Source organism: Acinonyx jubatus, chromosome A2, assembly GCF_027475565.1.
Source record: "Acinonyx jubatus isolate Ajub_Pintada_27869175 chromosome A2, VMU_Ajub_asm_v1.0, whole genome shotgun sequence".
NCBI lineage: Eukaryota > Metazoa > Chordata > Mammalia > Carnivora > Felidae > Acinonyx > Acinonyx jubatus.
In genome coordinates, this window is record NC_069383.1 from 49,538,481 (window position 1) to 49,674,302 (window position 135,822).

A 135,822-nucleotide genomic window follows, 5' to 3' on the forward strand; every position below is an offset into this window, starting at 1 on the left:
ACTAGAGTGTAAATACCCATAAAAACTAATATCAAAAGTTTTTATTGAGCTGCTTCGTTTCCCTGAGCGTTGGGCTGAGTGGGGCTGGAGCAGCGGGACAAAGGAGCGGCTGGGGCGCCACGAGCAGCGAGCAGCGTCGGTGCTTCTGTCGGGCTCCGCGCGGGTTCCCAGAGCCAGCCGGAGTGTCTGGGGAGAACGCCCCAACCAGGTAAACGCCAGGCAGGGGCTCGCCTCCCACTGGGGACAGGTGTTTTTACAAAGCCACGAGGGACGGAATGGAGAGTGGCCGGAAAAAATCAGACCGGGTAGGGAGACACCAGCCACCCCAAAGTATGTCACCAGGCTGGTCCGACTGGGTGGAATAGTTTTCCTCGGGGCTCGGTATGATGCCTGTATTTCACCCCCACGACGTTGGATGTCCTCCTTTACCGCGTGTGTGTGCGCATTTCGCGTGCGAGTCTGCGTGCCTATGGAGGCGCACGCATCGTTACGATGCTTGCGGCAGACAACGTGCCGTAAAAGTCTGCTCACACCTCGCATCCTCTGCTCTGTCCCCCCTGCTCGTGGCTGCGCTGGTGAGTTTCCTTCCCTCGCTTGCTCTGTGCGTTAAGAATGCGCAGCCCGGGTCGGGGACGCGGGAGTCTTCAGGGTTCTGAGCAGCGACGGACTCCCGCGGGCCCAGGCCGCGTGGCCGCCTGGCTGCCTGCACCGGTTTCTCCGCGAGAAAGCCGGGGCTGCGCGGGGCCTGGCTTACATCCCAAACCCCTGCTTCCTTCGACCGCTCGAACGTCTTCACTGTATTTGTTGACCTAATGAATCCGCAGCCCCGCGCTGGTTTCCTGCTTTGTTGCGGGGCCCTGAGCATCCAGCTACGGTGGGGGTGGAGGTTGGCGGGTGGGACTGCTTTCGGAGGCAGTAGCAGGGGCAGACCGCGGCGGGGCCAGAGACCTCTCGCCCTTTTCACGTCGCAGCCGCCCAGACGCCCTGGGGCCGCCCTGCGCTCCCCGAGTGACGGGGAGCTCACTCTCTGGGTGGCATGGGCCCCACAGTCCAGCGGGCCCGTACCCCCGCCGCCAGCTGAGGACTGCGAGAAGGCGTTTCCTCCTTCCGGCTGAGCGCTTCTCTGAGTTCCCCCTGCTTCTAACGCGTGCTACCTCTTTTAAGCGAATGCTGAGTTTCCAGGTCCGGTCAAGGGCAGAGCCTCGGCACCCGCACCGTAGGGCCAGGCTGCGTCCCCTCCACCACCACCACCACCGCTGGCGGAATCACCCCGACCTCCCACAGGGCCAGGGCGGCACCGCGCCCTTCACTCCAAGTTTGCGCCAACCTGGGGAGTCTGGGCTCCCGTGACAGGCACTGTGCGGAAGAAATTGCTCTTTCAGGGAGCCTGGGACCTGGGGCTGGTGGTTCTGAAGGGGGAGGGAGGCCGTCCCCGCTCAGGGACTTTCTGGGGAAAACACTACAGGGCAGCGCTGGAACTGGGATGCTCCCTGGGCGTCCGCTCTTCCCAGGCGCTGTGCACCGGTGACCTTGAAGGCCTGGTACTGGAAGGAACCCACCAGACAGCGGGAGAGCCGCTCCTCCAAAACCTCGCCTTCCTCGAAGTTCCGTGGAGTGAGATCTTAAAGGCAAGGTGGGGTCTACGTAGGTTTTTCTGGAACTTGCTCTTCCTCCCATTTTCACCGTGTTAGCATTTGGTCAGCACAGTGCCAAGTGGCTTCCCACAGTCCAGAACTATCCCTACAGCCTTTTGCTGTAGGGTCTTTTGCTGCCTCATTAACGCTTCAAAATGCACAAAAATCTAGAGTGAGAGCTGGACCAAAAGTGACTCAGGATGCGCTATTTCTTTGCCTATTGGCCAGCTTCGGCCCAAGTTTCTTCAGAAGCTTCTGCCCTGGTTGGGATGAGGGTAGGGAAGCCTCGAAGCCCGCGGTGAATAGACCAGTGCCCCACTTCTCTCTTCCTAAATGGTCTGGTTGAGTGCAGACTCTGAGATGTTATCTGGGTGTTTTTCCTTTTCTTTCTCCTTCTCTCTTAGCTAGCCTCAGCTCCTCAGCCATCCCCCCCCCCGACCCCCACCTCTGGATCTTTCTTCCTTTGCCATTATCTCTGTGCCCCCCTACCCCTCCTGCGGTGGGAGAGAGAGGGTTAAGATGTTCTGCAAACGCAGCTCGTAAAGCTGCTTGGATACATTAGAAACACATGAATATCCTGAAATACAAAGTGTCTTTAAACCAACTGAGGAATGTTTATCCTAATGCTGGATAGATGCAGAGAAACAGTGCCAAGGAGCAGTGCTGACAGCCTCCTCAAGTTAAAGTGAGAGCAGGTAAATTTCATTTGCTAGTGAAAATCAAACCCGATTAGAACCTGGTTTCCTTTTGTCCTTTTTTCTTCCAACCCTGAAATCCCAGGGCCCCGTGGCCCAGGCTGGCAACAAATACCCCGCCTGCCCCCCCCCCCCCAAAAAAAAACCCAGCCAAGGTCTCTTTCTTCAGCAGGAGGTTCCAGGGCAGCCAAAGCCCCGCAGGGCACCTTGGCCTGCACTAGGAGGTAAGAAGCCATGCCTGCCAAGAATCTGGCAAGAGAAAGGGTCTGGCAGCCTCTGGAACAAAGGCCAAGCCACTAAGCTGCCGCCTTCTAATCTTGCCCATGCTGCCCACTCAGGGCTCCTCCAGGGGGAAATCAAGGAGCACCAGACAGAGCCCACCTCGACCCCTGCTGCCCTCTTGCTAAAGGGCCACCGCTGCCTGCAGATCCCTTTGGGTCCTCTGACTTCCCCAACCTAGCCCACAAAGGGTCTGAGGGTAAAACTGTCATCTCCAGGATTCATGCTGATGGTGCCTCCCTGCAATCCCATAGGAATTCCTGAGCCTAGTAGACAAAAAGCAAAGCAATGGCTCAGGGTCAGATGCAACTAGCTGGGCAGGCAAGTGAATCTTGATCTTGCCTTTAGGGAAAGAGGAAGAGCACTGGGAGAGCCTTTGCTTGCTTCCTAAGGCATACTCCAGTTCTTCGCTGTTCTCAATCCTTTCTTTTCCCACAAAAAGTCAGTTTGATAGCTGCCTGGAGGGGTAAGAGGCTAAGAAATAGTATTAGGAACCATTAAAGAATCTCTTATGTCTTGGGGAAAAAAAAAAAAAAAAGGTGGAGAGACTTTCCTGCTTCAAAGTTGAGTCGAAATTCTAGAAACTGAGACCCAAAATTATTCACAGAGCTCATTCAAATTCTAGAAACTATCCTCACTGGTTGGAGGTTGCAATTCAATATCTAATAGGACCTGCAGACTTAAAAAAAAATAAATAAAAAACAGTGAAGGCACACCAGGACGCCACTGACTTGCCTGGTTAAAAAAAAAAATCATTTCATATATATCGAGATCCAAGACAAAAAAAAAAGGGGGGGGGGGACAAGCAGCCTGCCTCTTTCTAAGTAATGATGTCTTGAGAGTATTTAAAAGTTGATAGAAAGATATGGGGAACTCAGAAAATATCCAGATTACTTGATCACTAAAGATCCACCACAAAGCTCAATAAATAATTTAGGCTTGAAGCCCTTCCTTGGAGGAGCCGCCAAGTTTAGGAAGCAAAACCTAATCCGAGATGCAACCCAAGGTCTTCCCCCAGCGCCTTCCCTCCCAGACAAACCTGCTTGTGGCTTCTCTGCAGACAAGATGAAATCTTGTCTCACCATTTTTGGTGAGGAGGGACCCAGTCGACCTTGGCAGTCCGTGGAGCTGGGGCCCTTCCTCTGCATGCAGGGCTCGTTCTCCGGTGAAGTGGGGAGAGGGAGGGAGGAATGTGGAGCCGGCCTTGGCCGCTGTGTGCACCAGCAGCTGCGCCATGGCCAGAGGTGAGCTGGCACAGGCCCCGGCTGGTGGGGGCTCCCCGAGCTGTGTTTTCGTTTTTCTGGGTCTGGCTGGAAAACAGAAGAGGCTGGAAGCCCGGGCCAAGAGAGCAGGGTGGAGGCAGAGAAGAAGAGTCTGTAAACACCGCCCCAAAATCTCCACGAAGGCAGCAAAAAAAAAAAAAAAAGAAAGAAAGAAAAGAAAAAAGAAAAAAGAAAAAAAAATGCCGAGGAACCAAACAGAGCGAGAAAGAATCATTCCGAAGGAAAAAAAGAGTCAAGAGCGAGACAAGGGAGGTGAGCAGTGGGCTTATCGGCAGCTGCCTGGGTCTCCAGGCTTGCATGGCAGTTCTCACGCTGGCTAGACTGCAACTTTCAACTTGACCTTGGCCTCTAGCCGTGTCTGACCTGTATGTAAAACAGCCCTCAACTCCTTAGGAACTGGGGCCTCGAACCCTACCCTGTTTCTTTGTCACTGTGAGTTTTACAATGCCACTTGGAGGAAGAAAGGGGGGCGAACGGGCCGGAAAGTAACACAAAAATCGAGTCGCTCCAGAGGCTAGTTCCTCAGTCTGCAAACGGCCATTCAGGGAGGAGGTAAACTGGAGGCAAATCAATATTTACCCGGAGCTACTAAAAAGGCAGGAGGGAAAGGGCACACTGGGTATGTCTATGTTGGGAGGAGGGTGTCATAGAAGGTGTTATTGAACAACACTTACATTGGTCTGAGCAAACCTGGGGATCAAGGCAGATAAAAGTCAGAGCCCAGGGTCATTGGTCCGGACTCTGCAGGAAGACCAGGAGCTTTAAAGAGCAGATCAGAGCAGGGAACAGGGACTGGGGATATTTGCAGTGCCCTGAGCTGCTGGCTGAGTCTGCAAGCTAGGACCAGAGGACAGGTCCACGCTTGGATGCTCACCAATCCACCTGGTGTCAAAGGGAGTCCAACGCTCTCTCCAAACCTGATGTTCCCATAGAATACACCCGCTTTCATTTTGAACGCATATTCCCCTCCTGGGCATCTGACGTGCTCACAGCCTCCACAATTGGAAACGGAAGTATGTAACCCAAAAGCAACAGGACCTCCAGGATCCCTCACCAAAAAAAATGGGGGCTGCTTGGCTCTTCCAGCACCGACACCCCACCTTGCTCTCAGGAAAGGGTCTGCATTTCCGACACAGAGGGAAGGTTTCTCGGGCTGGTTCTTGGACAGAGGAGGACTGGACACCCTCTGCAGGCTGGCGACAACGCTCTCCCCAATTCTACTTGAAGTGGCCCTACAGAGTCCCTTTCTTTCTCCTGTCGAAAAATGGAGTGAAACGAGGAGTGCCCAGGTGCCTGAAGAATGAGCTCCTGTCCAAGAGCTACGAAGTCTGAAGCCCTCTTAGGCGCCAGAAAGGGAGCTCCCAGCCAGCACTTGGGGCTGTTCCTTTTAAATTCCCAAGACAGGCCAGCCTGGCTGGAGAGGTGGGAGCACCAGAGAATAGTGCACACAGATTGCTCCAAAGTCTCTGGAGGAGGGAGAGTTGTCACTGGGGCAGACTGAGGAGCGGTCTCTATACCTAAATGTGAGGATGTGGACAGGGTACACTTGAGTGTGTGTGCGTGTGTCAGTGTGGGTGTGACGGGGTCGTTCTGACCCTATGGGCCTAAGTGCGAGTGTATGAAATTGCCCACCAACACTGTGGACAGCCAAGGGGAGGGATCCCCTAAACACAGTCCGAACTTTCCACAGCGGAACGTCCTGGGGGCCCATGAGCCAGGCGCATCCGCAAATGCCCCCGCCACTGTTCCTCTGGAAAGAGCCAAATCGTGACGCTGTCGAAGCCGAAAACGCTAGTGTCCACGCTGGGGTCCCACGGCAGGAAGACTCGCGGATACCTGGAAAGAAAACAGAGTCGGAGGCCCCAGGAAACACCCAGCCTGGACTACGCCCCATTTTCGCTACTGTCCCATCCCCAACCTTCCGCAGATTTACCTGATCTATTCCCACCGCTTCAGGTCTCAACCCACCGGCGCGCCTCTGTCCCCTCCCCGCTTTACGCTACTCTGGGCCCCACTGGGTTAGGGGAAGAGAAGGGGAGCTGGAGGAGGCCGCCCTTCCTTCCCTATCCCACCAGCCCGGTCCTCCGCCCCCACCCGCCCGGGTCCCCCGCCTCTCTTCTGGGTGAATGGTGCGTGGCCGCGCGGCGGGCGCTGGCTCTGGCGCTGGGGACGGCGCGGGCGGCGGCGGGGACCGCGGCTGCACAGCGCAGAGCCCGGGTTGGAGCCGCCCGCTTTGCATACGCCGTGGGCGGAGCGGGGGGGGGCGGGCCAATGGGCGGCCGCCTGGCGCGACCCCGCGGGGCGCGATCCGCCCCCCTCGCTCGGGCCCCGGCCCCGCGCCGCGCGCTCTTCACTTCTTGGGGGCTTTTTAAAACAGCGCCACTGGGGTCTTCTCCATGCGGCTCGGGCTATGACAGCCTCCGTGCTCCTCCACCCCCGCTGGATCGAGCCCACCGTCATGTTTCTCTACGACAACGGCGGTGGCTTGGTGGCCGACGAACTCAACAAGAACATGGAAGGGGCGGCGGCGGCGGCGGCGGCGGCGGCAGCGGCGGCGGCGGCCGGGGCCGGGGGCGGGGGCTTCCCCCACCCGGCCGCCGCGGCCGCGGGGGGCAACTTCTCGGTGGCGGCGGCGGCCGCAGCGGCCGCCGCGGCCGCAGCCAACCAGTGCCGCAACCTGATGGCGCATCCGGCGCCCCTGGCGCCCGGCGCCGCCGCTGCCTACAACAGCGCGCCCGGGGAGGCGCCCCCGTCGGCCGCCGCTGCCGCCGCCGCCGCCGCCGCCGCCGCCGCCGCGGCCGCGGCTGCGTCGTCCTCTGGAGGGCCCGGCCCGGCGGGCCCGGCGGGCGCCGAGGCCGCCAAGCAGTGCAGTCCCTGCTCGGCGGCGGCGCAGAGCTCGTCGGGGCCCGCGGCGCTGCCCTACGGCTATTTCGGCAGCGGCTACTACCCGTGTGCCCGCATGGGCCCGCACCCCAACGCCATCAAGTCGTGCGCGCAGCCAGCCTCGGCCGCCGCGGCTGCCGCCGCCTTCGCGGACAAGTACATGGATACGGCCGGCCCGGCGGCCGAGGAGTTCAGCTCCCGCGCCAAGGAGTTCGCCTTCTACCACCAGGGCTACGCGCCCGGGCCTTACCACCACCATCAGCCCGTGCCTGGCTACCTGGATATGCCGGTGGTGCCCGGCCTCGGGGGCCCCGGCGAGTCGCGCCACGAGCCCCTGGGTCTCCCCATGGAAAGCTACCAGCCCTGGGCGCTGCCCAACGGCTGGAACGGCCAAATGTACTGCCCCAAAGAGCAGGCGCAGCCTCCCCACCTCTGGAAGTCCACTCTGCCCGGTAAATGGCGCCCCCTTCTCAACCCCGGTCCTCCGGCTCTGCTCCAGCTTCTCTGCCGCTCGCTCCCCGGTCACCCTCCTGCCCCTCTGCTCTCTCCCTGGCCTGCACCCCTGGGAGCCCGACCCCGGCTAGCTGGCGCGGCCCGCGCGGCCCTTGAGTTGGGCCCACTCCTGGCTCTCTCTGGGTGAGGAGGGATGGCTGGGAAGAAGCTTGTGCGGACCCTGGCTGGCTCCCTTCTCCCTCTGTGCCCCGCCCTCCTTAGCCCTTGACATCGACTTAAGGATGGAAAGTTGACCTGGAAACGGTTTACAAAATTGCCCCTATTCGTTCTCTCAAAAAAGGGCTTCAGTGTAGAAGCATCAAGTGTTGGGGATTGGGTTATACAGAGAGGAGCCAGGCATAGAAGTGTTATCCCCTGCGTCTGGGGCTAAGGTGTGGGCCGCTGGGCCAGGCGGTCAAGCGAACCCAGCGCCCTGTGTGGACTGGATGGCTCGGCTGGGTGGCCAATGGAGCCATAGGCTATTTCATTTCAGTGCAGGGCTAACCACCCCCCACCCCCCACCCCACCGACCCTTCAGGTCTTAGCGGAAGGCTGGATTGTACCCACGCATGGCAAAAGGCAGCTGGGCGATGCAAGGCGGGTGGCTCAGATCGAGCTGTCGCCTGTCCTGGTCTGGGTCTGCTCCCTGTGTAACTTGCCTTCTTCCCTATCTTCCAGACGTGGTTTCTCATCCCTCAGACGCCAGCTCCTACAGGCGAGGGAGAAAGAAGCGGGTCCCTTACACCAAGGTGCAATTAAAAGAACTCGAACGGGAATATGCTACAAACAAATTCATTACCAAGGACAAACGGAGGAGGATATCAGCCACGACAAATCTCTCCGAGCGGCAGGTTACAATCTGGTTCCAGAACAGGAGGGTCAAAGAGAAAAAAGTCATCAACAAACTGAAGACCACTAGTTAATGGATTAAAAGTGGAGCGAGAGAGCAACTTGAAGAAATGCTTCAGAACTCGTTGCTTTGCCCAGATAGAATGAACATAATGCTTAATAATAATAACTGAAGAATGGGAAAGAGAAAGAGAAAGACACTGGCATTTTGCTTTCCTAAGGGAGATCTCTTTCTCCTTGGTGGAATCTACAACTCTTTTAAAACTTTAAGAAAAGGTAAAGACTTCCAGTTCTCCCGCCAACCCCACAGACCGTTAAATGACAAACTCTAGAGTTGAACGTCAACCCCCAAATATGCAATTTCAGATAAGTTACGCATTTACTGAAATCTTGTAAGTATTTATGTGACCATACTATTTCAGGATACTGTGTTATATGGTAATAATCCAACACTTGGTTACAAAAGTAAGAGGCTGTTGTAAACATCTGCTTGTCTTTGGGTCGCCATTGACATCTCCTTTGCATGTTAAGTGACTGCTCAGGTAAATCTCAGTGAAATGCCTACCATTGTTGTATATTCTGCAAAACATGTATAGATTGAGAAGGGGAGAGAGGAGAAGGTACTGAAATAATGATCTTGGGCTATTTACAATGAAGGAAGAAAGGGAGAGAGAGCTTTTCTGAGGATCATTTGTCTTGGTAGTAAATACAACCAGCTGAGCCTTTGAGGCTACAAGGGAACCCCAGGTTGGGAACGTCTTTCTGACAATAATTTTAAATTGCTCATAACAAGCATATTTTGTGGCATTTGGATTATATGCTCTGCCTGATACCATTTACTTTCCAAAGGATTTGATAACTTTTCAAAAAAAATATTTCAAGCATCAGATGTTTCATAGAATTCACTTTATCAGCTATCCTGAGAGGTCCATCGGGACATGGTGGACTTTGGATTGAACAGAGTTCATGTTTCATTTAAACTGGTATTTCCCCCAGAATTTACTAAACATTTGCTGGAGAATAATTTTGCTTTTTTATTTTTTTAGAAAACTCAGAACGGAAATCCATTCCCCTGAAACATTTAGATGTTTACAATTCTATACTTTGATCTATTAAGGGATTCGTATTTTTTCCTTGTTTATTGTGTTATAAGACTGCATTAGGAAGTTTAAGGATTCATCTTTACAGCACATTTTTAATCAAGCAGTTATTTCGACCAGCACATTCATTTTGTTCACATTCACTATAAAATGCTATCTTGTAAATAAAGACATTCAGCACACTGTGAAAATGTATTTGTGCACCTGCTTTTCAAACATTTCTACTAAAAATAAGAATTAAAAAACCTTAGACCTGTAGATAATGATATAGTGGTATTAATTATGGTAATAAAATAGTCACTGCCATTAAAATCTAAAGGAAATACTCGTTATTTTCCTATACTAAATGTGCACTTCACAGAAAGAAAAAATGGAGCGGGTTTGTCCTATACAAACCAAGGACCATTCTTTTCTATTATTAATTCAGTCTTTTTTTTTTCCACTACAAATTTTTTAAGCAAAAGCAGAACTCCCTGATAACTAAAATCCTGAAAATTTAGATAAGTGCTTCAAGAAAGTTAAAGCATTAGACATTCTGAGAAGGAGAGAAAAGGAAGGAGGAAGAGATAGTATAAATTCCCAGGCTCACTGTGGAAAATGAAAACCAGTTGTTTAGTATCAGTGATGCCCAGGCTATATCGTATTTTCAAATATACTGTTGGGTCTGCATGTGTCTGAAAGGGCAGGTTTTGATATTTGTTGAAATGACAGGACTAGGAAAGGCCTTAAACCTTGACCTTGACGAAAAAAGACAATTTGTGACCTTGACTTTTGACAGCTCATGAATTGGCCTCGGCTGGATTAGTAGATCAAGGGCGCCACCTCGCGTTGACAAGCTTCCTTGTAATTCTTCAGCTTCAAGGGAATCAAAAGGTCTTACCTCCTTGACTCCTTGTTTTAGAGATTTAGTACTCATTTCTTTGGCTCCAGATGGAACAAATTTGAATATATGTAAGTTATACATGTGCCTGTATATATGTGAATATATATTATTTGTGTGTAGACATGTATACATTTGCATATCAGTGCTTGTGTGTGCTTATATATATATATATATATATATTTGTAGAGTCTGTACAGATCCAATATCACTAATTACTGATGACCCAAGATGTTGTAACTTAAGGTGATTTCTAGAGTTGAGGTACAAAATGTACTTTACATGATGAAGTTTTGCTCCTTTTCTTTAATGGCCAAGTTTGATTTGTCTTCCCAGTGCCCGCTCTGCCTCAGATTTCTGCAGATCTGCTTCAAAGCTGTACGTTTTTGTTACAGTCTAAAAGGTGTTCTTAAATAACCATTCTTTCCTGGCCCTCACCCTCCAAGGTGGTCTACCAACCTAATTAGAGCTATAGGGGAGTCTATATGGCAAATAAAAAGTTTCAGATGCCTCGCTAACTCTAGAGTTCTAGAGTTACATTTCAGAAACTCAAAGAAACCTCTTAGGAGGTCAGTATGGAGAGCTGAAAGATCTCATATCTACAAAATGACCATATTATGGATGCAGAAGGAGAGTTATCCTGGATCTCTCAGAGCCGATTACTGCTCGTGGGTGGTGTGCAATCTTATACTGCTGTTTGCAGAAACTGCCATTTGATTTGTGGAAGAAATAGACACAATTAATATTAACGATCACCATCAAAACAATAACAATAATACCAAGTATATCTACTACTTGTTGACCCCCCCAACAACACATCAGGTACTGTGTTTAGAGTCATAAATAACACGTATGTATGTTTTCTATTTAATATGCACACAAGATAATGTGTTTTTGTCAAATCTGTGCTATGCATATATATATATATTATATATATAATATATATATGTATATGTATATATTGAAATGTTGGTGGAACCAGGAGCCTTAGGATGCAGAATTTTGAGATGAGGTTAATTTTATCTTTATGTTAGAGGAAAGTCATTGTGAATTAAAAAACCATATTCATCGATTTATGGAAAACAACATTGGTTGCTGAGAAACCTGGCTGACGGAAACCTCTCCAACCTGGACTTAGAGCTTCTTTACAGACAGAGAATTCTAGAATCTTTAAAGCTGTCTCAGAAACAGCATGGTCTTGAAGCATACGTGTGGGCTGGTCTTGAGACGTGCAATCCAGTTCTGCTGCCCTGAACATGGATTTTAACTCCACTGGTGGAAACAAATGAAAATGATGGTCCAGTTCAAGCGCCCCACATCGTGTTCCACAGCTCTCCCTTTCTAAACAAGCTGCCCTCAAGCCAAAGGAACAACTTTCTTCCCAAAATGTTTAAAGTGGTGGAAAATCCCCTCGAAGCTGGATCATACTGTGTGTTTACGAACAGCTCCAAAGGGGACTCTTCTGTTGACGGGGGATATTTTTCTTTAGATGTAAGAAATATTCTGAGCCTCAGGCCTAGGAAGGAGGCCAACAGCCGCTCTGAAGCCCGAATACGCCCCTTTCACAACCCATCGCAGGAACTCTGGGTAAAGTAGTAGTTTTCTTTCCCCCCACCCCCTTCAATTTTTGAAACTAATGACGGAAGCTATTTCAGGGTTTTTTTCCCCCGTTCTAAATGGTTGGTGATAGTCGACCCTACCTATCTCCCCTCTTATTTAAAATTCTTATGGATCTACCAGATAACCTAAAGCAAGCATGGATTATGATCCCTAATACCCAAATAGCAATTAGTCTAAACCTTTAGAAAAAAGACATCCAGAAGGACTCCAGCCACCATATAGCAATAATAACACCAGACACCAGGATAGTACAGCTGGATGGATAGCTGATTCAAATGTGTTTTCTTTTTTCCTAAAAGGGAAGCCTCTTCTGAACAAGAAATTGTAAATATGAAAACAGCTAGACACTGTTTTCATCTATTAGCAAAGATTTTGAATCCTGTAATGGCCTGCCCTTTAAAAAACTGTAAATATGGGCCTTTAAAAAAAAAAAAAACAACCACTTTTTCCATATGCTCTTAATACTGTCAAATTTATTAAGGTATTTTAAGTGGATGATTGTAAAATGTCACTTTGCATTTAACTACTATTTATGCCTGATGCAGAACTGAAGCCATCCGTTTAAATTGTTAAGAGACACAGAGAGAGAGAGAAGCAATAATTTTTAAAGAAAGGGGAAAAGAAAACTATTCTTCTTTAAAACTCAACCTAATGAAAGTGCTTTCTGAAAAATTCACGAGTCCGTGAAATTCAGCGGAGGGTCATACGTATGCGTGCGGGTAATGACACAGGTTTCACCGCCTAATGTCCGTGCAGATCACACCCTGCTGCGTGTGTTTGGAGGGTCTGGTGAAGATGCGGCTTCTCGCTTCCTCTCCAAGGATTCCGGAGTTTTCGGAGGGGAGACGGGGGCTGTCCAGCACTGCTAAGCCCCCCGACCGGGTGGGTTCAGAGGCGCCCTTCCGGATTTGCGGACCTCTACGGAGGAGACGCTAGGGGCTTCCTGATTTATGCGCGTTCCTTTAAAGTTGATCGAATGCGTGTCAGCAGCCCAAGACCTGGTGAATCAGAGAAACGTGCAGCGAGTAGCTCACATCCCAGTTTTCATAAACAACGATGTGGCGTTATCCGAGCGGCCCGGGGAGATTTATGCCTAGGTTTTAGGAACCGCACACAACAATTAAGTTTTCATCGGCTAGGCCGCCGGGTAAATAGCAGCCGGCCTCATTCTTTATGAAAACACCCACTTTCTGATCGGCTGCTTCCATCCTCCAACCTCTACCTAGCACCGCCGAATGCCTGAGAGGTGTCTGCTATTTTTAATTTGATTTCAAAAGGAAGGGGGAAAAAAAAGAAAGGAAGGAAGGAAGGAAGAAAGGAAGACGCCGGCACGGAAAAATCCCTCCATGAAAGCAGCTACGGCCTTGTCACAGTTGATTTCATTTCTGCCCGGCTCCGTCGCGCAGCTGAAGAGCCGGGACCCCGGCAGAAAGCATGAGCACGGCCCCTTAGAGACGCTGGAACGTTGGCGGGCGGCGGCGCGGCGGCGCGGGGCTCGGCCCAGGTGCGGGCGTGTGGACGAGCCGCAGAAGCTCCAGCCACGGACTCAGAGAGCCGCCTGATGTCGCGCCCCCGGGGCAGAGGCGACGCTCCAAATCCTCCCTGCTTCCGAGCGAACCCTCTGCTCAAAATGGAGGCTCCGACCCTGCCAGAGCCGGCCTTGCCTGCAAGGCTTGTGTGTCGCAGGAGGCACGCAGCAGCACGCTTGGCCGAGGTCAGGGCGCTGGACCCCCGAGGCCCGCGCCTGGCGGGCTCCTCCGAGGGCCGGGCACCCGCGCCGGGGAGTCGCCCCGCAGCTGCAGGCTGACGTCACGGTCGCCCGAGAGCGGGGCCTTGGCGGGCCTCTCCAGGCGTGATTTGATGAGGACAAGCCGATTGAAACGAATGTTTTGTGCGGGTGTCCGCTTCTCCGCCCCGCCCCGCCCTCCCCAAGAGAATAATCGGGTATTTAATCTCTCCCGGTCTTAATTCTTGGCAGCGTGGAAGGTGGTTTGCACGGGAAATAAAACTTGACAGGAGCATTTTCTCTAAAAGGGGTTCTGAGGACGGACTGAAAAGAAACCGTGTTTTTTCTCTACCAAATACTTCCGCTTTCTGAGCCCCGGGCCGAGGGGTGGGGTGACATCCGAGGGAGCGGAGAGCGAGCTGGGCACGCGGGAGCACGCTGTGGACCCGAATCCGGGCCCTCCGGGCAGCCCCGGGTCTCCGCCTGGGCCTGGGCCGGGAAGGGGCCTCCGGCCTCGCTGGCCCAGGGCCTCTGTGGCTCTGCTCGGCGGTAGGCCCGGCGCCGCCCGCAGCCCGAGGCCAGGACCCCTCTCCCGGGAAGATGGCACCCGCAGGGGCCCGGTTGTCACCCTCAGTAGTACCCTGGCATTGGCTGCGGGCGGCTGGGGTCCAGCGAGAGAAGAGGACGCTGGGGAGGGCCTTGGACCGCTTGGCTTTAGCTCTGAACCTTTTAGCCAAGGGGAGTTGGGGGCAAGAGCTCGCAAAGGAGGTGGTGAGAGCACTGCTGGGGGCTTTGTTTCGGCCACGGGTCTGCGGACACTGCACAAAATGGAGGGGGGATGGAGGTGAGCGGCGCTGCATGCGTGGGTTGTCCAGGCTGCTATTGGGTGGGAGAAGCTGGAGAAAGCAGAATCCCCCTCCCGGCAGCTCAGAGAGCGCCAGCCCCTCGCGGAGCCGCAAAGGTCAAGTCCTCGGCAGGATGGCCGCCTCCACGGTCAGGGCCGCCGGCGGACTCAGGAAGGCCCGGGACCCACACTTGGCCGGCTGCAAGCGGGTTCTGATGGCCTGGACTCGCGGACTGGAGGCGAGGGTTCTTTCCTGGCTACTGAAAAGGAGTTCCCGCAGCCAGATGTGGCCCAGGCTATGTCCCCGTCGAGTCCTGGAAAAGCTGGTCCAGGACACTTCGGAGCCCGCGGAGGCCTAGCCCCGGCGAGAGGCAGCGCCTGCAAGCTCCGGAGAGCGAATGTGGCTGGATCAGAGTTCTGGGCTCCGGCAGAAACAGGGGACCCGCAGGGCCTGTGGGCCAGCAGAGCCAGGAATAGGATAGGGGAGCAAGGACCCTGCTGGGAACCTCTCTTAAGGTCCTCTAGTCCAGGTCTGCTCCTTGAAGTGCATGCTGATGCTTTGTGCACTTTGATGCTCTTCTTCTCCTGCCTAAAATCTGTGCCAAGAAGTGAGGTGCACTCTGCCAAAGGTAAAAATCCCTGACTCCCGGGGCCCCCAAACCCACTCACTGTGCTCTGGAGGGGTGGGAGCCTTGCCCTCTGCCCCGTAGCCTGCCTGCACAGGGTCACCCATCAGGCCCAGTGGTAAACAAATAGCTTAGGCAGAGTCAGCCCTGAGCTTAGGCTCCAGGTGAATCAAAGAGGCCCTGTAAAGGATTTCATCTCCCACCCCCCACACACCTCCACAGAGGACAGAATAGCTGGGCTTTATACCTAAAGCTGCACGGGTGAAGTAGGGCCTTTGAAGGGACACTAGCTGGAGGAATTGCCCATGAATAGGTATGGTCGCAGAACTGCCTGGAAGGGCATGTGGGAGAGACTCCTAGGGTAGCCATGGGCTGGGCATGGGCTCGCTCTTTTTAAGTCTGCAATGTGAACCACGGATTGCTGCCGCAGTAGACATGAAGGAGCCTGGGGAATTGACCTAGGAGGCAGCTGGAGCTTGGGGCCTTGAAGGCTTCCTGTGAACCACAGCTGTAGGGACAAGACCCTGAGGGCCAGGGCTAGCCTTCTGTTTGGGCCGCCCTCTTTTGTCCACTTTATTGCAGATACCCTCTGCTGGAGAAACCCGTTTGGGCCGAAGTTTCAGGGAGAATAGAAAGCAGATGCTGAGAACCAGGGCTTTGTCCTTGAAAGTTTCCCCTACTCCATTTGTTCCCACTTGATAAGATGAGGGGGGTGATTTTTTTAAATAATGAATCCACAACAATAAAAGTAAAAATAGTTATTCTCAAAGGAAGTAACTCTCTCCCATCAATTTGGGACCCACTAAACTAAATATAACCAGATTGCTTGAGTGTCTGGGACCCTCAGCTGAGCCCTATGCCCCACTCTTTAGCAACCAGAGGAAGGATGTGGACTTCTTCAGATGTTTAGGGACCTTGGAAGATTGAACCTGTGAGTCAGATGAGAACCAACTGTAAGGTCAAGTTCAAGGCATTACCTGTTCTTGTGCTATAGGCAACGGTAGAAGAGCTTGTGGACAGGCGGGTGCCTTGCCAAGGCAAGGAGAGAAGTTAACCGCTGCCTCCACCTACTAGTGATAGAGAGGGTCTCCAAATATTTCATGGCAGCCTCAGTGCCACCTCTGGACAACGCCTCGAAATGTGATATAGATTGGCCAAAATCTGCCGATAAACTGTTTCCTGAGAACAAATCCTGGGAGATCCCCTGGGCTTCCCCAGACAACCCATTATCCAGAATCACCATGGAGGACAACGCACCTCCAGACACCTCCCATTTAGAAGGAGACGGCCCTCAAATAAGAGCCTGGCCTCCAAACCCAGGAGGGGCTCAGTGCCTGTTTCTACACCGGGCCACCAGTTGGCTTTTGCACCTGTATGCAGTGTGGTCACTGGGGTTGAAATAGTCTTCTGTGTAGCTTTTCTAGAAATAAGTGTGACGTTTTAGGGACCGAGGTAGTAGGGGCTCAGTACAAGAAAAGGCAAAAAATTTTGGTGCCCTAAGTGATCCATAGGTAAATGACTGTAGATCTTTGCGAGTGAGGTTTGGTCTGTCAAGTGGGCCGGACCCCTCCCAGGCTAGCTGCCATCCTGGAGCTAGGTCCCAAGAAGAGAAGGAAATATTGATGAGAGAAGGAAAGAAAAATAGCACGGTAGAGCCTTGGAATGGAGTGTTCGGAAGAATGAGGTAAGAGATCTAGTTCAGATCCCTGGTGAAGTCCTAAACTTGGGTGGGGGGTGGTCAGGAACCTAACAGCCCCCTTTTCTGTGCTTGAGTGTTGGGTGCCCTCCCACGGCACCTCAGTTCTTGCTCAGCCTAGGAGGGGCATCAGAAAAGGCCGGAGGCTGGAGAAGGGGAGACTCTGCTGGAAAGAGGATGGGGAGACAGGCAAACAGGAGCTGCAGGGAGACAGGACCAGCTAGGGAGGGAATATGGTGAGCGAGCAGCCTGGTATTGGCATTCCCACTATTGGCTACTTGCCGAGGGGCTTGACTTGCCTGAAGGGGCTGCAAGTGCAGGCACTGGGGACTTCAGATTCTCAGATTTGGAGGTCAGTGAGCTGGCCTCAGTGCCCAAGCTAGCACTAAGGGGAAAAGAGGGCACCCTAGCAGCAGCGGCACTTGGGGTTGGGAACCCCAGAGTCTAGAGTTGCTCCCTGCCCACTGTTCTATTCTCCCTTTGAGTGAACAGGTGTTAAGCTGCCTATCAAGTGACAGTCCTTTCGGCTCAGGCCCCTCAAATGGCTGTGCTGCAGACATCCCCAGCATGACCCCCCCCCCCCCCCCCCGTGAAAGAGCCTCACGTTGCCCTGGTGCGCACCGACTGCACCAAAGCTACCTGGCCCGGGCGCCGCCAGCAGGCACCCTTCGGCTGCAAAAAGAAGTGGAGGGAGGCGGCAGTGCTGGGCAGAGGCACCTGGACACAATTTATTCCAGTATCCTGCCTGGGGAGGTGGGTGGAGTGTAGGACGCAGGAATCATCTGCACCAAGATGCATTCAGCCCCAGCAGGAGGATCCGGGAGGTGCTGCCGAACCCCTCAACCCCCACCCCCCACCCCCCCCACCCCCCCATTTAAGACCAAATCACACGGAGCCTTGCAAAGGCTCGGTCTGCTTTGCTGAGCAAATCGCCTCGTTAGCCGTTTCCGCCTGACCACGCTGACGCGGGGGCGCCAGCCTTCTCCTCTCCGGGTGGCCATCTCCAAACGCGGCTTGGGGAACGAAAGGGCCCGGCCCTGCGAGGGCTGCCTAGACCTTGAAGTTTGGAAAAACAACAAGAAGAGATTGAAACGGCTCCCTCCCTTCTCCGCAGACACACACGCACCGTCAGGCCGCCGCCACTTCCTGCCTTTGTTTTTCTTCCTCCAAAACATTTTTGGCCTTTTGCATTAGCTGCCGTGGGGCTCTGGGTTGAGGATAAAAGGAAATACATGCTGAAGATTGCTTTCTGGAGATGGCTCCGCTTTGTGGAGCTCCTGAGAAAGAACAGCTCGTGGGAAACCAGTCGGCAGGGGCCAATGTCACAGCCTCATCCACTCGATCTCTTTAAGAAATACAACTCGGACTTGGCATTCCAGGTGGCCTTAGCACCCGTCAGGTCTTCCCCTGAGCAGGGTGGGCTCAGTTCGGGTGTAGGGCCTCCTGCAAAGCGGAAGAGTCAGTTAGGCTCAAAGCAAAGTCAAAACCAAGTACCTGCAGCTGTGCCTCCCCTGCTTGCCCAGATTTGGTCTGATGCTCCAGTCTGCGCCCACCCCCAACTATTCCCTCCCACCCCCGCAAACATTCACACTGCCAGTATATTCTGGGCAAGAGGGGCAGGAGCGGGCGAAGCTGGGAAAAGTCCGAAGCCTTGGGGATCTGAGCACCCCCTCCTGTCGCTGCTGGGGAAGTAAAAACATTCGCCACTCCAGGCATTTTCTCTTCTCCTGGCATCAAAAGCCTTTCCCCTCATCCATTTTTGCTGCAGCACCCCACATACCCTCTTCCGGGCTGTGTGTCCCTCCCGGCACCCCGCATCGGTACAGCCTTCTTGAATTACCCCGCCAACTGCTTTGGGAGAGCCTTCCTCCATCCCAGCCTCTTCTCGGAAATTTGCCTTTGTCTCCTACAGATACCCATGGGATCCAGACCTGCTGGCACCCTCTCGGCTTGGCTCTCGGGGACACGGGAGGCATTGATTACGCAGAACAGTGTATATCCCCATACTGACCTTTCTGCCGGTACCCCGTCTCCCTGGCACTAAGGGGAAAGCCGATCTAATTAGGAGAGGGGCTGCGTGCAGCTGGGGGAGGTAGCCTGGCGTCCCCGGCTGGCGGGCCACCGCAGCCGGTCTGCTCAGGCACAAGCTGAAGTTGACTGCCAAAACTGCTATAAAACCCCAGGTCTGTCTAGAACTGTTTTCGGTTCTCCTAGACGCCCCCGGGTTCAATTATAGTCTTAAAAGCCCTAATACAAGTGCAAGAATTTGTTTGCCTTCACCCAGGGGCGGGGCAAGCCCTGAAATGGTGGCGCCTTTGTTATAGCAAAGTCACTGAAACCCCTCAAGCATTCCTTTTGTTCGAGGGTCGGGGTGGCGGGGGACTGGGTGGGCTACTGGGAGATAGTTTCAGAGGGCCAAAATCAAGTCCGGGAACGGCTCAAACACTACTGTTCGCAAACCTCTCCTTCTCCCTTTTATATTCTGTCTCCAAGAAAGAGATGCTGTGGAGAAATAAATATTTTGCCTTGTTGGTCACTGCTGGAAATCGAAGTTTTTTCGCTGCAGGGCAATCCCGTAACTGCGATTCCCAGCTTTAGGAGGTCTCAAGCTGCCTTTCCCCAATAACCTTCCTTCCCACCAGACCTCACTCACACCACTGCTGCCCTCTGCACAGTGGACAAGCCACAGTGGACAAATATGTCAAGCTGAAGATGCACAAATAATTTCAAGTTCAACTCTTAGGGATTCAAGGGGTATGAAAGTTCTTGCAGCAAATCCTGAATAAAGAGTTCATTAAACCAATGTGTCCGACTAGTTTGATTTGTGATAAGCAACCCTTGTAAAGGAAGGGGGTAGGAGCCACATAAACATTAATGCCAATAAATTAGTTTACTCCACTGCAGAGTAATTACTCGATATTATTGATATTTACAGCAGGTATTCAAATGCAACGGTGGGCCATCATTTGGAGAAAACACATAATGAGAATAGTTCTTTTCCAGTGCAATACATGATTAGATTTGTTATTGAGTCAGTTACAGTCAGCTCAGCAATAAATAAATAAATCGATGTTGACACTTAAATACCAAAGATCTTAGAGTTTATACTCTAAATCTCCCCGAGATATATAAATACCTTCAGCTATTTCCTGGATGGGGAAAGGGAAAAGGTTATCCTTTTTCATTTTTCAACTTTGCTTCAGCGACATCCAGCTCCTTCCAAGAAGATAGGTGTGGGGAGGCCCCAGGGCTGGGCCCCTCCCAGCTGCGGTCCTGCCTGGCAGCCCTATGCCCTCTTTCACTTCTCCCAAACGTTGATAATTCAATCCTGCAGGATGGCAAGCATTTTTCACCATCTTAATTTTTTTCTTTCTTTTTCCCAAGAAAGCTAAGACTCCTACTAGCAGCTATGGCCCCTGTCTCTACCTTGGGCTCAAATCTAGCCTTTCCGAGGCGTTCTTGTCACCCCCGGTCCCGCGAGTTTGGGAAGCAGCGCTCTTTCCTCTGGCATTGTGTTTCTTCTGTGGGATGAGTAGCAGAAAAGGCGCCGAGCCTTCTGAGTTTCTCCCTGCACATCACTGGCTCTCACGCTTCGCCAGGAAGGAGAGGAAGCATGTTACCCTTTTCTCAGCCACGGCTCCCTGTCCCTAGCCGTCTCCTCACGGCTCCCTGTCCCTAGCCGTCTCCTCACTGCCCCCACTCAGCTCTGAAGCTCCGCTGGCAGCCTGCTGAGCCCGCAGAAGGTGCAGCATACCCAGGAAAACGCTCCTCGGCTGTCAGCGCCCCTAAAGCAGCCCAAGGCTCGCCTCAACCGCACGGCTTCCCGGGTCCTCAGCTCCATGAGACCAAGCAGGCGGGCGGACCCGTGCACCGTGGCGCAGCCCCCACAGCCCCCGGCTCTGCCGGGCGACTCCGAACCCGGGCAGGCAGCGGGGAGGAGGGGGTGGGGGGTTCTTCAAGGGCAGGGGGTGGAGTGAGGAGGCCGGCGGGGAGAATGAAGTGGAGGTGGATCCCGGGTAAGACGAAGGCCCTTCCGGGACCTGCAGATGCCTGACAAACCGCGGGGGAAGCCGCCCTGGTTGTTGGCGGTTTAGGGACGGAAGGCACTAAAGCGCTTCGGAAGTGACCATGAATGCGAGCGTGTAATCAAGTCACCGTGCAAATCGGGCAAGCCACGAGGCAGGCACATCCACGGCTGCGAACCCTGGCCCCGAAGGGGGTCCGGCCAGAGTCGGAGGCAGAGGTGGTTTCCAGAGCAAGCCTGTGGGAGGGGGATAGCGAAGAAGGAGGTGCGAACGCAAGCCTCCAGGAGAGTAGATTCCAGGACCGCGCACGGGCCACGCAGCGACGAGCTCCCACCCGGCCACCCCCAGCCTGGGGCATCCCTCACCCGGGGAGTGATGGGTGGCAGGAGTTGAGCTCTCTCACCGCCCTCGGCACACTTGAGGGCCAGGACCGTGCAGCTGAGCACAAGCGAGTGGCATGGGACGCACCCCAGCCTCGCCGCGCGCCGGGAGGCCCCCCAGCCAACATGAGTTACACCGGCGATTACGTGCTTTCGGTGAGAACACCGAGTGACGATCTGTTGCTTCCCCTGAGGTGGCTACAAAGAAAGGAAGCCGGAGAGGGAGGGGAGGGGGGGAAAGGAAAGGGGGAAAAAAAAAAAAAAAAAAAGGCCCGGACCAGCTCGCAGCTTGTCAATTTCAACATCGGGTCACATGACCAGCGCCTCCCTGCTAAGGATGGGGATAGATTTCCACGTCAGCTTACGTCTCCAAATTTCTACTTCACGGATCCGCTTCAAAGAGGCAGCTGCAGTGGAGAATCATGTTAAGCTCGGCTACTGCGGAGAGCCCAAGGTAGCCCAATGATGGATTTTGATGAGCGTGGTCCCTGCTCCTCTAACATGTATTTGCCAAGTTGTACTTACTACGTCTCGGGTCCAGATTTCTCCAGCCTCCCTTCTTTTCTGCCCCAGACCCCGTCTTCGCGCCCAATGACATACTCCTACTCTTCCAACCTGCCCCAGGTCCAACCCGTACGCGAAGTGACCTTCAGAGAGTACGCCATTGAGCCCGCCACTAAATGGCACCCCCGCGGCAATCTGGCTCACTGCTACTCCGCGGAGGAGCTCGTGCACAGAGACTGCCTGCAGGCGCCCAGCGCGGCCGGCGTGCCTGGCGACGTGCTGGCCAAGAGCTCGGCCAACGTCTACCACCACCCCACCCCCGCCGTCTCGTCCAATTTCTATAGCACCGTGGGCAGGAACGGCGTTCTGCCACAGGCTTTCGACCAGTTTTTCGAGACGGCCTACGGCACCCCGGAAAACCTCGCCTCCTCCGACTACCCCGGGGACAAGAGCGCCGAGAAAGGGCCCCCGGCGGCCGCAGCGACCTCCGCGGCGGCGGCGGCGGCGGCGGCGGCGGCGGCAGCGGCAGCGGCCACGGGCACGGGCACGCCGGCAACTTCAAGTTCGGACGGCGGCGGCGGCGGCGGCGGCGGCTGCCGGGAGGCGGCGGCGGCAGCGGCGGAGGAGAAGGAGCGGCGACGGCGCCCTGACAGCAGCAGCAGCCCCGAGTCGTCTTCCGGCCACACTGAGGACAAGGCCAGCGGCTCCAGTACGTATAAAGGCAAGCGCCCTGCGCTTTATGAAAGGGGAGTTGGAAATCTAGCGCAGCACCGCTGTTAAATTTTTATATGCTGTTTTATAAGCATATAAGGTTTATGAAGGGCCTTTAGGTTTCCCCCAACAAAACTTTGTTATAAAAGGCGGGATCACGTGGCGAGTGCTGAAATTGGCCGTGAAATACCCACCGGCCAAGGCATGCCTGCAAAAAAAAAAAAAAAAAAAAAAAAAAAAAAAACAACACAACACACACACACACACACACACACACACACAACTCCCTTTTCCCCTTTTTTCCCTTCTCAGTCCCAAGCCCGGCAGCTCGACCCCGCTCAGGGCCAGATCGGGCTAGGGAGCCGGAGGTGGGCGCCTGTAAATTCCCCCTGCAAAGGCTCCGGGAGCCTTTGATAGCGAGGTAATCCGGAGATTTTTATAAAAGCCATGTGTTGCGCCGGGACTCCAGTCCCAGCCGGGATTCAAAGGCATCCCTGTTTAACGACGGCGCTAGGAGCGTGTTTTACAGATAAAATAGCCCGCTGTAGCTCGAGCAACACATTAAAAGGAACAAATTAAGCCAAAGTTGGCCTTTTTATCCAAAAGGAAGCCATTTTCCTCTGGCGCGGTGGCAATTACGTACCGCCTTCTGTCCAACTGCATGTTACCAACAATTGTTATTCAATCTGTCAAAAGCGGGTTTTTCCTTTCCGTCCTGTGAAGTTTTATTGAAAAGGGGAGCAAGTGAAGCCTGCCGGCAGCTTTTGGGAAGCCCCTGTTCCCTCCACCCTATCTAAATCAGCACCCCTGCCCTGCTGGGGACCTGGGTGGCTCTGTGGCCTTGGTGCTCAGGGAAGGCCCAGGGTAGGGGGCTTCCGCTGCCACCCCCTCACCTCGTGGAAGCCAGGAGGCTGGTCCAGAAGGCAGGAGTTGGTGGCCAGAACGCAGGCTGACAAAGACCGGGCAGCTGACTCAGATGCTAACAAGGGCCGAGTCAGGGCCGCAGCCGGGAAAGACTGGGGCTGGGGCCGACTTTACTGCCTCTGGAACCAGCAGCCCAGGTGCTTGAAGGTGAAATGTCCGCGGGCGGCTGTTTGTTTAGTCTGGCGGGGCTGGAGGCAGCCGGCAACCCCCACTCGGCAGCTTTGAAAGCCGCCTCTGCGGCACAAACTAGCCTGTTGCTGTAAGGAACCCTCCTTTCTGCTCTGGGGGCAGCGTGAGCAGCTTCCCTGGGGGCCTATCTAGGAAGCTGGCTTTTATCTGGGGCTGAGTCTCCGCCTGCAGCCTGTCCCCAGCTGGCAGTAGGAGTCTGAAGGCAGGGGACTGAGGAGACCTTGATGGGGTTTGCACAGGGCCAGTCCCTTGGGCCAGCCCTTTTCCTCCACTCGGGGCTCAAGGACGGACTGCAGCCCCCATACCTGACTCACTCCCTGCTTCTTTCTCCCTCCACAGGTGGCCAACGCACCAGAAAAAAGCGCTGCCCCTATACCAAGTACCAGATCCGGGAGCTGGAGCGGGAATTCTTCTTCAGTGTGTACATCAACAAAGAGAAGCGCCTGCAGCTGTCTCGCATGCTCAACCTCACTGACCGTCAAGTCAAAATCTGGTTTCAGAACAGGAGAATGAAGGAAAAAAAAATTAACAGAGACCGTTTACAGTACTACTCGGCCAACCCGCTCCTCTAAGGCTCCAGCCTGCTGGAATTGGGTGGGGGGGTTTCATACACGTGCGATTATATGCAGATTTTGCCCTTGACAAGGCCAAGGCACGTGGTGACTTTCGAAGAAAAGAGAGGAGGCTACACGGAGACAGCCTCTAAGGAGGCGGCCCGGGACTCTCTTGGGCATCTGTGGTTAAGATTCCTAACAAAAATTGGATTTGGAGAGTTGTGCAGCAACTAGAATAAATGGTTTGGGACCCCTGGTGGTTCATTCTTAGAGACTGTGGAGCTTTGGGCTGGGTGTGGTCTCCATCAGGACTGGGCCCCCTGCCAAGCGCCCTGGAGAACGACCTGGGCCCAGGACCCTCCACGGGGAGCCTGCCCACCCCCAGGACCCCTGCGTCAAGAAGCTATTCTGTCTTTAAACACAGTTCAGCGTGGGGACAGGAACAGGAGGAAGGGGGGAGGATTCCTAGATGTTCCGAGTGGGGCTGCTTTCCAAAGCCAATGTGAAAGACGGCGGCTGGACTAAAAGGTGACTGTGAGGTGGGAGAGGGCTGCTGATCCTGGAGGGGGAAGAAAAAGTCTATTCCAGGTGGCATTAGCAGCTCTCCACCCCTCCCAGCCACTCGATGCACTGCCTGAGGCCTGGGCTTCTAGCAGTTGTCTCCTGCAGCCCACCTAGTTTTTCCTACCGGTGAGGGTTTTCTTCCTGGCCTGCCACTCAGGCCTAAAGCCTGGTCACAGAGCAGACCTTTCCCGAGGTGGAAAACATCAAAAAGCTAAGAGGCCGCATCCAGGCCGCTGGCCCCAAGATCTCTGCAGGAAATGCCTGTGGAGTGCGGCAGCCTGGCAAAGTTTCCACCACACTTAATTGAGGCTTGGATTTGCTCAGCGACACAAGTGGGCCGGGCCAGCGGTCCCCAGCTATGAGGGGCTTGAGTCCCCAAAATACCCAGTTCTGGCACCGCACTCTGCCCTTCGCCGCCCCAGAACTGAGCTTGGAAGCTTCCGGCGACCTTCCAAGAGCTCAAGGGAGTTTGGAATTATTTTAAAAAATAAATATTATATTATATATATATATATATATATTTCCCTGCAGGAACCAAAGCGAATTTTAAAAGATGCAACGTAGAGGGGGGAAAAGATGATGAAGAGAATATTTAAAGGCTCTATCTGTTTACAGTGTTCCACGATTAAACTCACTCACTGCTAAAAATATTTGAATGTACGCTTCATACAGGGATGGTGTTCAAAAGACTTGTAAATAAAAGAACCATAACCTATTTTGTTTGAATACTTTTTAAATGTTGCCATTCGTTGACTTCCTTGGGGGATTGGAGGGGCGGGAAGGGTATTGGGAATGATCTTTTTGATTTCTTGGAATGTTCGGAAAGCATAGGGGTAAGCTCTAAGGTAGTCTGGCCCTACAGGCTCTGGGGACCTCAGCTGAGAAAGCCAGGTACCCTCCCATTGACTCTCCTCTGCCTCCCTGTTTTAAGAAGTGTTTGGTGGCTCTGTTTGTAATGGGAGTGTTGGCCTGTCCTCCGTTCTCACCCACCACGTATGTCGCAGCATGTACACAGGCGACAGGGCACAAGGAAAATAAAGACTGTGGAAACTTGAGTATTGGGTCCTGGTGTGACAGTCCTCTTCCTGTTTGCCTTTTACTGCCAAATGTTTGCCCCCCCCACCCCCCACCCCCAAAAAGGGGCAAGTTATCAGGCCCCTGCAGGGGTGGGGAGGTGACTTAGTCGGGATTTAACTCCACTGGAAGCCAGGCTTGGGAAGCCAAGGTGGCTGGCCAGGTCCTTTTGGGAAGGGTGGGGGGCGGGGTCCCAGGAATGGAGTATCTCAGGACCCGGAATTGGGGGTTTCATCCTTTCAGACTGGAGAGAGGCTTGGGAGAAAGCCCTGGGCTTTGAAGTGGCTGATTAGTTTGATCCCAAGCTGGGTTTGCTCACCTCAGGACTAGGAGGCCTGAAGTAGAAGCACTGTAGGGTGCCCTGGGGACCTCCGTAGGAAGACAGAGACTGGTCTGGGTACAAAGAGTAGACTCTCAGGAGCCTCTATGGGCACTTTGTCCCAAGCTCCCAGCTGAGGCTGCCTTTTCCCTTTGGGGAAAGAAAGATGCCGGTTTCCTCTTTGTTTCCTGCCTTTGAACTTCTGCCTTAAATTTGGACATCACCCATAACCTTGAGGGGCAGAGCGGAAAGGCCAGAGCCTTTTGTTGCCCACCCCCCACCTCTACCCCCACCTTCTCCCTAGCCACCCAGGCAGGGCCAGAACTACAGAGAAGGTGGAATTTGGAGAGAGGCCTCAGACCCCAGACCGCGCTTTGTTTATTTGTTTGTGTGTTTGTCTAACTGGCGCGACTGGGGAAATCGAGCTCAAAAGGGAATGGGACAGACCCCCTAGATGAATGTCTAGGTTGATGAACGGACACGGAGGTGAACAACGACTCTCTTGGGGGGCAGTGAGGAGTGGGCAGGGAAACCCAGGGTTTAAGGAAAGACTTCCTTTGGGACGGTTAAAGATTAACCAAAGTCTTGCAAGTTGCTAGAGAGTCTAGCCAGGAGGACTGTTCGCGGGCGGGCGGCGAGCGGGCGCGGGTTTGATTTCTGAGCCCTATAAAAGCCCATCCTCCGATGGCTGTGACAATGTGGTCGTAAACCCGTCCGGGGCCGGCCAATTTGCATATTTGGAATGCGCCGCTATAAACCCGGCTGGGGTTTTGCAGCAATTTCTTAGATGTAAAAATGAGATCTCTTTAGCAGCGGGCTGGGCACATTCTTTCCCTCAGTCTATGCCTAGAGCCTGCTTCCCTCTCCCGGGCTCCGGGCTGAAGTTCGGGCTAGGCCTAGTCGCTCAGCCGCCACGAGATGGCGCACGTCCGATCAATGTCAAAGCCGCCGGGGAGCCGGGAACCCCAGCGCGATTCTCGGCCTTTGTTCGCTTCTGATACTAAGAGCAGCACGTTACATTATTTCACTTGTCCCGCTCCCCTTAGTATCAAAAAAAGGGGGGGTCACCTTCGAGAAGTAATTGGTGTAATTTAAAGCAACGCGCCTTCTTTAGGCCTCGCAGGCGTCGCGGCACGGAGAAGCCTGCTGTCCCTTGGCAGTGATTTCGGAAATGTGTCAAGGTAAGAGGCCACAAGTTTAGCAATTTCAATCTGACTGAGGCGGGAGTGGGGAAGTGGCCGATGTCAGAGCAGGACTGGGAAAAGTGGCTGGGTTTGTGCGCTCTGGGTGACGCTATAGGCGCTCAGCCCACCCCCCCTTTCTCCCATCGCTCACTAAGGTTGGAAAGCAGGGGGAGGCCTAAGTGGAAAAGTTGACGATTTAAGCTCCCTGCTCCATCAATTCACCCAAGGCGATCTTTCAGTTTTCTAGAAATGTTCAGAATGGGACCAGGCAAGGATGGGGGGCATCCAAGCGAAAGAGTTCTGCTTCTACTGGGATCAGGATTGTGGTGGCAACAAAAAGAGGGGGGGGGGCAGAGAGAGGGGAAGAGAGAGAGGAAAAGAGAGAGAGAAAGGGAGAGAGAGAGAGAGAGAGAGACAGAGAGACAGAGAGAGTGATGGCGGGGCTGGGAAAAATAAAGTTTCTACTCCAAACAATGAGGTGGTCAGCAACCGTGGCCGCTGGGGCTGGCTTATTCCCTGGGGCAGACATCCGGGAGGCCGCTGGTTTCCTACTAGGTGCCCCAGCAGCCTGGGGAAAACCTTTGTTCTGAAGAAGGCCAATTCAAAAAAGTCACATATGATTTTTGAAGCTTCCAGAGAAGTCTGTATTTGCTTATTCGGAATGTACCATTATAAACCGGGCTGGGGTTTTGTGGTGATTTCTTAGATGTAAAAATGGTATCTTTCGCATATTTTGCAAAACATGCAAAAACGGTATTGGTAAATACCTATACGTTTTCATAAGCTCGCACTGAGAATCAACTCTGATCACAATGTGTCCATCAGCGTTGTCATAAAACACGTTTTAAAATAATCGTTTGACTTAAGATTTCAGAGGCTAGATTCAAATGTCCTCTTTTCTTATATTTAAGTTTTTATTCCGATGTTCTCATTAGTTTCTTGAAATGGTTTTTTTATTTTTACAAATATGCAGTGCATGGGTGAGTGGGGGCAGGAATCTCAGAAAATAGGCGCTGCCTGTGTGCCTGTGTGTGTGTTCGTAAATTTGCCTATCAAAAGTCACTAGTCTTTGTTGAGCTCGAGATTCCAAATTCTGTCAGAATAAGGCAGCCACAGGAACCACACCGAGTGGGCACCCGCACCATGCTGTCTGCAGCCTGAGCCTTCCCTAAAATCCCAAAACCACTTCTAGTTTCAAGGCCAGAAGCAGTTTATTACGGACAAAATTAAGGATACTGTAACTTAGGGAGCATGAGAAAAGGCCCCAACACTCCCCCATCACGAGAGAAGGGCCAGTTTAATGGCTGGATTTAGAGAAAAGTTTAAAGTGCGTTGTTGAGGGATAGATTGCACCTGATTAATTCAAAGCAGACACAGCAAATATCCCTGGAAATGCTGACATTCTTAAAGATGAACGAGAAAAGAATGTCGTCGCTTACAAGAAAAAATATTTTAACTATACAGTAAAGGAGAGAATCAGAGAAGTCCATAATTTTTGTTAAAACAGATATGTGAAAGTAGCGTTTGTTTTTCCTCTGTGATGCTACAGCCCAACTCCACAATGGGTCAGATAATTCTGACCCCGGAAAGCCCTGAGAACAATTTACAGATACAGATTGTTTACTGGCTATCTCAATCTCAGTACCCAGTATTTTTAAAAAGAGGTGTTTTTTGGTAATAACAGTTTGTTATTTCTGGTCATTTGCGAAGGCCTACTCAGGAGGAGTAGGAATCCGCTCTCTGGTGAAGTGCATCGTAATCCTCGCCAAAGGGCTTTTTCCACCGGCCTGGCAATTACTTCGGCTCCATGGCCACGGGGAGGGGAAGCGTTATTACCCAGGTAGAAACAGACAATATTTACTCCTAAATAAAACGTGGGCTTTAGGGGCTGCCATATATATAACCACTACACAGGCCTGGCTGAAGGAAGCAGGCACCGAGAGTTTTAGGTCAAAAGCATCCTGAGGGCGAGAGAGAGAGAGAGAGAGAGAGAGAGAGAGAGAGAGAGAAATTCAGCAGCTGGGAGGGAGGGAGAAGAGGAGAGAAGAAAAGAAGGCAAATGGGTTAGAGGGAAGAGAGTGTCCAGAAGCCTACACATGCTGCAACTAAATCGCTTTTCTTAATCTCTCTCGGGAATGGAGAACCTTGGGAAAGCCCAGGCAATCGATAAACGGAATATTCTATTGAGAAAGTTAACACCTCAGTGTTACAGTCTGGGGAGTGCAGAGGCTTGGGGGCAGTCGGGGATGCTGGGAGCTCCAAGACCAGCTGAAAGGGCAGTAGCCTCTAACTGGAGTTTCTGCTGCGTGGATATCTTCTCGTCCGAACCAGCGGCAGCAGGCCAGTCGGCGCCCCGGCGCGTCGGCAAGGCTGTCCATTCCGCTCGGCTTCAGGCTCGGCAAGCCCCGGTGGGGGTGGGGTGGCGGTCCTGGGCCAGAGAAGAACTCTCACATGGGCTTACACACTCTTCATCATCGTCATCCTTTTTTTTTTTTTTTTTTTTTTAAGCAAGAAACTCAGTATCCCGTTTGGTTTATTGCAAGGGGAGAAAAGACACTGGAGAAAAACATCCAGCTCTCCCAAAGGTCAGTGAAGACCCAAGTGCCAATGCCATGGTCTGAGAGGCTGCAGCAAGCCTTCCACCTCCTCTGAGTCGGCAGCCAACGGGACCTTCATATAGCAGATGCAGCACCAAGCTGACTTTTGTAACCTTGGTTGGCACCTGCATGCTCTTGGATCTTACCCAGCCTAGAAGCCCATTTAGTCACCCTACAGAGCCCTGACCAGACTAAGCCTGAACTGCCTAGGGCCGGGGCAACCGGCTTGTCTTACCAGTCAAACTGGCAGGGCTGCTGAATTCCGGAGGGTCCTGGAACATTCTGGAGGGCCCAAGGAGAAGACTGTGAGGAGTCTGTGAACTCCTTGAGAATGATGGGTCAAATTGTGGGAATGCCCAGATGTGCATTTTTCACAGGATAAGAATCAGAGCTTGGCCTTAGCTTTTCCAAAGGGGCCTTAACTTTCAAAGAGAAAGACGGGTTTAGATCATTGACTTTTCACTTTATTTTCTTAGCCTCTGCCATCTCAAGCATCCTCTCCCATGGCCACTGACCCTTTCCAATCTACAGCCTTGGGAAGTTGCTTTGTGCATTTAGTGGGGAGAGTAACCAAGTCCTGGCCCATTGGCCTGCTGGGACGCGTTCTTTTCAAGGAACCCTCTCCTGTTCTTGGGACCTACTTCACACTCTGCGGAGCTTTCTTGATTGGCATGAGCAGTGCTAAGAGGCAAAGCCCCTTCTCAAGCAGTCCTGAGTTTTGTGGCATTTCCCAGTAGCACTGCTGAGCGCCACAGTCCCAATGCGTTACACCCTCCTGGTGAGTGGGATAAGGACCAAGCCCGTCCAGAGAAGGGTCCTAGGTTTCCGAGCTCTGAAGCTTTCCATATGGAAGTTTGTCGATCTCGTGGGCCTAGCCGGATTAGAAATTGCCTTGGCCTTGTTCGTGGGAAGGAGGTGGGCAGTGAAGGACAGCTCCTGATCTCTCCACACATACTTGATTCGGCTGCGGCTGCTACTTCGGCCTCAGGAGCTTGTGGACTGGAAAGAATTAGTTCTCAGACACTCTCCCCTTCTCTCCCCCTCTCTTTTCTCTCCCTCTGGCCTTCTCTCCTTCTGTGTCTCTCTGTCTTTCCCTATCCCCCTCCTCTGTACCCCCGATGCCCAGTCTGCGGATCCGGTCACCGCCAGGCGCAGGCCAGTTGGGTGGAAGCGGCTAGAGCGCAGCGCAAACTGTGGCGCGGCCGCCCGCGCTGCGGGCGGGCGGAGAGCAGCCACAGCAGGCAGATTCCGCAACTGCTTGCATCTCAGAAGCCAGCGCCAGGGCTCTTCCGCCAGCTCTCCCGTGCACCCTCTCTGGGTCTTCTCAGACTCGGCTTCCTTCTCGGTCTGGGTTCACACCGGGAGGAACAAGGCCAAGTGCCTGGCAAATCACCCGGGATGCAAGGGTCTTTCCCCGCTGCAGGCAGAGGCCTGAGCGGTCTGCTTCCTGGGATCCCGGCGTTTAGCAGCCCCAGTCTAGGCCTCTGCAGGGGCTGGAGCTGGTGCGGCGGGCAGGCCTGGGGCATCCTGGAGAGCTGTAGCCCACCGGCAAGGGGCAAGGCAGAGACCTCCTGGACTGTACTGGATCCGGGCTGGGAAAGGTCGCATTTCCTGAGATATGTAAGAGGCCCACACAGGGGCTAGCGCCCTGGGACAGCAGTTTCCATTGACTGAGAGAGCGTTCCTACGGCCAGAGAAAAAGGAGGCCCCGGTGTCTGCTGAGCAAAGGGCCTGGCCTCCAAATGCTGCTATAACTGGGCCACGAGCCCAGCCCGGGCTTGCCGGGAACGGATTTCCTCACCGCGGGCCTCGTTAAAATGCGCACACCGCGGGAGTGAGGGCTGCCCCAGCCGCGGGTTTGGAGGGGAGGGGGGAAGAGGGGAGGGGACGAAGAGGCAGGAGTGTGGTGACACTGGTTCTAGTCATAACCTCCGAGAGCGTGCGAATGCCAAGGCTAAAGGGAGAGCTTGAGAATTGTACGGCAGAGGTGCTCATCCGCCGCCCCTTCTCCAAGTTTACCCCTCCAGGTCGTCGCCTCCAGTCAAACCCAAGACCCAGAAGAGCAATGTTTCTTTCACTTCCCTGAAACGGCGTTTGAGCTTGGAAGCTACCGGGGAAATGGGGCTATGGGGTGCCTGGACCTGGCTCTGACCTCGGAATAGGGGTAGGGGAGTCTTTCAGCCAAGGTTGCCAGTCGCTTCTACCATCCCCACCCCCCTTCTCGTTCCAGCTCACCAGGGTCCACCGACAGCAGCTTCAGAGAAAGCAAGCCAGGTGAGCATACCAGGGACAAAGATCCTAAGTGGATCAACGACTGGCTGGGGAGAGTGTGGGGGTTGAGAAGCCAGGGCAATACATTTGGGGGGAAATTACGTATGGGAATCAAGAAAGAAGTGGCACTAGCCGGCTTCCAGTGCGCTCTGGATCTCGGACACTCTGAGGTTCTTGGTGGCCTTACGGCCAGGTCGGCCACTTGTAGGAGACAGTTCCAGGTCCGGAGCCGAATGGGAAGAGTCTGAGGCCCCACAATAGGCCCGCTTAGTGTTTAGAGTATATGGAAGGCTAGTGGCTAATTCCGAAATAAGAGTGGGGAGCACCCAAGGCGGGCGGGGTACGCACCATAAACACCCCACTTGTTAACTGCGCGGGGGCCCAAGGGCCCTTCAAACAGACCCCGCAGGAGGGCTCACGTCCGAGCGTGGGCGGGGCTAGCCCAGGAACCAGGCCCCCCACTAGCCACGTTGGGGCAGCCCCCACAGCTCCTGGCCTTTGGGCTGAGGTATTGGGTGTGCGTCTCCTGGCCCATCAATACAGATTACATATTTATATCAATCGTGGGCTCAGAGGGCGCCCTCGGAGAGCGGCCCCGCGCCTACGAAACCAAACTGGGAGTGGTCGCGCGGAAACTCTGGCTCAGGATTGGCTGCGGGCGCCCGCCGCGGTGCGGGGGGATTGCTAATCGTATTCAGCATGTTTTGCACAAGAAATGTCAGCCAGAAAGGGCTATCTGCTCCCTTCGCCAAATTATCCCACAACAATGTCATGCTCGGAGAGCCCCGCCGCGAACTCTTTTTTGGTCGACTCGCTCATCAGCTCCGGCAGAGGCGAGGCTGGCGGCGGTGGCAGCGGCGCCGGGGGCGGCGGTGGCGGCGGCTACTACGCCCACGGCGGGGTCTACCTGCCACCGGCGGCCGACCTGCCCTACGGGCTGCAGAGCTGCGGGCTCTTCCCGGCTCTGGGAGGCAAGCGCAATGAGGCGGCGTCGCCGGGCGGCGGCGGCGGCAGCGGGGGCCTGGGTCCTGGGGCGCACAGCTACGCGCCCGCGCCTATAGACCTGTGGCTAGACGCGCCCCGGTCGTGCCGGATGGAGCAGCCCGAGGGGCCGCCGCCGCCGCCACCGCCCCAGCAACAGCCACCGCCCCCGCCGCAACCACCCCAACCCCCGCCGCAGGCCACCTCGTGCTCTTTCGCGCAGAACATCAAAGAGGAGAGCTCCTACTGCCTCTACGACTCGGCGGACAAATGCCCCAAAGGCTCCACCGCCGCAGCCGAGCTGGCTCCCTTCCCGCGAGGCCCGCCGCCCGACGGCTGCGCCCTGAGCACCTCCAGCGGGGTGCCAGTGCCCGGCTACTTCCGCCTCTCCCAGGCCTATGGCACGGCCAAGGGTTACGGCAGCAGCGGCGGCGCACAGCAGCTCGGCGCCGGCCCGTTCCCCGCTCAGCCCCCCGGGCGCGGCTTCGACCCGCCACCCGCACTCGCCTCCGGCTCAGCGGATGCAGCCCGGAAAGAGCGAGCCCTCGATTCACCGCCGCCCCCCACGCTGACTTGCGGTGGCGGCGGCGGGGGCTCGCAGGGCGACGAGGAGGCGCACGCGTCGTCCTCGGCCGCGGAGGAGCTCTCCCCAGCCCCTTCCGAAAGCAGCAAAGCCTCGCCCGAGAAGGACTCCCTGGGTAAGCAGGGCGCGCTGAAGGGGCGCAGTCAGGCGGGCAGACAGGCAAGCCGACCCAGAGAAGGGAAAGAGCAGAGAGCCAGGAGTCCGCGCAGCAGCCGGCCGGCCTTGGCCCAAGCTGCAGGCAGGCTGACCTTGTGAACTTGCTTTTTAATATTTGGGCGTGGGGACGCAGTAAAAATTCATGTCCGACTTAGAGCCCCACACCAAGACGTCCTCCGCTCTGGCCTCAGCTCACCCCAATTGGGGCCGAGGACAGGGACAAGCAGTCCCCCTCTCGTGCATGCCCTTCTCCGTGGCCCGGAGCACCCTAAGCCGTGGTCTGGGCCCAGTCTGCGAGGCGCGGCCCACGCGGGGGGAGGGGGAGGGAGGAAAGTGGCTCGCCCGCAGATAGCGCGGATGTTTGTAAGGCATCCAAAATAAGCAGCCGCCAGCACCAATAAATAAGCCCATTAACCGGCGAAGTTCGAGTTTACGATCCCCCATGCTTTTTTCAAAGTTGCTGGAGGGGCGGGAATCCTCCTTGCGGGGAGAAGAAAAGGCAAATCCCGCCCGGACGCCGGGGCCCTGAGCTGAGAGTCCGAAAGGGACCATTTCACTTCCCCTGAAACTCGGAATCGCCCAGACTGCATGTCCCCGGCTCCTGGAAGGACGTGAGGGACGGCCCTTGACCCCGAATCAGTTTTTTTGTGCCTTCTCCAGGTCCCAACTGTGTCCTTGTCCCTCTCCTTATTGGGCCTTAGGCAATCAGGGGACTGGAGTGAGACACAAACGGCCCCCCTCCCTTCCAAGTAGGCACCCATGCCCCCTGCCTGGGGGCTGCAGGAAGTGCTTGTCTGCCTTGGGGCGAGAAGCAGAGAAAGGCGTTAAGTTCAAGCAGTACAGCTTGCCGTACAGCAGCAGGCTTTCGTTCTTTCGTTCTGGGAGCGCCTGGCAGCTTTGTGTTAAAACAGGTGTTTGGGGGAAAGTGGAGGGACATGTGAGCTGGGAGGGTAGGTGTAGATTGAAGGCCCTGTCCATTTTGCACATGCCTGTTGGAGGAATGATCTTCTTGAGCAAGCTAAAGGGGAGGGGGGGGGGGAGACGGCCGCAAAACTCCGTGTGACTTAGGGCATCCCTCTTATGGCAGAGAAGTCCCAAATTCACCCCCGCGCACAGCCTAGCCTGGCCCCGATTTAACCTTCCCCTCTTTATTCTCTTGAATGCCAGGCAATTCCAAAGGCGAAAACGCAGCCAACTGGCTCACAGCAAAGAGCGGCAGGAAGAAGCGCTGTCCTTACACCAAGCACCAGACGCTGGAGCTGGAGAAGGAGTTTCTGTTCAACATGTACCTTACTCGAGAGCGGCGCCTAGAGATCAGCCGCAGCGTCCACCTCACGGACAGACAAGTTAAAATCTGGTTTCAGAACCGCAGGATGAAACTGAAGAAAATGAACCGAGAAAACCGGATCCGGGAGCTCACAGCCAATTTTAATTTTTCCTGATGAAGCTCCAGGCAACGCCGTTTTTTTTTTCCCCGCTGCCAGAGAGCCGTTCTCCTCTCTCTGTCTTCGGCCTCTGCCCAGGAACTCGCACCTGTGCCGGAGCCCCATTCCTCCCTCCCACACTCGCCATCTCGCTGGCCGTTACATCTGTGCAGGGCTGGTTTGTTCTGACTTTTTGTTTCTTTGTCTGTTTGCTTGGTGCTGGTTTACTTGTTTTCTGGGGGAAAAAGCCATATCGTGCTAAATTTCTAGAGAGAGAACTATTGTCCTGAAGTGTCGAGTGGTGACTGGGCTGGTTTGCTGTCTCGGGGTTCCTCTGCTGGAAATGGCTCCGGTCCTCCCGGTGGAGCTGGTTTCCTGCGGGGGCGGGCAAACCTAGCCGGAAGGCCGAGGTCCCATTGTAGGCGCTGAGGTGTCTGGCCTGAGGTCAATGGTGCAAGGAGCCGCCACCGGGCTCGCCTGCCTGGAGTGCTGGGCTGTGTTTAATCAGGGGACACAGGCCCCTGGGTTTCTTTTTTCTTTCTTTCTTTCTTCCTTGGCAAAGAGAAGGGCTTACAGGCATGGACATGCAGGCTGGCAAAAGGGCTTGACTTTGGCTGATTAAAAAATTGAGAGTAAGAAAGATTAATCTTTCCTTCCTCTGCAAGATATCCCAGCTTTAAAAGGAAAAAAAGAAAAAGAAAAAGAAAAAAAAAAAAAGAACGACCAGGAGAAGGAAACTTCTCTTCCAGTTTGTGTTAGTCTTGCATTGTGGGACTAAATTATTTCACTTACCTCTGAATTTCCATATTCTTCTGTCTGTAGATAAATAACCTAAGGTAGTTTTGTTTATGCGTGTGGATTTAGTGGGGTTTTTTTTGTCATTAAGTAATTGTTACCACTGGTAACACACGACAAGCACACCACAATTCTCCCTGTCTTGTGGAGAGTTTTCTTTCTCATTTTCTTTTTTCTTCTTCCTCTTTCTTTTTCCTTTCTAAAATTCATAGAACCCAAGGAGGGCTGGGGCAAGCGGAATAGACTAGAGAAGGGAGACTTTGTTTGGGTTTCCTTTATACTGTGAAGTTACATGCATAAAAGGGTCAAACCTGTAGGTGCAGAAAAAGAAGAATTATAAATACAAATCTGTATAAATGTCTATTATTATGAAAAATTGCCAATCTTGTTTTATGCAAATGCATTCTATCGTTATTATAAATGTTAGTTCTAGCTCTATTTACTTCTAATCTTAAATCAGAATAAATTAATATTGTAATGCTGCTGTGCGTGGAAAAAAGACGATGTTTATGTTCTTATAGAAGAATAAAAGCTGTGGAATGAAGCTTTTTAATTTTACCTCTTTTTTTGATTTCTTATCTTCACCTTCCACTTTATCCCGGCCACCACTTTTACAACAGGAGGACTAGCCCGCGCCCCCTGCAATTACTTTAGGCATCTATTTAAATATTACCTAGACGGTCGTAATTTGTCTGGGCCCTATAGCCCTGGTGCCGTAAGGTTTGTCGGCTTTTGTTCAGTTTTATGACTTGCTAGTATATCTGGATTGTGGCTGTCTTGGACCAGTGGTTTCAGTTGAGAGGGGAGCTGCATAGACAGAGGAAGCCAAACAGGATTTCTTTCGGGAGCCCCAGGGAGGCTCGCAGACGCCGGTTGTTTTGTGGGTCCCCTGGTCCCAGATGACCCCCAGCCTAAGAATCCGGGGAGCAGGCTGGGCCAAGAGCGCGTCACTAGCGTCCGCGGCAGCAGTTAGGTAGACTGCTGCTGGCTGCATGGCCCCCTCCCCCAGCATGGCCTCCCCCACCTGGTCGCCCTCCTCGGGGCCACGCGTTTCCTGCTCGCGGGAGGTGGGGGGGGGGCGCGACGGCAGGGGGAGGGGGCGCGGGAGCGCGCGCCCCGGCTGGCTGGCTGGCTGGGAGGGAGAGAGGGGGAGAGCGAGTGGCGGGGAGCGAGCCGCCGGAGGCCGAGACCAGACTGGGAGCCGGGCTGTGTGCCGACCCTGGCGCTTTCGAGTTGCTCGGGGCTGCCGCAGCTCGGCGCGTGCTCGCTGAGAAGCAAGATTTGGGAAACGAGCACGCACACTGCTCGCTCTCCTCTCTTCTCGCTTTCTCCTCTCCTTCCATTTTCCTCTCTCTCCTTTACCTTCCTTCCTTCCCTCTTCCAGGTTTACCTTACCGGGGCCGGTGGCTTCTCCCTCCGTGATGCCTTAGCGGTAGTGCCGCTCACACAGTGGCAGCGCAGGCGCAGGTTGGCAAGGGGGGGGGGGTCCGCCGGGTGCGATCGCAGGGTTCTCCCTTTGGCGGCGGCAGTGGCGGCGGCAGTGGCGGCGGCAGCGGCGGGCGAGGCAGCCCCGCGCGGGCAGCACCAGAACTGGTCGGTGATTTAGGTAGTTTCCTGTTGTTGGGATCCACCTTTCTCTCGACAGCACGACACTGCCTTCATTACTTCAGTTGAAATCGTCTCCAGGTACCTGTGCGCGCGGGGGCCGGGCCGGGCGGGGCATCCAGGCCCTGGTCGTGCCAGGCCTGCGGTGGCAACCTCGGCTTTTCCCCGTGCAGGAGCCGCGTCCCTGCCTCCTTCTCAGCGCTTTGTCAGGCTGCTGGCTTCACCCCCCACCCCGTGCCCACCTGGCCCCGAGCAGGTATGGTCAGGTTAGCTGCTTCTTGGCGGACGCCGGGGGCGTGGTAGGAATTCTGGGCCCTGAGCCATTCAAGGTCAGGGGCGCACGCTTCCATCCTGGGCCTCCCCCCACTCCAGGCCTGTGCCTGGCCAGGGATCCTGCCATTCTCCTGCAAGGCTGGGATACTACCAGTCCCAATCCAGGGTAGAGATCAGGAAAGATCCCTTTGAGAGAGACTCAGGCCAAACTAGGAGGGACACGGTGGAAAGGGGCTGGGATCCTGGCCTTGTCACTTACCCTTCTTTCTGTAAGCTGCCCTCGGCTCCCAGGAGTCGCCTTTGACTCTTCCTTTTCTTCCTCGCTTCCTTCCTCTTTGTGCTTTTTTGTTTTTTCCCTTCCTTTACTTCTTCCTTCTGTCTTCCCTTACCTTTATTTTTCTTTCATCTTCAGTCTCTCTGTGCCTACTTTTCTATCTCTACCACCTCGCCTCCCTAACTCTAACTCCGGGAGGGACCCAGGGCTGGTTTGGGGAGAGTCTGGGGCTGGGGTCTTATTTTTCTCTGCGCGCTCAAGTTGTGGTCGGAATCTGCCAAGGAAGGGCTTGCGTGGGACAGCTGTCCGGGGCTGTGGATCTGGGCCTGGTGTGCTGCTGCACAGACAAGGCCTCGGTTATGATCACGACCGGATGGCGGCGGCCTTGCGTTCTTACTCTGCGGATTGGCAACTGCAGCCTAAGAGATCCGATTAGAGGGCATTGGCGGCGTTTTTGTGTGCCCACACCAAGGGCAAGGAGGCTCTCCCTACCCTAACTGGGCACCTGAGGCTGGGACCTGTGCTGAGGCCCAGCCAAGCTATGTGGAGCCTGGCTACGCAGGGAATTCCGCCTGGAAGCTTCCTCGAGTCTCCTGGGCCTGCAGGTCCCAGCTCAGGCTTTAGTCGCGGTAAGGGAACCCTGGTAGGGCAAAGATTGGTTGCTTGTTTGCCAGTAGCTTCTGTCAGGTTCAGAGTCTGTTAGATATGGCATCCTTGTGCAGAAAGGTGCTGGAGGCAGGGACCCTTCCAGCTCTAGTCTGTTTCCAATAATAGCAGAAAGAAATCCTAAATTCCAGAACCATTGTAATACAAACTTGAGCCCTTGTTCCAAGTTGTAGTCCACCATTGGAAGCCAGTTGAATCCTTACGGAACTGAAAACAATTTTCATCCCTCCCTGGCCCCCAAACACACACACACACACACACACACACACACACACCATCAGACTCATGCCCACCAACCTTTGATTCCCCACCCCACTCCAGCTGCAGGAGCTGTTTCCATTGCTCTGCCTGCGGTCCTGTTATCTGAAAGGCCGGCACACTGCTTTCCCCTCAACTCCTCTGTGCTATTTTCTGAACCAGAGTATTGGATTTGTTTTGGAGGCCAAGGTTTTAGAACTCTCAGGCGAAAAGAGATGGTTTGTAATTATACCCATTTATTATTTTTTTATACACACGCAGTCCCTTTCATTTCCAAAATAAAAGCTGACTCAAAAGCCTGAATATTTTCTCCCCAAATCTCTGGGCTGAAAGGGGATAACGTTAGGGGTTTTTGTTTTGGTTTTTTTTTTTTTGTTTGTTTTTTTGTTTTTGTAATTTTTCTCCCCGTCTAGGCACAAGTAAGTACTGATGAACACTCAGCACCTGCTGATTATGTAGTAACTGTCCTATTCTGGGGGCCAAAGCCATTTAAAGGAAGAGCCTTTTTGTTTTAAAAAATATACTAGTAATAATTTGTGTCTTCTCTGGGCACAAAAAGTCGAAAAACAACAAGGCGAGTCCAGCCTTTTCGCAGACAATTACAATTAGGAGCGAGGTTTCCTCTAGGGTTAATATTTCTTAATGAAAATCTTCATGAAAATCTCAGAGGCACCGCGAACTGCCCGATATTTGGGACACACCGGGCCGCGGTGGGGGTGGGGATAACGCGGAGGAATTTACAGGGAAAGGAAAATATTAGGGGGGAGGAGGCTGAGGCGACCAGGACCAGCCACGTCGGAGTTCACTGTGTCGGCCACTTCCCTCTTCCGGCGCGGGCGGATAAAGGGGCACCCAGTTGGTCTCCGCCTGGCGTCTCAGCCTCGCCCCGAGGCAGAGCCTGGCATTTAAGGGTCCCCGTTAGGGACAGGGATGTACAGGGTTTGGGGGAGGATTACTGGAACTGTTGGGGAGAATGAAGGCAGAAAAGGGGATGGAAGCGCCCTCGCCGCCAGGGAAGTGGGTTAATGAGAAACACACTCTTGCAGGCACAGTGTTCACACGTGAATTTAATTACCCCGTTTTTAGGAGTCGCTGCTTTCCGTTCGGATTTGGGGGTGGGTATTTTCTTCCAACTAACAGAGGCAGAGGCCTTTTAATTTACCCCTTAAAGACTCTAAGGGGTGAGAAATACCTTCCTCAATTTGGCCAAGCTAAAGGATGGGATTAAAGTCAATGCCCCGTGCCCCTCCCCGTTTTAATTTCTAGCCCTGGACTTGAGCTGCCGTGGCCTGCCTAGCTTTGGGCCTTGTGACTCTGCAGAGCCGTCTGGCCTGGTGGAAACCGAGGGGGGAACCCGGACAGTGGCCAGGAAGGAAGGAAGGAAGGAAGGAAGGAAAGGAAGGAAGGAAGGAGCGAACCCTGAAGAATTCATACTGGGCCCCGAGGCCAGACGCTCTGGTGCGGGCCTCCCAGCTACTGGAGCCGCGCGGTCTCATTGGAGACACTACCTTCTCCAAAGCCGATCTCTCCTTCCACTGAGGCTGCCTCGTGTTTTTTTCGCAGCTCGGGTTTGGGGAGTGCGACAAAGCCTGAAGAGCTCAGCGTGAGGGCCTTCGAGGTCGGGGCACAGTGTTGGGTCGCCTGCTGCGTCTGCCTGGGGATCCTGATTCCCGGCTGACAACAAGCCGGGAGCGGGGGCGCGGGGTTGGGAGCGAACCCCGCGGCACAACCAGGCCCTTCAACCCTTGGCCTCGGGGACAGCTGGCCGCTCCTCGGTGGGGCGCTCGCTGGAGGCGCAGCGGCAAATTTGGGAGCCGCCCGAGCGCCCTGAGATCCAATCGGGCAGATTTCAGGGCCCCACAATAGGCGGTGCCCCACTCAGAGGCCTGTCCCTGCCCAGCGCGCTCGGGCAGGGGCGGCAGTGGCTCGATTGGGACGGATACTGCGTTGAATTTGACTTTTCGCGGCCGGCCCGGGGTAAGCTCGCATCTCCGGGGACTGCAGGAATTATTTACAGGGAGCTCGCCAACCAAACACAACAGTCTAATTTAACCTTTCCAAGTCCTCGTAAATTTTTACAGCTGGGAGCCACGGCGAAGCAAACGAATCTGTTGGTCGTTCCCAACTTCCCACCAGCCTGTGTGGCTTCTGAAACAATAACTCCTTATGAAATATCATAAATATAGATTTAAATACAGTAGAGCGAGAATGCGATTTGGCTGCTTTTTTATGGCTTCAATTATTGTCTAATTTTATGTGAGGGGCTCCACTGGCCGCACTCGCACGCGGGACCCGCGCCTTGCTGATGGCGTGATTAATTGTGATATAAAATAGTCCGCTTAAGAAGTGTGTGTCTGGTGGTGGCGGTGGGAGGGGAGGAGAGTACAGAGGCAAGGCCAGATTTGATCTTTTAATCTTCGTTGGCCACAATTAAAACAAACCCGATCGTGGAGCGCCGCGATCCCTTTGCATAAAAACATATGGCTTTTGCTATAAAAATTATGACTGCAAAACACCGGGCCATTAATAGCGTGCGGAGTGATTTACGCGTTATTGTTCTGCCGGGCGGGCACGTGACGCGCGCGGCCAATGGGGGCGCGGGCGCCGGCAACTTATTAGGTGACTGTACTTCCCCCCCCCCCCCCTGGTGCCACCAAGTTGTTACATGAAATCTGCAGTTTCATAATTTCCGCGGGTCGGGCCGACCGGCCAGGCGCGGGGCACAGCGATGGCCACCACCGGGGCCCTGGGCAACTACTACGTGGACTCGTTCCTACTGGGCGCCGACGCTGCGGACGAGCTGGGCGCGGGCCGCTACGCGCCCGGGGCCCTGGGTCAGCCTCCCCGGCAGGCCACCGCGCTGGCGGAGCACCCCGACTTCAGTCCGTGCAGCTTCCAGTCCAAGGCGGCGGTGTTCGGCGCCTCGTGGAACCCGGTGCACGCGGCGGGCGCCAACGCGGTGCCCGCTGCAGTGTATCACCACCACCACCACCACCCCTACGTGCACCCCCAGGCGCCCGTGGCGGCGGCGGCGCCGGACGGCAGGTACATGCGCTCCTGGCTGGAGCCCACGCCCGGCGCGCTCTCCTTCGCGGGCTTGCCCTCCAGCCGGCCTTATGGCATTAAACCTGAACCACTGTCCGCCAGAAGGGGTGACTGTCCCACGCTTGACACTCACACTTTGTCCCTGACTGACTATGCTTGTGGTTCTCCTCCAGTTGATAGAGAAAAACAGCCCAGTGAAGGCGCCTTCTCCGAAAACAATGCTGAGAATGAGAGCGGCGGAGACAAGCCCCCCATCGATCCCAGTAAGTGTCTCCTCCCTTCAGGCCGGCCGCCGCCTCCACGCCGGCCACCAGGATCAGCCAGCCCTTCAGCTTTCTCTTGAGCCTGTCTTCGCCTGCGCTGGGAGCCTCTTGAGCAGGGGCCGCGAACCAGAAGTTGCTGTTTAGGATGCCTCGGATGGGGCCCCAAGTCCAGGGAGCAATGACAAGCTGGTCGCCGGGTTTCGGGGGGAGGGGAGGCGGCTGCCGCCGAGAGAGAGAGAGAGAGAGAGAGAGAGAGAGAGAGAGAGAGAGAGAGAGAGAGAGAGGCGGGCGCTGCTGGCCGAGCCAAGACCAGCAGCCCCTCTTCCTGGCTGCCCGGTACCAGGACAGCAATACTTTGGGCCGTTCTTCGAAAGCAGCTCGGCAGAGAGAATCTTTTGTGCGGCTAGATGTCCTGGAGCGGCGGCAGCAACTGCAGCCTAAACGCTGGAGAAGAGGCCGATTCCTTCCACTTCTTGCCTTCAGCCAGTGGCGGCGTAAATCCTGCCCAAGATGAGGCTGTAGGAGACCGGGCCACGAGGGTCCCCGTGCAAGATTATTCAAATAAAGTGGAGAAGTGATCAACGCCCTCGGGGCGCCTAGGGGCGCCAGGCCGGCTGCCCAGCTCTCACGGCCTTCCAGAGAGGTCAAAGGAGTGGGGGAAGTAGAAAGAAAGGTGGGGAAGGCAAGAGAGAGAGCGCGCGCGCGCGCGTTAGTGAGAGGGAGAAGAGAATATTAATGCTGCACGAACACAGGGCAGGGTGGTTTCGCCCTGCCTGGCAAGAGGAAGATCTATTTCCAAATTTCACTCTTTGCCCTAAGTGCAGAGGGTGGGAAGGAAAGGAAAAGGACAGGAGGACAGAGGAAGAGAAAAGTGGGCCTCTGAAGGGAGGGGGAAGCTGGGGTTTTACTGCGTGCAATTGTAAGTGACCGTTCCTCCGTCTGTCTGCCACCGTTCCATTGTGTCGGAGGTCCGGCAGCCTTCCCTAACCAATTCAGCAGCGCCCGGCACTTTGGCGGGAGACCCTAGGAGGTTCCCTGGCCCCCAGCGGAGGGGGGTGGGTAGTGCTTCTCCTCCTCCTAAATCCCGTCTGTCTCCCTCGCAGGCAACCCGGCTGCCAACTGGCTCCACGCGCGCTCCACGCGCAAGAAGCGCTGTCCCTACACGAAACACCAAACGCTGGAACTGGAGAAAGAGTTTCTGTTCAACATGTACCTCACCAGGGACCGCAGGTACGAGGTGGCCCGACTGCTCAACCTCACCGAGAGGCAGGTCAAGATCTGGTTCCAGAACCGCAGGATGAAAATGAAGAAAATCAACAAGGACCGAGCAAAAGACGAGTGATTCGACTGGAGTTCATTTAGAAAAGAGAGCGCGAGCTAGAGAGAAAGAGAAAGGACTGCCCGTCGTCCCCTTCTCCCACCCCCATCCCACCCCAGCCTCCACCACCCCGCACAAAGCGGCTCTAAACTCCAGGCCTCATCTCCCCCTGGCAGACCCGGCTCAGGCTGGTTCCTCAGCCTGCCCTTTCAAGGAGGAGGTATTGTAAGCTTTCCATTTTCTATAAGAGGAAAAAAAGGTGTGTGTGGGGGGGAGAGCATTAGTGCTGATGGCTGTGTGTGCTAGCTTGTATATATATTTTTAAAAATCTACCTGTTCCTGACTTCAAACAAACAAACAAAAAAAAACTACCTTTTTGTAATGCACAACTGTTGATGGCGAGCTGTATAGTTTTTAGTCTGTGTAGTTAATTTAATTTGCTCTTTGTGCGGCAGAGTGATCTGCCCAGATACTTGAACACTGTGTTTTATTGTGGTGATTATGTTTTGTGACTCAAACTTCTGTGCTGGGTGACGCACCCGTTGTGATTGTGAAAGCTAGAAAATTCAATTTCAACTCAGGTTGTTGATGAGGGAGAAAAACAGTTGCATAGAGTATAGCTCTCGGTAGTGAAATATGTCTTCTGTATAACTAGGCTGTTAACCTTTGATTGTAAGCTAGCTGTAAGGATTTCCCAGTGAAATAAAATTTTAAAAGAAAGAAAAAGTGTTCTCCAGGATGCACAGATTCATGGGTTTTCTCCTCTTTTGAAATGCGGGCATTTTAGTCTCTACATACTCTATAGACCTGTCTTATCCATTGTATATATAATCCACATATTAAAGAAAAATTAATCAGACAAGCTTGCATATCATTCTTGCACCGGATGAACATGGAGGAAATTCGGAGCTATACATATGTGCAGAAGGTTACTACCTATGGTTTACATTTAATTTTAGTCGGGGGGGGGGGAAATGAATGCTTATTGTAATGGAGTTAATTTTATTGATAATAAATTATACACTATGAAACCGCCATTGGGCTACTGTAGATTTGTATCCTTGATGAATCTGGGGTCTCCATCGGGCTCAACATACACTGTATATTTTGCAATAGTTACCTCAAGGCCTACTGACCAAATTGTTGTGTTGAGATATTTAACTTTTTGCCAAATAAAATATATTGATTCTTTTCTATTTATTGCGGGTCAGCTCGTTGCACCTTCTTCTCTGGGACAGGGGAGCGTGGGGGAGAGTCTCTGGGTGGGGGCCGGGCCGGACTGGGGTGGAGGAGGACAGAACCCCGGTTTTACCTCTGGCCGGCTTTTAGAGCGGGAACCTGCTGGGCTTCGCTCCCACTGGGGCCAGCTGCCTGGCGGCGCAAGCAACCGAGGAAGGCTAGGAAACAAGGGGAGGCGAGGCCCGGCTCCTGGTTTTGACCTGTCCCTTTTGCCGGGAGGCCCAGAGGCCTCTGAGGGGCTGGGCTGCAATCCTAGTATCTTTGTCCAGTAGCAGTGAAAGGCCACTCTTTGCTCCGGGCGCCCCGAGAAATTTCCGCAGCCGTGGTCCACTGAGACTCCCGGAGCCTTCCCCTGGCATTGTAGGGGGGGGGGGGGGCAAGGAACGGGAGGGCAGGGCCGAGAGCTGAAGGGCCTGCCTCCTGAGGAGTCTCCGAGGAGGGAAACAGGAGCCCGACTGCCCTGACGCGGCCGCCAGGACAGACATTTGGGGGCTCTCAGGGGACCTAAGCCTTGCGCCCCCGCACCTCGGCGTCCTGTCAAGCTGGCCCAGGGGATTCTGGGACCTGTCCTACGCTCCCCTCCCAAGCACAAGTCCTGACAGAGGCAGGGCCTAGGCAGCCGACGAGCCTGAAGCGCCATAAAAGAAAATGAGGGCTGTTACCGTTTATGGGGTGTAAAAGGCTGCGGGGGGGAACGGCTCCAACTTCGGAGGCCCAAGCGCCTTATAGATGTGGCCAGAGGGTTCAGCCTAGTCTCCCCCCATTCTTTTCTCGCTCTCCCCGCCCTCCCCCCACCACCCCGAGACTTCTGGAAAGTTATCTGTGTTCTGATGCGTAAAGGGGGAACCAGGGCGCCGGAGGATGGGGCTTCCCCTCACGCCCCCACCCCCCACCCCGCCGCCAGGTTGGGACGCCCTCTGTTGTTGCAGACAGAAGGAACTTCAAAGAATGGGCAGTTAAGGGTGTGCCATAAAGACCGGGTCTGCGAACTGTCTGGAATTCGGCCCTTAATTAGTTTACAACTGTCCAGCCCCAATTAAGATTTTCCACCAAAGCCCTTTCATTTGTTTGCTCTGTCTGCAGCCGATAAAGCGGCTGCGGAAACAGCTCTTTTATGGGCACTGCCTCTCGGCAGCGTAGATTCCGGGCTCCATGCACACTCCCCAGGGACAGGGCCCTCGCCCAGCTTTGGGATAGGGTGCCCGGCCCGCGGCGCCAGCGGACGAAGTTCAGGCCGCGCTGCTGGGGCTGCAGTGCCCAGATTCGGCCAGCAGATGGCAGTATGGCTCCACGCAAGAGGAGCCCGCGCCGCCATCTCCCGCCGCCGTAACCCTGGGAAGTTCCTAAGATGTCGACTTGACGCTAGCCTTTCTCGAATGGGAGCCCCAGATTTGAATGAACTGCGGTCGTATATTTTCTGTGCTGCTCGCGCCGGGCCGGAAACCTCGCTGGGAAACAAGCAAGCGGTGGGGCTCGCCGGACCTGCACCGTTCCCTCCCCTGTTCCTTTCCCGGATTCCGGAGGCCTGTCGCTGCGTGGCTGCAGCCGTCCCGCAGCTGCGGGGCTATCGCTCCAGGCGCGGGGGTGGTTCTAGGGTCATCGTCCCCAGCCCCGGACAAGCCTCGGGGCAGCGCAACGCTCGGAAAGCCCGGCTGACCAGCGGACAGACACAAGGACTAAGGCCTACAGCCCCGGGACTCGGTGACCCCCCCAGAGGGTGTGCACAGGGCGCATACCTTGGCCAAGGGCCCGGCGGCGGCGGGGGAGGCTCCCTAACGCTGCGCCCTGGTACAAAGCCCTGTGAGCCAGCACCCGCAGGAGAGCCAGGACCCCAGGACCCGGGCTGCATAAGTGACAATAAAATTTGGCGGCTGAATATGGGGAGGGGGGGGAGGCATTCTGGTGACTTTCCAGTGTGGGTTTAGCGGTTAAGTTGCGCGGGATGGGGAATCCCTGGGAGCAGGCACACCGGGAACTGTTTTGCTTGTTCTAAAATAAATGCAATATTTAAAATAATTATAACAACATATCCTAGCTCCAGAATGGGAGCTCACGTCGTGAAAGCTGCCCTTGGTTTCTCTCGCCACCGGATTTTTTTTTTTTTTTTTTTTTTTTTTTTTTTTTTTTTTGGCAGTGGAGCTGCTTAGGCTACTCCGGTTTCCCCTGCTCAGGAGGCGAGGAGGAGGGAGGGGACCCCAATCTAGGCCCAGCCTATCCCGAACCCTGGGCGGGGAACACGCCCCGGAACCTTCCAGGAGGCGGCCACGAGTTGCGGGTGCGAGGATCAGCCCCTGGTGCAGAATGCTTTCAGAGGGAACACGCAAAGCAAACAGAGAACAAACACTTCGAAGCACCCCGGAGCCCTGTGAACATGCCACGCGGTGTATTTATTTGGGTTGTAATAGTCTCTGCCAAGCCCACAAAATGTTTACAACCTGCATCTCCGCGCGGTACACGCTGTAAAACTGGCGACTGGATTTTGGCTGACAGATCTCCTGACCGTTTCTCTCTCCTTCTCTCTCTTCCTCCCTTCCTCCCTCCCGGCCGTCCCTCTCCTCTCTTTTTCTCCATTTATATACACACGTTGGTATTGAAGACACACGCCCTCATTATCTTTCCTCCTATAATACACAGTATTTCACAGCATCCGATTGTAAGAAGGGTTTTATAGCTTCCCCGAGAGCCGCCCGTGGCCATGTAGCCAAGCTGCAGATACAAAGCTCGATTTATGTAACTACAAATAAATGGCGAAGGAGCAGATCGGTGGCCACCGCTTCTCTCCACCGAGTATGGAGGCCCCAGGTAGGTGCCGGCCGGTCGAGATCTCAGAGGCCTCACGGACAGCCACGCGGGGCCTTTCTTGCCCTTGGCCGGCTGGTGGCTGGGAGGCGGCTCTCCCGCTCGGCTGCCTGGGAAGCGCTTCCCTGTTAGCTGCGCAAACAAAACCCCCCGCGTCAGCCCCAGCTCGTTTGCACTCATCGGGGATGGATTTGTCCCCGCGCCGCGACCGGGGTTTGCTCAGTGGATGAAGAACCGATGCGCAGCTCGCCCGAGGGGCGCCGGTGGAAACGTTCAGACACGCAAATCGCCAGCCACCAGACCTGAGACAGGCTCCCTTAGCAACCCCAGGGCTGGCCTTAACATTCTTAGCTGGATTTAAATATTGAGGACTATTCGGGAACAAGAAGCAAGGGAAATACATTCTGTCCGGTAGGGAGGAACCCAGCTCCATGAGAGCGGTGAGGGGGAAAAAATGCTTTTTGGTAAAGACAGCTAGGCTGATGAGAAACCCACCTACACGTGCCTGCTCCAGGCTGAGCGTCAACGAGTATTTCTGTGAATATTATCACATATAACCCAGTGCATTTGTGTCTTTTCAGCCAAATAAGTAGGAAACCAATGGCTGGAGAACACGCGATTAAGGGGCCCTTACTGAAAGCCTGACTTTGGCCTTTCGTTTTAAAACCCTGCCCCAGAAGGCAGGAGGAGAGAGAGGAGCCCGGAAACGAAAGAAAAAATTCTGCACCCGCGGGACTCGGCCCAGTTGGCTGACTTGGGCCCAGAAAGGCCAAGGCCTTGCCGGCGGTATCTGGATTCTCCTTGGCCCCAGCCGAGGGGCAGCGCGTCCTGCCAGGACCGTTTGGACCTGCGCCGGACCTGCGCTGAGCAGGGATGAGCTTGTGGCGTGGGCTCTCAGCCCTCTCGCGTTCCTTCCCGCGCTCCCTGAAATCTCTCCCCACTCGGTCTGGGTCATCTCACTTCAGGGCAGGTTTTACTCTAAACGCCATCGCTGTCTGCCGCTCCAGCCGCCCGAGTCTAGACAGACGGCGGCGGCGGCGGGGCCCGGTCTTTCTCTTTGCATCTTGCTCTGTGTCACCCGAGGAACAATTTATTGGTCTAAAGCTGTCTAATTCCGCCTCTTTGATCTCCTAGCTTTCTTGCTTGCTTCGTCTTCCTTTAACTTTCTTATGTTTTTATTTCCTGCCAGAAAGCGATGCTATTTGGAATATTTGATGTTTCTTCCCTTCCCATGTTACATCCTCCGTTCTCCAATCCAGACACGCTATCATCCTGATGCTTCAAAAAGGGCATCCCCGGATATTGCCCCCCCCCCAGCCCTTGTACCCCCAGGGGAAACCAACAGGCGCCCACCTGCCCGGACAGCCCCTGCCTCCCCACCCACTCCCCTGGGCAGTCCATTAGGCAGGAGCTGGGACTCCGCTGCAGCTGCATCCGGGTCTGGACCCTCTGGTTGCCTTTTGTGCTCCTGGGACCCCCTGAGAGGGTGCAGTGAAGGGGGGGCCGCCTGGACTCTCTGAAAGTGATGGGAAGTGCTTTGTACACAAGGAACCAAACTCTATAATTTAGAGGAGAATTTCCGGGGCAATTCCATTGTGAGGTCGGGTTTATGGTGTGCAATCGAGCTGAGCAGTAAAAGGCATACTGACCTGCCGGCTGGGCTTCCAGCGAGGCCTGAGCAGTTTATGAGGCGTTTAGGGGAAGGGTTTGCCCCACCACACTCCACCGAGCGGTGGGCAGCAGGGACTTCGGCTGGTCCAACCCTGAGCAAGGGTTGGAGGCTTGGAAAGGTAAGCTCCATGCGTTGGGGACCTGACGGGAGGGAGGGAGACTATTGTGTGCTCCGCTCTCTGTGAGCCAGTCTTGCAAATGTGAAGACACCAGAGTCTGGGTGGCCATTCGAGAGGGGTCCTCTTATTTGTTTTGGTGGTCTCCAAAAGAAATGGAAATCCAGAGTGGGCTGAAGTCCCCAGGCACCTGGACCCCCTCTCTCCTTTCCAAACTGGCTCTACAGTATGTATTGCTTGTTCCCAGGCACTCAAGCCCTTGAGGAGCTGGCAGAGGCCCATGGGTGGCCCCCGTGACGTCTTCCAGAACAGTCCCAGCGCTAGGAGTACCTGGAAAGGTGTGGGGCCCAAGGTTCCTCCAACCTTGGGGAAAGAGACTTGGTTCCCCTTGAACCAGGGGGAACCAGAGGTTGCAGGGAGGACAAAAGAGTAACCAGCTGTTTCTTAAGCTGCCAGAGACCAGCCAGGTGCCCCCCGGAGCGAATGCACGTACCCTGCCAGGACAGCGGTGTCCAGAAGGAGGGAGGGGAACCCCATGTTAATAAATCTATTGGCAAATGAGGCTCATCAATAGATAAATATTTCACTGCTTCCTTTAAGGCGGATAAACAGTGTGCTGCCGATTAAGGAAAGGAAGCTGGGAGACGTTGACTTTATTCGAACCACATGGTTCCAGCTTGCGGTGGCGTTCTCACTGCAGCTGGAAGCGACACTGCGCCGGCCCCATCTGGATCAGAGTCTAAGCCGGCCTATCGCCCAGTGGACCTGGGCGTGGGGGGCGGGTGGGGGGACGCGGGCAAAGAACCCATCTGCCCAGAGCTGAGACTTGCCCGTGGGCTGCTGTAGGGCGGGCGGGTGCGCACTGCGCAGAGACCCTCCCTAGGCTGGGTCAGTGGACAGGACGGGGGTAGGGAGGGCCCGAAGGCTTGGTCCAGAGTTCAGTGATAGGCAAAAAGGAGGCTGTGCTGGGCCGACCCCGCGCGGCCTCTGCAGACTAGGCGTCCAGGTTGTGGTGGACTGAGCGCTCGCACGGAGCCTCGGGGTCCTTTTCCCGCGGGACGCGCCAGGCGGGCCAGGCGCGGGCAGATTCGTTGACCACATATTTGAGCCTCTTCCCCTTCCATTCTAGGCTGCCGCTGGCCCCGCGGAGCGAGACCACCTGTGAGGGCTGCTGAGATTGGCGGAGGCGGTCATGTGGGAGGTCACGTGCTGCGGCGAGCTCGGTCCAAAAGAAAATGGGGTTTGGTGTAAATCTGGGGGTGTAATGTTATCATATATCACGCTACCTCGTAAAACCGACACTGAAAGCTGCCGGACAACAAATCACAGGTCAAAATTATGAGTTCTTCGTATTATGTGAACGCGCTTTTTAGCAAATATACGGCGGGGGCTTCTCTGTTCCAAAATGCCGAGCCGACTTCTTGCTCCTTTGCTCCCAACTCGCAGAGAAGCGGCTACGGGGCCGGCGCCGGCGCCTTCGCTTCGACCGTACCGGGCTTGTACAATGTCAACAGCCCCCTCTATCAGAGCCCCTTCGCGTCCGGCTACGGCCTGGGCGCCGACGCCTACGGCAACCTGCCCTGCGCCTCCTACGACCAAAACATCCCCGGGCTCTGCAGTGACCTCGCCAAAGGCGCTTGCGACAAGGCGGACGAAGGCGCGCTGCACGGCCCGGCCGAGGCCAATTTCCGCATCTACCCCTGGATGCGGTCTTCAGGTAGGCGCAGCAGCTAGGCGGGCCGGGTGGGCGGGCGGACGGACAGGCAGAAGGGAGCGCGGGGCTGGGGAGCGCGGAGAGCCGAGAGAGGCGACTGGGAGCCGGCGGCCCCGTGACTCCTGGCGGCGCTGCCTTTCTGGTTTTAATTAGAGTCGAGGCGCCATAGCGTGGAGAGCCCGTAGCATTGTATGTAAATGAGGCTCATAAAACTTTTTATGACCCAATTAATGGGTTCGATCCTCGTAAATTTATTTAACTCCATTTGCCTTGGAATTTTAACATTTTGCTCGCTATTCTCTCTTTCTCTCTTTCTCTCTCCCTTTCTTCTCTCCCTCCCTTCTCCTTTTCCTTTCAGCCTGGCTTTTCTTTCTCAAAAGCAGGAAGAGCCAAACCCTTCATCTGGGCCCCTCTAACAGCCCAGTGCCAGGGGCCATTTAAAGGCGGGGTGGGGAACCAGAGCGGAGACAGGGGGTCGGAGTGCCCTAGGAAGTTCCGGGGATGGGGGGCGCGGTCTTCTAGGGAGGAAAGGCGCCCCTGGAGAGCGGACCGCCCGATGGTCACCCACTTGCCTAGCAAGAGGCGGGGGGGGGAAGCGGTCCAGCTCTCCTTTGAATGGCAAAAGCGCAGCGTCTCCCACTTGCCCACACTCTATATTTACAATTTCCCTTTGTCAGGGGGAAGCAGGACATTGTGGAAGCCTAGCCGGCTGGAAAGGGCGGTTGTAAAGTTGGGATTCTGCGCCTCGCCTCCTCACAGAGCTGCCTGCGCGTCTGGCACCGCAGTTGGGGTCTTCCGCTAATACTCCCGCTCCTCCCCCAGCTCCGTTCCGGGGCGCGGGCGGAGGGGGACGCGCGCCCGGGCTAGCGCTGGGAGAAAGGTGCAGGCTCTGGGATAGCGGTCTGGCTAATGCACTGTCTTGTGTCTGTGTTGGCTAAACTGTCCGTGTGTCCGTGTGTCCACATGTCTGCTTCCAGGGCCCGACAGGAAGCGGGGCCGCCAGACCTACACGCGCTACCAGACGCTGGAGCTGGAGAAGGAGTTCCACTTCAACCGCTACCTGACGCGGCGCCGCCGCATCGAGATCGCCCATGCGCTCTGCCTCACCGAGCGCCAGATCAAGATCTGGTTCCAGAACCGCCGCATGAAGTGGAAGAAAGAGCATAAAGATGAGGGTCCGGCCGCCGCAGCCCCGGAGGGCGCAGTGCCCGCCGCCGCCGCCGCCGCCGCCACCGCCGCCGCCACGGACAAGGCCGACGATGAGGACGAAGACGACGAAGAGGAAGACGACGAGGAAGAGGAATGAGGGGCCGAGTAGGGGCCCTGGCTGCACCAGACAGTCGGGAAAGCGTCTTTAGAGACTCACTGAATTTATTTACAAAAGTGGAAAAAATAAAAAGAAAACGTGAAAAACAAAAACAAAAACAAAAACAACAATCCCCAACCTGCACCCATCTACCCCATTACCTATCCCAGCTCCCACCTTTTCTGGACTAAGCAGCCGCCTAGACTGGGTCCCCTTGGGGATCCCTCTGCCCCAAGGACTCCCAGCAGACACTCTCCCTACCCTGCCGCCCAGTTCTGCACTGGCACGGCTAAAATACTACCTAGCACAGGCCTCGGCCAGAGGCAACCCCAAACTACCTATGGGCCCAGTCCCCAGTAGGCCTCCACTCCCAGGAAGCCCAGACGCGTCCCAACACTGGCAGACACCCAGCACCTCCCCCATACCGACAAGGACCCGATTTTCTCAGTACTACCTACTCGCCCCAAACTACCTATTTTGTGCTCACTGGCTCGCCTGCTACCTAGTGCCGGCCCCTTCCCCGGCCAGGCCCCTCTTGCTTCTGCCCAGCAGCCTTTGGGGTCCCTGAGGCTGCACTGAGAAGACGCTGGGGTCCGGGGACCAGGGTATTGGCTTCTATTTAAATTGAAAAATAATATATTTATTCCAAAGCATTCTAAGTGCTGCAACCTAGAATCCCTCCATCTCTGGTCTGGGCACCCCAAGTTCAGGCCCTTTACTCCCACTTCTGGAGGGGAGCACTCCCAAGCTAGCTGCAGACCTCTGGGTTAGCTTTGCTTAGTAGGACTGCAGAGATGCTCCCAGCCTCCTGCACCTCCCCTGGCCCCATGTCCTACTGTCCAGCCATGTTGAATATGTACACCCTGACTTTTCCTACAATAGCAAATATTGTATATTTGAACAAGATTTTTTTTTTGTCATTTATATAGTCTTGGAGGTCATTTGTAAGGCAATGTCTTGACTTGGGAAGGATGTGTTAATGGGGTGACTTTGTAGCATGGTGTGTTGTCTTGAGCTAACTTTATAGCTGGTGGGGAGGGCTAATGCCCTTCTCAATGCCCTTCATCTCTTGTGTTGTCCTGCGTCCCCCCTTGTCCCTTTAGGCTTTAGCTTGGGGTTCCAGGAATGGGAAGGCATGCTTCCTGTCTTGCCCAGCTAACCGTGTTTTATGTAACAGAAAAATAAAGATGCTTGGTGACAAAGAAACATGGACTGCTTTATCTAGGGGGGCCTGGGAAAGAGAGGTGACCATGGCTGGAGAGCAAGCCCTGGGTATGTCTGCATGCCCAAAGGGGTCTTGGGGAAGCAAAAATGGAAGGATGAATAACGTCCAGGTGTTGAGTGTCCATGGTTTGGTGTTTATGTGTGGCAGGTCCCTTTTTGTGTGGATTTGTATAGGTGCGTGTGTACCTCTTTTGTATGTGCATTTTTATGTATGTGTATATTACTACAGGAATCCATAATTTTATGTATTTCTGTGTCCATAATTGAGTGTGTGTGTTTCTGTGTGTCTATAATTGTACATGTGCATTTCTCTGGAGATTTTTGTCTTGGTTTTGCGTGTGTGCACAAACATCTCCCGGATCTCTAGAAAACGGAATCTTCGGTAGATACATTATAGTCTATGAATCTCTCTAAAAACCCATTAAATTCCGTGAGCAAATCCAAAATCCACCGTTTCCCCTACTGCTGTGGGGTGGGCTTGGGAAGGGGTATTACCCTGCCAATGATCCTGAATTTTCCATGGACCCAGCCCCATGCTAGGAGGTGGGATTCAGGCCCTTTGACGCAGCCCCCCTCCCACCCTGCATTCAGGCAAAGCAAGGGCGCCTGGGCACAGCACTGCAACTGAGGGGTAGAGGAAGGGGCAGGGACCGCAGACCCCCGGGCTGCGGAGCCTTGGCGGGGGGCGTCCGGGTGCGGGGAAGGATGAGGGTCTGCGTAAGGGGCGAAGGGCGATGGGGACAGTGCAGAATAGCCTGAGCTCGGCGGGCGAAGACCTCGACTCCAGCCTCCTGCCTAGGTTGGGCCCGCTTCTTCTTGCTCTTTTAATAAAACCCGGCCCAACTGGGTTTGTAAAACCTGCGTCCCCAAGTCGGGGCAGCCTCGGTGGTAAGATGGCGCCGGTGTAAGAGCTGCCTCCTCTTAGTGATGGGGAAAGGGTCATAAATCCGTTGTTGTTTATGAAAATTTACAACTTTGCAATACAACTTTATGAGTTGTTCGGCCCTTCCATTGGCCGCTGTCGGTCATGTGGATGGGAACCGTGAACATGAACTTTTTTATAATTTCCCTTGCGAGAATAGAGCCGCATTCTTTTGCTCCGCTCCGTCCTGCCTGCTTCGGAGCTCTGCCTTCCAGCCGGGCTTGGCTGCGCTTTGTCCGGCGATGGCGAGCGAGACGAGGCCCCGGCCCGGCCCGGCCCGGCCGCTCCCGCTGGAGGTGGGGCGCGTCCAGTTCCCGGCGCCGCGGCGGCCGCTTCGCAACTCGCAACCTGGCTAATTTCCTGCGTCCTCTGGCACCAGGAAGGAGGACAATTCGTCTCCCCGGCTGCCCAAGCGACAGCTGTCAGAGGGGCAGGAGCTTCTGGGAGCCGCCATCTGAAGGTGAGACATGTGGGGAGACAGGAGCAAAGGTGGTGAGATGGCAGCCGGCGCCGGCGGCGGTGGGAGAGGGCACTAGGGCGGCTTTGAAGAGGGGCATACTCACCCTCGCCCACACTCACCGTTCACACTTGCCCCCCTTCACACGTGCGCGCGCGCGCGCGCACACACACACACACACTCCCTCTCTCCTCTCTCTTGCTCACCATGGCAGTGAATGCCAGCCTCCTTTCAGTGGCACAGCGCCCTGGCATGGGGCAGGAGCACTGAGGTCTCTCCCCTCTTCCCCAGCGACCTTGCCGAGCCCAAAAAGAAGTGGCCCTGCCCTCCGTGTTCCTTGCCAGTCTCCCGGGTTTGGATTTTTTTTTTTTTTTCATTCATGACCCAGTTGGCTCGGTTGAATTTCCCAACAATTGAAGACAGTTCCCGACCTGGGGAGGTGGGAAGAGGTGAGGGCAAAGTGAATTAATCGACCTGCTTTTTTATTAGTGTCAACACAGCACCTTCTATTCTGAGGGACTCGGTTTCTGGAGAGAAAGGTAGAATGAGGGGGAAAAAAACAAACAAACAAAAACTTACTAATTCGGCCAGGTTCTTCTGCTGATTGCCTGCTTCCTTTCACGCGGTTTTCCGATGACAGATGTGTCTGAAGCGCGGGGAGAGGGACTAGGTGCGTGGGTGGAACTCTGTGTTGGAGGAGAGGATGGGGTTAATTGGCTGGGTGTTGCTTGGCGGGAAGTTTCGGTGCAGAGAATGTACTGGTGTTATTGAGAGTGGCAGGGGCCCGCAGCTAAGGTTGAAAGAAGGACGCAAACCGCGTCTGGGCGATAGGGGGACCCCACCACCCCCACATCGGCGCAGCGGGCCGCCGACCGCGCGCCCCACTTTCCGCGAGCCGGGAGGGGACTGTGAAGCCGCCCGGGAGGCACGGAGGGTACCGTGGGCATTGACTTTATGTGGAGCGGTGGCACAGACCGTTGCTTGGCCTGGGTGCGCGTCGGCCAGATTTGCCCCGGGAGCTTCCTGGGACTGAGACCAGAAACGATCTTGAGGTTCTGGGCTCGAGTTCTTTTTGTTTGTTCTGTGGTTCTGGTCGTTGTTGTTGTTGTTTTTCCACCTTAAGATAATACCTTGGTGTGCATTAGAAAATTAAGAAGGGGCTGTAGATGTTTGGGACGTCCACCGGCGCTGTGGGTGCACTCAGGGCGGATAAAGCTGCGCGTTTGCGTCGCAGGGCCGCGGGCTGCCTGACTGCGGCTGCCGCGGGCTGATTATTTATTGCGACCGCGCTGGGCGCTCGCTGCTGCCACGCTGTGGCCGTCGCCGGGACCGACGCCAGCCGCAGCCCCGCGTCGTGCAGCCTGGCGCGACTGCTGCGCGGGCCCCTCAGAGATTCCCAAGCAGGCCGAGCAGAGGGGGGCAAGGGAGGACCTGAGGGGCGGCCTCCCAGGGCCTGTCGGGAACCTCCCCCGCCTTGGCCACCCCTGATAGGAGCTGGAAGCCCGACTAGACTCGGGTCCTCCCCCTACCCCCAGCGCCATGGAGACTGGTTGCACAGGCGGCCTGGCACGTTATGGCTGCTTCTGTCCAAACTGCGCGTCCCAAGGCGTCCCCGGGGCGCACGCTGGTTCGGGGAAGGCGCCCGCTTTGGGATTTTCAAATCGGAGAGACCATTTCTGGCCCCGAGGCCTGCAGGCCTGGCTGGCCCTGAGGAGGATTGGCTATGGCAAGGAAGGCGGGCTTTGGCGTCAGGCGAGGGCCTGTGACAGGCAGAGGCCGCACCTGTATGCTATGGGCTCTGGCCTGGGCTACAGATCCAGGCGGCCCGGGTGGCCCTCAAGGTCCCCCCCCACACACCGGCTGGCCGCCCTCCAAGCTGGCGGAGGTCGAGTGGGCAGCCCAGAGAAAGGGCGGACTGTGGGGCCCTGCTCACCATCCAGTCCCCCTTGAAGAGCAGCTGAAAGGTAAGTAGACCTTCTCTGTGGCTTTGACCTAGAAGAGAGAGTCCTGATAGCCATTCTCACTATCCCAGGAGAGGCTCCCTCCAGCGTCTGGGGCTCCTATTCTTGCCTGAGTGTGTGTGTGTGTGTCTCTCTCTCTCTCTCTCTCTCTCTCTCTATATATATATATGCACCTAAAGCTGGTTGGAGAAATAAATTGGGCCGTTGCCAACCTGATATGTACCAGCCTTGGCTAACACCTGGAGATTTCAATTTAATTTATTTTTTTCTGTCTCACTGCCTATAGAAGCTAGAAACACAATGGTTTTTGGCTCTTAGCTGAGAAATCAAATTCTGTCATTGTCTGGGGGGTAATTATTAGATCAAGAATCTAAGTCAACCCATAACAAATAATAACAATAGTAGTATATGGAGTCAACTGCCATCACTCCCAATGCTGTGTGAGACCTGGAGGTATGAAGCAGAAATTATAAATGTAAACATTTCTCAACATCTCCCAACAGTTATTTTTGTCTTATATAATAATAATTTGCTTGACGTCACTGTCATCTGATGGTCTTGTTTAGGAAACAATAACTCAAACATGATTTTCTTTGGACATAGCCTTAAAAAAAATAGTTCCCTTTAAAATTTTTTACTTGAGTTTTCATTTTCACCTATCGGGTCCATTCCCTGAAGAAATTCCAGGGAAATGTTACATTCTCTCTTCTACTGCCAGGCCCTTTTTACATATGCAAAGGAGAAACTTTCCCAGCGTGGATTGATTGGGGCACAGGGAGAAGAAGGCTTCTGGGTGTAGACCCCATCGCGTGGGCAACAGCCACTTTCTAGGGTGCTTGCTAGGTTCTGTGGAGGCCACCCTTAGCCCAGTCCTTTCCCAGTTTTCTCCCTTTGAGGGAAGTGAGGGCAGGGGCAAAAAAAAAAATCAAAAAGCAAGGAGGAGATTAAGGAAGTCGTTGTCAGATTCCAGGAGGGCATTGCCACCCCCAAGTCCTGAACCCCATCAGCCTGCATTCATCAGAGTTTTACAGATCTTAGAAACGTCCTCCGGAAATTCAACCAAATTGTATAAATAGTCTTTCTTCAGCCTCCACAGAATTGAGGATTTTAAAGCTAATTCAAGGGTTTTACAAGCCCAACAAATACAGTTGTAAAAATGCCATTGGAAAGATATCACGTTTTACAAAATGAGATTGATCCATGTGCTGTAAAAGTCAACTATCTCCAAGGCACACCTATCAAGCAAGGGCAGCCAGGGACACGCTTTTCACCTCCTGTCTGGGAAAGGCCAGGCCTGTAACAACGGCAAAAGCAATGCAGACGATTCCTGGAGCCCGGGAGGCAACTGTTCCCGGCACTGGGGCAACGGCAACCGGCAGGCCCCCAGCAGTCCCAGGAAAGGCAGGGGAGAGGGTACACCCTAGGAAAGTGCGGGCTGTGGGGCACCCCAGAAACCAAGCACATCAATTACCCCACAGCCTTTGGGACATCCCAGCTGCCCTCTATGCCTGGCTCGGCAGGGACCTTGGGATGCCGTGCCTCCAGAAAGAGGACAGATATTCCACATCTGGATCTGTCTCAGCTCTGAGCACTTCGGGTGTTGAGAGGACGAGTCCCGAGGGCTGGGTGAGGGGAGCAGGTTCCCCCGTTTTGCTTCGAAGCTCAGTCTCCAGGCCACTCCCCTGTAGGTCCCTTTCTTGTTGAAACCAGTGGTTTCTGGCCTCTGGATTCCTGGGTTCAAAGGTGGTACGGGGACGCACAGCTTGTGGGGTGCTTTGAGGCCAGGCGGTCGTTGGCCATTGGAGGGGAGCCCGTCTGGACTCCAAGGAGACGTGTTGTATGTGGGCGGATGGGGCTGCCAGGGGAAGACGTTTAGCCGCGATCTGGTCAGCTCGAGGTGAGCCTTCGGCTCCAGGCGGCAGCGAGGCCCAGGCCCTTGGTGGGAGTGGGAAGGAAAGAGGGAAGGGATGCACGGATTCCTAAGACGCAGGAGTGAGGAGCTGGGCGTGAAGGCCTGGTTTCTCAGGCCCCCTTCTTCAGTCCCGGAACCCGCACCCACGGGCGGGGGAGTGCAGAAGGAGGGGCACGCTCAGGGCCCTGCGGGGCGGGCAAGCCGGCCGGGAGCTAAGCCGTCGTGGTCACCGCCCCTCCCGGCGCGGGGCTGTCAGGTTTCCTGTTTGGAAAGAAAAACCAGCAAAATCCGAAAAGGCAAGAAGGGGAGGAGGAGGGAGCGGGCCTGGCGGGGCCTTTGCGGCGGCCTGGACTCTAATGCCCCTACCCCGGCCTGATTCGCACGCCCCTGCCCGGGCCGTGCCCGCCGCTGGCGTTCGGAAAGAGAGCCGGGCCGGCTGGCTGTGCGCGCCCATTAATCTGCCGGGCGGGCGGCGGGCGGGCGGGCTGGGGGCTGTTTGTAACTTTGCTGCCTCGGTCGCCGCGGTCCCCGGGGAGCGGGCTCCAGCGCTCGCTCCCATTGGCCGCCGCCGCGTCAGCTGGTGCGATTTGCTGCTGTCGCTTTTGGCGTTCGGCCATCCAGAAACAAACCAGTTCGATGACTACTAATAGTTATAGCCAGATGTACTAATACACAACAAATCACAGTCCTGCAGAGGGGCGCGCAAATGAGTTCCTATTTTGTGAATCCCACTTTCCCCGGGAGCCTGCCCAGCGGCCAGGACTCCTTCTTGGGCCAGCTGCCCCTCTACCCGGCTGGCTATGACGCGCTGAGGCCCTTCCCGGCCTCGTACGGGGCGTCGAGCCTCCCGGACAAGACGTACACCTCACCTTGTTTCTACCAACAGTCCAACTCGGTCCTGGCCTGCAACCGGGCGTCCTACGAGTACGGGGCCTCGTGTTTCTATTCTGATAAGGACCTCAGTGGCGCCTCGCCCTCAGGCAGTGGCAAGCAGAGGGGCCCCGGGGACTACCTGCACTTTTCTCCCGAGCAGCAGTACAAACCCGACAGCAGCAGCGTGCCGGGCAAAGCCCTCCATGACGAAGGCACCGACCGGAAGTACACGAGCCCTGTTTACCCCTGGATGCAGCGGATGAACTCCTGCGCGGGTAAGGCATTTCCCCGCAGCCCCCCCAAGAGAGTGGAGGGAGAGGGGGAAGGGGGCAGGGAAAGAAGGAAGGAAGGAGGAGACGGAAATTAGAAAGAGGAAATGGAAAGAAAGGAGGAAAGAATGAACAAAGTTTCTTTGGCTTTTTTAAGAGATTAAAGAAAAAGAAAGAAAAAAGAAAACTAACCCATTCCCACTGAGGCAATCAAGCTGTGGCAGAGTGAAGGCACGGCACTGGTGTCCATGTAAGGTGACACCCTAGGGGATCGAGAGGGGTCACTGCCACCCTACGTGAGACCCTGTGACAGGGGCAACCTGAACAGAGAGTGAGGCTGGAGGGGAGGGAGTGCCTGCCCACACTTCCCCCTGGAAACACCCTGCACAGATCCCCAAGTAGAAGATGGCCTTCTGCACCCATCACTGATCATTCCCCTTCACCCCCCAATCCCTCTCCTTTCTGCCCTTCAAAACCCCATGTAGTTAGAGGCTCTCACTTGGCCTCTTCTAGTGTCTCCCCAAAGCCTTGGAGGGCCACATCCCCAGCCTCAGGATTTTTTTTTCCCTCTTTCTCCTCCCTTCCCTCCTCCCCCTTCCACTCAACTGCTCACTCTTAGCCAACTTCTGCCTCCTTTTGAGGCCCTGCCTGAGTCTCACACGCCCAGCCTGGGGGGAGCCCCCCAACCTTGGGTTCCTTTGGCACCAGAACAGATAGCCCATCACAGTCCTACATTTCCAGAAACCCCAGATGGCCCATAGCTCCATCCCTTTGCCTCTGGTTTCCAAAAACTCAACAGAGAATCCTAGGACAGAACCCAGTGCAGATTTTTAAGCTTCTAGTGTTTTGCTTTAAAAGCCTTGTGTTGTTTTGTTTTGTTTTGTTTTCCCAAGGGAGCTCTGCATTTGCAGAAGGGCCATACAATTTGGGGGCGTTTGCAAAGATTTGAGAGGGCTGACCAGTTTTCATTTTCCAAAAAACATGTTGAGTCCTGACGTGTCTGGCCACAGTAACACCTTCACAGAGATTCGTGTGTGAGTTCCGAGTGTCTACCCTACTCACAGGGCTCCACACCCATCACTTCCAGACACAAGCTCTGCACTCCCACAAAAACACGACCCAGGTACCCTGAATTAAGAATGCTCATTCTATTCCTTTTGCCTGTAATGGTTTTCTTGCAGAGCAGATTTTTCAAAAACAATAAGTTCTCACTTCAGGTTGTCTTAGGTGGAAAACATCTCGCTTGGTATGAAATAATCTTCTCCCATCCTTCCCGATTTCGGCCTTAGACACAGCGAAAGAGGCTGGAGTGGAGAGGGGTGGTTTCCAGCTTAGAGGCCAGTGGCGCGGGGCGCGGGTCTGACTGGTTCGGCGGCCGGGATCCTCCTGGCTCACTGGCGCCCGGCCATTTCTACCCGCAGGTGCCGTGTATGGAAGTCACGGGCGCCGAGGCCGCCAGACCTACACGCGCTACCAGACGCTGGAGCTGGAGAAGGAGTTCCACTTCAACCGCTACCTGACGCGGCGCCGCCGCATTGAGATCGCCAACGCGCTCTGCCTCACCGAGCGCCAGATCAAGATCTGGTTCCAGAACCGCCGCATGAAGTGGAAAAAGGAAAATAAACTCATCAATTCCACACAGCCCAGCGGGGAGGACGCTGAGGCAAAGGCGGGCGAGTAGACGCCTGGGCAGGGACCAGGCCAGCACCGCAACCTCCCTCGGCTTTGCCCCCTTGCCTTCGCCTGCTCCCCAACTTTTCTCCCCCGCCTGCCCCCATCCGGGGGGCTTCTGCAGCTTCAGGGGAGCCGGGAGCTTTGCAAACGCCTGAGCATTTATTTCTCACACACACACAAAATCCCACACACAGCCAATCTCAGCGGTGGAGCGGGGCGCACTGCACACCCGGTCCCGCTCTCCAAGGCTGCCCTAGCCGGCTTCGGATCCCAGGGCGCGCCCCGAATTCGTCCCCGGCTCTTGTGCTAGCGCCTTTGCGCGCCCCTGAGCTCGGGACGCGGGGTTGCTGGAGAGGAAAGAACCTGGGCCGAGCCCCTTTTGGTGCCTGGGCGTTTTCGCCTCGGTCCCTCGCCACCAAGTCCCGGAGGGCACCACCAAATCGACTCCGGCCACTGGAAAGAGGGGGCATAAAGGCTGGGGCCCCAGCACTTTGGTGGCATCCCAGGCCACCCCTAGACAGGAAGAAGCGTGAGGAACAAAGGGGGCCCTGAGACAGCCTTGTCTCTCGGCCCGCGCGCGACCGTCCGTGGAAGAGAAGCAGCCTCAGCTGAGCCGACCCAACCTGAGCGCGGGTGGAACTTTACAGCCCCGGGAGAGACTGGGCTCCCGAAGTCTCCAGCTCCGGATCCCGGATCCCCGCCTCCGACAGTGCCTGCGCAGCCACCAGAGAGTAGCTTTCAGGACCTAAGGAGGGGGCCCAGGGCCATGGGAACGGCAAGAGTCCTGGTCTCCAAATGTGCCAGGGGTGCCTGCGACGCTCAGCCTCCAGCGGGAAGTACCCTCCATGCCTTTCGGCTACATTCGTGATTCACTTTCGTCTTTCAGGACCCAGGAAAATAACTACGAAGATCCTAGGCACTAACACGAAATGCTTCCATTAGCACCCTCATTTTACTCCTGGAGATCTAAGCAAGACCCTAATAACTCGGCCCACGGATTCCCAGCCCCCAAACAGCTTCTGTGGCTGCGGGGAGCCTGGGCCCACTCGCTGGGTTCACCGAGAACCCTCCGAATTGGGGCCCGGCTGGCTCGAGGAAAGGGACCTGGTGGTGAAGATTCTCCAGGCTGGATACTTAAAGCAAATCAAATAGCGAACTAATGACACGAAAACCATATTTGCACGAAAGAAAAATCGACTCCGGTTATAAAAGTGTATGGAATTTGACCTCGCCTCGGAGAAACACTACACAAAAGCTATCTTTAATAGACGCCTGTCATTTAAGAGCGGCAGGGACACTGTCCCTCATGCACTCACAAAAAAAACAGAGCCGTAATTGTAGCTGCTGCTGCGGGCAGGATTTATTTCTCCAATTGGCTAAATGGCCTCCCCCCTTCCCCGAAGGTGATATCTGTATTTTCAAATTTCAGAGCTGCCGGCACGACGGGCAAAACCGACCCCAACCTCAACACAAAAATAAGAGGGGCTGCACAGCGGGGAAATAAAGTTGTTGTAAATAAAATCCAAGTCACCGTCTCCCCCCAATCCTCTGCATCCTCGCCGGGCGCGCGATCGGCAGCTGACGGCCTCACAATTGGTACATCCTAATGGAACTGCGAGGGAAATGCAATAATTTTGCCATAATGGGCTGTAACCTCAATTCGACCCCGGCCCTTGCAGCCCTCGGTCGGAAGCGGAGCGATGCGCCCTGCCTCCAGCGGGTGGCGCTCGAGTCCGACTGAACGGCCGCGGCGGGTGGCGGGCACGCGCCTGGGGCGCGCGCGCCACCCCTCTTGCCTCCACCCAACTCCCCCATTAGTGCACGAGTTTACCTCTAGAGGTCATCAGGCAGGATTTACGACTGGACAACAAAAGCACGTGATTCGAAGTCGTACCCCATATTTGGGTGCCTACGTAGGAGGGAACCAAGTACATGTCCCAGTCATTTCCATAATTCATCATAAATTGTGCAAGGGTGCTATAGACGCACAAACGACCGCGAGCCACAAATCAAGCACACATATCAAAAAACAAATGAGCTCTTATTTTGTAAACTCATTTTGCGGTCGCTATCCAAATGGCCCGGACTACCAGTTGCATAATTATGGAGATCATAGTTCCGTGAGCGAGCAATTCAGGGACTCGGCGAGCATGCACTCCGGCAGGTACGGCTACGGCTACAATGGCATGGATCTCAGCGTCGGCCGCTCCGGCTCCGGCCACTTTGGCTCCGGGGAGCGCGCCCGCAGCTACGCGGCCGGCGCCAGCGCGGCGCCTGCCGAGCCCAGGTACAGCCAGCCGGCCACGTCCACGCACTCGCCTCCGCCCGACCCGCTGCCCTGCTCCGCCGTGGCCCCCTCGCCCGGCAGCGACAGCCACCACGGCGGGAAAAACTCCCTGGGCAACTCCAGCGGCGCCTCGGCCAACGCCGGCAGCACCCACATCAGCAGCAGAGAGGGGGTTGGCACGGCGTCCGGAGCCGAGGAGGACGCCCCCGCCAGCAGCGAGCAGGCGAGCGCGCAGAGCGAGCCGAGCCCGGCGCCGCCCGCCCAACCCCAGATCTACCCCTGGATGCGCAAGCTGCACATAAGTCATGGTAAAGCCAGCCTTTTTCTAAATCCACGCGGCCGCGGGGGCGCGGCTTTCGGTCCCCCCTCTCTCCTTTACCGCCCTCTCTCCCCATCTCTCTCCTGGTCTCGCCTCTCCCAGCCCTGTGGAGTCTCTCCCCGCCGTTCTCCTTCCCCTGCTTCCCTCCTTTCACCTTCTCTTCTCTGCAGCGCCCAGCGCTCGCAAATGGGGAAGGGGGTGGTGGAGAAGGGCCGCTGGCCAAGCAAGTTTAGACGGTGCAACGGGGGGAAAAGGAAAAATGCCATATCGAACCCCAGCGCCTCGGAACGCGCTCCCGGGTCAAGCCAGCCGAGCAGGGCGCAGAGAGGTAGAGGATGGCAGTAGGGGCCGTGAATCGGGCTTGTCAGGACGGATAATTTATGAGGAGGGCTACGCTGGGGAAACAGCGTTACTAATTAGAGTCCCCGAAAAGGGGCTTGGGGGGGAATAATCGAGGCGAGAGCCGGCGGGATTCTGAAGTTTGGGAGCAGAAGGGACAGCAGGAAAGGGAAGAAAAAGAAAGCAGGCGCCCCAAGCGTGCAGGCTGGAACAGAAGGCGGCTCGCGGGGCTGGAACTTTAAGGGAGGGTGACCTGGAGGCCACTTGGACGCTCAGGAAAGGGCCTGGCTTCCGTGGGTTTCTGAGAGGTGGGCTGCCTGGGAGGGCTGTTCCCCGCCTCGGGGTGCCAGGGGCAGGGCCAGAGGGCAGGAGAGGGGTGAAGGAAAGCCGGGCGATCCTTCGGGACGCGGCTCCAGCCTCAGATGGGCCGATTGTTCCCAGAGTCCAAATTGTATTGTTTTCTCTCTAGAAAGGAAGAGGGAAGGAAATTCGGGAGGGGTGGGCGGGTGAGGAGAGAGGACTTGTTGAGCTTTTTCTCCCCTGTTCCTTGCTCAGGAACCCTGGCTCGTCCAGCTGACGTGGGTAACCAGGGGCTGAGGAGTTGGTGGCTAAATCGCTGACTTTTCTGTTGCAGACAACATAGGCGGCCCGGAAGGCAAAAGGGCCCGGACGGCCTACACGCGCTACCAGACCCTGGAGCTGGAGAAGGAGTTCCACTTCAACCGCTACCTGACCCGCCGAAGAAGGATTGAAATAGCACATGCTCTTTGCCTCTCCGAGAGACAAATTAAAATCTGGTTCCAAAACCGGAGAATGAAGTGGAAAAAAGATAATAAGCTGAAAAGCATGAGCATGGCGGCGGCGGGAGGGGCCTTCCGCCCCTGAGTATTTGAGCGTTTAAAGTACTGAGCAGTATTAGCGGATCCCGCGTAGTGTCAGTACTAAGGTGACTTTCTGAAACTCCCTTGTGTTCCTTCTGTGAAGAAGCCCTGTTCTTGTTGCCCTAATTCATCTTTTAATCATGAGCCTGTTTATTGCCATTATAGCGCCTGTATAAGTAGATCTGCTTTCTGTTCATCTCTTTGTCCTGAATGGCTTTGTCTTGAAAAAAAAAATAGATGTTTTAACTTATTTATATGAAGCAAGCTGTGTTACTTGAAGTAACTATAACAAAAAAAAAAGAGGAAAAAAAAACACACAAAAAAGTCCCCCTTCAACCTCGTTTAGTGCCAATGTTGTGTTGCACTCCAGTTGTTTAACTGTGCATGTGAGTGGAAGTGTTCCTGTCTCAATAGCTCCAAGCTGTTAAAGATATTTTTATTCAAACTACCTATATTCCTTGTGTAATTAATGCTGTTGTAGAGGTGACTTGATGAGACACAACTTAACTTGTTTGACGTGTAGTGACTAGTGACTCTGTGACGAAAACTGTGACTCCAAGCGGTGTGTCCCTGCGTGCCTTTGTAGGACCCTTTGCACGAACTCTGGAAGTGGCTCTTATAAGCGCAGCTTCAGTGATGTATGTTTTTGTGAACAAAGTTACAAATATTGTCCGAGTCTGGCTGTTTAAGCAAACTGTGATCAGCTTTTTTTTTTTTTTTTTTTTGTATTTGTTTTTAAGGAAAAAATACTGACTGGAAACAAAAAAATAAACTTTCTATTGTAAGTTCTCTTGGTCTGGTTTGTGCCAAATAGCAAGCGGCTCTTTCTGTTCTTCCGTCTGTCTGTCCAGTGCTGGAAGGCAGGGAGTCTGAGGCTACCTGAGCAGCCTGCCTGTGAAGGAGACCTCAGACCAACACCCTGACCCGCGACCTCCCTAACTCTGACCCATCAGAGTGCAGGGCAGAAGGTGGAAACGCTGTAGGTGGTTCTCAAGCCTGAGTCCGACCTGCCCATCTCTGAGGAAACCAAGTTAACTTGCTGGGTACAAAAAAGAGGAAGAGAGAAAGGAGCAAAGCACAGGGCTTTGTTAACAGCCCTCAGGGCCCACACTGATGCTGCCTCTTTCCTGAGGTCACATCCTAGGCCTCCACTTGCTGAAGAGGCTGCTGTGCCACATTGTGGCCCCCAAACCCTCTGCCTCTGACCCACCCAGGCACCCCTTCCCATTCCTCACCCTGAGCCCGGTTGGCTTCTTTTGCTACAATTAATTTGCTACAAATGGAAGGTACTTACCCCATCCTAGCTCGATTGGGAAACTCCTCAGGGCAGCTAAAGCGCAACTAGAGATTTGCACATTTACCGACTGCTTACACTGATGCCGTCTTTCCTTTTAAAAGTTATAAAACAGTAAACTTTATAAGCCCCAGTTCCGGCTATATGACATTTGGGTGCCAAATGAATAGGGTTTTGTCTATGAATTAGATCGTAAAATCATCCATAGCACAGACAGATCGGCTCACTGGCTATAAAACGTCACGTGGGGCCATTAAAGTAAGTTTTATGGTTTTGGGGAGTTGACATCCAACATTATATACCACATAACATATAATCTCACTGACGCTGGACTCCATTTGACTCTTTTGCAGGCTACGTGTGCCGCCTGGTCATTCAAATTGTCAATTTTAGGTCCAGAAGTGTCCAAACCACAAGTTCTCAAAACTCTCTGAAAAATGGCTCCCTCCGAGTTAAGGTAAGCTTGCCTCCTGAGCGCTTTCAAGTTTATTTGTACTCTGAAAACTTTCTTCCTCGATCTCCTTCCCTCCCTCCCTCCCTCCCTCCCTCTCTCTCTCTCTCTCTCTTCTCTCTCTCTCTCTCTCTCTCTCTGTGGTTCAGTAACTCGGAGGTTGCCTCTGAATTCAAAAGGGCAGAGCCAACTCTTCCTCTGCCCACAAGAGCAGCGCCAGGAGCCAGCTCTGCGGAGGCACCCCGGTGAAAAGCGCCTGTGGCCGCCGCGTCCCCAGGCCTAACTTTAATTGCTGCACAACCGCGAATGTTAATGACTTCCGCTGCTCTCGCCGGCGCAAAAGATGATTTCTTGTGTGCGAATGGGCCTGTGTGGGGGGACTTGGCGTGGCCGCCCCCCGTTCCGGGGCTGGCGGGGCTGCCTCTTCGGGGGGTAGCGGAGCCCTAGGGTGGGGGCTGGGAGACAGTGGGGCGCCGGCCGCGGGCGCCAAGGGCCGCGCTACGCTGGGGAGTGCTTGGAGTTTGAAAGAAAGGCCCGGGCTGGGCCGAGGCGGACTCTGGCGGGATTCCTTACGGGGCTGTGGCAATATGTCTTCGCGGGCCGGGGTCATTTGGCAGCACTGAATTGAGGCGGCTGCCTTCGGGGCCGAGTTTCAGGCTGGCTCGGGAGAGCCGGAGGGTGGCAGAGGCCGGCGAGGCGCCGGCCGCACCTCCAGGCTGGGCCCCTGGGTTGCCAGGCCGAGCCCAGGACGCCGGGGACCGCGGGTCCCCACCTGGGGGTGTGGGGGGAAGGGCTCACCACCCCCTCCCCCGCACCCGGGACCAGGCCCTGAACCTTGTTTTGCCTGCACGTTCTTTTTATTTCGGTGGGACTGTTCTCACCCGCCTGTGAGTCTGAAGCAATAAACTTTATGGCCGGATTTAACTTTAGTCTTTGAATCCCCAGGCTAAATGAAAGGAGTTAAAGCGCTTTCTTTTCTTCCGCCTTCCCTTTCTTCTCGCTCTCTCCTTTCCTTTTCCTCTCCTCCTTTGTAGAATTAAAACATGCAGGCACAGGACGCTCAAAAGGCAACTTAGGGATCCCCCTAGATAACACTAAAGATTAGAGAAATTTACTCCCCCTCAACATACAAACTCTCTCTTCTAAACTGTGCCCTAAAGTTTGAGGGGAAGTCGAGGTGTCTTCAATGCCCAACTTAAAAGTCCCCAGAGCCATTAGGTTGTTTTTCCTGACACATCATAAAGGGTAGTTTAGGGAAGAAATTGGTCGTTTGTCAGTAGGAGATTTCCGCCTTTCTTTTGTTAGCTGCTCTTTCTGTTTGATCCCAGGAAATTTACATAATCTATGATTTCCAAAACAGTTCCCAATATTGCACCACCACGAAGTAAGGTGAAGTAAATTTTTCCTGGGTACAATTCCAACTTGGCCTCAGCCACCACCCCCTCTGGCCCCAAACCCTCACATTCTTCAGTGACAAAGTGACTGGGGATGCTGTGGCCTGTCCTGGGGTCTTTCTCTGGATGGATACCCACAAGGGACCTTGCAGATTTCCCCCATTCCCTGGAAGAATTAAGCCAAATTCTCCAACTCAGAAATGAAACAAACAAAAAATTAGGACCTTCTGTCTCTTTAGGGGCTGGATAGTTTTCTCAAGTGCTAATTGCTAAAGATATTTGCTAAGGGCTTAAAGTGAAAAGATTTCAAGTTCAGTTTTGGAATTTCAACAAACTTTATTGTGCAGACACTCAACATAAGTCCAACAGTTGTCCCCAAAGTCAGAGGCCCAAAAGCAAACCTGGGAAGTTTTTTTGAAAAATCAAAACCCTCCCACAAGTCCCACTTCTCTGAACCAGTGGCAAGGCAAATCCCTGAAGTCATCTTGCATGACCTGTGAAAAGACTGGCATTGCAGCGCTCGGTGTCCGCATCTTAGTGGGAACTAGAATGTGAACTCTATTTGCGTTCTCTTTTGTTATTTTGTGTGTCTCTGAGAATTCTGGAGTTTTTGTTTTGCTGCTCTGAGTGTTGGGTTCTTTCTTGGAAAATATTGGGTTAAGGTTTTATTTTAGTTACTCATTTGGTGATCTTGGTTGAGTGATTTCTTGGTGACTAAAATTAGTAGCAGAAAAGAGTGATAGGACTTCTGGCAGGTTCATTTGAGTAGCTTGCCTGGAGGAAGCGTCCACACCACCTCCGTGGCCACATCTCACCCTGGGGTGTGGGGGGTGGGCAGAAAGGCTATTGGACCGATATCCAGCATTACCCAATATAGACAATCTTTCCCCTGAGTTAAAAAAAAATACAGCCTATAAATATGGTCAGCTTGCTTATTGCTGTCTGTTGGAATCTTTATAAAACTTCAGAGTTTCTAAGAGAGCAGGTTAACTCACATGGAGTTAAATGACTTTAAAAACATACAGCATCCAATCAGACCTATGTGAGTGTTATTGGAGAATTTTTTTCTTCCTATTTTCATAGGAAGCATAGTAAAGAGGATGGTTTGTTACCTGCTCATTTTGTAGGTAAGGTATTTCTTCTTGTACATTCTTTGGAATTGTTTTTGCAGAGAAACTTACTTAGAAGAAAAAAAAAATCTCTGTCATTAAGGTCTTTATGAAGACATCCAGCCTTAGCCGGTGGCAGAAATGTCTGTCTGTGCTCCTCATCTTGTAAGAGGAGAAGGTGTTCAGTATGTGCAGGGCCTCGTTTGTTTCTACAAGCTGAAGAGACAATATTTCCTGAACTATAACTATAATAGGAAGCTTCTGGTCACACTTACTTAGGGGTTTGTAAGGGTTTCCATGGTCTGATTTCACAACATTATGCCGAGGTTCCTTCTCTCCAGCTCTTTCCCCTGCTTCGTTGTTGGCGGCTCTGGGAGAGCAAGACAGAATTTTCTACCAGAAACAGAGTCATGTTCATTTGTTGAGATGTGAAGAGTATTATAGCCAAACAATTAGTGAGGGGGGAGCAAATTACATCCTGCAAGATGGGCTATTAAAGAGGAAAACAATCCTTTTAGCTTAAAAGTTGCCCTTCGAAGCCTCTCCCCTGCCTTAGCTCCAGAGTCTGTCCTGAGGTTCTTCTACCATGGAGAGTGCAGAATGTTGTGGGTTCCATCCCTTTGGCTTCTAAGGCAGAATTTCTTTCTAGTCAATGACAGAACTACAAACGGGGCTTCCAGACGGGGCTGAGGGGGTCAGCCTAGGTTCCCACCCACATAGGAGAGGGGACCCACAGTGCTGGCCATTCTAACCCCCAGAAGTGAAGATATGCCTAGGTCTGTTTTGTTTGGTGTTTTTTCACAAAGGAAGCTGTCCTTCCACCAGGTCCCCTCCCCACAAACCAGTCTTTTCAATAATAATATTTGTTATGAAGGTTATTGGGTAATTATTGCGATTTTGTGAAGCAGCCCTTGCTGGAGGTGAAGTCTGTCATCGCCTAACAAATGACGCTCGTGCAGTTCACTGCCGGGTTAAGTAAATGCAGAGAAGATAAATCTGCACACCCTAGGAATCGCCAGCAGAGCACGCTTTAGTACAAGTTCACAGTCAACTCGCCTGCCTGGGCCAGCTCTCCCAACAATTAGGGCTGCGTCTTTATTTTTAAATAAAGGGGGGAAAAATGCCTCCGGCTCCCACTGCCTGCTTTCTCCCCATCCTCTATTTTCTTTCACTTTTTTCAAGGTTCCACCGTCCTATTCCAAATTTTCCCTGTAAATGTGATGATGAGTGATTTTAAAAACAATCTCACTCCTATTTAAGTGCTGACAAGAAGAGGTAGGAGGCTGATTTGACAGGGAATACAGTGACAAACACAAAAATATCCAATCCACCCTCTTAATCCAAAAGGTAGCGGCAGAAGCAGGGTGTCCTGGGAGGGGGAAACCCTGCCCCCTGAAAGAAGAGGCACAGCTTTGTGTATCTTTGTGGTTAGTGCGTTGCAACTGCGGGTCAAAAAGTTGAGGGTCAAAAGTTTATGTTGTGCAGCACTCTTAGTCATCTGCCCAGACAGAGTTTGATGTCAATGTTAGAGCCGCGATCTTGACTATCAGCACAAAAGATAAAATGGCTCGGAGTGACGCGTGTATCATGGTATGGACTCCAGGTGAACCCTAGTGGTTGAATGACCTCAATTACGGAGGAAAGGATAGAAAATTCCTCTTTTCAAGAGTAATACGTGCTGTATTTCATCTTGAATTATCGCTCCCATTCTGAGGGAATAGCAGCAGGTAAATAGGCATAGATGACTGAAGCACCGACACCTCAGATGTTGGGGAACCAGGAGGCTGTTTGTGGGTTTGTCACAAAATTAAAAAGCTCAGAACTCATCAGTGGATCTTTAAGAAATAATGTAGCAAGTCTCCAATGTTTCACCATACCTCAAAGGCAAGAGAACAGCGCAGGAAACTTCCTTTATTTGAAAATTGTTATTTTGATTGGCCAGCCTCTTTTTCTTTTTCATTCATACAATGGTCCCAAAAGTGTGTGAGGACAAGGGCAAGCATAGGCACTCCTTGCAAAATGTATTCTTTGCAGTTTTCAAACACAGAATGGTTTTTGGGAAACCGCCACCCACTAGTCGCAAAGAGTTCTCAGAGCTGGGAAGGGGAGGAAAGAAGTGGAAATGCTCCTCGAAGGGCAGGATTCTTCCACCTTCCACCAGCGAGGAAATGCTTATGGGTACCATGAACATGTTCTTGTTGTTGGAAATTTTTCATTACGTTTGTTGTTAACCCTGAACGAAATGTAAGAGAAATGCCACCGTCTGTAGGTGAATGACTGAACTGTAAAGAAGATTCCATTTGGACAGGAAAATGGAATCCATAAATGCCAGACCACTTCGTTAAGACCACCATGAGGGACTTCTATTCTCCAGAAAAGACTCTTTAAAAATACATTTGGAATAAAAGCTAAGGAGAGGGGAAGCAAGCTCAGGAGGAAGGGTGAGAGGGTCGAAAAGAAAGGGAATAGTGTGTTAAGGAAGCCAACTGGAACCAATGCCTCATGTGTGAGTTGCAAGTGGAAAACTAAACAATATTTTATTTTTCATGCACCGGACATTAGCCATTGGTGCCATTAGAATCTGTTTTGGGGGGTGGGGACATAGTTTCCTTTTCTATCTACTGAACTTCAAGTAATCAGTGTAGGAAAACAGAGGAGAAAAAGGCAATTTTTTTCTACGTTGTTCTTGTTGTTCTTTTTAACTTTAGAGAGAAGTTAATTCAACTACTCAGAATGTGGACTCTTGCAGGGATTTTTGAGATCATCCCAATATACTCTGGTTGATTGGATTTCCTGGTGCCAGGTACGTTTAGTGGCAAAGTAAATATTTCCCAAGCACTGACTTCATGGAAGTCATCAGATTGCTTCCACTGTGCAATGTGTAAAGTTTTTACTCTGGCCAAGAGCTTGAAGCCAAATGTGCCAGATGAAAATAGAAGGAAACAACTGTGGTGATTGCTGTTACAACAATGAACACTTCACCACATCTGGGCTAGCGAAATGAAGAAAACTGAAACCCCCTCTATTACTCACCAAGACAATTATGTGTCTCTTCAAGAAAACCTTGCTATTGTGTTATTGGCTAAAAGCATGCCACACCTTAGAAACATGTCAGCTTCAAGAAGCATAGACACCTCTTAGCCAGTTTTTGTAGTTAAAAAAAAAAAAAAAAAAGTGCCTGCAGAAGTTACTGCTTTTAGAGTACCTACTTTTTTTATTTGGAGGATTTTTATCTTTAGGCCTCTTGCACAATCCAGGTTAAAATTCATGTTTAATCCTGATATCAATTTCAATCCTGATGTGTGGGTTGTGTCCACTATTATAAACTACTACAAGGAAACTGCCCTTAAACAATTACTTGGTCAAATGGCTGATTAAGTATTGCTTCTCTAAAATCGTATGCCTAGTGTAGGTATTGGGGAAGCCCTCAAATACCACCATCAGGCATTTTGAAATTCAGCTATTCCCGTATGCGCTCCAGACACAGAACAGTCTGGAGAACTCTCTCTAAAGAACAAAGGACAAATACAGTCAATACATTCCATAACGTTTACATTTCCTTTGCTTTTCCCCCTTGGTTTTCCCTGAGAAGGAGTGACCTGGGCAAAGCACCCTGCTCTCTAAAAGGCACTGTATAGACCTTTTAGAAGCGCAAAGTCCAAGGCCGAGGTGAACTTCAGGTCAGCGCGTCTAACAAATATGAAAATGTCGGCTGGTGAAGGGCGCGCCTTGTGATTTAACAAAGACTGTCAATGTGTAAGATTAATAAGAAACAAAATGCACACGGTGTCACTGTTCGGTCACTTTGAAACTTGGGACAGGGTTGCATTCAAGAGGGAAGGCTGTTCCAAATATATTCAAAATGATTCAAATCAGATTCAAACTAGGCTGCAAACACTGCCTCCCTTTCGCCCTCCCTCTGCCTTAGACTCCCTTCGCTCTCCTCTTCCATCTGGGATTCGAGGACATGACGAAAAGTTATTTCATTTAATGGGATTTTAAGAAAGCTTTTGTTTGGAATATATGTTATCTCTGCACGTGGAAATGAGCAAATGTGCTCACCAGTTTCCCAAGAAAAGGATAACGCTTTCACCCTGCTAGGGACTGGAGCCAGTTGGTGTGAGAAGATTAGCATGCTCTCTCTCTGCTCGATTTCAGGGCATCCCATCTTTTCTCTGGCGAGATGCTGCTGGTAAACTTCAGTTTATTTATTAATTGAGTTAGACTCTTCCTGGCTTTACTCTGGTGTGTTGGATCTTGTGTAAAGGCAAGACGTTTTTGTGTGTGTGCTTTTTAAAGTGTTTTTCAAAAGATTATTTGATTCAATGGAACGATGCTATGGCTTGCAAAGAGAGATTGTGGAAGGATCAGAAAAGGTACTGAGATTGTTTATTACAGCCATAAATCTTGCAGTAAAATGTCAAAATGTCGGTGTGTGAGATAACACTTGGTGGTCCTGGCTCCGTTTGTGTTTATGATAGGAACCACAAAGACAAGTTACAGGCCTTGGGGGATTCTGTGTAAGCCCATCTTCCTCAAGTAATAGAACTACATAAAACACAGGCACAGTTAACCCGTTTAGGTTAACCATATACAAAACAGTGCCTGTGCCTCATTAATACTTTAAAATAGAAACTCAGTAGAAGGTTCTGAGGCTAAACAACATGAATTTTGTGTTTTAGTGTCTGTAAATAATACTAAACAGACATAGTTAAGACCCTAGTACTCAAGGCTGACGACATAAGGAGGAAGGCAAATTTTCCTTGTCATTTTTTCCCCCTGAAGCTTAGAAAGCCATGTTCTGCAAATTATATCATATATGTATATACTGTGCATATAAAATAGTATATATGTCTATATTATTTTTTCTTGCTTTTGAGAAATACAGATTTAGGCAGCTGTATCACAGGCTAGATTTCCCCCCAGCTCTAGAGAGGATGTCTAAAGATTGATTTCTGTCTGTGGCTCAGATTTCATTTCAGAAAATTTCAGGGTGCCCCATGTCGACGGACAGCACTCTTCAGAGACACACATCCAATGTGGGAAACCTCTTTGTACCGCTTCAGGGTGATTCCAGTTGGAAAGCTAACATGATCCCTTTTTTAACCTCTTTCCCTAAATTAGTTTAAAGATTAGTCCCATATAATAGGCTTTATGTGGCTAAGCATTAAATGACTATCCATCAAATGGATATATTCCAGCATTTAGTAACTCATATGAGTAACCGATATAAATGAAGATAGAATTGACATTCCTTTTGAAGTATCTCCAGGCTTAGGCTATAACTTTCCTTGTCTGCGGTTGAGACTCAGTTGTGAGAAGGCTGTTTATCCTGCTCTCTGAAAAACCAACTAAGGTGCGCCAGCTGAAAAATCCTTGCTTTGCATGCCAATATGAAAGTATTTTTAGAATGGTGACTATGCTACTTTGCACTGCTTTAATCTGGGCTGAAAAGTAGAGGAGCAAGGTGTGTCTGTCACTCAGGAAAAGAAAGGGAAAGTACACACTACGAGTTAAGGCATCAGTATTTACTTCAAAGATCAACATTAGGTGGAATTAATAAGTAATTTATTTCTTAATAATGGCGTAATTAGTTTACCCATCAGATTTCAATTACCAAATGGCAGGCAACAGTCCTCTCCACCCCCCCCCCCACTTTCCAGAGCTACTGATATCGTTAATATGCTACTTTTCAGCAATTCAGAAATTATAGACTGTCCTGTAGGTGTAACTTTAGCCTCAGATACAGCCTTAGAAAGCAGCGTCCAAAAGACAAAATCTAAAATTCTTAGCGGGGGGAAAAGACCGGTCAGCGGTCAGACAGGGCACGGTACCTATTCTGTCCCTAGCTTGTTTTTGTTTGGGGATTGTTCTGAAATAGGAAGTTGCTGGTTTCGAAGCTCGATTTTGTGGAGGCGTCGCTATCTATTCCCACCCTTTGGCTATCTTCTCTCTCACGGCCGCACCTACTAAATGCAAGCATGTTTAAGTCTCATACCGACACCTCCATCAAAATGAGATGCTATCAGAAAGGTTTTGATTTTTCTTAGCTAAAAATTCAAGCAGATTCTGTCTCTAAAAGGAAGGAAAAATGAAAAATGCCCACCCGGTTACATTGCAATGGCCTTGCTCCTCTGGCCGATTTCTCCCAGCTGTTCACCCACCCACCCTTTGCGGCTCCTGCCGGGCTTCTCAAAGCAGGGGATCTCGGGCGGACTCGGCGAGCACGTTGTGGGGAAGGGGATCAGCTGGTGAAAATATGGATCTGTTGGCCTTATTCGTTTTAATCCGGGGCCACGGTTAAAATCAGGATATCTCCTTGGTCCTCACGCCATTCCTTCCCTCCGCCGGCCTCGAACCCTAGAAGACGCCAGGACAGGCTACGCTGGGCCCGAGGTCAGCGATGGGCCGCGGCCACTAGGCTGCCCCGAGGCCTAGACCAGGAGTAGGGTACGAAAAGGGCCCGACTCGGGCGTCCGAGAGGACTAGAAGCCCTGGCAGGGCCCGAACTGCCAGCAGAACCCAAAGTTGGGGGGCTGGGGGGGGACCAAAGCTCCAGCTCCCTCCCTCTGCCCGGGGCCGGACAGCAGCATCCATCACTCGCCCGCGCGCTTCCTGATCCGGGTCCGCGCGCGCGGCGCGCCCATTGGCGGGGGCGAGTCACGTGGGGGTACTAGGCGGGGCGCGCGTGGGGCCGAGGCGAGCGCGCGCGCGCGCGCGTGCGCGCGGGAGGGGGGAGGAGCGGCGCGAACTTTGGTGGCGTTGGCGGCGGCGGGAGGGGGAGGGGAGGGGAGGGGTGGGCGCTTGACAGCGGGGGAGGGGAAGGGAGCTGAGGAAAGGGGGGGATGGGAAGCGAGGCAGGAGGGGGAGGGGCCTCGGCGAGCCCAGAAAAACGACAACGCGAGAAAAATTAGTATTTTTGCACTTCACAAATTAATGACCATGAGCTCGTTTTTGATAAACTCCAACTACATCGAGCCCAAGTTCCCTCCCTTTGAGGAGTACGCGCAGCACAGCGGCCCGGGCGGCGGAGACGGCGGCCCAGGCGGGGGCCCCAGCTACCAGCAGCCCCCAGCGCCCGCGGCCCAGCACCTGCCGGCGCAGCAGCCCCAGCTCCCCCACGCGGGCAACAGCCGCGAGCCCCCCGCCACCTACTACGCACCACGGGCCGCCCGCGAACCCTCCTACCCCGCTGCCGCGCTCTACCCCGCGCACGGTGCCGCCGAAGCCGCCTACCCCTATGGCTACCGCGGTGGCGCCAGCCCCGGGCGGCAGCCGCAGCCCGAGCAGCCCCCGGCGCGAGCCAAGGGTCCTGCGCACGGCCTGCACGCGAGCCACGTCCTGCCGCCCGGGCGGCAGCCCCCGCCGCCGCCGCCACCTCCCCCGCAGCACCGCGCGGCGCCCCCCGCACCCCCGCGGCGTTGCGAGGCGGCTCCCGCCACCCCGGGCGTCCCGGCAGGGGGCAGCGCCCCCGCGTGCCCGCTGCTCCTGGCCGACAAGAGCCCGCCGGGCCTGAAAGGCAAGGAGCCCGTGGTGTACCCCTGGATGAAGAAGATCCATGTCAGCGCCGGTATGTGGCGCCGCCGGGGAGGCGCGGGAGGGTGGGCTGGGGCCGGGTCGGGGTTCGGGGGTCGCGGTGAGGGTCAGGGGGGAGAGGCCGAGGGAAAGGGGGCCTCTGGAGGGGAGCCCCCATCTGGCCCAAGCTACAGTGGGATGTGGGTGTGTGCGCGCCAGCCAGCCGCCTGATCCTAACGTGAGAACCCTTTTGTACCCGGGGTCCCTTTATCGAGAGATTTACGAGACGCCAAACTGTTAGGGCAGTAATTATAGCCCCCATAAATTTAATTGCCCTGGCAGAGGCTTCAGGCCATGTGTCTTTGAAGCTTTTCTTCAGCCCCAATGCCCAGCACCATTCTTTATGGCTCTCGGGTGTTTCCCGTTGTCAATAGCCTGTGAAACATTTTCTTTGCCGTTTTATGTATCTTGCGTGAACTTGGTGTCAGGTTATTATATAATGATGATGTCCAATTGCTCTTCCCCACCCCACCTTCTCTCTCCTCCTCCTTTCCCTCTCTTCCACTCCCTCCTCCTTGGCATTCTCCTTCGGGGTTATGGGCTTTCAGTCAACCCCAGTTATAACGGAGGGGAGCCCAAGCGCTCTCGAACCGCATACACCCGACAGCAGGTCTTGGAGCTGGAGAAGGAGTTCCACTTTAACCGCTACCTGACCCGGCGGCGCCGCATCGAGATCGCCCACACGCTCTGCTTGTCCGAGCGCCAGGTCAAGATCTGGTTTCAGAACCGGAGGATGAAGTGGAAGAAAGATCACAAATTGCCCAACACTAAGATGCGATCCTCCAACTCGGCCTCGGCCTCAGCAGGCCCGCCAGGGAAAGCACAAACTCAGAGCCCGCACCTGCATCCTCACCCCCACCAGGGCGCCTCAACACCCATTCCCTCCTCCATATAACCTTCAGAGATCTAGACCAGTTTCATCCCCCCACCTGTTTTTCTCCTCTCTTCTGCCCCTTTCCCCATACTCCTACCTGTCTGGACTATAACAGACCCCAAAACAAAGCCCAGCTTGGCGAAAAGGATAATGAAAAAGAAGACATTCTCCCCCAAAGAGTGTGCTGGTTGCCAACTAAGAGCAGACAATAGCCAGGATGCTGGCTGGCCTGAATAAGGCCGCCAGGATTGGGTACCTGAGGAGGACCACTTGGCAACCAATACTTTTGAGATGGCTAAAGTCAGCTGGATAGCCCACGCTGACTGGGGACATATACATGTATGTTTGTTGCAATCAGAAGGAAACAGATCCTTTCCCCCACCTTCCCTACCTCCCCCTTCCACATTAAGGCAGCTCATACAAGCTTGTATTGAACTGAATAAACGAGTAGACATTGTGGACCTCACAAGATTATTTAATTCTCAAAATGTATAGACCTTGATGGTAGATGTGACACATGTTAGTTTCCTTTCCTTGCATTTATTTAAAATATTGTTGTAGAGATATTGTTGTCTTATTCTGAGGCACAATCTCGGGGGAGAGGGGAGTGCATTTCGACCCATGTGCAACTGTACAAATTGTGGTGTGGCTATATAAAAAGCCATGTGCTAAGAATAAACTCTGTTTTAAAAACCATTAAAAGTTCCAAGACACATTTGTATGTTTCCTACTTTTAATTAAAAAAAAAAAAAGGTTCTCTGGATGGAGATGTCTGCCCTTGTGTGTAAAAATCTTGTAGATGGCTCAAGTTATGTTCACTTGGATTCTGACTGCTCACATAATTTGTGTGAGTGTATTCAACTTGAGCTGAACTCTTGTCAAGTTTGACCCACAGTGGGAAAAGTTCCAAAGAGCAGGAAGGCTCTTGAGCTCTGAGAGGGCTCCTCTTCTTCCCAAACTTGGCCAGGCTTTCAGGCTTCAAGTCTCTGTAAGGCATAGAAACGTGTCCTTCCCTGCAATGAAAGGTGAAACCACGCAGTGCTTCGGGCCCAGGAGTTTCTGCAGCTGTTCTACAGGCTGAACTCTGAGCACACTTGGAAAGAAGTGGTCCCTTTGGTATTTATTGCACCTTCACACTTAATCTGCCTGTTTCCCTGGAGATAGAAAAAAATAGTTTATGCAAAGAATTGAGATTGCTTTTTTGTTTCTTGGCTGTCTTTAAGGTTCACTTCACTACAGCTTCGGGGTTTTTGTCTTTCTTTCTTTACCTCTTTCCTTCTGAAGCCAGAGCTTTCAAAATAAACTGAATTTTCCTAATAAACCCTCCAAAGTTTCTTCTGAGGAAAGAAAAAGCATAATGCCACCCTCAAAATATACCCCAAGCAAGGCAGACCTGGGAGTATTCAGTGCTGGAAGAAAGCTCAACTCTGAGCGAGGGTCACTTTTCTTAAATGCTCCTGGATCTTTCTGCCCAACCTAAAGATCTAGATTCAAAGGCTGAAAATCAAAACCCAGGGCTGTCTCTATAACCATAGTGTTTATGTGCTGATTTACAAATCAGTAAAGAGGATTTAGACTTGGTTGTCACTGAAGGAGTATTCTACAACAAGATGCAGAAAACCAACACATGCCACCCCTAGAATGTAACTGTCACCTGGCCTTATATGAGTGCAATGTTAGGTTCGCGTTATAATTTTAGCAGAGATGGGAGGGGGCGCTCACCTACCTTTGGACTATCAGAGGAATCTTAAGCACATTTTTCCGTCAATGGCAAACCCTTAGCCAGCGGGCAGTGCTGTTCCTCCTCATGCCGCTGCCGCCCTGCGTGTGATACAGGCAAGGGTGATCAGTTCTTTACCTATGAACAAACCATATCTGAGAGGAGAGTGATGGACACCAGTCCCTGAAGGGCCTCCACCTCTCCCCAAGAAAATTCAGGAGCAAACAAATGCATGCCTTCCCAAGTCAGGCCAAACCTGGCGTGAAGTACGTTTTATATGGTGTGAACGAGTGCCAGGGATTTCTGGGGACCCTGCAACTGCTGCTGAAACTTATTAACCCTCCCCCTACTACACGCACTTGTAAAACGAAATTAAATCACGCTGAAAATAGCAATTTTCCCAGGAATCATTAATCACCTCATACAATAAATACTTCTTTGTAATTCAACAGCAATTCTGAAAGGCATTCTTTGGGAAAAGTCTGTGGAGAAGCGAGGGATCTTCTTGCAAATAATATGGTCTCGGGCAAAGACGCAGCATCTCGGCTGTCTGCTCAAAAAATGCCTAGACTCTTGGTGGAAACTGAGTGTCAAGCTGCAAAACCTCAAATGGCAGATTATCATCATTTAAGGTAAATTCTTATATTTCTCCTTTGTAGGGAAGGAGGGGTATAGAGGCATTCATTCCAGCTTCATACAGGAGGCAGTTGTGTGGGGATAAAGGGGATAACTTTCTTTCACTTACTCTTATAGTCTGTCCAGGAAAGGAAGAGAAAGGATGGACAGATTGTTTTTCTAATATACCAGGACAAAATGGCATTTTTGTCTAAGCTGTCTTAATTATTAAGGTATTGGTAAGTGTTACAAAGCCAAAATGATCCAAAATGACCCAAAGGATTGTGTCGTTTCTTTAGTGTTTTTCCTGTTTTAGATTTGGTCTTTAAGGGAGCTTGTTATAACAGCTTAGAAAAATCCCACTTTGTGCTTTAAAATCATGCATTGTCTTCCCTTTGCTAGGGCAACCATAAGAGTTCACCCAGAGGACAAATTTTCTATCTCATTAATTGTTTTTTTTTTTTTTTACGCGAACCCTAGTGGCCCCTCAAACCCTTGACCTTTAAAGACAGTATTTTGTGTAAGCTCTATAATTCTCCTACCAAAATGACCCTTACACATGCTGCCCTCTTCTTTTTCTCTTTCCCCCCTCCTTCCCTCTAACACACACTCCTTTGCTTTAGTCACAGAGCCAAGCTTTGCATGACTCTGGAGATAAAAGTTTTGTCAACATCTGAAATCAACTTAAATCGGATGGGAGACACTTTAATGGTCACAGTTTGAATTAAGTACTTAACACTCTCCCCCCTGAAGAAAAATGGCACTTTGCAGGCTCTCTTTCCTAGTTTTGCTGAAATCTACGATATACCCGGTGTTTTATTACAGCGGGAATTCAACTGTGACAGGCATAGTAGAGTACTTAATACCCAGGATGGGGCTCCTGGGAAGATTACCTAGATATATGGGGAGTGGGCCCTCTGCACAGAATCTCTGACTTTATACCCAGCTCTTCGAGGGTGCTCACATTCCGCACCCCCCCCCCCTCACCTCTCAGCTTCTTCCCCCCAGGGATGGGTATCTCCATCTCTACTCTGTCCCCCTGATCTTCTAAGCTTCCAAACTGGGCTGCTCTTCTCACCACTGCCTTCTCTGCAGCAGTTGCAACATAGAAACTGATCCAGGACTCTTTAGAATGAAAGGGAAAAAAGACACCCAAAGAATCAGTGTAGCAAACAGAGAGTGGGGGGGGGGGGCTTCCTGTCTGAATGGGTGGGTTCTGTGCAGGGAGTAGGCTGTTCTTTGCACTCCTTTGGCTTGCATCCCTAGCCTAGCCGCAGCCCTGTATTGAAGAACATAGGCTCAGCCTTCCCAAGGGCTGTTCCTATTGCCCCTCTTCTATATTATACCCCAGGGGCCCAAGAAGAACTCTGCTTCCTCTATCAAAGGCTAAGGGCTAGGAAAAATAGGAGGAGGAAAGAATGTGGGTTCTCACTTCTTGTTGGAATCAGGGAGGGTGCTGGGGCTGTTGATGAAATATTCTAGTCTGAAACTTCTCTCTTGGAATTCTGGTATCACTTCTCAAGGCCCCACACTCATGGAGTAACTCCCGCCACCCACTCAGGCCAGCTCCCCTGTCTCTGGGCTTGATTTCTGGGGCTACAAGAGATCCTTGTTTCAAAGAATGTCCGAGGTGAAAGAGATTTGGAGGCCATTTTGGTTCAGTCTTCTCAGTTTACGGTAGAGGAAACTAAGGCAGTTGAATGTTCCCCCATGTTCCTGTTAATGAATGTGCAGGTTGAATAGAGCCTTTGGTCTCACCTTGGAGAGGGGTAAGTGCGCAGGCATCTTTCCTCTGGGCAAGTCTATTCTGCCTGGAATGGACCTGCCTCTGGGCTTACACTTGACAAGGATGGCCACAGGTGTGCTGAGGTGTCCAGGGAGGTAGGGTGGGTTCTCTCCTGAAGCGCCATCAAAGCGGCCCCAGGAGATTAGGTCACCAAAGCGCCTTAGCCAGGGCACTGACACAGGTGGGCTGACCTTTGGTCCCAGGAGGGGACAGATGCCTGGGTGCCTGGGAGAGCGGTGGGCACCCCACTGTCCACAATGCTCATAGTTCCAGAATGACTAATTCTATGCTGGCCCTGGGATTTCCATGGCAGTCGCTTGCCCTGGAGTTGAGCAAGGAGCAAGGAGTGTCTGCGTTCTGGAGGCCTGGGAACTAAAAAAGCCAAACAAGGACCGTCGTTGCAGCAGATAAAGGTGTAGCGCCAGTTCGAGGGAGATATTGAAATTGTAATCTTTTGAGGTCACGTGACTCATTAAATAATTAATGCGGATCGTCAGGAATGGATCGGAGTCGTCAGGGCCGCACTAGGAATGAATCTCTCAGAAGTGAGACCCCAACTTCCTATTTGATTTTTAAAAACACACACCCTCAGATTTATCTCCAAAGGCTTTTAACTCCTTCAGGAGGTTTGAAGAGAGAGCCCTTCGGCGGGGAGGACCAGAGCTGGCGGGCCCACGCCGGGTCTGGGGGCTTTTTCTTCAGGGTTTCTGCAAGTCCGGGGAGCGCGCTGCGTCCGTGGAAACGTGAGTTTGGGCTGGGTTTTCTGCGGTCACATCCCGGCTTTAGTGATGAAGTGGGACGGATGCGCAGACAGTTGATAATGTTCTGATTCACACGGGGGAAGGCTGCAGAGATACCACAGGACCGGCGCGCGGCTTTGTTCAATTTTCCCGGTGTTCATAAATCACCCGCGCCGGGCGAGCGAGGGAGCAAGCGAGCGCCAAAAACGCCGAGAGAGAGGCCACGGCGGCGGTGGCGGCGGCGGCGGCCATTGCAGAGGGAAAGAGACCTGGGCAACATCTCTTTGTGACTCATTAGTCTGAACGATTTATGGGGAACGGCAGCCATGAATATTTGACTTGGGGATAAGGAAATAGCAACAACAATAATAACCATAATAATTACAATACTCCTAAGCGTCGTTGGTGGGGAGGGGTGGCGGATGGCGGCATAGCGGTTCTTTCTGGGGCGAAGTTGAGTAGCATTGTGCAGGGTAGCTAAGCCCCACCACGCTCAGGGTCCCTCCAGGAGCCCCAAGGCCGGAGACACTCCCTGTGGGGACATAGAGGGCGAATTTGAATAAGAGAAAGGGGCCCAGCGTGGATTCTGAGTCCCAAGGGCCTGATGGAGGGTGAGGGCTACAGGTCGAGAGGGTGGCAGAGGGCAACTAGTTGCTGGTTTTCCGCCATTTGTTCAGTGTGCTAGGGGGCCCTGAAGCCTGAGGGTCAGGGGGCTTGTCAGCTATTTGGTGGTCTCTCAGGCCATCAACAGGACTGCATGGACTGGGATCAGGCATCCAGGGCTGGTTGGGGGCAGGCTGCCATGTGGGGAGGCTACCGGGCCCGGGGGGTGAAGGGGTAGTGGGGAGTAGGTTTGTGGAAGCAACCGGCACAGCAGAGTCCCAGGCAGTGGAGAATCTAGCCGGGGTTCAGCATTGGGGATGATTCTTCTCCACCTTCCCCAGCGTCTTCTCTCCATCTCCGGAAAGTTGGCTGACCATTTGCTACTTAGAGAGCAAGAGAGGGTTGCAGATACCTTGAGAGACAAGTTGGCAGCAGAATTAGGGCATCGGTTGGCTTGGGACTGCTGTGCAAGGCAAGGCTGGTTAGGGCCCCCAGATCGGGTATTGTCAGATGTCTGCATCCTTCCTAGTCTTCCCCTATTTCCAACCAGCCGCAGTTGGCCTACTCTCAGGGACTGGGCGCTGCGGTGGTCCCGCCAGCCCACTGGGACCGAGAAGTGAGGCACCCAGGGCTTGAATAAACCAGAAGACAAAACCTCTCAAGACTGCCCCCCAGCCCAAAGACTGCTCCGGGGTCTGATTTCGAGTCAAACAGAAATGAGCACTATTAGTGAGGTTTCAAGAGAGTCTGTGATTGAATGCTCCCAGACAGGGCTTCCCTTTGTTAGCGAAAGAAAATAAAGCGTGCATTCACATTCCTCAAGTTGAGGTGCGTGAGGAGCTCTTGGAGCAGAGCTGGCACCAACGGCAAAGCTTCTTCCACCTTCCCATCTTCCTCCGCCTATCCATTTTCTTCTCCCTACCCCCTTCCCCCATCCCAGCCCCCGTAAAAAGAAAGAAAGAGGAGAATGTGGGTGCGGAGATGGAGTATGTATTTATTTTACAAAAATAAATCATCATCTGCAGGCCATTCTTAGACTGGACCCTTTCGAGCAACGAGTGCGCCTCATGGACGAGTGCCCTGGCGACTCCTCCGTGTCCGCGTCACCCCGGGGGCCACCCTGGCGCCCGCGCAGGGCCGCACTTCCAACTCCGGTTCTCCAGCTCCCTTCCTTCGCAGCCACCGTTTACTCTCTGCTGTTTATTTGTCCGCAGAGCGCCAGGACACCGGAAAAGGCGATTCCCTGAGTGCCCGGAGTTGGAGACAATCACTGGTTCAGTCTTAAACATCTTTCGAGGTAAGCGCTGCGCCAACTCTTCACTCCTCCGGGCTTTGCACGGACCTTTGGAAGGAGTTTCCTCGTCCAGGCAGCTGCAGCCCCTTGAAGGAGGTTCTGGTCAATATTTAACCTCGGAGACGTTTTGGAGCTGGGTTCTCTTGAGCTGCACGCCCCGGGAATGCGGGGTTTCAGGCAGACAAAGAGTCTGCCCCGAAAAACGGCCGGCACTGTGCAGGCGGGGCGGTTGCAGAGACCAAAGATGTGCGTGCGGGGGCGGCCGGGGGTGTCAGAGGAGCGTGTTTGTTTCTTGGAGCGAGCTCCAAACAAACCCCTACACCGAGCAGCAGGGCAGAAGCAAGTAGAGGCCACGGGTGCGGCGGCCGCTGCGTGGGCCGCGCTCCCTGTCGACTGTTTGCGGCGCCCGCGGAGACTGTGAGTTCGGGAATGGTCGTCAGTCACAGATCTGCGTTGAGGAAACTTGTCTCGCCGCCTTGCAGTTTCTCCTATCCTTTTGCCTTTCCGCGGCATGAGGGAGGTTGCTGCCTTTCGAATGTGTAGACCGTCGCAGGCAGCGGGTCTTCTCCGTTCCTTTAGGTGGGCGGAACTGCTCTTTTTCCTACGGGAAAAGCACGCGTTTCCCAGGTCTCTGCGTTTTCTTTTCCTACTGGAAACAAGGGAAGACTCTTTAAAATTCTTTCCAAGTTCTGGCTTAATTTGTTCTCTTAGTTTGGGATGCAGGGAGGTAATTACTGTGGTTTATTACCTTGTAAAAGATCCATAAATTTTGTGCCTGTTTGGGGGAGGGGCTGTTGGAATAGCTTTCAGAAGCTTGGTATGAAGGAATGGGTTTGCTTTGTTCTTTCAGGAGTTATTTATTTTAAAAAGTTTTCTGAGTTTTTGTTTTCTATTCCGCGGGCCTCAGTCTTCCCTAAAATTTGCTCCCCAAATAGATATCAGGTTGTTAATTAAGTGCAACATGCTATTCAGTGATGCTGTAAGGCTGATATGTTGTTCTGGATACAATTATTATCTTATCAGATAGAAGGTAAACAGGGGAATAGTAAACCTGGGTTACTTTCTCAGCTCCTGTATGTCTATTTATATCAAGTATAGGTTGAGTATTTTAGGAATTTGCAACTCACTGTGTACATATGATTTGAATCTCTGCACACAACAGAATCACTGCATGTGTACATAGTCACAGGAGTTGGAGACCATGTGTATAAAATGATATACACATCCATATGTGTCCAGAGAACTTGGAGCCCATTTGTACTGCAGTTGCACCCACAGGAAATATCTCATGTTAAATAATGATATATAACCTACACACACACGCACACACACACAGACAAAAGTGGGCTAAGCAGGCCTTACCAGACACTAAGAAAAACCACTAGAGCTAACTAAAGGGAGAAAAATGTTAAGTGTATTTTTGACAGAGAAATCAGATTGCAGTGTTTGGATACAGATATATCTAATCTGCCAACAGCCTTGCAAATATTGACTAAAGCCCTGTATCCATGCTCACCTGCTCCTTCCAAGACAACTTTTGGCTCTGGTGAAATGGATTCAGGGCATGTGTCCCCAGCCCTGACCAGGTTGGGGGCTGGAGTGGAAGGGGGGACCGGCAGCTAGATTTTCCCGGCTGGGCTTCGATACTTGAGTATCTCTATTCTCGTTCTCTGGAAATGAACTTTAAAAGGTCCATAGCCTTGTTCAAGGAGAGTGGATTTCAGAGTGGTGAGGGAGGACTCTCAGCTGCTGGTTCCCTGGTGGCCTGCCCAGACCAAGGTCTCTCTTAGGAAAGCCATTTTCACCTCAAAAGTTAAATTTCTTTTGACTTCCCCAGATTTTTTCCTCCACATCCCACCAAATCACCCCATTCCAACCCAAGTCGTTAATGTTAATTGTTAAACAGCAGTTGGAGCATTAACTGGGCTGTTAATAGCGGCAATGGAGGCTCCTGGCTAGAGCCGAGATGCCGCTGGGCCTTCCTGGCGTTAAGGCATTTCTCTGAAGCAGTACCAAATACTTCTCTCATTGATTTATGGCCTCGGAGTTACGATTTGCTCCAGACTGTTCTGAGAGTTCTGAAGGGGGCCCCTTCTCATCTTTGAGTTGAAGTCTCTGCAGAAACTTTGGTTGGGGGAGATGGGAGTTTGCCAGCAATTTGGCAATACTTCCAGGTCCTTTCTAGGCTACCTGGAGAGTTCGGTGTGAAATATTTGGCACAGGCAGGGTGGGGGGACTGCATAAGGGGAGCAGAGGACAATGTGTTAGTTGTGTGAGTCCTTGGGGGACTGCAGAGTGCTTTTTGGGAAACCGGCCTTTGGTTCTATCCCCCACACCCCATACCTGAGAGAAGTAGGTTTGCACTTTGGGTTCTCACTTTCCAGCTTGTGGCTTAGGTCAGAGTTGGGTCAGTTCACAGAGAGGTTCTCTCCCAGCTCTACCACAGACAGAACTTTGTTGGAATACTGCCACCAGCGTAGGCCAGGGCTCACTTCCAAAGGATTAGGTCTCCTCCTCTTTTATTGCCCTTCTGATTTGGACACCCCCCGTGACCAGGCCCCCTTACTGAGGGCCTTACATTCTCACTAGGCCCCTGCAGGGCAGGAGAGGAGGAGGAGGAATCCTGTAGCTGCTATAAGTGAGTCCTCACTCTTAGAGAGGCCTAGCCAGCTGAAGATCCACTCTAAAGAAAGAAAAGAATAAGGCACCAGGAGCCCACCACTTCAGAAACTAAGAAGTTCAGAAACTAAGACCTGAAAAGAGAAACTTTTAAGGCAGGTCCTGAGAGGGTGAAGTGTTACAATCAGTAGACAGTGTCACCAGGCAGAAGTCAGGAGTAGAAGCAGGGCAGGGCCGGGGGGGGGGGGGGGGGGGGGCGGGGGGGGGTTGGTTCAGCTCGGTTGCTCCAGAGCAGAGTTGGTCCTGTTCATTTTCTGCCGGTGGACAGACCCATCTGCAAAAGGGTCCCAGGTTACCTTGTAGGTTAATTCAAGGGATGCCAGCAAAGATTGGTTGTATATATAGTTTTTCTCTTACAGAGTCAATTAGATCATTTCCCCTTACATTTTCCATTGTTAGAAGCCTATAATTTCATGTATCGCTCAGCTGTGCACTGAGGAAGTACGCAAGTGTAGGTTTAGCCAGGGCACTGAGTCCCTCCAGATTTTGCAAAACCCTGACCCACCACTCTAGAGGCAAGCACCTCTTCCCTAGAGGGCTCCCATTGAACAAAATCAACTTAGCCTTTTGTCAGGTAATTTGGGGCCTTTTGGCGTGGGTGGTAGCAAACTCCATACAATGGCAGGCCATGAGGGAGTCCACTGACTAAGCCAGTCATTACTGGGTTTTCTTCTGGAAACAGGGCCTGGGCCTTGCCTTTTGACGTACTGGCTAGCAGGCCAGAGGAGACTGGCGTGCTTGGGTGTGCAGGCTTCAGCTTGTCTGCGTGTGGAAGACTGTACAGAAAGTTACATGGACTCTGAGAATGGGGACAGCATTGCTGTTTGGATCATTTGTAAAGAAATATAAGTGGAGATAAGTGGCCCAGTGTGGCACATGTTGGGGGGGGGGTGCCCCCAGCGTCCTACTGCCCTAGATGAAACTCTTCACCACTGCTGGGCAAGGTTCCCCACTTCCCCTCCCCCAAAGCTGAATGTTCTGCTTGGAAACCTAGTCCCTTCAGTGATTTCCTATTTCAAATAAAAGGATTTAAGTTGACGTATGACCACGTGAGCACATAATACAGCGCATTATTGTGGCATTTGGAGCGGAGACCCGGGCGGGCTTCGCCTGTGATTACGTTTTCTAGATTCTCTACAGAGCGAGAGCTTTTTCCCCCCACCCCCACGCACCCACCTCCTCCTTCTCCTTCCCCTTCTCCGGAGAGCGCTCTCCTAGCGGGTTGCAGTTTTCAGCGCTCATGGAGCGGTTCTGGGCGAGCTAGCCGATGGGACTCGAGGCCACACCAGGAGGATGGAATTTATTTTAAGGTATTTCCGCCGATTGTTCATATTTAGAGCGAGTTACGGCTGTGAGAGACAAAGGTCAGGCGAGGAGACCCTGGTTCACCGACAGGACCCTCAGCCCCTCTCTTCCTTTGTTTCTCTCATAGAACCGAAACCATCTGAAAGATCTCCAGTAGCACCTCAGACTGAGTTTAATTCTCTGGAAAGTGTAGGGGGATGTAAAGGAAAGGGCGCTTGGGGGCTGCGAGGTGAGCCCGGTGGCCTCCAGCGCTCTGGCGGCTTTGTCCACTGCAGCGGGGCTTGAGTCCCAGGAGCTGAGCCGCAGGCGGAGGGAGGGTCCCGAAGCAGCGGCTCTGGCCGAGGTGGCCCGCGCGGCGCTTGCTCAGCGAGACGGCCTGAAGGGGGTGGGGGCTGGGTGGATGGGAAGGGGAATCTCTCCCGGCTTGGCCGCGTTTGCTGGCGGCCAGGGATGGAGAGGTAGGGCTGACCTAGGCAGCCAGAGCAGCTGGGAGAGGGAAATCAATGAGTGTGCAGACGCGCTGCCATTTTATTGATGATGCTTCAGGCCACTTTGTTCAGTGCTGGGTTGGTTGGAGGACGCGCTTTCCCACGCACGGGACCGAAGGTGCAAGACCCGGAGGACGGAGGATGCGCCATTGTTTCCCCAGTACTCTACCCGGGTAGGGGTGAAGACAGTTCAGATCTAGGAGAGGCTTAGGATAGGGGTAAGCGTGCCCGACGCCCAGAAGCTCTGTTAGTCTAAATTTCCGGAGCCAGAACTGGGTTTGGGCTTCATAATGTGCATGGCCTGTATGCCCCATTGTAATGCACCCAGCTGGCTTGCAGAGTTTTAAGGACTGGCTGGTGCACCCTGGGCTAGAGAGAATTCGAGGCAGAGTCCGCAGGAAGCAGAGGCAGACATTTCTCCGGCTTCAGACCCCAGAAACAGTGCTGTAGCCAGGATAGAAGCAGATGAGAGATAAACCATGCTTGCAAATTACTGGGAAAGCCTGTGCTAATTGCACTTTGGAGACCCAGCACTCCTGGGAAGGATGAAAACTCCCTGAAACGGTGAAGGAAACTTCACTTTTCTCTGCTCTTAGAGATCTTGGGGTGGAGGAAAGGGGTGTCTACAAGGAGTCGGGAATCAGATTTTCTCCGTGACTTAAACAAAAAAAAAAAAAATCTTATTTCTTTCTGTACTTGAAAAAAAAAAAACTCAAATCAGGTTTCCCCTACTTGAGAGGGATTTACATCCCCAGAAGGGAAAGGCTGCTTCTACCCTCCCCCGCTGCCGTCCTCGGGCGCTAACCGTGTTTAACTGAGGCGGTTTCAAGTGCCCTAAAACACCCCTTGGAAATAAAATGTAAGCTTTAATTGCTGTTCAATTACTTGTCAGCATTTCATATGATTTATGACCTAGTTCTGGCGCATTTTTGACCCAGTTAAAGACTCATAAATAATACAGTTTCGCTAGAAAGAATGAGAGAGGGAATGGAGGTTTGTTAAAGGCATCTTTTTATTGTCACTTCAGTGCCAGCCAGCGGAATAAATATCTAGGGATGGACTCTCAAACTGGTTCTGTATAAAAGTATGCACAGTGAAAAGAAACCAGTAGTCCAGTTTATAGAGCACCAGTTGGTTTTTCCTTCACGCAAGGAGCTAAAGCCACTCCATAATAGCTAAACTACAGCTGTAAAAAACAGGCTAGTCCCCTTTTACCCTCAAAATGCCAGCCTCACCCTCACAGGCAAGTGTATTTCCTCATTAATTTTCCTCTCCATTCCCAGATTTCAGTGCCTCTTGTGCCTTACCTTCCTCCCTGGCTTATAGACGGCCTTGCAGGGACCCCAGCGCCCCCCCCCCCCCCACCCGCAGACTTGTTCTCAAGGAGGCCCCTGCAAAGGGTAGAGAGGCACAAGCACACCTTCGCTATTTCAGATATTTTTCTAGCACTGGGAAAATGTTTTCTTCTAGTCCCCGTGGGCAAGACATAAGGGAGCACAGGGACTGAGGAGGGGGGTTTGGGGGAGCAAAGGGGTCCTTTCCACAAAGATAACCTCAGTGGTTTTGGCTGAGCAGGGTGAATGGCTGCGGGATTTGCCTAGAAGACACCGCAGCCGCAGCAGTGGGCAATTTCTGGCAGTGAAAATCGGCAGGCGGTATTTTTCTCTTAAAAAACAGTAACACAGAACCTTCAGCAATCATAAATTATTACCTTTAATCACATCGCCTGCCTTGCTCTAAAAGCCAGTCCTGTGGATTTCAGCAGAGAGGCCCAAACCCGGAGGTCTGCATGCCAGGGTGTGAGACCAGTCTTGAGGTCAGAGCCAGATTTGTGCCCACTGCAGCCAGCTGCCCGGAAGCCATCTAGTCTGGGACCATCCAGCAGAGACCCTGTCCCAAGCTCTCACCCCAGCTCTCCCTCAACTCCCTTGGCTCTTCAAGTCCAGTCCCAGCATTTTGCCCGGCACAGTCTTGGTGCGGGTGAAAAGGTATGCGCCCCAGATGCCCCAGCCCTCACCTCGGAACCCTCGGCCCTCTTGGCCCAGGCGGTCCCCTCCCCTGGCAGGTTCTCACGGAAAGCTGGCCTTCCCTGCAGCTGGCTTAGCTGAGAAGGCGGTGAGAGTCGTGTCAGCAGTTTGGAGGAGAAAGTGCGGGTTGATTATTGACCCACGCCTTCTTTCTTCAAATGCCACATCCGACCAGGCCAGTTTGAAGAGAAAATGCAGCCGAGCGATTTTTGCGGCGGCTCTCACCTCCTACGCCGCCCGGCTCCCCCTTTTAAGTTGCGCTGCCGCAATATGCCATAAGGAGCAAGTGTTTGCTGTTTTGTGCTCTGTTTACAGCTTTGGGGCGCCGAGTCATAAATCTTGCCCAGCCATAAATGACAAAAACCATTGGTATGCATGAGGCCACCCTGGCCAGGAGTGCTTTTTGATTTCTCCCTTTTCCCTTGGCTTTGTTTTTGCTTTAAGGTGACACTTTGGCTCCCTGACAGTTTAAACATACTACTTATATTTTTAACACCTTCCTTTGAGAAGGACTGGCCGTTGACACCTTGGAATTGCATGAAAGCTCCATTTCTCTTTTTGCCACACACATACCCTTGCAGAGTTCGCTGGAGAGTGGAGGGAGGCATTAGAAGAGAGAAAGACCATCCTCCTTAAAGTTGTGGCAGTATTGCGGGGCACACCCAGGCCTTTCCTTTGCTCAGTGTCCCTGCATACCACTAATTAGAGAAGAAAACATTATAGATGTCGGTTTGTGTTGGGGTCAGAGTTTTATCTGTCTTTTCCTGTGAGTGAGCTGCCCGTCTGTACTATGAAGTAGGCATAGAAAAGCTGGAGACCCAGGTTTCTAGGCACCCTAGTACGTACCTGAGCCCAGCGCATCCCACTTCACTGCCTGGACTTGTGTCCATTTCCCCCAGGTTACTTCCCTCTTGGCTGCCAGGATTTTAAGAGTTTCTGCCTAAAAATATAATGAAAGACAGCCCAGTTGGCTCTTGGGGAGGTCTCTTGAGAAGGGAGGCCCTATCCCTGTCCCCCAAGGATTGCCTTTGAGGTTCTCAGGTTGGGGGTGGAAGATTTGGTAAAGTGCTCAAAGTCTGGGGGACTCTCCTTATGGTTCTCTTTCCCCTTGCACCCCAACTGGAAGTGTTCAGGGCAGAGGGTTACGTGGTTTCTCAAATGGATTCCCAAGAAATAGAGCCCGGCAAGAGAGCCCCTTTGTGAGAGCCGTTTGTCCTCATTAGCATAATTTTCCTGGACTTTAGTGACGCCTAGAAGCGAGGAGAGGGAGGGCGTTGGGGGTTGGGGGGAGGCCGCCCTCCTCCCGCCGCCGCGGAGCTCCCCCTCTCGCTCCTGTCCCTCCCCTCGCCTCAGCCCCATCCCCCACGCCGCCTCGCGCTTCCCCAGCCGCCTCGGCCTCCCCTCCCGCCCGCCCCCAGTACCCCCCCACCTCACCCCCCAGCCAGACGCTGCTCCGCGTGTAATATTCATAAGAAACATACCCAAGTCGGTGCCACTAGCCCAGGCAGAGCCCTGCGCCGCGCTAGCGCTTATCTCCGGGCCACGGCTGCTGCCCTCGGGAAGGGCAGGGGGCGGGGGTGTGGGGGAGGGGTGGGTGGGTGGGGTGGGTGGGAGGGGGGGGGTCCAAGCCGCCCCAGTCCGCCCTGGGCGAGCCGTGCCGGAGCAGCGAGGCGGCCACGCTCTGCGCCGCGGCGTCCGGGCCTCGGGGTCTCCCTCCCGCCAGCCGTCTCGGCTGATGCTGAGGGTCGGTGCCCATCCCGCGCCTAGGGGACCCGGCCGGGCCGCTAAGCCGGGCCGGGGGCCGGAGCCCGGAGCCCGAGCCCGAGCCCAAGCCCGAGCCGGAGCCTGAGCTTGCGGCGCTCATCAGAAGTTAAGGTAAGCAGGGCCACAACCGGCCGCTCTCCGCGCTGAATGGCGGAGTTTACGTCTCGGTGATTTATGGCTGCAGACTTAAATCTCGGTTCAAGAAGAGTTCACAAGCCGGAGCTTCCTTCCCGGCAGTGACTGATACCCTTACACTTCGAGTTCAGGCCGCTTTCCCATCCCCGCCCCCACCTCTTCCCTCTCCCCTAGCCCAGCCCCAACTTTTCTGGGTTGGGGAGGGAGGGGTGGGCAAGGGGACGAGGGGGCTCTTACCCGATATTCCCGCTTAAACTCGGGGTGAGGGCAGGCTGAGGAAGGGGCGGGAGTGGAAAGAGGGAGCGGTGTCTGAAGGAAGGAGGTTGAATTTGGGCAGATCTTCCAGAAAGACAATAGGGCTTGCTTTCTGCACTCAATTTAGCCTCCTCAACTCTCTTTCAGCTCTTGCACCTGGGGGTTATTGTCCAGAAACAGATCTTTTAGGAGGAATCTCCTCCCACCCCCAGCCCTTGCTTGAGGGGGTGCAAAGCAAGTTTCCTGACTGGCAGATCTCCAACTTCTTTACTGGATTGCAAACTTTGGGGGCTGGGGTGGGGTGGGAGGGGAGAACTGTGTGGGTCCCAAGGTGGTTGTCTGCTGACCTCAAACAATAGGAAGGACTCTGGTGGGATCTCCAAGGTGAATTCATATTTTTAGTTTATGGGGGTTGTTGTGTGCTCTTTGGTTTTTAATGGTATTTTTGTTATTTACAAGACAATGATCAACTTGATGAAAAGACTTAAGTAAGCAGCAGGCCAGTGTAGCTTGTGATAATGGATTGAAAAGTCACTTGCAATGTTGCACATTCAAAATCACCTTTATTTTGTTTTATCTAATATCTTGCTGTTCAGGTGTCTGGAGTAATTTTCTTAACCTGACATTTTATTTTACACAAGCCTGGTATCTTAAACATTTATAATGGCAGACAGTAACACTGCCAAATGTAATAGAACTATTTTCAATGAAAGAACAGGAAACTGAGACATTCAATTACTATTCAGTTTTAAAATTTATTTTATCCTTTTTAAATTTTTGATCATAGTATCTGTAGCTTCCAAAATAGAAACAATACTCCAGGGCTCAGGATCACGCACACTAACTTCGAATAAGGGAAGCTGTAATTTTTAATTGAGGTTCTGGAAAATTAATTGTGCTTGTTTTCCATATGTTGGTCAGATTGTTGGTTTAATAATGAAATCCAAAGGAGCCCATTATTAAAAACAAAATTGTAGTCATCTGCTTGTGGATGGCTTTTTCTAGTTAACAAAGTGTCTGCTATTCCTAGAGAACTTGAATGACTCCAGGACTCAAATATACATAGTTGGGGCATGAACTAAACCATTTTCTTCTTGAATTTGTCATTGTATTTCTTCTTAAATGGTCACACTAACATTCTGAGTGTGTGTGTGTGTGTGTGTGTGTGTATGCATATTAACTCACGTAGAACTTTTCTCAGCTGAGAACGAGAGATTGACCATGCACAGGTTGAAAACAAAAATAAAACAGATTTCACTTCTGCAAACTGCTTTCTAAATAATATTTTTTTAATAAGGGGTTGAGAAGGCTTTCAGTTGCTTTTAAGATTTCCAGTCTTGACCTTTACTTGGTGTTTCTGAAGCAGGTAAATAGGCCAAGTAACAAACATCAACAACAAGAGCACACAAAGATCAGGGCACTCTGGCAGGATTTTATGGCTTGTGCTTCCATCCCTCGTCCGGAGCCAAATGACCCCCATACATCAAATTACATAGCAGTTTCTAAGACAGAACCTATTATCGTTAAGTTGGAGGGAGAGTTCAAGCCGTGGTCATGGAGATGAACGCTGGTTTTTCAGGTTCCTGGTGGGTTGTTTTTTTCTCTAATCCATCATGTTTTAACAGGTAGAATTTGATAGTTATCCTGAATAACAGCACCTCAGAAAGTCCAAGGCAGGAGGGTCTGGGGACCTTCTGTAACAGGGGAGAAGAGGTGGGAGTGGCTTGCTGGGTCAAGCCTGAGAAATAGGGAGAGGAAAGGAGTCAAGAACTGTCCAGGATTTGAGTTTGACTTGCTGGAGCAAGTGTTGTTGTTGGTCCTTTCCCACGCAGGATGTTCCCTCCAAAGTTTTTTCTCTTCCCTTCTTGGCTACAAGGGGCTCATTTGGAGGAGGTAGGTCATATCCCCTGCCCAAGGGTAGATTAACTGCCCAACAAGCTCAGCTTCTGAAATCCAGCGGGGTAGTAGGGCAATTGCCTGAAAATGTTTTGTGCATACCTGTCTTGGGTGCTGAAAGATCCAAGAAGGGGCTCGATGGGAAGTCACCCCGCATCAGGGCTCTTTTGCCAAATATTAGTCCTAAAGCGAGGATTGGAGAACAAATTGGCAACCTAAGCTCTCCTTTGCCTCCTTGCCCCCTTCCCCATGATCCTGAGAGGGAAGGAGTCGCAGGGCTCGCTGGACAAGGCCAAAGAGCAGAGACGAAGGGACACCCCAAGTTTCTTCTCTCCTGGAAAAGAAGAATCCCAGCCCTGTTCCTTTCTAGCCCATCAACCTTTCTTCTTTAGGACTCCGGTTCTGGAGCCCCGGCTTCCAGCCCTCGCTTACTCTCCTCCTCTCTCCCCGGAAAACCCCCTAACTCCAGACGCAAGTTAAGCAAATATTTGTAGCTGCCAGTAAATTCCAGCGGCTTTTTATAGCGCGGCTCTCTGCGCCCGGGGCCAAGTCGTGCTGCTAAATATTGCTGACCACTTTTTCTTTTATGGCTTTCATGTCACTTAGCTATTGAGAGTAAGATGGATTTGCGCGGAGCCCTCACCGCGCTGCGATTCTCGCCCCCCAGGTCTGCGCGGGGCAGCCATTGGCGGCGGAGTATCACGTGACCGCGGGGGCGTGCCAATGTGCGCCCTCAAGGGTGTCAAGCCCCTGTCAGAGTGTGCGATCAAGATTGTGAGACAACGCGATGCAAAAAGCGACCTACTACGACAGTTCGGCGATCTACGGTGGCTACCCCTACCAGGCAGCCAACGGGTTCGCTTATAATGCCAATCAGCAGCCGTATCCGGCGTCCTCGGCACTGGGCACTGATGGCGAGTACCACCGACCTGCCTGTTCACTCCAGTCGCCCGCCAGCGCCGGGGGCCACCCCAAGGCGCACGAGCTGAGCGAGGCGTGTCTGCGCACCCTGAGTGGCCCGCCCAGCCAACCCCCAGGCCTCGGCGAGCCCCCCCTGGCCCCGCCGCCCCCCCAGGCCGCGCCCCCTGCTCCACAGCAGCCTCAACCCCCGCCACAGCCCCCAGCACCCGCTCCTGCCGCGCCCCCGCCCCCCTCTTCAGTTTCCCCACCTCAGAATGCCAGCAGCAACCCCACGCCTGCCAGCGCAGCCAAGAGCCCCCTACTCAACTCACCCACCGTGGCCAAACAAATCTTCCCCTGGATGAAAGAGTCTCGGCAAAACACAAAGCAGAAAACCAGCGGCTCCAGCTCAGGTAAAGCCGTACCTTCTAGAGGAGGGGTCCCCTGGCCTGGCTCCCGGCCCCCCAAGCTACCTCCAGTCACAGTCTGGGAGCGCTGGAACATTTTCAAGAACAGCTCCTTCTCCTTCAACTAGGGGGGGTGACAAGACTCTGTGTCCAGGAAACCCCCAGACAGACCTGATGAGAGTCTCTCTTGATTTCCTCAAGAGCAAGTGGGGCCTAGTGAGTTTGGAACCCCTTCTTGTTACACTCTAGGAGTTAGGACCTTGGGCATAGCAAACCTGAGCTCCACACTCTCTTTGTAGCATAACTCCTTTCTAGTGGAACAGTGACATCCATCCCACACTGAAATGTGGTAGAATAAAAGCAGGCCTAGTCACCATCCAAGTCAGAATCAATGCTTTGCCTATAAACAGAGCCTATTTTTAATTTTTGCTCCAGTAGATGGAGTGGCTGCCTTACCTCTGGGAAGGCCCTACTCAGATTTAGTACAATGAAGGCAGCCAGGGATCTCCTGGGGGTGCGGATTTGGACTTGTCATGCTAATAGGAACCACTTGGGCCTACCAGAAACTAGACTAGAGGACAGGGCCTGGGTCTTAGGCTTCCCAGCATCTTGGTTACCTTTCCCCCTGCCTTCTCCAGTTCCCAGTACTCTGCTCTGAGCCTGAGCATCTGGGACCCTGCAGAACCAAGGTGGGGGTAGGGCGAAGGGGAGGATAGGAGGGTACAAGATTAGTGGATTAAATTGGGGAGGCAGCTTGATAACATGAAGAACGCTTTAAAGGGACCCTGCCAGGGGCTTGGGCCTCCCCACCAGAAATTGGTACTTTCAATGTGATCTCTTCCTTTGGGCACAGAAGGCCTTCCAGATTGGGGCTTCCACTCCACCTGTCTCCACTGGGTAGACCAAATAAGTGGCCAGTTGAGGCAACTGTGCAATCCTTCCATCAGACAGTGAAAGAGGGAAAGGTTTATTGAGTGTATAATAGGTACCCCACATCCCAGTTACTGTGAAGGGAATGAAGATGGGAGACCTGCCCATAGGGAGCTTGTAGTCTGATAGGCCTGAATGACTACATGATTCAGAAAGTGAATAGCTCCAGGAAGGAAATACAGATCAGGAAGGCAAACTGGGGGTTCTGCTTTCCTATCTCTTGCCCTTAGGGAAGCCTGTGATTTGCACCTTAACTGAATGAGGGGCTAGCTACCCAGCTGCTGGCACTATTTCCCCTCCAGGACAGAGGACAGCACCTAGTTCCTCCTCCCCCCTTCTGGGCCCTGCCAGACCGAGGGATCTTGGGCCCTGGAGTGAGGAGGGGCCTGGCGGGTTCAGGGGCTAGGCGGGGCCTCGGGCAGCCCCTGACGCCACTCTTCCTCTCTCCTCTGTCCTCGCAGGGGAGAGCTGCGCTGGCGACAAGAGTCCGCCTGGGCAGGCGTCGTCCAAACGGGCGCGCACCGCCTACACGAGCGCGCAGCTGGTGGAGCTGGAGAAGGAATTCCACTTCAACCGCTACCTGTGCCGGCCGCGCCGGGTAGAGATGGCCAACCTGCTGAACCTCACAGAGCGCCAGATCAAGATCTGGTTCCAGAATCGCCGCATGAAGTACAAGAAGGATCAGAAGGGCAAGGGCATGCTGACGTCATCAGGGGGCCAGTCCCCAAGTCGTAGCCCGGTGCCCCCCGGCGCGGGCGGCTATCTGAACTCTATGCATTCGCTGGTCAACAGCGTCCCATACGAGCCCCAGTCGCCCCCGCCTTTCTCCAAGCCTCCCCAGGGTGCCTATGGGCTGCCCCCCGCCTCCTACCCCGCACCCCTGCCAAGCTGCGCGCCCCCACCGCCCCCACAGAAGCGCTACACCGCGGCGGGGGCAGGGGGCACACCCGACTATGACCCGCACGCTCATGGCCTGCAGGGCAACGGCAGCTATGGGACCCCACACTTACAGGGAAGCCCCGTCTTCGTGGGGGGCAGCTATGTGGAGCCCATGAGCAACTCTGGGCCTGCCCTCTTTGGCCTAACTCACCTCCCCCACGCCGCCTCGGCAGCCATGGACTACGGGGGTGCTGGGCCACTGGGCAGCGGCCACCATCACGGGCCCGGGCCAGGGGAGCCTCACCCCACCTACACGGACCTTACCGCCCACCATCCTTCTCAGGGAAGAATTCAGGAAGCCCCCAAGCTCACCCACCTGTGATGGTGGGCTCGGGGCTGCGCGCCAGGAGAGTACCCCCCCCCCCCGCCCCCACCTTTCTTCGTCGTTTCCCTGTTTTGTTTTGTTTTAAGATTCTTCCTGTCCTCTCTTTTCTGTTCTCCGCCCCTTCTACCTTCCCCTCCCCCTCGTTTTGTTTTCTTTGGTAACGCGTTTTTATAGTTTATGTGACGTAGCAATCTTGGTTGCTGGAATGGCTGTCAGTATCAGTAGCGATGTTTATCTCCTCCTACCCCCTCGCTCGGCCGCTGGCCCTGCACCCTTTACTTTCTCTACTCTTTGATCAGAAACAGGGTATATGAACAAATTTTCTAGCCGAGTTCTTCAATGTGAATTTGTTCGTACATTATGGCTCCCGAGGGGAAGCAATTACTTTTTTTTTTTAACTTTTAGATTTTTTTTAAATTGCACTTCTTGTAAAGAGCGAGAAAAAAATCAAAGGCGCTTTGAAACAGGGGCTCCCTGTGCAAGGACGACTACGTGTACGTCTTTCCGTGTGTGTATGCTGGTGAACAGTCAGATTTATTTATATTTTTTTTGCAAGCATTGAATAATCTAAGTTTTAAATATTATTTATCCCCATCCGTTCGTATTTATATTAAAGAAATTCTGTACCCTGATTGTTCAGAAGGTTTCTTGGGCCTTTTGTTCAATAGTGTATTGGCGTACATAGAAAAATTTTTTATTTGAAAGGGAAATATAATTCCTTTATAAAAACGGTAACGATGCAATAATACCAGAGAGGATCCAGCTTTTGAAAAGACTGATTTAGGTTTGTAACATCCGGCCAAACTGAAAAAAAAAACAAAACAATCTGTAAACGTGAAAAATGCTAGATTTGTTTCGAGAGTTCTACATTCCTTGCTGCTCACATTCTGAGAAACTAAACAAAAAAAATAAATAAAGTTTTTATTCTGAATAATATCCGTGTTCAGAAGGGGTTCTTTGGCCGAAGACGGGGGTCTGCGTGGAATTCAGGCAGAGGCGAACTGGCTTGAGCAGGCCGCGGCAAGCCCTCTAGCTCCGGAGTGGGGCCTGGCCGGGCGGCTGGCCCGGGAGCGCAGCGAATTCTCGGAAGGCTGTAGGAGCTCCCGGAGGCGGGCAGCTTTGCAAACCGCCGAACGCCAGCCCGCTGGGCAGCCTGATTCCCAGCTGCCACGGAGGGGCCAGCCGCAGGCGCAGAAGCTGCGTGAGTGCAGAGTGCGGGAGAAACAAAAGGCCGCGGGCCGAAGCGCGGCGGGGACGCACAGGTGCCCGAGAGGCCCCGCTGGGGAGTAAGGCAGGGCGTTCTTCTCCAAGATCTTCCTCTAGGTCGAAGAGGACCAGTCAATGCCTTAACCCTGGGAATCGCCAGCCGCGCGGAGGATGGCGAGCATTTTCTCGAGCAACCGGACTCTCAGTAGATGCTTTTCGGTCCTTTATCGCACTAGGAGGAAAGAATCACTCCTAAAATCGCCACGGGGAGCTAGGAGGCTCGAACCGGACAGCCTCACCCAGGTCTCCGGCAGAAGAAAAGAAAGGCTGACTCCCAGGAGCCTCCCCGAGCCCTTCCCTTGGACTGTTTGAGTCCCAGCTTTGGCTTCATCCTGGAATTTGGGATCTGGCATTCTCTGGATTTATTTCCTCTCCTTCATCCCTCCTCGTTCTCCTTCTGTGGCCCCAGGGGGAGGAGGGGAGATAAGGGAGATTGGCATCTTTCTAATAAAAATGCAATTTTATAAGTATTTCTTTCTCATGATGCTACAGGAGCTAAATGTTACATTTCTACTCCTGGATTTAAGATAGGGCTACCTACTGACTGGCTGGCAGAGGCAAAAGCAGGCACAGGAAAGGGAAATATTTTCATCTTCAGATTAAAGAACTGTTTGGAGAAGGAACCAAATTCAGAAAGTGTAAGCCTCAGAACTGTATCCCCATCAACATCCCCTTTCTAAATTGGAAGCAAGGAACCACCTGCGTCCGGGGATCAGAAGCACCTGATGTGGGAAATAAATCCTCCTTCTCCCTGGACTGTACCGTTCAGAGACGGAGGTAAAAAATGTCGCCATTTTGTTTGCAATCCAAAATATCCATCATCATGGCCACTATCTTTCCCCTGAGAAGCTCCCTCAGCCGATCTTTAGCAACGGGCACTGGAGCCATTTTTGGGTATCTCCTGGGTCCACAGGAGCTGCTTTTAGGGGACCTTTTCACATTTTAAGAAAAAGAAAAAGGCTCTGAAGGTATAAAGCCAGGTAGCTGTAGAGATCTGCGTTTTTCTCTCACAGCCAGAGATGCTTCTCCCCTATCTGTTCAGGGGCTCCTGAGACACATATATTTTTTTTTTCATTTTTGAAAGAGTTTGGGTTACAGGAGGAGTAGATCTACTCCCCACCCCACCCCAACCTCCCTGCTGAAATATGGCGCACCTCAGAAATGCAGAGTCTGGAAAACCAGTCTTTGTGAGGACTGGAGCGTCTGCTCTTTTAGTTGTTCAGATCTGAACTGAGCAGGCTAAGCAACACGGAAGTCTTATGAGTAATAATTTTAGAGAAGTGTATAAAATTACCTAGTAAAATAAGGAACAGTGGAGAAAGAGAGAGAGACAGAAAGAGAGAGAGAGAGAGAGAGAGAGAGAGAGAGAGAGAGAGAGAGCCAGGGAGCTCTATCCATTCAGAGAGGGAAATCTTTCAGGGCTATCACTATTTGAACCCGTTTCCAAAATCTGCTATTTAGCTGAGAGGCAACTGGTTTGGAGGCATCCTTCCTCCCTCAGGACGCAGATTTTTAAATGAAATTCCAACACGATTTCCCATATCTTGGCAATCAAAACATTCGTTTTGGGTTTCAAAGAAAAAATATTGATCTCACCTCCAGCTTCCAAGATATTAACAATAAGTCCTTATTAAAAGATTCCTGGGTTAAAGCAATAGATTTGGGGAAGATTTCAGTGTTGAATGGTCAAAGAAAAGGGTTTGCTTCCAGATGGTGTTTGAATTAAGGCCGCTGAGGCGAGCAGAAAGCTCTCACCCACGCAGCCCCTGACAAAGCCTCAGCGATATGGGGGCAGCGCTGCTCTCTCTCTGTAGCTCCCCCTCCCCTTAACCCCTCAATATTATTTCTGGTAAAAGCAAATGGCAAAAGCCGCTATCCCAGAATCTGCAAAGCACCTTTCCTAAAAGCAGCCTTATAACTCTTTCTGCTGCCAGAAAGATATATTTTAAAAGACTAGTTTTCCTTGTTTACTTGCGTTTCCTGCTCTCCTCTTTGCTCGGCCACATTTGATCTTGGAAAGAGCTCGAAGCTGAAATGTGTTCTTAAGGGCCAGAAGCTGTCAAGGCTTTTGGTGAGCAAGATTGATCGCGCCCAGACTTCCTTCAGAGCTTTGTTTGGAATAAAAGCAAGAAAACTGAAAAACCTCACATTTTCCAAAATAGCATCTCTATCTGTAAGGCAATGCTGTGGGCCAGTCAATGACGGAGGCCACTTTATATGTAATTTCCAACCCAAGCCTCCTTTGATGCCGGCCTTAGAGAAGGAGTCCTAGCCTTGTGCTGCGGTCGGTCTTTCTTGTTTTCTACGTAGATTTTTCTCCCCCACCAACCTCTCTCTCCCTGGCCATCAGAATGATTTATTTTCCTGCCACGGATGCCTGCCGGCCTGGGGGAGTCTGATCACTTGGTCCATTTCAAAGGAAGCAAAAGCGAATCATCATCCTCAGGGTTTGAGGGAAAAGAGATACCTTCAGATTTCTCTCTCAGCCTCCTCCCCTCTTTCTGGCTTGGTGGATTTTTAAAAAGTTATTGTTTGGTACCTAAAGGTGTTATCTTTTGAACCCTCCAGCACAGTCCACGATGCCCTCAGTCTCAAGTCTCCGAATTGGAAAAAAGAGAGAGTGAGCAGAGAAAAGAGAACGTTTATAATTCCTCCTGAGGTTGCCCTCTCTCACCTGCGATGCTGTTTCCCACAACAGAACCTGAGTGCAAACATCCCTGGTGGCCAAGGAGCGGAAAGGTGCGGGAGACAATTTGGGCTGCCAGGGAACACGAATTGCATCTGAACCAACAAGCCCCCAATCAGAGCGACAAGGACCAGGAGAAGAAGGAGAGGGAAAGAAAAAGAAAGAGAGAGAGAGAGAGAGAGAGAGGAGTAAGCGCCTTCTCCTTCCCTGCTGCTAACTTCCAACAGACTTCCTGGAAATCAGAAATACTCACCGCACCCGAGCCCTACGGGTATGAAACCCAGAATGCCAGGAGCCGCAGGAGCCTGCTCCGGGTGGCATTGCTTTGGTTGGTCGCCGCCCTGGCTACAGAGATTTGGACACATGAACCTGGGGTTGTTGTCTTGCTTGGCACATGCATCTATCTTTCTTGAGCCACTCCTGAAAAGTTGATGGCACCGGAAGGTTGGGAAGCTTCGAGAGCCGCCTCCCCAGTCCTCCGCTTCCCTCTGGAGCCAGATGCATAGCTGCCTTGGAAAAGCCGGCTAACAATGGGCCGGGGTCCGGGTCCGGCGAGGGGGGGGGGCGCAGACTCCGAGCTGGGCTTTGGGAGGGGGGCGAGGGCATGCGGGAGGGGTTTGGGGAAGGAGAGGTGGACAGAGGAGAGAGGGAAGGGGACAGGGGGGAAGAGGAAAAGAGGGAAGGAAAGAGAGGAAGGAAAACAGGAATCACTTCTGAGATCCAGTAACTGGTTTTAGAAGAGGTAGAGGAAAATGGAAATAAAAGAGGGGAGACCCCAAAATGAATCCTCTCTTTTCTGTGTCTTCTCTCTCTGTCTGTCTGTCTCTGTCTGTCTCTCTCCCTCCCTCCCTCCTTCCCTCTCTCTTTCTTCTCCCAGTCTCATCTCCCCTCTCCCTCTGCTCCTTCCTCCTGCCTTAGCAGAACTTATGTGGCTGGGATGCGGGGCTCTCGGGTGTCAAAACTTTGAAGATTAATGGATTACTTTGTTAATGACTGCAGGCGTCAGACTGAGGTGCTTAGATGATTTGTGAGGTGCGAGGCGTCTTCCCGACAGTCCCAAACAATGCGCGGAGTGTGCGGGGGAGTTAGAGGGCAGCCGCCGGCGGGCCCGGCAGCAGGGCTCACACTCGCACACACTCACACACTCACACACACTCCCAAGCGCACACACCAGGTTCTGTGCTGATCAGGAGGCAGGCAGGCACCCTCGCCCCCACGCACTCCCGGGCATCCCCACCCACACCCACATATATGTATTTTTGCCCTGAAAAAAGTGTAAATAAAGCCTCGCTGGCCCCCAATGAGGCGTTCCTTCCCGACTTTTTTGGATCAATCAAACAGACAGTGGCTTCTTTTGATTAAAGCCCAAATTGTCATTGGGCAGAAGCAATCATGTGACAGCCAATTCGGTCCAATTTCAACCTTGTCTCCATGAATTCAATAGTTTAATAGTAGCGCGGTCCCCATACGGCTGTAATCAGTGAATTAGAAAAAAAACACCCCAGCAGCGATCTTCTATGATAGATTTTTTTTTTCCTCTGCTCTCGCCTTTTTCCCGGGCCTTGCCCCCCCAAAGCCCCTCCAGAAGAGGGAACTTTTTCTCCGAGGGGGCTCCAAGGAGAAGGCCATGAATTACGAATTTGAGCGAGAGATTGGTTTTATCAATAGCCAGCCGTCGCTCGCTGAGTGCCTGACATCTTTTCCCCCTGTCGCTGATACATTTCAAAGTTCATCAATCAAGACCTCGACGCTTTCACACTCGACACTGATTCCTCCTCCTTTTGAGCAGACCATTCCCAGCCTGAACCCGGGCAGTCACCCTCGCCACGGCGCTGGCGGCCGCCCCAAGCCGAGCCCCGCGGGCAGCCGCGGCAGCCCAGTGCCCGCCGGCGCCCTGCAGCCGCCCGAATACCCCTGGATGAAGGAGAAGAAGGCGGCCAAGAAAACCGCGCTGCCGCCCGCCTCGGCCGCCGCCGCCGCCGCCGCCACCGGCCCTGCCTGCCTCAGCCACAAAGGTCAGTCCAAAGACTTGGCCCCAGGTCCCGGGACCCTCTGCTCCTTCGGGGCTGCCCGGGGAGCGGTTATGGGGGAGGGGAGCGTGGGCTGGGAGAGAAGGGGGAGAGAGGGAGAGATGCTTGGCTGCCTTCCCTTCCCCTGTGGGCTCAGGAGTGGGTGTGATGGAGAGAAAAGGGATCCTGCGCTGCACAATGAGACATATATATATATTTTTAAGAAGGGGGGGGGGGAAACTTTCCCTAACTTGTGTAATGTGGGATGATTTATTTGAGTTGGAACTGACCTCCTCTTGTCTAGTTGTCCTAGAGTTTGGCTTTTTGACAGTAATGAAGAGTGATAGATCGCTCTTGCTCAGCTAAGCAGCTGATGCATTAATTATAAATTGTGGTGTGGCTAATATAAAGTTTGCTCCCGGATGGAGAGGTTGGGGGGAGCCACAGGCAGGAATCTGGTGGAGGTGGAAAGAGATGGGGTCTCCCCGGGCTGGGCTCCCAGGAAAGGCAGCACAATAGCTCCACTGCATCCAGGGGCGGCCATTTTGTTGCAGTTGATCTTTTCTGCTATATTTATTCTCCAGTGGAATAACCCCGCTCGGACCCCTCCACCTCCAACTGTGCGCGTGTCTCTTGTTGGTTTCCCTTTCCGCAGAATCCCTGGAAATCGCCGATGGCAGCGGCGGGGGCTCCCGACGCCTGAGAACTGCTTACACCAACACGCAGCTTTTAGAGCTGGAGAAAGAATTTCATTTCAACAAGTACCTTTGCAGACCCCGAAGGGTGGAAATCGCAGCGCTGCTGGATCTGACTGAGAGACAAGTGAAAGTGTGGTTTCAGAACCGGAGGATGAAGCACAAGAGGCAGACCCAGTGCAAGGAGAACCACAACAGCGAGGGGAAATTTAAAAGCCTCGAAGACTCTGAGAAAGTGGAGGAGGACGAGGAAGAGAAGTCGCTCTTTGAGCAAGCCCTGAGCGTCTCCGGGGCCCTTCTGGAGAGGGAAGGTTACACTTTTCAGCAAAATGCCCTCTCTCAGCAGCAGGCTCCCAATGGACACAATGGCGACTCCCAAAGTTTCCCAGTTTCGCCTTTAACCAGCAATGAGAAAAATCTGAAACATTTTCAGCACCAGTCACCCACTGTTTCTAACTGCTTGTCAACAATGGGCCAGAACTGTGGCTCAGGCCTAAACAATGACAGTCCCGAGGCCCTCGAGGTCCCCTCTTTGCAGGACTTTAACGTTTTTTCCACAGATTCCTGCCTGCAGCTTTCAGATGCAGTCTCGCCCAGTTTGCCAGGTTCCCTCGACAGTCCCGTAGATATTTCAGCTGACAGCTTTGACTTTTTTACAGACACACTCACCACAATCGACTTGCAGCATCTGAATTACTAAAAACATTAAAGCAAAACAAAGCATCACAAAACAAAAACCCCTTTGACCAGGTGCTTTTGCCTTCTTTTATTCTGAGAGTTGATTTTTTATTTTCTTTTCTTCCTGACCTACCCTCTCTCTCCTCTAAATGTGGAAGATTTTCTGTTTAGTGATTCTCCTGGTCCAGTTTCAGAGCCATCCTTTACAGATTATTTTGGAGTTTTAGTTGTTCTAAATCTAATCCAACACCCCTCTATGTGATTTCCTGAAAGCAATATATGAGGCCTGCAAGAAAGTGATCATATAATTGTATCTTCACTTTCTTTTTATTTTTGTATTACATTAGGATGCATTGTCATGAGTATTTTTGGTAGAATAAATTCTCCTTTGCTATAAGTAGCTTTCTTATTTTTTTCTCCCCCCTCTTTCTCAAGGCTCATAACGGTTTCTTTTTCTTCTTTTAGTCTAACTTGGTAAATAAAATTCTGGTCACAATTCATCTTCTTTTTCAATTTTAATATATTTATTAAGGGGGCATGTTCAAAGTCTTCAGTAGTCAATAACAAAAAAGAAAGCCAGAACATAGGACTTCTGAGAAATGTTTTTTTTTTTTTCCTCTCTTTTTAAAGGGAATGGATTTGGTTTTTCAGTGTAGAGGTTCAAGCCATAGATTTAAATTGGTAATAGAAACAGGATTGGGCAGCCTCACAGTTGGGCCAAGCCCAAGCTTTTGAAAGTGGAGAAATAAAAGTGCCTACAGAAACCGCCCAACTCCAGGAAGAAGGAACATGGAGTTTCTTTAACAAGCTACCAGTCTCCAGGTCAATAACTACGTTATCAACAATTCATTTATTTATACACATTTGTTTCAAACATCTACATTCCAACCCCCTCCCCCACAATCCCCGGAAACATTTTCAGTGTGGTTGATTACTCTCCCAGATGTTGATGGGTCCAGGCAAACAGACCTAAAAGGTAGAGAAAACAAAAATAAAACAAAACATGGTTACTAGCTGGAAAATGCACTTCAGAAAGCCTTCTTTCCAATCCTCTGGTCCAGTCATTCTAGGATTCTTTTTTTCAGGGTCAGAAAAATCAATATTTCATTCTTAAATCTGTTTACATGGCAAATAATGGATCATTAAAGCTTTGAAGCCAGGTTACCAAGTTGAGATTTAAAATGGAGAGTTTCTGCGCCCTAGGTTATAAATTAACCCAGTTTCTAGAGAGAGAAAGAGAAAAAGCACTTTAAATGAAATAGCAATAAAATGTAATCTAGGGCACGTTCCTGGGCTGTCTTGCTCCCCCCCCCCTTCCTTTCTTATATCTCCCCATGCTGATTTTTTCCTTACTGAGCTCTGTTGTGATGGCTACTTACCGTGAGAAAACGCAGTGTGTAAGCAACATGTGTGGGGGGCGGGTTGATTTAGGAACCCGGCTCTTAATAGTTAAGGCTTGGAAGTTACAATGAAATCGCGATCTTTCTCCATGGGTTTGCACCCTATCTTCCTTCACCCCTTTGCCCCCTACATCCTGGCAGCGGCGGAGGCGTGTGAGGAGCCCGGCGGGTCTCCAGCCCCAGGCGCGGAGCTGAGCAGGGCAGCCCGGCCGCAGCCAGGGCTGAGCCGCTGCTGTTTGCGATTCGTCCTACGCTCATAAATCAAACGCTTTCTATGAATGAGAATGTCATCAAAGAGATCAATTGCAGGAACACATGCACAAATAAAAATCCTCTTACGTATTTGCCGGGGATCCCCGTCCGAAAGCATTAAGTTAGAAGGCGTTTAGTCATAATTCATTTTTATTGCTCTTTTAAAACAACAGCTTGGCTGAGCCGCGGATGCCATGAGCAGCTCGGGGCCTCGGCGGCGTTTGTCTCCTCCTCGCTCCTTCCCTTTCTAGTAGAAGAGCCCTGAAAGAGGTGCTTTGAGCCCAAGTCGCTTGCAGGCCATCATTTAAATAGTGACCAAGGTCTCCTTTCACCCACTCTCCCAGAGCATTTAAAGAGACTTTGGCTCCAGTCGTGGGGCGCTGGCCTACAAGCCAGGAGAACCAAGAGTCTCCTACAAGGCGGGATGAGCCCCAGGATTTCGTGGGGGGGGTGGGGGAAGAACCGAGCTACGGAAGCCTTGCGGGCTCGAGGCCAGAGGAGACCGCCTTTGTAAGTAACACCGGGAGAGCAGCGCTCTGGGCGGCCAGCCGGGGCGGAGCAGGCTCTGCTGCGGGAGTCCGGCCTTCCGGGAGCCGGGAGCAGCGCGCGGAGGCAGGTCTGTCGCCTGCCTGCCGGAGAGATTGCGGGCCTCTATATAAGTGCATGAAAGCGGTCCCAAGAAAAACACCCCCACCCATGCTGGCTCTGAAAGAGGCCCGGAGGGAGGAAGAGAAATGGAAGGAGAGCAGCACAGAGGCCGAGAACTAGCAGAGGCAGGAGAACGGTTGCGGTCCCGGGCGGCTTTGTGGCGCTAAGCCCTGCAGCCGAGGGGGTTGCGCAAACCCGGGCCGAAGAAGCCAACAAAGGGACAGGAATGAGGCAAGGAGAAAGAACGTACTTTGGTTCGGAAAGCAGATCGTCCGCAGTGCCAGCACCGACACTCTCACGTCCTACTGCCTCCCCGACAGGAGCCGCGTCCCTCCCCATCTCAGGAGGCCTGGCACTCCCAAGGAAGCCGCCTCCAGGAGGGCCTCCTTTCCTTTTCCCTTCTCGAAAATGAGTGTCCCCAGGTGCTGAAATCGGGGTAGGAGTGACCTTTCCTGGCTGGGCTCGCTCTTAACCGTGGTTGGGGATAGGTCAAAGGTCACAGAAAAATACTATTTCCAAAGTAAATGTTTAGGGAAAAATTGTCTTTGCTACTGGGGGAATCCATAGTCAAATGTCTGCAAGAGTTCCCCCTCTTGTGGGGGCAGGTTTGGTGGGGGAACTTCTGTATGTGAAGAACAGAATGCAGAAACCTGAAAGGTTGGCTAACACATTTATGATGTGCGTGCTTCAAACAAAACTTCCTTCTTCTAACTGGGGAGGGAAAACTAGAGGGAGTGGGAACCCCGTCCTCAGATAAATTTTATCTGTCCCATTCCGATGTGATAAGCAGGGTCAGAGAAAAATCTATACTGCATTGGCTGCAAAGCTTCTTGGATGATCTCTGGATTTCTTTTACCTAAGAATGCATCAATTCTCGGGCTCAGTTTGGCATTTTCTCTCTACAAGCCAAGGGTTGACACGAAACCTAATAGTAAACAGCAATTAACGACCCCGTCAGCATCAGGGTAGGATGAGGGTGATGGAGAACAGGACCCCTGGCCTGGGATGACGCTCAGATTTGCACGTGTCTCTCTAGAGAAAGACTTGAACGTTCACACAAGGAACTACATAGATACAAAGGGGAGGAGGTGTTGTTGGGGGAAGAAGAAAATGTCCCGTCCACCATCAGCCATCTGTCCACCGCCCCTCCCACCTGCCAGCCCCTAACCCCCCATTTCAGACATGCAGTAGAATGGGGGGGGGGCGGTTAGTGGATAAAGGAAGCCCTACCACTCCTAACATCCCCCCTCCAGAAAACAAGCACCACTGTTGGGGCGTGGTGGGGGGAGTTCAGCGTATTTAGTTGGAGCTGTGGTCTCGCCCTTTGAGGCCCCCGCTGAAGCGCGCAGACTCCTGGGTCCCGGGGAGCCGGCAGATGGCCTGCAGCGCACCGCCCGGCCCCCACGCTGGCCACGTCCGCTAGCGTCATCTTTCTCCCCCGCCTCCTACCCTTCAAAATCCAGCGGCCGAGCTGCTCCGGATCCCATAGGGCTCCCGGAGCAAAGCTGAGTGGGGAGGAGAAAGGGGCGGAGAGCGAGGAAAGAGGGAGGGCGAAGAGCCGGCCACCCTCGGCCTTTTCCGGCAACCTTAACTACTACCAATCACCCGCTCCCGGGCGTCGAATTACAAAAGCTCCTCATTGCCTCGTTAATAATCAGTTGCGGTGGGGGAATAGGGTTCAGAGACCCTCCTTGGGGAAGGGAAGGCTTTTTTGGTTTTTGTGTTTTTTTGTTTTTTTCTTGCTCACGTCCCCTCCACGCCCAGCCGGGTTCCTCCCAGCCAACCCTCTGCGCACTTCCCTCTCCTTTCGAAGCTCGGGGAGCTGGTGGCCTAGCCTCGTCCTACGCCACGGTCCTCTGCGCTCCCCACTGCCCCGGCACCACAGCAGGGACTGTGTAGTGAAAGCGCCCGCGGAGCTACCCTTTCTTCTCCGCGCTCTGCAGGCTCGGCCCCTGAGCTAGTGGGAGGCCAGCGAGCTCCGGCCCACTGATTCCCAACCCTGGATCGACGGAGCCCCCTTCCCTTCTCACCTCTTGCCAGTTCATCTTTCTGTGCACGGTGGGGAGGGGGCGGAGACGGGGATGCCTCCCAGCCCCCACCTCCCGGAGGGGGGGGAGAGCGGAGTCGGCGCGCGCAGAAGGTGGCTTCTGTTCCCCTTCGGCCCAGCGCTCCGAATCTGCCCTTGCAGCCGCCGCAGCAGCTGCCGCCGCCTGGGCCGCCTGGGGGGGCGACTGCGCGTCACCTAGACTGGAGGAGCGCCGGGGATTTAAATGCCACTGAAACGGTGATCCATCACCGCGGGAGCCAGCAAACTTTCGCAGGAGGCTCAGCCATTGGCTGACATAGTCACGTGCCCCTCCCCCTGCGCCCTCCGCCCTCGCGCCCCCCCTCTTGCGCACTGTACATTCATATCATTTTTCTTCTCTGGCCCCATGGAGGAAGTGAGAAAGTTGGCACGGTCACCCAGGGCTTCGCAGGACCCGGTCCCTCAGTGACAGATGGACAATGCAAGAATGAGCTCCTTCCTGGAATACCCCATCCTCAGCGGTGGCGACTCGGGGACCTGCTCAGCGCGAGCCTACCCTTCCGACCATGGAATTACAACTTTCCAGTCGTGCGCGGTCAGTGCTAACAGCTGTGGCGGCGACGACCGCTTCCTAGTGGGCAGGGGGGTGCAGATCAGCCCGCCCCACCACCACCACCACCACCATCACCCCCAACCGGCCACCTACCAGACTCCCGGGAACCTGGGGGTGTCCTACTCCCATTCGAGTTGTGGTCCAAGCTATGGCGCGCAGAACTTCGGCGCGCCTTACAGCCCCTACGCGTTAAATCAGGAAGCAGAAGTAAGTGGTGGGTACCCCTCGTGCGCTCCCGCTGTTTACTCTGGAAATCTCTCATCTCCCATGGTCCAGCATCACCACCACCACCAGGGTTATGCCGGGGGCGCGGTGGGCTCGCCTCAGTACATTCACCACTCATATGGACAAGAGCACCAGAGCCTGGCCCTGGCCACGTATAATAACTCCTTGTCCCCTCTCCACGCCAGCCACCAAGAAGCCTGTCGCTCCCCTACATCAGAGACATCTTCTCCAGCGCAGACCTTTGACTGGATGAAAGTCAAAAGAAACCCTCCCAAAACAGGTCAGTCTTGCCATTCCTTGGATGCTCCTTGATGGTTCTGGAAGGAGCTAGTATGTTTAGTTGCCAAGGAAAATTAATACTTTTAAAAAAAAAAAAAAGTTCTTGCTTCCCACCGGTGTCCGGTGTGGACAGATTGCCCAGGTGTGTTGGGGCAAAGGCACATCTGGGGCTGTCGTGTTTCCAAAGGGGCTGAGTTTTAGAGGTTCTGGAATAGGAAGTGGGTAGGGATGTGTGGGGGCGGGGGTGGTTCTGTTAATATCTCCAGGCTCCATTCATCACTGGTCTGACCTTGCTAATGGTTGACTTCAGATTAACACTTTACACCTCATCAGTCACCTTTCCCAGCTGAGTTTCTGTTGAGAAATTCTTGATCTCCCCTTTATCTGAAGCTTGTACGGGATCTCATATCGATTATAAAAATTTTTACCTTGTTCTCTCATCGCTCCCCACCATGCCCCCAGGGAAAGTTGGAGAGTATGGCTACGTGGGTCAACCCAATGCAGTGCGCACCAACTTCACCACGAAGCAGCTCACCGAGCTGGAAAAGGAGTTCCACTTCAATAAGTACCTGACGCGTGCCCGCAGGGTGGAGATTGCCGCGTCCCTACAGCTCAATGAGACCCAGGTGAAGATCTGGTTCCAGAATCGCCGGATGAAGCAGAAGAAACGAGAGAAGGAGGGTCTCTTGCCCATCTCTCCTGCCACCCCGCCAGGAAGTGAGGAGAAGGCCGAAGAATCTTCAGAGAAGTCCAGCTCCTCGCCCTGCATTCCTTCCCCGGGGTCCTCTACCTCAGACACTCTGACTACCTCTCACTGAGGCCGACCAAGCCCCAGACTCCGCAGCCCAGGCTATTCCGCACGCTGGGGACTCCTTACGCAAAGCACATTCTTAGCTTATCTTCCTTTCCATTTACAGTCTCTCTCTTCCTTTCTGATCCTATCTGGGGAGCTCCTGGCCAGGACAGTGTGTTTCCAGAGAGTCCTGGAGTAGAGGCTTGATTGGGGTGTGTGTGTGTGTGTGTGTGTGTGTGTGTGTGTGTGCTAACTCCTTGATGCAGATTGGGTGCCATAATCAATTTTCTGATGGCCCCCAACACTCCTCCCTACTTTGGAGATTTCCACAGTCTGTTCCTTTCAGATGTCCTTTGGAATATAGTCTCCTTTGCCAGCAGAAACATGTTAGAGGGAGGCCTATCTTTTACCTATCTGTATATTTACAGTTCTCTCCTACTTTGCCCTTAAAGTAGGATAGAGAGAGAGGAGAGTCCAGGAGCTCATGAGGAAGAGCGGCACTATGAGCTTGTTTACACAGTTCATTCATCCCTTAATTTAATTCAGTTTCACGTGTGTGAGTTTGCTGGTTGTAAATACTTTGTCCTGAGAGATTTATCTTTATACAGATTTTCTAGAAATGTTTAGATTAAGTGACGAAAACAGGGTAGGCAACTCTCAAAGGTGGTACAATTTTATATGGGTTAAAGAATAAAATCGCTCACTTAAACTCAATCAGATGCCTCAGAGGGTAGCCTGCGTTTGTTCTTTCAGTGAGTTAAGAAGGCCTGCGGAATACGAGGTTCAAAAACCTTGCTTCCTGTGCCGGGTCTCCCCCTATCACCACCCATTTAGTGTTTCTCTGGGCACACTCTTTTTTAAATTTGTGCTGGATTATTCAGAACCTAAAGGTATTATTCGAACCAGCTTCTTCCTTCCACAGTTATCTTAGCTGGATATGATGTATTTTCAGCTCAGTTGTTAATGTGATGGATGGCACAATGAATGTATATTTTGTGTGATTCGTGAATAGTCTTTTGCATGTCGCACAATGTTTTGATGTCCCTGAAGTACCACACTGAGTTATATCAGTTATTCCTTGTGAGCCTATGATATTCCCCATTTCCTGTACAATCATGAACAGCTCTGAGATCCTGGAGTGATGTGATCCAGAGCAGAGTTTACGGGTCTTAAGATGTCTGTAATAAATATATTCAAGTTTCACATATGCTTACGCGGCCCTGAATTTGGCTTGGCTACAATTTACTGGTTCCAACAGCGTTGGCTCATTTCATGTGGGGAAGGGGAGAAGGGTGCTGTGCATTTTCAGAGGTGGGCCTTTTCTTGGAAAAAAAAAAACAAACAAGCAAATGCTTTTCATTATATAGCTGAAAGTTCCCCTATGAGTGTCATTGCACCTAGCTAATACCTACTTACTAGGTTGATTTTCTTTAAAATAACAACAGTTCCTTTATTATAATCCAAGTTCATACTGGAAAACATGAATGGTGAAGAAATTTATGAAGCAGATCTATTTTTGAAACAAACACGGATACTTCCTGGGTCAAGTGCTAACCTTTTCACCTCCAACTGAATGTTGACGTATATATAAACAGAACCCCCTTCCAAAGCCCAAACTCTTCAGTCAGTCTTTCCTCACATCAGTGAACCAAGAGCTAAGAGATTCACATTTAATTAGCTCCAGTATAAAGCTGTTTGAGGGTGAGGCCTCCACCTCACCCTTCTTTCTTCTTCTTTTTTTTTTTTTTTTGGCTTGTTAGACAGTGTTCCAATATATTTCGCCCCTTAAATTGAGTGTGGTCTGTTTTCAGTAAACCCTTGCGTCTCTCCTCCCATCCCTCCTGTCAATATCCATCCCTTCCTGCCACTCTCTACATGTCCCTCTGCCCACTCCCTCTGGGTTACACATCTCATCCCCATTAGATTCAGCTTCGATTTCATAGCCATCGTGGCTGTAATGGGTCTGCTCTAATTCTAAATCCATAACCTAGTTCTAATCCCATAACTCAGAAAAAAAAAAAAGTTGTTATTTTCTTCTCTGGGCTCAGCAGTTTCTTTCAGTTGAACTTGCGGAAGCCTCTATGAAGTCTTCCGATATTCAAGTTGCTTCCAAACTGAGGCAGGTGTCTGCTCTCAAATAGAGGAAGCCAGCAAATCAAAGGCTCTCCTCCTAGACCTCTTACCACTTTTCCTTCCCTTTCACACATTTTCAGAAGCTTTCATTTAGCCCCGAGAGTAGAGCAGAAATTTTACAGCATCACAAATACAGGCATCTGACTTCCTTCCTCTCCAAAGGGTGTTTTACAGAGGATGGGCTGAGGGTGGGAGGAGAAATCCTACAAAACTTGGAATTTGCAGGCCTCCTAGAGCACCCATGAGATTTCCTGTACTTCCCCGTCAAAGGGGCAAGCCTGGACTTTGCAGGCGCGGTTGCTGCGGCCATATCAAGGGCGCCCGCTGCCCTCCCCTCTTGGCTCCTGGGCTCTGGGCTTGCCTCTAAAAGACTCAAGTGGATGGAGGAGAACTTCAAAGTCGGCCAACTCTTTCTTTCAGTTCCCACCCTGGCCTTATACAGTATCTTTTGTTTATTAGTGTAAGGCCACACAGCAAAACAGATGGCTGGTTTCCAAATTCTTTAATGTGCTAAAGTGTCATTTGCATGCCACTGCCGTAATTTCAATATCTAAAAGCAGGGCCCGACCCGCTGGAATCCTGGAGATTCCAATCTTGAAGGTGCTGGTTTTAATGTAGCCGAGAGAGAGGAGAACGATAAATTATGGCTAAACATCCCAAGCCTCCTCTAGGTCATGGAATAAATCAGTTAACAAGCAATGCATTTAGGAAACATTAATATACCTTTCAACAAGGAAAACATTTGTATCTTTTTAGTTGTCCCAATCGATTAAATCAAAGGCGCTTACCACATCCTATTTCTAGGTCTCTCTTTTTCTGTCTTGGTCTCTGAGGAGCATGGTTAGCTCCTTGAAAAATGACAGCAATGGTGACTGAAACAACAAAAGCGGGAACACAGAACATAGCATTTTATTGATAAATTTAAAAAGGACAAGAGTCTCAATTAGGGACTTGGGATAATTGCGAGACAAAATTCCAGTTTTCCAATGCGTTCTCCTCACTTCCTTCACACTCATTCAAAGTCCTCCTGAAATTCAGGGTGCCCCCAACCTAGGCTGAGTTGAGATCGGGCTCTCAAGTCTGCTCTCGGCTTCACCTTTGAAAGTTTACTTTTGGAGGCTATTCAGATGCCTTGGTGTTTTCCTCTGGGGCAATCAGATTCAAACCGATCAATATTTACTCAGTCTGAAAGGGTTGTTGAAAAGGCTGCTAACAACAAACTGCTTAGCTGCTCACCCCTGTTTAATCTCAGGTTCACCGAAAGTTCAAGAAGAGATGAATGTAGCGATGGGTCACTTTAGAATGAGTCCCAGCGGTTTATCTGAGCTCTCCGCTAAAGGCAACAATTATAGTGCCATCCCTCTTTGGGAAAGGGGCAACTTTCCTATTATTCTTTTGCTAAATAGTGTTTACTAGAAACTTAAAACACTTTCCTCTCCCTTCCTGGCTTTTTTTTTTTTTTTTTTTTTGGTAGGTGGGGAGAGGAGTTTCCAGTTGCCCTTCTCTCTTCAGCTTTCTGCCAATCCGCTAGGTTTCATTTGACTTAAAATAAATTACACTGAATATTTTTAAAATGTTAAATTAGCCTGACAGAAAAGATCCAATTTATTTCAGATGCCAAGAGCTCTGAAATGAGGCTCTTTGGGCCGTTAGAGCTTATCTCCTTTGCGAAAGTACAGGGCAAGATTGAATTGAAATCCATTTGCGTTTGAGTAATATCGACAATCAGAGCCCCAATGTCCATCTGAGATGACTTTTTAGACAGGAGGTGAGGGGAGGAGGAGGTAATTCACTCGTGCGAAAGCAAGCATCTCAAGTAGAAAGCCAACTTTAAAATTTTATGCTCTCCTAGTGCGCAGACTATTGAGATGAGAAAGGAAGACGCAAGGAAGCCAGTGGGGAATGGAAGGAGAAGGTGCTGGTCACTGAAGCTAATTGCTACAGCTCTTCAGAGGTCAAAGTTCATGTAATCACCGCATAAATGCATACTAAATAGGGATTTATTAAGCTTTTCTGATGGCTGAGCACGTCTGTGGGAAAAAAACAAAACAAAACAAAACGGTCACTGCTGTTTCTGTTTCTTCCCAAAGAATAATCATTCCAAGCTCTTGGAGTCTGAGTCTTTAATTTACTGTTTTGAATGACAGGCTACCCCTCTGTTTTAAAATTTTGAAATCAATGCATGGACAACAACTTTCTTTATTTTGGATGGGACCCTAAAATAACTCTCTCACTCTTAGAAATGCTATGATTTTTGTCAATACATACAAGGACACAAGTTAGCATGTCCTTATCAGAGAGGCTATTCCCTAGATGGCTAGCTTTGGTGACTCTCTGTTGTGGGTAAGGCTACTCTTTTTGCCTGCATTTCTGAAAGCACACAAAAATCCTGCCTTAGGACTTCTGGTGTGTAGATGACCAGAACTGAAAGGGACCCATTTACCCAACCTCTTGTTTTATGCATTGGAAAGATAAGGCACCCAGAGGTGGACTAGTTTGACTTAGTATCTTCCTAAATAAAATCCAAGGATAGCTTAGAATCTGAGGCCACTGCATTTCTTGATTCTAAATTCCTGATTTGATTTTGCCCCTTCTCATTTATTCTATGTGATTTATTTCAGGCTGGAGATAGTTCATGTTTTTCCACTTCTGATTCACTAGCCATCCACTCAATCAAGTCCTTGATTTTGAAGCCACCAAGATTATTTGAATCTTTGAAACAACCTCCCAGTTGAATGTTTCTGCCATCTTGTTTGAACAATACAATGTTGGGCTACTTGATGTTTAAGATATATGTCTTAAAATATAAAAATAGAACAGGTAAAATTCAACACACACATATTTTTGTTGTTGTTTTTGAACCTAGACTAGGGAAGAATAAATGAAAGAGGAGTTGCCTGTGCCCAAGTTCAACTTCCATTAAATTGTCAAGAGGTGTCAGCTAGAAAGGGCTTGGAAAGCAAGGAACGTTCCAGGAGGTGTCTTAACTCTGAATCTTTTTGTGTTTGTTTCTGTTTGGTTTGTGACACAGCATAGCCTCCTGAACACTGTTCTGTCTATATTTCTTAATTTTCTAAACGACTCACTCATGTACCAAACACACATACAACTTAAACATAAAATTTCCTTGCAATACAACTTTCCACGTTTTCCTTGCTTGGTGGGGTCCTACTGGTCTCAGTAGAACCTGCTGCCTAAGGGGAAACCTACGGCTGTCAGTGTCTGAAGATCTGAACTGGAAGCCTCAGCGCTTGGGAGCCTTATTTCTACTAACACCAGCCATCAAATATAGTTGACCTTCGATTGCAGAACTGAAAAGCAAATACCAATCAAGCAACTCTGCTGGTGGAAGCTAGTCTATGAACCACCCCCCCCTCCCCGCCCCCCTCCCCGCCCAATCTCACCCCCCAATTATTTCCTGTAAAATATTCTGGAAAGACTGCATTTTGGGTTTATTGGAAACAAATGAAAAGACCGACGTTTCCTTTCCTCAACATTTCCAGACACGACTAAAATATGTGTCTCCATTTTTTAAACAGCCCATTAAATGTTTTCCTATTTGAAAACGTGGTGGAAAGCGTCCAGCCACAAGCCTAATCGATAGAAATCAAGATTGTTTTGCGTTTTCATTTGAAGCTTGGTCTTTTAGGGTTAAAAGACGCCACGGCTTGCAACTGAAAATAAAGGGGGAAAATTACAGATTTTTTTTTTTTCCTTTTTAAACTGGGATACTTTTTAGCCACACTGGACATTTCACAGCCTGCTTCCTTTTAAAAAGAAAAGTCGCCACAGAACCATAGCGAGAATGCAGAAAGCAAGGATTTAAACAAGTAGACCCCCCTCCCCCCATCAGTACTACTGTTCCGGGAATAGTCTCATTCGGAGGAACAAATGAGGTCCTTCCTTTAGGACGCGCAGGGGCAGCTGCTCGAGGCCCGGGGAGCGCTCCGCTCGGGCCATCGGCTCGCGGGGCAGCGGCGGCCGCGCGAGCTTGCGCTCCGCCAGCGCCGCGCCGGCCTTGGGGCCGCCCGCGGGGCCTCCTGTGGTGGGGAGAGGCCGCCGGGTCCTCGGCGCCCCGCAGCGGTGGCGGGCAGCCCCGCCACCGAGGTTAAGACGTCTTTCCGTGCTTAGCTTCCCCCGCCTTCTCTCCCCGGATTCCTCGGCAAACGCCGCCTCTCCCTTCCCGTCCCGCGCGGGCCCCACGCGGAGCGGGGCGGAAGCAGCTTCCGGGCCCTTCGCGGGTGTGCGGGCGGCGCGGCCTTCCGGCCCCGGCTGGCAGCGAACCGAGCGTGGGTCGGGGCACGTCCCCGGCGGCTGCCAAGAGCCCCGCTTTGTCTCCGGGGACCGCTGGGCCCCGCGTTCCCTCCTTCTTTCCCCGCCAGCCTCGCCTAGCTTCCAGGTGCTCCAGGAAGTGGCCGGAGCGGAGACTTGCGGCCTCAAATGCCTCAGACGGGAACCTGCCTTCTCCTGGTGAGGGCTCAGGGCTTCCAAACCCTCAACTCACAACCCCAGGGCAGAAGCCTAGCCCCCGGGTTCATCTTTTAAGATGTGAAGGGGGGAGGGAGATTTTACCCCCTGCTTGCTACCGCCTCCCGGCTATTTCCAAAATACATTTAATTGAGTAACATATTCATTCTCCTCCTAGTTCAGCTTAAGGTGAACTAGGGTAGACGTGGGGGTTGCAGGAGTGGTGAGTAGAAGTTTCTGAACATTGGATGTTCCTAGAGAGACTAGACTAGTGTTTTTCTAGTCGGGGGAACTTCTTGCCTCTCTAATGTCCTAGCCCCCATTTCAGTTGCAGAGTCAAACCCTGCCTTGCTTCAAGTCTCACTTCTAGAAAGTTTCTAGAAAGTTTCTAGAGAAGTTTCCTGTACTACTTCCCACTCTTTTCAGCTGAGCCCCTCCTCAAAACGCCACCTTTTACACGGGGAGCTTTGTTCTACAGTACTTAACTGTGACCGTGAGACTGTGAACTAGACTATCCATTTGTGTTAGTCTTGGCTCCCCCAGGAGGATCTCAAGCTTCTTGAGGGCAGGGCCCTTGACTTCCAGTAACCTGAAGGGTCGGTTTCTATAGCATCAGTAGGAGCTTAAGTTATAAAATAAGGTGATTGTTCTTGTTGACTTTTAAGTATTTCTCTAAAATGTATATGGCTTCTCAGTATCCTGAAAATTTGATATGTATCCTGGATGACTCTGAGCCAACCCCTATGTCAAATACTACACATACATTAACTCGTTTAATCCTTACTCAGCCTCAAGCAGGAGGTATTTTTAGTGTATTTTGATTTTACGGCAAAGGAAATGGAAGGGTCCAAGATGTTAAGTAACTTGTCCATTGAATCCAGAGCCCAAACTCTTATCCCCTGAATAGTAGTGCTTCTCCACAGGGCCAATCACATGAACCCTCTACAAAGAGTTATCAGGCCATCTCCGTTCAATTCAAGGACTATAGTGGGTAATTGCTCATTGGTGAAGAATTAGCGGGAGAAAATGATTTTAATATCAGACATATATGCAAACTGTAGCTACACATTCTTGGGAAAATAAGCAAATGACAAATACTTGCATGAAAACAAAGCTAAAGAGAGAGATCAAATTTAACAATAAAGTCCATGAGAGAAGTAATTTAACAATAGGAGGCTTTTTTTCAAATCTGGCACTAATTGATTAAGGGAATAATTTGCAGGGAGAAGAAAGATACCCTTTATATGCACAAGTTCTGTCTGTCACACGCCTAACAAGTGGACAAAAATGGGAATATTCAATATGAAATACAGATGTCTCCATGAAAGTAAGCATCCGTACGACTGGAAACATTTGCACAATATTCCATCTTCCAGTTTTCATTTGGTTATTTTATACACTGCAAATCCAGTCACAATTCACATTTGAAGAAAAAGAAGAGAAGAATTTATCTTCACTGGAAAGCACTAGTCTTCGTAGTTTACAACTTAGCACTTACAACTTAGTGCCTGACTGCCTTAGTCAGAGGATCATGTGACTCTTGATCTCAGGGCAGTGAGTTCGAGCCTCCTGTTGGGTGTAGAGATAACTTAAATAAATAAAACTTAAAAGAAACCCCAACTTTGCACCTCTTGATTAAGAGTAACCAGAGGAACCAGGCTGAACAAGAACTTGAAGAAATATATTATGAGGCCTAAAGAGAGCCAGTTTTTAAAAGCCAGTTATTCCCAGTACTCAATTTACACAAAGTCAGATTAAGAGTTGTATGTAGAAGAACATACTTTGCTTCTTCCTACTCTTCTAACTTTTGTAAGTGAACGAGGACTTGGCATAACTACAAGCATTATAATAGTACTGATATTATTTAGTTATAGAATCACAGATCATCTAATCTGGTCTTTCTATTTAACAGGTGAAGAAACTGAAGCCCAGAAAGGTGCTAGCAGCAATAGTGGTAAGAAAAAATATTTGCTTATATCTTTACTATGCACTAAAGTGGACATTAAAAATGGCAGGCAAAATTAATCTCAGGATAGATATCTTAATAACATCAGTAATTAATTACTATATTAAATATAGTAATTATAGTAATTAATTACACTAATTATTAAATATTGAAGATCTAAATGTTATTAAGAATAGATGGATTTGGATAACTAGATATATGGCCAGAGGGTTTCTTCCTTCCTACTTACCTCTGTGAATCCTACAGAAAGGGTGGCTGTTGAGATCCCTCTTATCCCATGGGTAAAGAGAAACTGAAGGATCCATTTTATTTCTTCCACTTCAGAAATTCTTTATATGGTTTGACAGATGAGACAGGAACAACATCAAGAAGAAAGCCAAACTTCTTAACTCTCTTGCCCAACCCACTCAGATAGCATGTTAGCTTCCTTGTTGCTGCTTGATTCAGGCACCATGAACTTGAGGGCATTCTGGGACACTGGTGTGTTCCCCATGGACCACAAGGACTAAACTTGCAATTCATTATGTTATATAAAAATGAGCCCCTCTACTAGAGACATCCAGACTTTAGCAACTTGTGACAACTTATGTTTTTTAATGTTTATTTGTTATTGAAAGTCAGAGAGAGTCAGAGCGTGAGCAGGGGAGGGGCAGAGGGAGAGGGAGACACAGAATCTGAAGCAGGCTCCAGGCTCTGAGCTGTTAGCACAGAGCCTGACGCGGGCTCAAACTCGCAAACTGCAAGATCATGACCTGAGCCAAAGTCGGATGTTTAACTGACTGACCCACCCAGTCACCCTGTGACAACTTATTTTTTTTATGTTAACGTTTATTGAAGCCTTTCTTTGTATCTGATGCTGAGCTAAGAGCCTTATATACATTACTCTTCACCATAGCCTTATGATGTGGGTTTTATTATCCCCATTGACAGATGGAGAAACTGAGGCTTACTGAAGTTTTAGAAGTTTCTCACCGGAACATAATGAGTGGTTAGTAAAGTTAAATTTGCAGCCTGTTACGGTTAAATCCTCACCTGTTGAAGCCTGACTTCTTAAGAATGTGAGAATAATGTAAGACTAACCTTAAATTTAACTTTAGCTTTAAAATGTTTGCATTTTAGGTGTTAGGGAATTTCTCACTGTGAGTCAGAAAAGGTTGCACGGCCATAGCGAAGGTGTTAGGGATGGCAGTACCAGGTCTAGTGGTTTAGCATCAGGGTTCGGGGCAGGGGCAGTTGTCTCATCAGACTGGCTCCGGCTGCTAAGCTTTCCATTTATCTAACTTGATTTTCAGTCTCCCTGGCAATTTTCTGAGCTACATGTATCTTCCATTTCCGCTTAAATCACCAATAGTCAGTTTCTGTTGCTTACAACTAAGAATCCTGATTCATGTACCATGTGATATACCAAATGATGCTGCTTTGAAATTTTTTTTTTTTTAAGATTTTATTTTTAAGTGAAATTCACAACCCTGAGATCAAGGGTCGCATGCTCTACTGACAGAGCCAGCCAGGTGCCCCAATGTGCTTTGAAATTTTTTAAGACCAGTGGGCTGTGGCTAGGAATTGTGGGAGGGAAGTTGGACTCTATAATGTAGAAAGTATCTATAAAATATGGGCCAGATGGCAGCTTCTTCAGATTCTACTTTCTCTTTTTCCCTACCTTTGGGCTCTTTTCCTTTTTTAAGTTTTATTTATTTAAGTAATCTCTACACCCAATGTGGGGCTTGAACTCACAACCCCCAGAGAAAGAGTCACATATTCCTTCGACTAAGCCAGCCAGTTGCCCCGGACTCTTCTAATGCACACCCGTTTGGCCTTGTTAAATCTAAATAAATATACTTAAAAAGCTAAAGATGAGCCTGTGCCCACCAAGAAAGCATAAGTGTATCTCATTGAATTGTAGAACATAGCTTATTTTCTATTTTATTTTACGGTTTTCCTATCTCATCGAGTAATTATTCTTCTGAAGCTGACCCTTTATGTACAACAGTAGCTGATACTTGTTGATAGCTTACATTGTGCTAGGCACTGTGCTGAACACTTCACATGGATTGGCTCATTTAAATCCTCTCAACTATGAGGTGTAGGTAGGTACTGTTATTACCCCTATTTTAAAGAAGAGGAAATTAAGAGGAAAGGTCACCCACATAGAAAATGGCAAAGTTCACCCTTAGCGTTGTGGCTCCTGAGCACTTATTCTTCAAAACATTGTATATTCTCTTCCCCCTAAGTGGCTTGACTGATCCAATTTTTTTTTCTTACCCTTCCTCTTTCTCATTTTCTATCTCTAGTTTTTTCTTTCTTTCTTTTTTTATTAAAATTTTTTTAATGTTACTTTATTTTGGAGAGAGAGAGATAGAACAGAGCACGAGCAGGGGATGGGCAGAGAGAGAGGGAGACACAGAATGTGAAGCAGGCTCCAGGCTCTGAGCTGTCAGCACAGAGCCCGACGTGGGGCTGGAACCCACGAACTGTGAGATCATGACCTGAGCTGGAGTCAGACGGATGCCTAACTGACTGAGCCACCCAGGCGCCCCTGTTTTTTTCTTTCTTAATTGAGAATGACATGAAAGCATCCAGTTCAGTCCCTAATTGAGCATCTGTAATTGTGTGAGGTGACTGGTTGGGTATCTATCAGCTGCAGGTGCCCTTGAGAAGCACCGTTTGGTTTGCTCTTCTGGCCCTAGGAATTCCTTCTGACCTCACCTTTTCCTGACCTCCACTATCTCTGTCCCTCCCCACCCACTTGGAACTTCTGTTCTCATCTCCTCACTCTGGTTTTTCTTGCTGTCTTATATTTGAATCCTGTCTCATGACTTTGCTCCTTCATTAATCAAAACACTTATTCAGAGATGATGTAAAATTTTACAGAGAGAAGGTAGCATCCTTTTTCAAGGAGTTTATAAATCATTATGAAGCATATAATCTACTACCTAGTTTATGTGATGTTACATTATTTATTAATATTTTTATTAGAATTTAGTTAGACATTTAAGCTTTAGGATTTTATTATAAAAGTCCTATAGAACGGGGGCACCTGCTGGCTCAGTAGGAAGGGCACGTGACTCTTGACCTCAGGGTCATGAGTTTGAGCCCCACATAGGGTGTAGAGATTACTTGAAATAAATAAATAAGTAAGTAAGTAAGTAAGTAAGTAAGTAAGTAAGTAAGTAAAAACAAGTCCTATAGAACAATTGGAGGTGACACTCCTTTCTCTCCAAAATGTGTAACTTGAGAATAAACCTCTAATTCTGGTTGGGGCAGTGATCAGTGTGTGATTTGGGTTGAATGCTAAGGTTTTATGATGACATTTGCTGGAGAAGACAAGGTATCTGGTAAATGTTAACATAAACTACATGCCCCAGATTGACTGTGAAAGACAAGGGAATGGAAAGAGAAGAAAGTAAGAATTATAGAAACTTGGGGCTCTTCAAGTACTTGTGAGTCAGAAAGGAAGAAAAGGGAGGATAAGATAGATGGAAATGACCCTGGGGAGATTGTGTGTTTAGGATAAAGGAGATCTCATTTTGGGATAATTCTGTAGATGGAATCTAAGGATACTACCAAGTCAGACAAAGCCTTTATGGTTTCAAGGTGATCTGTTTTTCTAGATCCAGTGCTGGAATATGTGAGAGGTGAAGAAATTAAAAACAAAACAAACCCAACTATGGTTTAGTTTAAAAAAGAAAAACAGGGGTGCCTGGGTAGCTTGGTCTGTTAGGCATGTGACTTTGGCTCAGGTCACGATCTCATGGTTCATGAGTTTGAGCCCCATATCGGGCTTTGTGCTGACAGTTCAGAGCCTGGAGCCTGCTTCAGATTCTGTATCTCCCTCTCTCTCTGCCCTCCCCTGCTCATGCTCTGTCTTTCTCTCTCTCTCTCAAAAATAAACATTAAAAAGAAGAAAGAAAGAAAACCAGAGTTAGGAACAACTGTAAAAGCAAAGATAACTTACCCATAATTTAATGTGTCTGTGCAATTATTCATGTATATGCATATTTGTCTCTTTAGGAAGAGCCTTTCCTCCTAAGGCCACATCGCTCACATTGTTCACCTGCCTTCTTGAATTCCCTCCAAAGAGCCACACTCTTTCTTCCCCAGGGAGTTTGCAACCTGGGATGAATCCCCCCCCACCCCCATTTTCCCCTGAGACTGTGAGGCCTTAGCTAAATGATGCTTCCTCAGAGAGACCTTAACCTAGTACCCTCTGTTTCCTTTACGCACTTTATCACGGTTCGCAAATGTAGTTTTATATTTTTTGTCTTTCTTTCTTGACCATAAGCAACCTAAATCCTGAAACGCATAGTGTTTTCCCCCACGTAAGGTTCCTGTTGGTAACTACTAAATAGACATTGGGTGAATGTTTATATTAACAAGGGTCTGACTAGGCTGCTGTAACAAAGGAATCTAAAAATACAGTGGCTTAAACATGGCTGGAGTTTAGTTCTCTCACGTGTAAAATTTCAGAGGAAGGTAGGAGCCCAGATCGGTGGGGTGCCTTAGCACCGTGAGGTCATTCACAATCTGAGTTTCTCCCACTGTGCTGCTCCAGTGTCCCTAGGTCTTGTCCACATGGTATATCCATGCCACCTCCACATTCCCACTCTGTTTGTAGGAACAGGGGTAGAGTGAAAGTGGAGGGCAAGCAATTTCCTATAAAGTAAGTGACTTGGAAGTGGCTCACCTCCCTTCCACTCACATTTTATTGTGATAAACTTAGTCATACGGCCACACCTAGCTGCGAAGAATACTAGGAAATGCTGTCTCTGGGTGGTGTAGCCATGAGCCATCTCAAATGGAAGAGGGAGGGGTGTCTGGCTGGCTCAGTCAGAAGAGCTGGCAACTCTTGATCTCGGGTCGGGGTCATAAGTTTGAGCCCCACTTGGCTGTAGAGATTCCTTAAAGAAGTAAATAAACTTTAGAGAAAAAAGTAAACAGGAAGAAGGTGAGAATGAGAATTGGGGATTAACTAACCATCTGTTCCATTGTTGGATAAATGCTTGTTGAAAGAATGAATATTCTTTTTTAAGTTTATTTATTTTGAGAGAGACAGAGAGAGGCAGAGAAAGAGTGCATGAGGAGAGGGGCATCGAGAGTGGGAGAGAGAGAGAGAATCCTAAGTAGCCTCCATGCTGTCAGCTCAGAGCCAACTCAGGGCTCTGAGCTCACAAACCCTGAGATCATGACCAGGGCCCAAATCAAGAGTTGGTCGCTTAACTGACTGAGCCACCCAGGCTCCCCTGAATATTCATTCATATATTATCAGAGGTTGGAATAACATAGGGGTTTGAGGAGTGTGTTTTAGAACTCCAGAAAATAGGGATGTGATACAAAAATATTAGACACCGGGGCACCTGGGTGGCTTGGTCGGTTAAGCGTCTGACTTCGGCTCAGGTCATGATCTCACGGTCCGTGAGTTCGAGCCCTGCGCTGGGCTCTGGGCTGACAGCTCAGAGCCTGGAGCCTGTTTCGGATTCTGTGTCTCCCTCTCTCTGACCCTCCCCCGTTCATGCTCTGTCTCTCTCTGTCTCAAAAATAAATAAACGTTTAAAAATATATATTAGACACTAAGATAACATCAAATATACTCTGTGCTTCAACCTGTTCACCTGCAATTTGGGGGGCAAGGGAGGATTAAAAAAATCAAGAACTTGAGCAAGGCAGGTGCAGGGCAGCTCTGGGTGTTTTGACTACACACCTGGTTTTGTTACAGTTTGCATATAAAATCTCTGCCTTCGACAAACTTCCAGAAATAAGCCTTTAACTAATAAGATTAGCTTCTCTCCAATCCTTCCCTTGCCAGACGGGCGCTATTTTGAGGCAAAGACGTTACTTGACTACTGACTTTTTCTCTCTCTTATCCTAAATTTCACACTAACAAAGGCCTTGAAATTCTAAGTTCCAAAACAGAGCCAAACCAAATGGTAACCATTTAAAAGACGTGGATACAATTTATTTTCCACCGATGTATCCTGATGCAAAACCCACATTTTAAGGAGCACAGGCAGAGTATGGAGCTGTATGACAATGTTTGCACCTGCCCTCCCCTTTGAGGGGCTAAGGGCATGTGGGCAAGGCTTATCAGCAGCTGGCCTCACCGCATCGGGAAAGATGAAAGGAAGTGGCCCACTTGTCGCCACAGCCCAAGTAGTCTTCATGTCTGCGGTTGCAGGAGACGCTGGGCTTGGCATTATTAGCCTCTCCTTCCTTAAATTCCCTCCGCACAAAAAAAGTAACCACCCCCCACCCACCCTCCCCTTATATTTGGCCAGAAGGTTAGGAAACAACCCCTCTCTCTGCCTTTTGCCCTATCAAACTCCTTGCAGCTGAGCTCATGGGTCTGTCCTCTGTGAAACGTGCTCCAAGGAGAGTGAATCCCTCGTCTGCTGTCCTCCCTTAGCATTTTCTACTTTTCAGAGTACTTATTACTTTTGGAGTTGAAATTCTTCCATTTGTGCCTTTTCCTTGTAAACTTCTCCAGGATAGACACCATATCTTATTAGTCATTGATTCTCTCTGCCTTGTACAATACCTGGCACATGGTAGGCACGTGATAAATATAAATGTTTGTGGAATGCATGAATGAGAGAATGATTGAGTGAATGAGGGAACAATTCTTTGCGTTCTGTCTGTAGCTTCTCAGCTATTCTAAGGTGCTCATTATTCCTGAGGCTTAGGAACCCAAAGTGTGGTTCCAAATTCTTCCTTGTTTCCAAAAAAAAATTTTTTTTACTTGCTTGCTGAAGTTAAATTGAAGTTCAAAATTCTTTAATGGAAAATTGGCTTTTCATTAGGCAATGAGGTGTAAAATGGTTTAAATGTAAATGTTTGAATTAACATACAACTAAAACTCAATGAAACTGAAGTGTAACCTGTCAGTCAATCAAAAAGTGTAAATAACTGATACTTAGAGTCTTTTCTGTCTTGACAGGGGGTGGAGGTCAGAGAAAAGTTGGTGCTTGGGCCTTAGTGGGGGTGGAAGAGGATGGGAGGTCAAAGGGTCATCTAGGTAGAAGCAGAAGAAAGGGGAACTAGGGGCCACTGATTTAGCACTTCCTTAATAGCTCAGTTTTAGGGAGAGAAGTAAGGCCCACTGTGCTCCTGTTCGCAATTTTGTGAGAACAATGTTGAGAACTACCCGCACATAGATTTGATTTAGGTGGTTGTGCATGTGTGCACTTAAAAAAAGTTGACTTTGTTGCAGAGGAACTGCATTTTCAGAAGAGTTAATTGAGGGTCATATAACCTGGATTGTACCCTAAAATATCTCTGCTGGTGGTAGTAGAACAGTTGGGGTACTTTGCATGGCTGACTAGGTGATATTGGAGATGTGCCTGGACAGGAAAGGGTAGAAGTTATGCCAAGATTTGATTTTGAGTGGAGCCTCTGGATCAAGAGACTGCTATAATCTGTGTTTTATGTTATCAGAGGATCTGCGATCCCTCAGGTTTTACAGATAGAGCTGCTTAAATAGCTCAAGGCACTTTGCAAACTTCCAGTTAGTTTTCTCAGTACCTTTGAATACTTGTGGAGAGCAAATGTGTGCAGAGGCCCAGTGCTACACAATTGGTTTAAAATTTGCTGCTTATTCAATGCCAAATTATCAGTTTGACTTTTTTTTTTTTTTTTTTTTTTTTTTTACCCCTCCTTGAGCTGCAGTTGAGCTAGAGTATTAGTTGAGAGTCAGTGTCCTAGGTTTGTTTTGGCTTCACCCCGAGTAGCTATGGAACATATCACAGACCACTTCTCTCTGGTGGAGGTGAGACTCCATGAATCCTTAGGGCTCATTCCAGACCTAAGGCTTTCCATGTTAGTAGTACTCCATTGCCACAACTAGAGTGAGCATTTGACTTAGCAAACCAGTAGCAGAGTTTTGGAACACATGTCTTTTAACCCGTTTAGCCTCTACTTTTGTTTTACTTTTTAAGCTTTTTTGTTGAAGTGTAGCATACATAAAGTGTGGTAAATACACACTGTGGACTAATCTTAAGAGTACAGTTTGCTGACTATTTTTAAAGGAGGTATCGAGTTGTGATTTAGCTGTAATAATTCAGCCTTTTTATCATTTTATTTATTTTATTATTTTTAAAGTTTATTTATTTTTGAGAGGGAGAGAGAAAGAGAAAGCATGAGTCAGGGAGGGGCAGAGAGAGAGGAGGAGAGAGAGAATCCCACGCAGCCTCCACGCTGTCAGCGCAGAGGCTGATGTAGGGCTCAAACCCACGAACCATGAGATCATGACCTGAGCCTAAATCAAGAGTTGGATGTTTAATTGAATGAGTCACCCAGGCGCCCCAAGATTCAGCCTTTTTAGATGTATGGTTTGATGAGTTTTGATAATTATATACTGTTATGTAACACTACCAAAGTCAAGATGTAAATGATTTCCATCATCCCAAAAAGTCCCTTGTGGCCTGTGCAGTCAGTCCCCTCTTACCCCAAGCTCCTGGCAACCACTGCTCTGTTTTCTATCCCTGTAACTTTGCCTTTACCAAAGTGTCACATAAATGAAATCATACCATATGTAGACTGTAATGTCTGACTTTTTCCCTACAATCATTTTTTTCCCTCTTGTGTGCACAAGTAGGGGAGGAGCAGAGGGAGAGGGAAAGAGAGCTTCTTAAGCAGACTTCATGCCCAGCACTGAGCCTGACATGGGGCTCAATCTGACAAATGGTGAGATCATGACCTGAGCCAAAATCAAGAGTTGGATGCTCAACTGACTGAGCCACCCAGGTGCTCCTATAATCTTTTTGAGATTCATTACCTACCCATATAATGGCCATCTAGATCAAGATATAGTACTTTTCTGCACCTGAAATGTTCTCTCATGTCCTTTCCCAGTCAGTAACCTCCTCCCACTTTTCTGATTTCTACCATTATATTAGTCTTACCTATTTTGTGTTTCAGATAAATCGAATCATACAGTAGGCACTGTATGGCTTTTTAAAAATGTAATATCTGTAAGATTCATTCATCTCCTAGCTAGTAATAATAGTTTATTCAAAAATCACTGTGTGAAAATAAATAGATACAAATAAACATTTTAATAAGTAAATAAATATATATATATATATATATATATTTTTTTTTTTAACGTTTATTTATTTTTTGAGACAGGCAGAGACAGCATGAACGGGGGAGGGGCAGAGAGAGAGGGAGACACAGAATCTGAAACAGGCTCCAGGCTCTGAGCTGTCAGCACAGAGCCCGACGCGGGGCTCGAACTCACGGACCACGAGATCATGACCTGAGCCGAAGTCAGATGCTTAACCGACTGAGCCCCCCAGGCGCCCCACCTCACAGCCTTTTTAATGCTTGGTACTGCCAGTCATAGTTTAGCCTTTCTGGAGAGTTCTACAATTCTACATAGTTACCACTATTTTTTCCCCATTTTTAAAATTGTGATAAGATATACATACGCAGAATTTACTATCGTAACCATTTTTAAGTGTGCAGCTCAGTGGTATTAAACACATTCATAATGTTGTACAACCATCACCACCATCCATCTCTAGAATTCTTATAAAACTGAAACTCTATACCCATTAAATAGTAACTCCCCACTCCCCTCTTTATTCTAGCCCCTGGCAACCAGCATTCTACTTTCTGTCTCTATGAATTTGACTACCCTAAGTACCTCATGTAAGTGGAATCATACAGTATTTGTCTTTTTGTGACTGGCTTCTTTCATTTAGCCCAATGTGCTCAGGGTTCCCCTAAAAACTGTCACGTTGTAGCAAAGTTGCAGAATTTCTTTCCTTTTTAAAGCTAAATAGCAACCACTGTATATTATTTCAGGCTAAATAACATTCATATTTTGCTTATTCACTCATTCAGTAGTAGACACTTGTATTCCTTCTATGTTTTAGTTTTTATCAGTAATGCTGCTATGCATATGGGTGTACAACTGTCCCTTTGAGACCCCACTTTCATTTCTTTTGGGTATATATACTCAGAAGTGGATTTGCTGGATCATATGATAATTCTATTTTTAATTTTTTGAGGAACCACAATACTGTTTTCCATGATGGCTGTACCATTTTACATTCTACCAACAGCACACGAGTGTTCAATTTCTCCATATCCCATCAACATTTGTTGGGTATGAGGTGGTATCTTATTGTAGTTTTGATTGGCATTTCCCTGATGATTAATGCTATTGAGCATCTTTCCATGTGCTTATTGGCCATTTGTATATCTCTTCAAGTCCTTTGCCCATTTTTAAACTGGGCTATTTAGCTTTTTTGTTGTTGAGTGTTAGGAGTTCTCTTTATATTCTGGATATTAGTAAATACTACTTTTAAATAGAGTGAAATTGCATGTGCAGTACCAATAATGCAATTCAGAGGTGTGGAGAATCAAGAGTGGTTACTGACAAGACAACCAACAGGGGCAAGCAGTTGTAGAGGCACCTTTTGTTACCAAAAGGACCCAAGTTTTAAAAATTTATCATATCTGTATCACTAAGAAATAGTGGTGGTGGTGGTACGGAGCCTTCCCTCCCTAATTCAATGACTCCACCTCCCCTTTAATATTTATTTAATTCTAGTTTCCCTGGAAGGAAATATCTAGGGGATTGGTTGGTGAGGACCTCTGTATTTTGGCCTTATCAAAAGAAATAGGTGACTTTATTCCTCCTCATTTGAGATGGCCTTTGGAGGCCTGTATCAAACCTCCACTGAAATCAGAGTAATAAATATTCAAGAATGGCAAGGAGGTTACAGAGAATCCATGAATGGGGTGTGGGTCCATGTATGTGTCTGGAGCAAAAATATGCTTCATATTTGCAAAGATAGTAGTTTCCAGGAAACATAGTGAGGCTGAAGGGTCCATTTAGAATTCAGCTGTTATTCTTTTTTTTTTTTTTAATTTTTTAATGTTTTATTTATTTTTGAGAGAGAGAAAGAGAATGAGGAGGGGAGGGGCAGAAAGACAAGGACACAGAATCTGAAGCAGGCTCCAAAGCTGTCAGCACAAGAGCCCGATGTGGGGCTCCAACCCATGAGCCATGGGATCATGACCTGAGCTGAAATTGGACGCTTAAACAACTGAGCCACCCAGGCACCTCATTGAATTCAGCTGTAATTCTTATTTTATTATTTTTAATGTTTATGTATTTTTGAAGGAGAGAGAGACAGTATGAGCAGGGGAGGGGCAGAGAGAGAGGGAGACACAGAATTTGAAATGGGCTCCAGGCTCTGAGCAGTCAACACAGAACCCAATGCAGGGCTTGAACTCACGAACCACGAGATAATGACCTGAGCCAAAGTCCGATGCTTGACCGACTGAGCCGCCCAGGTGCCCCTCAGCTGTTATTCTTGATGTTAATAGCACCAACCAGGTTTGAGTTGGTGGGCTATGGGTGGGCCTTGCAATATAGTTGTTCATTTGAAAATATGCCTCTGAGAGTACAGCTAAAAACTGCGAGATTTTTTGTACTCTACACCTAATGTAGACTGTATAATGGAGTTTTTATGTATACCTAAGAATCACTGTGCATTTTAGAGTATTTCTGGCCACTCTACAAATACATGAATCAGATTAAAGAATAGTCAGTCAGACTTGAATTAAATATATATTCCCATAATGGTTATTATCTTTTTTTCCTGGCTTGACATTATTATAGCAAGCTAAAATAATAGGAGATAAGTAGCTATTATAAATGAACCATTAAAAGCAACAGTAAGCCAAAGTTATCATTGATCTCTCCCTGTCTCTTACTTTATAAAAACTAATGTAGTGAATTGCCATGGAGTTACCTACTTTAATAATAAATCTGTTGTGTCAGGGCAGTGACCTGATGTTTTCTTTTACTCATAATTTATAGTCTATTGATTTAATCCTCTGACTATCTCACCCTATTTGTGTAGCATAAAACCATTTCTTAATTGAAAGACAAAGGTAGCTTGGATGAAACCACAGAATATTTTTATTGAAGATTTCTACTTGATCAATAGCCAAATAAATATGAACTTATTTTCAGTGACAGTTTCAAGTTTAAAAGACGAAAAAAAAAAAAAAACCAGGAAATGCTTTGATTCATCATCTGTGTGGATAATCGATTTATAGATGTATTTAGAAATTTAGATTTTTTTTTCCCATGGGCAGTGGCGGGAGGCTTATGGAAACATTTTAAGAAGACACTAGCTTCTTTTTTTAGGGAGTCATAAACAAGAATGTAGAAAATGAACTCAAGTAGCAGACAGTTTAAAGTGACTACGTAAAACATTGATGTGCTACTAAAGCTCTTCCCTCAACTTATGGAAGAGAAAGCCAGCACTTTATATGCCCCTCCAGCCAATAACTGACGCCTTTCCCTTTGGCTATACACACCAGAATGCCAGGTGCCACACCACCACTCTCTCCCTTGAATAGAATTAGCTGCCAACTTCCGCTTACTGTCAGTTTTAGATTTCTGGCAATGACTGTTTCCATCGCCCTGCCATACCCCATCTCCGTCTGCACAGATCCTTTTTTTTTTTTTTTTTTTTTTTCCGTCCGCACAGATCTTGAGCAGTTCCAGTTCCTGAGCTTTTTTTCACCTGTTTCAGGCAAAAGTGTAACGAGTACCATCAAATATTGCCGGGAAAAAGCTAAGAAAATGGCAACTATAATAGAGATGAAACACAGGATTAATTTGGCAGAAGGCTCTTCTCTATTTTTGTCTGCTTGCCTATTTGTTTATTTATTTTTCTTTAGATGTCATAGATCTTACCCAGGTAAGCTAAAAAAAAAAAAAAAAAAAAAGACCATGCATCATTGTCATGTCACAAGCATAACTCAGCTTGGAAGGAAGCAATTTGAGGATGGCTATCCTATTACCATGCTTTATTTTTTCTTCACCTAATGCAGATAGCTGTAGAGAATATGGAGGAATACCTTAACATTCACCCCTTGAAGAGAAAGCAGTGATTTTTTATGGTGCTTGTAATTCATGCCATCAATTTTATACGTGGTAGGTCCATGTCAAAATCAGAGTAATTAAATGGAATGGCAGTCCTGTTAAATGTGTTCATGCCATTGCATTGGCAATAAAGCATGTGCAAATTTACAATTAAGGCTTGTCTTTCTCCTTAGCCGTAGAGAATTGTGACAAACATTAAGTTGCACAGTCATAGGGATCCAAAAGAGTATTCATCAAAATAAAAACACCAGGTGGATAGTCTCAGGATTATAATATCTTCTTATGCAATTACTCTTTTTCACTGCATATTTTTTGACTGAATAATAATTACTTTTGCACTGAGAAAAGGCAGGATCAGCTAGTTTAAACTTGTTTTATTACAACCCTCCTTTTTAAAATTTGCAAGGCAGCGTAGAGCCATAACTGTTTATTCAGATAAAAGTATATTTGTTCCAGTTCTTAGCTTTCAGAGGGTGACAGGCTGTTTCAAATACAGCACACTGAGCTTTTAATACAGTCGCTTTGGTGCTACAAAACACACCATTAAGATGCATATGGATGGTGTGGTTAATTTCCTAAGCTATCACTAGGAATCATCAATACAACAGAGATAAAGGAGTTTTGAAACCTAGCCCAAGCAGTGAATTGACAGCCATCTTTAACCACCATGACCTAAGAATGACCCTGAGCCCCTCTGAGTGCAGGAGTTAGATATGTTGCAGAGCGCAGGAATCGGATATCTAACAGGCCTGGAGGCCCCCACTGTGTGGCAACTGCAGAACCACTTGCAAGGTCTGACACACAGATTAGGTGACAAACAGTGATGTCAACTCCATGCTCTTTTTTATTTTTTTTTAAATTTCAAAACAGACAGAATTGTGAACGTTTCGTGTTTATTAGGCTGTTCCCTCCTTTGTAAGCTTGTTAAGATTCATAAAAGTACACTCACCAAGTTTTTATATTGTTTAAAGCACTCTAATTTGACTGTATCTGCAAATATTGGTACTGTGTGCGTGTACACATTTTGCACATACACTCCTCAAGAATTAATTTTATAGCAATGGAACAATATATTCTAAAGTGCTCCAAATCGTCCATGGCACTTTATGATAAAATGTACCCTTTGTTTTGTTTTTGGTAGCTCTTTATTCCTAAGTCTTGCTTACATTTTAAATTTCTTGCTTAAATCTTTATAACCTGGTTAGTAATTATGGTTTTTGGGAAACACATATACAGGGCTGCAGAATACGCATTTAGGCTCAGTTGCCGTGCTCCCTTATTACAGAAATGGTATATGAAACAGTTATTGTAATAAAGCAGAGATGTTAATAAGGGGATAGACATTCAGAGGAGCTAAGGAATAGGAATGCAGGCTACCTCATTAGCTTTCAGTGATTAAAGTGGAGAGTTTCTCTTTCGTAACAGTTCTTTTCCTAGGATTCTCATGAATGAAAAGTAGATACACTCACCTTAACAAAAGATATAAATTACAGTATTTGTATTATTAGCATATGTGTAATGACTAAAATGTTCACATATCAATCAGGGAAAATGCAACTGGGATGGTATCTATACAGTTTCCTCCAAGTGCCAAATGCATTTGAAAAAATGATTCACAAACAATAAACAATCATAGCAATACCCTGTTTCTCTGAACTTTCTCTGGTTTTCAGTTTTTCAAAGAACACTGTAGCTTGCAAGTCAGTCTTGCATTTGGAATTTGCCAGAGTCACTTTGGAAGTTCTGCAGGGTCTTTGTGGGGTCTGT

The 135,822-nt window shown here is 51.1% G+C and overlaps 11 protein-coding genes, 3 long non-coding RNA genes and 1 other non-coding gene across 27 annotated transcripts; 11 read left to right on the plus strand and 4 right to left on the minus strand.

Annotated features, from left to right (window-relative positions):
* The first annotated feature begins 6,224 nt into the window (after positions 1-6,224).
* HOXA13 (homeobox A13) lies at positions 6,225-13,736 on the plus strand. The gene is made up of 2 exons (XM_053218286.1): positions 6,225-7,226; positions 7,945-13,736. The coding sequence occupies exons 1-2, from the start codon at positions 6,302-6,304 to the stop codon at positions 8,187-8,189; spliced, it is 1,170 nt and encodes a 389-aa protein (XP_053074261.1). The 5' UTR covers positions 6,225-6,301; the 3' UTR covers positions 8,190-13,736.
* Positions 13,737-17,454: 3,718 nt separating this feature from the next.
* LOC113604076 (uncharacterized) lies at positions 17,455-21,691 on the minus strand. Of its 2 annotated transcripts, XR_008296778.1 has the most exons (4): positions 20,362-21,691; positions 20,034-20,197; positions 19,744-19,935; positions 17,455-18,050 (listed from the first exon to the last, which is right to left on the minus strand). It is a non-coding gene; the product is annotated as an uncharacterized LOC113604076 (long non-coding RNA). The 2 variants fall into 2 exon arrangements; XR_008296777.1 differs by having other exon boundaries at positions 19,744-20,197.
* HOXA11 (homeobox A11) lies at positions 21,279-25,510 on the plus strand. Its single transcript, XM_027075166.2, has 2 exons — positions 21,279-22,225; positions 23,680-25,510. Exons 1-2 carry the CDS (start codon positions 21,475-21,477, stop codon positions 23,910-23,912), a joined length of 984 nt encoding a protein of 327 aa, XP_026930967.2. The 5' UTR covers positions 21,279-21,474; the 3' UTR covers positions 23,913-25,510.
* An 886-nt stretch (positions 25,511-26,396) lies between these two features.
* On the plus strand, positions 26,397-34,924 carry LOC106987666 (uncharacterized). 4 transcript variants are annotated; one of them, XR_008296780.1, is made up of 4 exons: positions 26,397-27,032; positions 29,544-31,252; positions 31,647-31,906; positions 34,791-34,924. It is a non-coding gene; the product is annotated as an uncharacterized LOC106987666 (transcript). The 4 variants fall into 4 exon arrangements; XR_008296781.1 differs by having other exon boundaries at positions 26,467-27,032; positions 29,544-29,620; XR_003425888.2 differs by having other exon boundaries at positions 26,400-27,032; positions 29,544-31,906.
* On the minus strand, positions 29,507-39,290 carry LOC128314763 (uncharacterized). Its single transcript, XR_008296782.1, has 2 exons — positions 35,840-39,290; positions 29,507-35,661 (listed from the first exon to the last, which is right to left on the minus strand). It is a non-coding gene; the product is annotated as an uncharacterized LOC128314763 (long non-coding RNA).
* Positions 39,291-40,901: 1,611 nt separating this feature from the next.
* On the plus strand, positions 40,902-44,744 carry HOXA9 (homeobox A9). Its single transcript, XM_015085951.3, has 2 exons — positions 40,902-42,226; positions 43,330-44,744. The coding sequence occupies exons 1-2, from the start codon at positions 41,647-41,649 to the stop codon at positions 43,566-43,568; spliced, it is 819 nt and encodes a 272-aa protein (XP_014941437.2). The 5' UTR covers positions 40,902-41,646; the 3' UTR covers positions 43,569-44,744.
* Positions 44,745-48,775: 4,031 nt separating this feature from the next.
* Positions 48,776-53,313, plus strand: HOXA7 (homeobox A7). Of its 2 annotated transcripts, XM_053218293.1 has the most exons (4): positions 48,776-49,372; positions 49,617-49,707; positions 50,499-51,086; positions 52,061-53,313. In XM_053218293.1, exons 3-4 carry the CDS (start codon positions 50,708-50,710, stop codon positions 52,387-52,389), a joined length of 708 nt encoding a protein of 235 aa, XP_053074268.1. In that variant the 5' UTR covers positions 48,776-49,372; positions 49,617-49,707; positions 50,499-50,707; the 3' UTR covers positions 52,390-53,313. The 2 variants fall into 2 exon arrangements, with proteins under 2 accessions (XP_053074268.1, XP_026930962.1); XM_027075161.2 differs by lacking the exon at positions 49,617-49,707.
* Positions 53,314-54,857: 1,544 nt separating this feature from the next.
* On the plus strand, positions 54,858-99,946 carry HOXA3 (homeobox A3). Of its 6 annotated transcripts, XM_053218287.1 has the most exons (5): positions 54,858-54,995; positions 67,155-67,258; positions 84,883-84,965; positions 96,179-96,824; positions 98,210-99,946. In XM_053218287.1, exons 4-5 carry the CDS (start codon positions 96,299-96,301, stop codon positions 99,007-99,009), a joined length of 1,326 nt encoding a protein of 441 aa, XP_053074262.1. In that variant the 5' UTR covers positions 54,858-54,995; positions 67,155-67,258; positions 84,883-84,965; positions 96,179-96,298; the 3' UTR covers positions 99,010-99,946. The 6 variants fall into 6 exon arrangements, with proteins under 6 accessions (XP_053074262.1, XP_053074265.1, XP_053074266.1 ...); XM_053218290.1 differs by lacking the exon at positions 54,858-54,995 and having other exon boundaries at positions 66,441-67,258; XM_053218291.1 differs by lacking the exons at positions 54,858-54,995; positions 67,155-67,258 and adding an exon at positions 80,576-83,068.
* HOXA6 (homeobox A6) lies at positions 57,073-63,798 on the plus strand. Its single transcript, XM_015083697.3, has 2 exons — positions 57,073-60,013; positions 61,429-63,798. The coding sequence occupies exons 1-2, from the start codon at positions 59,572-59,574 to the stop codon at positions 61,686-61,688; spliced, it is 702 nt and encodes a 233-aa protein (XP_014939183.1). The 5' UTR covers positions 57,073-59,571; the 3' UTR covers positions 61,689-63,798.
* On the plus strand, positions 63,382-66,296 carry HOXA5 (homeobox A5). Its single transcript, XM_027075156.2, has 2 exons — positions 63,382-64,276; positions 65,261-66,296. The coding sequence occupies exons 1-2, from the start codon at positions 63,382-63,384 to the stop codon at positions 65,509-65,511; spliced, it is 1,146 nt and encodes a 381-aa protein (XP_026930957.1). The 3' UTR covers positions 65,512-66,296.
* On the plus strand, positions 76,583-80,370 carry HOXA4 (homeobox A4). Its single transcript, XM_015083698.3, has 2 exons — positions 76,583-77,325; positions 77,879-80,370. Exons 1-2 carry the CDS (start codon positions 76,692-76,694, stop codon positions 78,223-78,225), a joined length of 981 nt encoding a protein of 326 aa, XP_014939184.2. The 5' UTR covers positions 76,583-76,691; the 3' UTR covers positions 78,226-80,370.
* LOC113604074 (uncharacterized) lies at positions 84,643-93,897 on the minus strand. Of its 2 annotated transcripts, XR_008296783.1 has the most exons (3): positions 92,943-93,897; positions 92,308-92,401; positions 84,643-85,611 (listed from the first exon to the last, which is right to left on the minus strand). XR_008296783.1 is itself a non-coding variant. In XM_027075160.2 (2 exons), exons 1-2 carry the CDS (start codon positions 92,349-92,351, stop codon positions 84,936-84,938), a joined length of 720 nt encoding a protein of 239 aa, XP_026930961.2. In that variant the 5' UTR covers positions 92,352-92,852; the 3' UTR covers positions 84,643-84,935. The 2 variants fall into 2 exon arrangements, 1 of the variants encoding a protein (XP_026930961.2); XM_027075160.2 differs by lacking the exon at positions 92,943-93,897 and having other exon boundaries at positions 92,308-92,852.
* A 3,624-nt stretch (positions 99,947-103,570) lies between the features above and the next one.
* On the plus strand, positions 103,571-107,438 carry HOXA2 (homeobox A2). The gene is made up of 2 exons (XM_027075157.2): positions 103,571-104,979; positions 105,629-107,438. The coding sequence occupies exons 1-2, from the start codon at positions 104,592-104,594 to the stop codon at positions 106,366-106,368; spliced, it is 1,128 nt and encodes a 375-aa protein (XP_026930958.1). The 5' UTR covers positions 103,571-104,591; the 3' UTR covers positions 106,369-107,438.
* On the minus strand, positions 106,849-111,095 carry LOC113604075 (uncharacterized). The gene is made up of 2 exons (XR_003425887.2): positions 110,677-111,095; positions 106,849-107,315 (listed from the first exon to the last, which is right to left on the minus strand). It is a non-coding gene; the product is annotated as an uncharacterized LOC113604075 (long non-coding RNA).
* On the plus strand, positions 107,658-113,785 carry HOXA1 (homeobox A1). 2 transcript variants are annotated; one of them, XM_027075159.2, is made up of 3 exons: positions 107,658-111,492; positions 111,696-111,790; positions 112,252-112,382. In XM_027075159.2, exons 1-2 carry the CDS (start codon positions 111,145-111,147, stop codon positions 111,753-111,755), a joined length of 408 nt encoding a protein of 135 aa, XP_026930960.1. In that variant the 5' UTR covers positions 107,658-111,144; the 3' UTR covers positions 111,756-111,790; positions 112,252-112,382. The 2 variants fall into 2 exon arrangements, with proteins under 2 accessions (XP_026930960.1, XP_026930959.1); XM_027075158.2 differs by having other exon boundaries at positions 107,661-111,790; positions 112,252-113,785.
* Positions 113,786-135,822: the final 22,037 nt, after the last annotated feature.

Excerpts from the sequence above, each read along its gene's own strand:
- HOXA1 (XM_027075158.2), top strand. The coding sequence starts at position 111,145 with ATGGACAATGCAAGAATGAGCTCCTTCCTGGAATACCCCATCCTCAGC. Across the intron at positions 111,791-112,251 it reads AAGAAACCCTCCCAAAACAG|GGAAAGTTGGAGAGTATGGC; the intron begins GTCAGTCTTGCC and ends CCATGCCCCCAG.
- HOXA9 (XM_015085951.3), top strand. The coding sequence starts at position 41,647 with ATGGCCACCACCGGGGCCCTGGGCAACTACTACGTGGACTCGTTCCTA. Across the intron at positions 42,227-43,329 it reads CAAGCCCCCCATCGATCCCA|GCAACCCGGCTGCCAACTGG; the intron begins GTAAGTGTCTCC and ends TCTCCCTCGCAG.
- HOXA4 (XM_015083698.3), top strand. The coding sequence starts at position 76,692 with ATGACCATGAGCTCGTTTTTGATAAACTCCAACTACATCGAGCCCAAG. Across the intron at positions 77,326-77,878 it reads GAAGATCCATGTCAGCGCCG|TCAACCCCAGTTATAACGGA; the intron begins GTATGTGGCGCC and ends ATGGGCTTTCAG.
- HOXA11 (XM_027075166.2), top strand. The coding sequence starts at position 21,475 with ATGATGGATTTTGATGAGCGTGGTCCCTGCTCCTCTAACATGTATTTG. Across the intron at positions 22,226-23,679 it reads GGACAAGGCCAGCGGCTCCA|GTGGCCAACGCACCAGAAAA; the intron begins GTACGTATAAAG and ends CTCCCTCCACAG.
- LOC113604074 (XM_027075160.2), bottom strand. The coding sequence starts at position 92,351 with ATGGACACAAGTCCAGGCAGTGAAGTGGGATGCGCTGGGCTCAG. Across the intron at positions 85,612-92,307 it reads GTGGGATGCGCTGGGCTCAG|TAGGAAAAGAAAACGCAGAG; the intron begins GTACGTACTAGG and ends CCTTGTTTCCAG.
- HOXA6 (XM_015083697.3), top strand. The coding sequence starts at position 59,572 with ATGAGTTCCTATTTTGTGAATCCCACTTTCCCCGGGAGCCTGCCCAGC. Across the intron at positions 60,014-61,428 it reads GCGGATGAACTCCTGCGCGG|GTGCCGTGTATGGAAGTCAC; the intron begins GTAAGGCATTTC and ends TTCTACCCGCAG.
- HOXA3 (XM_053218287.1), top strand. The coding sequence starts at position 96,299 with ATGCAAAAAGCGACCTACTACGACAGTTCGGCGATCTACGGTGGCTAC. Across the intron at positions 96,825-98,209 it reads AACCAGCGGCTCCAGCTCAG|GGGAGAGCTGCGCTGGCGAC; the intron begins GTAAAGCCGTAC and ends CTGTCCTCGCAG.
- HOXA5 (XM_027075156.2), top strand. The coding sequence starts at position 63,382 with ATGCGCCCTGCCTCCAGCGGGTGGCGCTCGAGTCCGACTGAACGGCCG. Across the intron at positions 64,277-65,260 it reads CAAGCTGCACATAAGTCATG|ACAACATAGGCGGCCCGGAA; the intron begins GTAAAGCCAGCC and ends TTTCTGTTGCAG.
- HOXA2 (XM_027075157.2), top strand. The coding sequence starts at position 104,592 with ATGAATTACGAATTTGAGCGAGAGATTGGTTTTATCAATAGCCAGCCG. Across the intron at positions 104,980-105,628 it reads TGCCTGCCTCAGCCACAAAG|AATCCCTGGAAATCGCCGAT; the intron begins GTCAGTCCAAAG and ends CCCTTTCCGCAG.
- HOXA13 (XM_053218286.1), top strand. The coding sequence starts at position 6,302 with ATGACAGCCTCCGTGCTCCTCCACCCCCGCTGGATCGAGCCCACCGTC. Across the intron at positions 7,227-7,944 it reads CTGGAAGTCCACTCTGCCCG|ACGTGGTTTCTCATCCCTCA; the intron begins GTAAATGGCGCC and ends CCTATCTTCCAG.
- HOXA7 (XM_053218293.1), top strand. The coding sequence starts at position 50,708 with ATGAGTTCTTCGTATTATGTGAACGCGCTTTTTAGCAAATATACGGCG. Across the intron at positions 51,087-52,060 it reads CCCCTGGATGCGGTCTTCAG|GGCCCGACAGGAAGCGGGGC; the intron begins GTAGGCGCAGCA and ends GTCTGCTTCCAG.